Here is a 142,491-nt window from a genome sequence, read left to right as displayed (position 1 = left end):
GAAAGGAAAAAGACAAAGAGAAAGAGCTGGGCAGCACATCCCATAAAAGAAATGGCTGTGGTGTTCCAGAGGGAGTTTGCCATGGACTTCGGGACAGTGGTGGTGATGCAGCCCAGGTCAAGGAGGGCGAGGTTGAGCAGGAAGAAGTACATGGAGGTGTGGAGGTGCTGGTCCCAGGCTATGGTGGTGATGATGAGGCCGTTGCCCAGGAGGGCAGCCAGGTAGATGCCCAGGAAGAGCCAGAAGTGCAAGAGCTGCAGCTCCCGTGTGTCTGTGAACGCCAGGAGGAGGAACTGGGTGATGGAGCTGCTGTTGGATATTTGCTGTCTATGGGCATGAGGACCTGTGCAAGGAGCAAAAGACAATGACAAGTTAGAGGAGAGTTCTATGAGGAAAATAAAAGTGCTGTTTCTCATGGAAAACCTCCTCCCTGATGAAGAGATGTTTCCCCTCATTCTCTTTTTCTACCAACTAAGAAAAAGAGTTCATCACAGTTTAAAATGCAGCTTGGGCATCTAGTTTCCATGGACACACCTGTGAGGCAAGATCCACTGAACTGGTGTCAGAACAAAAACTGACCCACACTGCCACCTTAACCCCAGAGAGCAAGAGCACCAGGGACAGATGGAGAAACAGGGAAGAACACTGCAGTGCTACCAGAAAATAAAGCAAGGACAGGAAGGCAGACGGGCATGCTGTGGAACCTTCTCCTTACTTGGATGTGCTCCTGCCACTCACATAGTGACACTGTAGAGCAAGTACTTTTAGCACCTCTTTTGTGTTCACCATTCCAGGAACCCTTCCCCTGGAGGTCCAGCTGCTGAGGTGGAGACTCATGACGTGGACCCCATGGCTTTGGGGCAGAGGCTCTGCTGGGGAGGAGAGGAGACCAGGGGTTCACTGCAAAATGTGTCTGCACTGCAGGGGATGGCAGGGGGGTCCTGAATCCCCTCCCCAGCATTTCTGGTCACAGCTCCTTCTCCCTGCCCATGTCTGTGCTGCCTGCAGCTGTGTCTCTGTCCCTGGGTCTGCTCCCTGTCAGTGTCACAGACCCCGTCCCACCCGCTGTGTGCTCAGCTCTGTCCTGCTCACACCTCCTGGCACTGCCCAGGGGCAGCTCTGTGTGTGCAGGGGCTCAGGAGCAGCTCACACAAGTCCTAACGAGAACTGGGGTCTCAGTGTCTTCTCCAAAGAGAGAAATAAATCCCCATCTCCCACTGCACACCCAGACAACCAACAGTGGAAAATTGAAGTGCAGGCTCCTTCCCTTGCAGCTGTTCCTTTCTCGATGTGGTGGTTCAGAAGGACCCCATGTAATGTCTGTGGGGTTGATCTGGAGCTCTGAGCAGCCCTGACCCACACAGCACCCTTCAACCCCACAAGCTCCCTGCCTGCCCTGCCGGGGGTCGCTCCTTCCACCCACAGCTGCTGCCATGGGATCTCCCCGGGCAGGCTAAGCCCTGACCCTGGCAGGCGGCAGAGTCCCTGCCCCGGCACAGCCCTGGGGTGCAGGGACCCTGCTCTGCAGGACAGCCCTGGGCACCCCTAGGTGCTCACCCGGTTTCACAGCTGTTCAACATTGCCTGACAAGAGCCCCCTTCTTAAAGATCCCACCAGCTGTGCCTGTGCCAGTTTTAGGAGATGCCTCCAGGAGCTACAGCTGCATTGCCCTGCACCCAGAGACTTACCATGGCAAGGGCTGCAAAGGTTTCTCCTCCAGTGAGCTCTCAGTCATCCTCCCAATCCTGACTACCTTTAATCTCTCTCTGCCTTGCTCGCCTCCCTGAGATCCCCAGGCAGAGCCCTCAGCCCTGCTGCGCTGTGCAGAGGAGCTGCTCCTGGGCAGAGCTGTCTCTCTGCAGCGCTGCCGCTTGCCAGGAGCTCCCTCTGTCCCAGGAGCCCAGCCCAGCTCAGCAGCACAGGAGCAGCCCAAGGTGCTTTAATGATGGCTTTGGTGCTGAGTCCATGAACCTCAGATCCTGAGGGCAAATTGAAGAAGTCAAACTCAGATCTAAACTTCAAAGTTTCTTGTAACGTTAATGAATCCCACTGAGGGACACAGCTGAGAAACCATCCCCAGGGCAGCTGGGACAGAAAACTTGAAGCAGAACAAAGGGTAATGAAGTGAAAGGTGGCTCTGATGCTGAGTAAGCCTGAATGTGTTTCATTAACCAAAGGGCCAAGCCCTGAGCCCCAACCTGGGAAGGCAGCTCCTGTCCCTCCCATGTTGTCCTGGGCCCTTCCTGGACAGTTTGATGTGGGGCTGTGCAAGGCCAAGGGCAGGACTACGGTCCCACACCTCCCAGGCTCCTGGCTGGGGACAAGGAGGCCATGAGGCCCCTGTGCTGGAAGGACAAGGTGTCTCCTCACAGGCATCAGAGGTGCAGACAACAGCCATAGCCAAGGGAAGAAGGAGCTCATGTCTGCTGGGGCTTTCAGCCTCTTTACATCCTTTGATCATCTCCACCACAGCCTGTCCTGTGCTGTGGCATCCCCTGCACCTCTTTCCCTGCAGGCTGCAGACATCCCCCCTGCTGCCCCACCTTGCTCTTGTCTGAGCATCTTCCTTCCTTTGCTGAGATCTCTGCATCCTCCCCAGCTGTTCCTTGGAGCACAAAGCCTTGGGCTGATGCAGACTCCCTCTGCTGACCTGCTCCACCACAGCACTGCCCTTCCAGTCACATTCCTTGCTGCTCATGTCCAGCCTGGACCTCCCCAGCTGCACTTTGGGCCATTATTTCTTTCTCAAGCTCTTTCCCACTATGAAGAAACCTCCACCACCTCTGAAACCACCCTTCAAGCACTCTCAGGCTACTCCTGCACTGCTGCAGCCTCCCCAGCGCTGCTGGGCCAAAGCAGCCCAGGTCCCTCAGCACCCCACACCATGTGCACAAGGTGCTGAACCTGCCTTGGCAGAGCCCTGCACTCTCCAGTTCCTCCCTGCTTCTCCAAACTGGGAAGCCGCACACTGGCACACCCCCGTGTGTGTGGGGTCACACCAGTGCTGAACCGAATGGGATGAGAACTGCAGGTGTCTGGGTCCCTACGCTCCTCCTCATGCAGCCCCGTGTGCAGCTGCCTTGTTCATGGTGAGCGTGCACCACGGGCTGGTGTGGGGACCTTGGAGTGCCCAGGCCCTTCTCCTCAGGGTCACTGCTCAGCGTGTTGGGTCCTGCTCTGTCCTGATGGACGGGGTTATTGTCCCACCCTGATACGTCACAGCTTATTTTTCCTTGTACAAAGGAATAGTTTTCTGTTGGGCATATCATAGATTTTCTCAAGGTCTGGACTCTCCCTTGACTGAAGCTCTATTTGCTCAGCTTTTAATGTTTGTACACAGGTGGTTTATCCTGATAAGGGTGTCTTTCACAACTGAACAGCATGAGGAGTTACAGGACACTACGAATACCACCTCCTAGAGAAACTCTGGGGGCTTGGGGGTCTGGTGTTCATAATGGCAGCGGTCTGGAGTCAAAGGGATAGTTTCCCTTCATGTGGGAGAGCAGCAGGAATGTGTGGAGCTCTGCCTGGGGACAGACAATGTCAGCTGAAGGTTGAGGAGTCAGCAGGAGAGGGCAGAACAACATGGGCAGGGTTGTGGTGCCTGGACATCAAGTACAGGTTCACTGATCAGGAAGAGGAATTAGATGAGGCCTCCTTCAGACAAATGAAGAAGCCTCATGTTGCCAGGGCAGTGTCCTCATGGCTGACCTAAGATATCCCAATATCTGCAAGGCACCAGCCATCCAGGAGGGGTTGGAGCTCATTGACAACATCTTCCTGACACGGGTGACTGAGGAGTCAGTGGGGTGAGGTGCCCTGTGGGACTTCACACTTGCAAACCAGAAAGAGTTGGTCAGGATGGAACAGTCAGGGATGGGAAAGTGGAGTTGAGGCTCCTGGGAGATGATCACAAGGCAACGAGCAGGATTTCAGGAGAGCAAGCTTTGGCCTGCTGAGGGACCTGCTTGGGCCCTATGGGATATGACCTTGGTGTCTGCAGTGCTTTTCTCTCACATTTCCTCCCTCCTCTCTCCCACCTGCTGTTGTGCAGCGTTTTTCACCCTTTCTCAAATACAATATCACAGAGGTGCTGCCAACATCACTGAGTGGCTCAGATTTGGAAGGAGTGGGTCCATCTTGGAGCAGCTGAAATCAGCTCTGTCTGATGTTGGTCAGACTCCTGTTGTCTTCTCAGAGAGGTGACAACTGTAGCACACCCACACTCACCCCAGTTCCAGGACTTTGCCATGTAAACCCGGTACAGGGTGACAGTGCGTTGGGTGTTACAAACTACTTGATCATGGAGAAGCAGTGGTAAAAATCTTCTGTCAGCAACCTGAAGAGGTCTCCAGTCAATGAGCAGGTTCCTATGGGGAACTGGAATTGTTCTGACATTCACTGGCCATGCAAAGCTACAGGTGCCAACAGTTCAAAGGATCTTGGGCCAACTTCTTACCATGTCTACTTGGTGGGCAACAAGGGTGGTGCTCACCTGGATCCGGAACTGGGAAACAAGGGAGAGCTGGTGAGGGATGTGAACGTCAGTGTCCACCTTGGCTGTCGTGACCAGGACAGAGTGGGGTCCCAGGCACCAGAGGGGAGGGAGGAAGGACAGCAGCAGAGCACAGCCTGGTGGGCTCCAGAGGAGAAGACTTTGACATACTGGGGGCTGATACAGGTGGTTCCATGCGAAGCATCTCAGAAGAATGAAGGAGCTCAGCAAATCTGACAAGCCTTAGAGAACAGTCTGCTCCAAGGACAAGAACTTTCGATGAAAATTCCCAAGAATAGAAGCATTTATTTCGTGAGGTTGCTTGTCTGAACTGATGGAGCTCAAGGGCACAAAGGCAACACACAGGAGGTGGAAGCAGGGGGAGCTGCAAAGGAAGAATTTAGAAAGCTTGTTCATGGACGTGGGGATGATGCCAAAGCTGTGCTGGACTTGATACCTCAGGGGGACGGTGATGACAGCAAGATGAGCTGTCTTGGCTTCATTTGCAGTAAAAGAATAGTCAGGGTGAATGTGGGCCTGCTGCTGAACTTTGTAAGAGTAGAATCAGACAGGACTGGGGTTCTTCATGGCTTCTTTGCCTCCATCTTCACCAGCAAGGTCTCCTGGGCCTTTGTTCCTGAAGGCAGGAGTCTGGAGAACACCCAGCAGTGGATGGGGCTCAAGTCAGGGGTGACCTGAGCAAACTCAGACACCATTACAGAACAGGAGATGGGTCACTTGGCCAGCTCCCCGAACACAAGTATCCCTGTGCTGTGGCACCTGAGATGCCCAGGAACACCCACCTCTAGGTCCAGAGTTGTGTGATTCCTCTTGAGGTGTCCTGGCCCGTCTCCTCGCTCAAGTGGTGATTTAGGCACCCACTTCTCTGACATATTCAGTCTTTATCAGGAGATTCTTTAGACCAATATTTATTGGAGACTGTTGATATCAGCTGTTCTGGAAATGAGGTCTTTGGGAGGGTGACGGAAATATAAGATACTTGCATTTATTACTATTTATTATGGAAATGCTCACTGTTTGGCTACAGTTCAGAAATCTCTGAAATCATCCACACCAGACTTTAAGACTTTCGGAGAGTGCTGCACAGAGCCTTGGCTTGCAAGAGCATTTTGGATGTTAATGAGCCCTCTGCTGCCATGATCCTGAACTGCAGCTACTGAAAGATTAAACAAAACTCTAACGAAGTAAAAGATGGAACCCAACCCCATGTTATGAGGGTGTTTGGGAGCCCAGGGAGGGCCATCACTGACACAAGCAGTCCCTGTCCCTGGAGGCTGGACAAGGAGAAGCCTGGAGACAATGGTCAGAGGTGGTAAAGGTGATGTGGAGGTGGCTCTGGTGCCCTGTCAGCCCTTCATGTTTGTTCATCATCAGAATGGCCAAGTCCTCACCCCAGGACCAGACAAAGGAGACCCTTTCACTCTTACATTTCTCAGGCTCTGCCTGTGGTCACTGGGAGGGTATTTGTGTTTTGGGCGTGGGTTTGGTGCCAAGTGCTCTTGCTTTAACCACAAGGCTCTGGTTTTCTGAGGACTTGGCAAGGCCTATGACGTCCCCCAAACCCATTCAGCTTCTTTCACAAACCTGGCAATGGTCACCAATCACCTGAGCTGTCCAAGTCCCAAACTTGCTCGACTCCTCAATTTTGATCCATGCCCTAGCACTGAAATGCACACGTTCCTTCTGCTGCTGCCCTAAAATAAAAAGAAAAATTAGTCTATTCCACATTAGCATGACCAGCCCATGGTCTTGAGGTCTTCTTCTTTAACACAGTTACTGCTACACGTAGACCACTCTCTTCCTGCACTCCCATGTGTCTCACAAACCTTTCACTCTTGTCCACCAGTAATGGGCCAACACTCCAAGATGCTGGTGCTTCCTTCAGGCTCATGGATGATTCCTGAGGTCCATCCAAGTGTGGGCAGTGTAAGAGAGGAGCAGAGCAGGGTCAGCTCATGGGCCGTGACTGAGCACAAACACCCCAGCAGCAGCCATTCCCCATCTCCCAGGCACAGCCATGCCCACAGCATGCAAATGGCACTGTTATATATGACTAGTCCAAGAGAAGCATACCTTCCTTCCTTATATAACTCCCCCAAAATCTTCCTCCTATTCCCCCTCCACTCACAGACATCAACCACATTCCACTTGTGGCTCAGACATGGTTGTAAGGATTTGCTGAAGTCATCAGCCATCACCCTTTTCTACCCCCCATCCCCTGACCCTCTCCCACACCACACATGGCTGGTAACTGCTGCTCAGGGCCTCCCGCTCTTCAGAAGAGGCCTCGAGATTCTTGCCTGGTGCTTGTTATAATCTTCCTCATTACCTCCAGATCTCACAGTGAGATTTCTTGTTCATGACAGGACCTTTGTAACCAACTCTTATGAAGCTGTTGTCCTTCTGTGATCGTCTGTGCCGAAGGAGTGATCACAGAAAAGCACCAAATATGTCAAATCTGATACCAAGTGAAATGCAATAAAACCTTGTTGAGCCAGCCCCGTAGCTGTGTCTTTCCAGCAAGGAGTTTCTCCTGAGAAAGGGATCCAACCCCTGCCACTCTCTGCAGAGGCACATGAGCAGTGTCCATGCACCTGGGGACACAAAGGGTGACTTTTGCAAGACCACCCTTTGTCTGAACCACTTAGATATGTACCTATGGATGGGGTATCAAGCCTTATAGTGCAGCAGAGACTGGACCTCTGAGTTCCCTTCATCTGCTCTGAGTGACACATGTAAAATGGAACTACCCCAGTCAAAAAGTTGGTTTTGATTCTCTTCAAAACCTGAAGCACCACATGGGTCAGGAAACAAGCCAGGATACCCAACCAGGACTCACATGCTCTGCACTTAGAGTTCAAGTGTTCCTGGGAATGTCAGCAGGCAAGTCGTTCTGATATCTGGGTTCAAGGAGCTGGTCAAGAACCTCATCTCCAGTTCTGTAACGGTGGCTTTGCTGCCTGGTTGATGTGCAGACTCTGTACATGGATGCTGACACCTCTTGAACAACCTGTTCTGAAAGGGTTAACATCATGGGCAGTTCTTTCTGGAAGGGTATTAGGACAGCAAAAAAGACCCTGGATTAGGGCAAATGAAAAGGGATGCATAACTTGTGGTCAGGCCTGTTTACTGTTACTTGTAAAACAGCCCTGCACCTCATGTGAATTATTCATGTGAACACGGAGAACATGAGAGTGTTCTCTGAACTGAAAACATGAAGAGGATGAAAGGACAGCGTCATTCAGGCTGGATGGGACCTCAGGAGGTGTCTTGACCAACCTCCTGCTCAAAGCAGGGCCAGACCAGATTACTCAGGGCTTTATCCAAACAAATCTTGGTCACTTTCTGGGACAGAGTGAGTGCGCACTCCTGGGAAACACCTTCCAGTGCTTGACTGTCCTCAGGAATGGAAAGTTTCTCCCTTTCTACAGGACCTTTCCAAGCCCAGCCAGGCAGATTGCTTTTCACCCATCTACTTGCACACTGACACAGACCATAATATCCTAACTTGGACACAAGAATATTGTGGGGGATGATGCTGAATGCCTTGCTGACTTCCAGGTAACAGACCACCACTGCGCTGACCACATCCATCAAACCTGTCCTTTCCTCACAGAAAGCAAAGAGGATGGACAGGCACAACCTGCCCTGGGTAAACCCCGTAACCTTCTCTTCCAGACACCCAGAAATGGGGTCCCAGTGGACATGTTCTGGGGCACAGCCCTTAGTTCCCCTGCTCACCCATTGGCCATTTTGAAAAGTGCACACACTGTGTGAGAGCTGCCAGTGGTCATGGACTCCCCTCACTCTCCATGAGCTTTCCAGGATGGTGGAGAGTGGCCTCAATGTGACATCGTCCTGCTGTCTCAGCTCCTGGGATGCTGCCCCTGCTGTCCCATAGACTGGAAAGGGTTGTGTTAGTTCCAGTGACCCCTGACTTGATCCCCATCCACTGCTGGTTGTTCTCCAGATTCCTGTTTCAAGTCACAGAGTCCTGGGACACATTGCAGGTGAAGATGGAGGACAAGAGACACAGGGATTCTCACCTCTTTCCCTTATTAAATTCATCAATGGCCACACCGTGTCTTTGTTTCTCCTTTAACTGTTCCTGCAGTAGTAACAGCTCATTATGGGCCCTTGAATTGCCTTACAGGTCTGGACTGAGCTCTGATCTGTACTGTTGCTGTGCTTGGAGGCTGCTGTCCTTGCAGACCAGATGAACTCACTTCTGCCACCCTGCCTGGCAGTTCATTCCACCCGTGTCACAGCTCTGTCTGCAGCACTGACAGCTCCAGCTCCCCAGTCAGGTCCCTGGCTGAGGCCATTGCCTCACATCTGGGCTGAACCACCCCAGCTGTGGCACCAGCCCAGCTCTGACCTGCCACAAGAAACCTGGTACCAAGTGCCCAAGAGCCCATGTGTGCAAAGGCTTTGCTTCAGAGCACAGACATGAGATGGCCAAAGATTGATGAATGTCTCTCTAGACCTAGGAGTATAAAACCAGAATACGATGCTTAAACACATTCAAATGAAGAAATTCCCATCCACAGTTTACAGAATTTAGATCCTTTGCTGTAACATTCCTGGTGTCCTGCCTAATGATGGGACAAGAAAATATGATTCTCATACTGATTTATTTTTTAATACAGAGAACACAATGCTGGCAAGAAGTGTCTGTTCAGAGGAGAGAGAATCAACATCACTGATTACTTGAGGCTGTTTGAAAGGTGTGTCCCTGGAGCCCAAGGGACACATGGAGGTACCCCAGAGGGGACAGAGAAAGGGACTTCATGGGCTGCTCCTGTGCTGCTGAGCTGGGCTGGGCTCCTGGGACAGAGGGAGCTCCTGGCAAGCTGCAGCGCTGCAGAGAGACAGCTCTGCCCAGGAGCAGCTCCTCTGCACACGCAGCAGGGCTGAGGGCTCTGCCTGCAGCACCGAGGGCACAGGAGCCAGGCAGAGAGAGGGAAATGCAGTCTGGGGTGGGAGGATGCTGAGAGATCACTGGAAACCACATCTTCACAGACATGAAGCCAGTGGCTGCAGGGCATTGGATCTGGCAATCATTGTAGGATCTCAGAAAGCTGTCACATTGCAGAGCCTGCAGGAGATGTAAGTACAGCTCTCAGAGATTCTCTGATGCAGAGGAGAGGATGTGCAGCAGAGCAGGGATTGCCTTCTGCATTGTCAGAGTGACAAGACATGAATGCTGTGTTCTCCCAAGGATGGCCGTGGGGTGTAAACGTAAATGTGCAGGCAGGGGTGCCCAGGGCTGTCCTGCAGAGCAGGGTCCCTGCAGCCCAGGGCTGTGCCGGGGCAGGGACTCTGCCGCCTGCCAGGGTCAGCCTACCCGGGGAGATCCCCATGGTGCTGTAGGGTGAAGCTGTGGGTGGAAACAGCAAACACTCTTGGGCAGGAAAGGTGCTTCTGCTGTGGAGAGGGTGCTGTGTGGGTCAGGGCTGCTCACAGATCCAGATCACCCCCATCAATTTTCCAATCGGATGCCTCAAGGACAAGATCAATGTGAGAATTACCAGACAGATAAGGAGCTTTCCTGAGCCTGTCTTTTCAGTTTCCTATCCCAAGGGGTGGGGGGTGCAGGAAAGGATAAAATGAAAAGGAGTGCTAATGCTTAAACAAGTCACTGAGACTCCTGAACTGCAACTCTGAGTGATCAGCACATCTGCCAGAAGGCTCATAACATCCCTTCACCACCCCTCTGCCTGTGCACAGCACCTGCATCGCCTTGGCTGGACCCCTCAGCCTAGTCTGACCTGTCCTGTTTTCCAGCCTGCAAACAGCAAGATGCCCCCAGGCAGTGCCCTGGGAACAGGCAGGATCTGTAGGGCCAGGGGGAGGGCACAGAGGGTGGGATGGGGTCTGTGAGCACTGACAGGGAAGAGACATGGACAGGGAAACACCTCCCAGGGGGAGAATCTCCAGGCACCAGGGAAATGATCAGAAACAAGAGGAAACTAAACCTGGAATTGTTATGGGAGGGAGAACAGAGAAAAGTCCCTGTGATCCCCTCCTGTGAGCAGCCCTCTCCCTCCTGTCCCACCCAGCAAAGCCTCTGCCCTCAGGGCCGGGGGCTCCAAGGCATGAAGCAGCTCCTGTGCAGCCAGAGCTCCAGTTCCTCTGCAGAGCACAGGGGCTGAGAGCAGCTGCCCGGCAATGTTGGTGTCTGGGAGGTGGCTGCACAGCTGGGGAAGGGTGACGCTGTCTGAGTGCCCGGCTGCCTCTGCCCTGGCCTCTCTCACACCCACCCCCACCGCATTGTCCTTCTTGCTCCCCTGCTCTGGGTCACTGCTGTTGGGATCTTGTTCTTGCTCCCAGGCTCACTGGGGATGGCAATTTCAGCTGCAGAGTCACAGCCTGATCTTGTGGGTCTTTTCCTGCAGCTGTGTCCATGGGAACACGTGTCCCAGCTTTGCTCTGACGTGTGGGGTGTGGGCAATGCAGTCTGTGGGGCTGGGGAGTGAGCTGAGTGTCCCCCAGTCAAATGCCATCATTAGGACCCTTGTCTGTCTCGTTGAGGTTTTCTTCCAAGCTGCGAGCTTCCCACCAGAATGCAGCACTTGGATGTGCTTCCTTGAACCAATGTCCATTCCTGATGATGACGGACATCAAAGATAAATGTAGAACATGGTGACATAGGGCTAGAGGTGCCTCCCATCCTTTGGGTATAGGAACAGGAGCACATAGGGACACTGTGACTCCTGCCTCTGTGGTTAAAGCGAAAGTGTCTGTCCCTGATTATCTCAATGTGTTTTAAAAATCCATGAGGCCAGCTCAGATGTGGACACCTGACAGAACCCTGATATTTCTGTGTGTGACTCCAGGGACAAACTCCAGTGGCACAGTGAGATTCATCTACGCTCACTTGGACAGGCTCATTGCAAGTGTTCCTGTTTGCTGTATCACCTTTGCCATCCTCATCCCATGCTGTTCTACACAGTCCTACGCCTGCCTCTCTTTCTCTGTGGGAAATTCTGGATTGTGGTCTCAAAAGTGCCAGAGTAATCAGAGAGGATCAGAGGTTCCCTCAGAAGGGCAGATGTCAAACCCATCTTCAGGAATGGCAGGAAGGAGAACTGGGAGAATGACAGGCTGGTCAGCCTACGTCTGTCCCTGGGAGGGTGATGAGTCACATTCTCCTGCAGCCATGTCCAGGTAGTTGTAGGACAAGGAAGGGATTGCTGAACCCAAATGGGCAGGGGAAAGAAAGGCATGTTGTGTACATGGAGTTTTGCAAGGCCCCAGACATGGTCTCCTGTGGTGGCCTTAGAGCAGCTTGGGAAGATCTGGAATAAAGATGTGGATGTTGTGATGGGTAGGAAGTTGGCTGGATGACCAATCCCAAATATCATCAGTGGTGCAAAGTCCTGTGTTTAGTCGGTTTCTAGTGGCATCCCTCAGTGATGAGTACTGGGGCCAACACTGTTGAATGTCTTTATTCTGCCACTTCATCGTGTCATGGAGCACATTTTCAGCTCCTTTGTGGATGATGCAAAGCCGGGCAGAGGCCTAGAACAACCTCACCTGGTGGACCCTGCCTTGAGCAGGAGAGTGAGACAAGATGATGTTCAGGGCTCTCTTCAAACCTGAGTTATTCTAGGATTCAATGAATCTTTACCTTGGAGAGGTGTTTGAAGACAGAAGATGTAGTCCTTACCAGTGAAAAGAATGAATCCTGCCTGCAGTTGCTAACCTAAAATATTGAATACTAAAATACACATCCTCAGGATGGGAGACTGGGGTCAGCCGGGGACCCTTCCTGAACAAGCATGTGTAGTGATAAAATGATTATGTAACGCATATGCCAATGTGTAAACTCCTGGGTCTTTAGGGCTGCCGGGAGGGTCTGAATGTAGGGATAAGATTTTGGATATAATAGATGTTCCTTCTCTACCTGTTGTGCTGGTTTTATTCCAGCATCCAGACTTGTACAACTCTGGAATAAACAATATCTCATCTCCAGGTGTGAGATTGGCTTTTCATTTCAGTTAGTGAACATGCAATTAGCAACCAGGAAGAAGGAAAAAAATAAAAAAATAAATGAGGCAGGAGAGGATGTAGAAAAGATGTCAACATTTCACATTCCCTTACAGAACGCTTCTCCACTCAGGTTTTTAGTAGGAAATAAATTTGATCAATTTGATAAAATAAGCCTAGCTTTATCTAGTCAGGTCCTGGCCCATAAGGAGGGTGACAGATGGGTATGGGATTATGAGGTCACTTTCGGCTCAGAAACTCATAATGAGTTGGAAGACTATGGCTGTGAAGGGGACTGTGACGCTAGTTCTGTCTCTGGAGGTGACAGCCCAGCAGCAGGAATAGAGCTGGGAAGGTATCTCTGCCTCAGCACCCACAGGCCCTACCTAGGAAGAGGCCTTGGAGACGGGTTGTCACGTCCTTTCCACTTGAGAACACGAAGGGACAGCAGCAGGGACATGGTCGTGTCTGTCAGAGAAGCTGAAACGCCAACAGCAGCCATGGGGTTCAGAAGATCATGATGAGGTTACATCTCACCTGTCAGGTAAAAGATAACAAGAAATGCTGGGCTGAGAGCAGGTGGGGAAGCGAGATGGGTGTCTGCAGCCTGCGGGGAAAGAGGGGCAGGGGTAGGACCGTGTAGAACAGCCTGTGGTGGAGATGGCAAAGGGCGCTGGCAAGGCTGGAAGGGACCCACAGAACCCAGGTCTCTGTCCCCTTGGCCATGGCAGTTGTCTCTACCACTGAGGCCCAGGAGAAGACGTTGTCCTCATGGCACTGGGGCCTCGGTGCCTCCTTGCAGCCCCATGGGGAAGCTGGAAGTTGTTGTCCCAGTGTTGTCCTTCCCTGGGCCTTGCACACCCACATCCCACGGTCCCAGGAAGAGCCCTGAGCCGTGTGTGAGGGACAGGATCCCCCTTCCCATTTTCTGGAGGTCATGGCTTCTCCTTTCTGCTTCAGAAAGCAAGCCAAGGGTTTTTCACCATCAGAGCTGAACAAAAGTCTAAAAGGAGACCTCATGGTGGCTACAGCTTCCTCACAAGGGGAGAAGGAAGGGAAGGTACTGATCTCTTCTCTTTAGTGACCAGTGGCAGAACCCCAGTGGTGAGATGAACCCAAGCGAGCACAAATGCTGTCAGCTATTCCTTCGGGTGCCATGAAGGGCAGTGGGACAGAGATGGTGTTCAGGGGTCTCTTCCAGCATGTGTTACTGTAGGATTCCATGAATCTTTTCCCTGGAGAGCTCTTTCACGTCAGAATAGACAGAGGAAAGAGAAAAAAATGAGGCAGAAGCAGAGGTATAAATGGCCCAGAGTAAATACAGCAGCTCCTCTGAGGAACGTTTCTCCACTCAAACCCTTGATAGGAAATCTATTGGATACATTTGATGAAAGCAGCTCAGTTTGATCTGCTCACACACTGGACCACAAGGAGGGTGATGGCTGGGTACGATGCCATGTGGTCACTTGTGTCTCAGGAGCTCATGGTCCAGTAGGAAGCCAATGGCTGTGGAGGGGGCTGTGAGGTCACTTCTGCCTCTGCAGGGGACAGGCCAACAGCAGGAACATGGCTGGGAAAGGACTGTGAGGTCACACACACCAGACGAGCAATCGGGCCCAATCAGCGTGGCTTTGTGAAAGGCAGGGCCTGCTTGACCAGCCTGATCTCCTTCTATGACAAGGTGACCGGCTGAGCAGATGAGGGAAAGTCTGTCGTGGGGAGTGAATCCGCCACACAGGCTGTGGGTGTTGTGTCCTTAGACTGCAGTAAAGCCTTTGACACCGTATCCCACAGCATCTCATGGAGAAGCTGCAGCTCCTGGCCTGGATGGTGTATCTGCGATGGGTAAAGAACTGGCTGGAAGGCATTTTGTCCCCCTGGAGCCATTTGTTCCCTTCCTGTTCACAGGGGCATCCCATGAATGCATCACTGCTCTCTACCCCAGTGTAACCAGGCACAGGGCCTTCTCCACCTGAACCTCTCACCAATGCCACTGTTTTGTATACCACCCCCATCCTTGGCCGTGGGATGCCCAGAACGGCCTTCCCGAGACAGTTTGACAAAGACTTTTTTCAACACCATCCCCACATCCCTGCTCAATCCCCTCATCCACAGCCTAAGGACTAGAAAGTTTGGGTACAAGTCAGACATTGAGAAAAATGGTCAGTAAAACTTTGAGGTTCACAGAGAGCCTATCTACATGTTGATCTGGTGCTCTCTTCTGAACAGGCCCAGAAGACCTGGACAGCATTTGCTGTGTCCCAGAAACTCGCCTGGAAGGTTGGGTTATGGACAAAAGGTTTGGTCTGGGAAGGGACAGACAGCTGCTGGTGGAACTGGCTGGTGTGACCGTGAGACATCTCTCCAACACCTCAGAAAGGTCCTGGCTCTCAGGGAGGTTGCATGGTCCTCTGAGAAAGAAAATATCAAAAATCACTTATCCTAGAATCATAGAATAATTGTGGTTGGAAGAGACCCTTAAGATCATCATTCCAACCATAACCTAAATCTGGCACTAAACCGTGTCCCTAAGAGCCCCATCTATCTGTCTTTTAAACACCTTCAGTGATGGTGACTCCACAACCTCGCTGGGCAGTCTGTTCTGTTGCTTCTAAACCCTTTTTCCCAAAGAATTTTTTCCTAATATCCAATCTAAACCTCCCCGTGTGCAACATGAGGCCATTTCCTCTTGTCCTATCACTTGCTACTTGGGAGAAGAGACCAACACCCACCATGATCAAACCTCCTTTCAGGCAGTTGTGGACAGCGACAAGGTCTCCCCTCAGCCTCCTTTTCTCAAGGCTGAACAGTCCGAGCTCCCTCAACCGCTCCTCACAAGACTGGTGCTCCAGACCCTTCACCAGCCTTGTCACCCTCCTCTGAACTCTCTTCAGCACCTCAATGTCTTCCTTGCCATGAGGGGCCTAAAACTGACCCCAGGATTCAAGGTGTGGCCTCACCAGTGCCGAGTACAAAGGGATGATCACTTCTCTAGTTGTGCTAAAGCTCGGATTGGATCAAGGCTTGAACAGCATGGTCTGACCCAGTTGGTGACAGGTTGGACTGCAGACTCCTGAGGTCCCTTCAACCTCAGTTCTCTTATGATCCCATGGTGATGTTGGGCTCTAAGTGGAGCAGAGCAGACGATGATGGGGCAGGATCCACCTGTGCTCCAGGTGACCATCTAAGCCAACATCTCAGCCAGGGAACCAGCCAACACCTCACTGCGCTCTGGGGAACGTGTGAGGAGTCCTGGGCAGGGAAGGTTTAGAGGGCATTGTCTGCTATGCAAGACACAAAACGATCTTGGCTTAATTCTTGTAGGCCCATCAGATGTCAGTTAGTGTCAAGGAAAATTAAAATAAGAAGAACTGAAGACAAAGATCCAAAGCAAAGCAAGGTGTCAACATACTTTATTTTTCTTTGAGGGGGCTTCTTTTGTCTGAAAAGGAAAGAGTTTTCCAGAACTGGGCATGGATTTAGGGCACAAATGTCTTCACCTCCAGGGACACGAACACCTGATGCCAGTGTAGATGCCCTGGGAACCCCTGCCCAGGCTCTATCTGCATTGAAAGGTGCTCTGGTCTCCCCAGGTCCTGTGTGATAGATGGAGATCCCAGGCCAGCACCTCAGGTACACTGGGGCCCCTAAAATGGCACTGGCTGTTTATGGTGGGACAGCTGATGACTGATGTTTGTCTACAAGTGCACTAAGGGTAGGAGAAGAAATATTGGCCTTCCCCTGTACTTCTATTACCAACACTCTATTATTTCACCTCCCTCGTCATTCAGGAGTTCCCCCCTTTCCTGATTCAATGTCCCTGTCAAAGGACAACTTTCCAGCACTGTTTGGACCTTTGCCCTTCCCAGTGCTCTCAGGTTTCTCTTCCGCTTGCTCTTTGGTCATTCAGTTCCTCCAAACTGTCTGGTTTCTGCTTTGAGCTTCAGGGAGTTATAAACTTAACTCAGTGGCCTAATTAACATGGTAGTCAAGACATTAATTGTATTTATATTTATCCTTTCCTATCTTTCTGTCTGAAACATTTCTTGTGTTGATGACTCTTGTACATGGTGGACCTCATCAGATCCAGCTTACACACACAGCTGAGGAAAGTGTTTTACTGTTTATTAAACTGTGCAGTGTTGACACAGCAGAGCAGCTGGAGCTGGTGCACAGGAGCTGCAGCATCTCCTGCAGAGCTCAGTGGAGAAGTCTGATGTGAGGAGAAGTGATGCAGTCTCTGGTGGCCAATGAGGGAACCAGCAGACTGGGGGTGGGGGTGAGGAGCGAGGTTGTCCATACAGTGTCCAGCCTCAAGGGACTGTTCTCCTGCCTGTCCAGATGTCTTCAGGAGATGCTCGGGATCAATGTCCAGTGTAGAATGCTGCTGCCACTTCTTCTATACACTGAAAAATGACAGAAAACACCCTTGAAAGAAAATACCCTCCTTTATGAGATCTTTGAAATCTTCATCAGCAAGTGTCCCATTGAAACCTCTCCAGTTAGTTCTACAGGTCCTGAAGATTTGAATGAAATTACCAAAAGAAACATGGCTCGTTAGGGCTTTCTGAGTTTTAATGAGCCCCATGGCATATTTAGTGCTGAGTCCATGTGAACCTCAGATACCAAGCACAGACTGAAGAATCTGCTCAAGAAGTCCAAGTCAGAAGCAAACTCCAAAGTACCTTGAAGCATTAATGGGCCCCACTGAGGGCTGTTACTGACAAAGCCTCCCTGGGGACTCGTTAGAGCAGATAATTGGAGGCTGTGATTGCATCAGGCAAAAGCAAAGTGCAGCAGCTCTGATGCTGAGAAACCCCTTGGTTTGTTTGATGAAGGACAATGGCCAAGCCTTGAGCCCCTGCCCCTAGGAAGGGAGATCCTGTCCCTCACGTGTGGCTCAGGGCTCTTCTTGGGGTGTGGGGAGTGTGATGCCCAATGAAGGACAATGGTGTGACACTCCCTGGGGTGCAAGGAGGCAATGGGTGCCATGGCCATGAAAACCATGTGTCTCCTCTTAGACCTCAGTGGCAGGAACATCAGCCATAGTCAAGGGGACAAAGACCTTGGCTCTTGTAGGGACATCCAGCCTTGCCAGTGCCCTTGAAAATGTCCACCATGGTCCATCCTACACTGTCCCAGGCCTGTGGCTGTTTCCCCACAGGCTGAAGACACCCCATGTGCTTCCCCACCTAGTTCTCACCCCACTGTGTCCCCACCTGTGCTGCTGTCTCTCCATCCTCACCAGCTGTTCCTGGAAACACAAAGCCGTGGCTGATCCAGAGTCCTTCTGAATGACCACAGCACTGTGCTCAGAATGACATTTCTTTCCTGAGCTCCACTCTGGGCCTCCAGAGCTGCAGTTTCTGATGGTTTTCCTTTCTCATGCTGTTTCCCTCTACCATCTTGTAAAGAGATTTTCAAGATTTCTGAAGCTACTACTACCCTTTCTTGTCATGGTTTTACCACAACCACCAACCAAGACCATCAGAGCTGCTCACATCCTGCTCCCAGTCCCCAAGTGGGATAAGGAAGAGAACTGAAAGGGAAGGGAGAAACTTGTGAGTTTAGAAAAAAAAACAAAAAAAGAAAAAAGAAAGAAAACAGTGAAAACACTACTAATAATAATATATTAAAATATACATAAAGTAAAATATATGATTCTCAGTGCAATCCCCCACGTAACTCCAGTTGTGCTGAACAGACAGCCCAAAAGAAGAGAGCACCCTGGTCCTGAACAGATGATCCCAGCAAGAGAAAGTGCAAGTGCAAAAGGCAGAGAGGCCCAAGGGCCAACTGAAAAACAGAAAAACATCATAAAACTGAACTAACACTGAACTCCCAATAGAATGGAACTTCCAAACAGAGCCAACCAAAGTAGCCGGCAAACCAAAACTAACCGGCTGGAAAAGGCATCCCCAGCTTTATAGTGAGCATGACACCAATGGTAAAGAATAGCTGTATGTCAGTCAAGGTGCTGTCCTGTCTGTGCCCCCTCCTGCCAATTTGCACCTGCAGCTGGACTCCAGAGAAGTCCTTGGTTTCACTGACAATAGTCCAGGTAAATTAAATAGAAATAGATAAATTAAATTAAGAAAATATACTCAGTGCTATCCCCCGTGTAACTCCAGTCACACGGAACAGCCAGTCCTGCAGAAAGGAGCACCTTGGTCCTGAGCAGCCCATCCCAGCAAGAGAGAGCAAAAGGGCAACAGGCAGAAAGGCCCAAAGGCCAACTGCAGAATGGCAGAACGGCAAAAGGCCGAACTGACATCGAACTCCTGACAGACTGAAACTTCTGAATGGAACAATCAAATCAGCTGGAAAACCCAAAGTAATGGACGTAAAAAGCCCTAAAATCTGGCTCCAGCTTTAGACTGAGCATGGCGCTAATCATAGGGAATATTTCATTGATCAGCCTGCATGTCAATCCACATACTGCCTTGTCTGTGTCCCCTCCTGTCCCCGTCACACTGCGACACATCACTCCAGATGTGACCACACCAGTACTGAGTCAAGATGGACAATAAGTGCCCTTGTCTGGGTGGCCACGCTCCTCCCAGTGCTCATGGGCATATTCCTGTTTAGCACCACTGAGAACTGGCTGAACATCCAGGCTCAGAGGGTTGTGAGCAGTGGCACAAAGCGCAGCAGGAGGTACCATGAGGAACGCTAAAGGACACCATATCCCTACCCAACATCTCCTCCCCACAGGTGTCTCTTGGGTCCCTGGAACCACCTCAGTGCCAAAGGGGAGAGCACTGCCTGTATGGGGTGGAGGAGATGGGGTCTGGAATGAGGGTCCTGGGGCAGTTTCTCCAGGTTGTTCATGCAGCAACAAGCTGGGCTGGATATTTGGAGAGAAGAACTCTTCCTAAGGGCCTCCAATGGGCATGGGGATGGTCTACAGTTTCCTGCATGCATTCTTCTCTTGTGGAAATCACAGAGGCTGCCAGCCCTTTAGAGGACCCAGGACAGGCCTTGTCCTTCCTCTGGTCCCAGCTGGACCCCAGTTCTCCAGCTCGGCCCCAGCTCAGGAGCCTTGTCTAGGGGTGACTTTTGGGGTAAGGTTGACAAGAGGGATGCATAAGTTTGTCTTAAGGACATGTGATGAGCACCAGGACTGAAGTACCAGAGCAAAATGATGTGGCTCCTGGGTGAATACTTTCTTCAGTGCAAGTCCTGACACAGAGTCCCAGACTTGCTTTCCATGCCACCCTTCACGAGGAATGATGCACTAAGAGATGGCAAGTGGGGGACATCGAGCCTTCTCCAGCTACTTCCCAGGCCTGGTGAAGCACCAGGACAGCAAGGACTTCTGGCCCTGTACCCTCAACTCTGGGTATAATCTTGGGGCAGCTGAACACCAGCATTTTTCTCTCCAGGGCAATTTCCAGCCCAGGTCAGCTCCTGTCTGATCTGCCCCCATCCCTCCTCTGATCTGCTCTGGTGCTCCTGACCTCTTCCCTGTGCTCCCCACAGGGCCCCACCTGGCACTGATGCTCTGCAGAGCAGGTTGGCTGCAGAACCATGGGGTGGCTGCACGCTGGTTGTGCTGCTCCGTGAGGGACACAGATGCAGCTGGATGGGCTGCACTGTCACTGAGCTCTTTCCTGGGGGTCTAAAGCTCTGGAATGGGTTCAGAACATTAATTGGGGCTTATTGAGTTTTCCACTCATTTCAGTTCAGCAATCTTTTCCTTGTCCTTTCCACGGGCTATTGCTCCCAATGTGAGGTGACCTCGAGACAATGTCTGAGCCTTCATGGAATCCCCAGGAAGAGGGGATTGAAGAAGAGGAAGCTGATGTCGTTTCTCCTCACTTGATTCGCCTCACCTCACATACAGGATGTGCATGCTCACATCTCATCTGTACAATGCAAACATGGATGTCTGACCTGCTCATTCAGGAACAAATTCTCCAATCTGGTGTGACAGCCCGTTGCTGGAAATGGTGGTTGTGAGGGCCAGTCCATGACGATGTCCTGGTGCAGCTTTTGCAGGGTGTCCAGTGCACAGGGGCACAGCCCAGCCCCTGCTCTGCTGGTCCTGCAGGTCTCTGGCAGGAGGCCTGGCTGTGAGAGGACACTGCTGTGTGCCAGCCTGCACACACACACTGTTCAGCTCTACACTCGTGTTTCATCTGTGGGTCACTTTCTTGAAAGTGTTATTGAGAAAAACTTTGTAAGAAGACCTAAACCTTCAGGCCCTGCCCATAGGAGATCACCTTTCTATCCGGAAATACTGCTGTGAGCCCAGCTCTGTCACAGCAGTGCCCATTGTCTGTCCCTGCCTGCGCTCACAGCACTGACACACAACAGGACGGGGACCAAGCTGCCAGAGCACTCAGGCCTTGCACCAACACGAGGGATGAGAAGGAGAGTGTGGGAGTGGAACCAAAACAACTCTGGAAGAACAAGCGCTGGTGCTCCCTGGCAGTGGTGCCATGCTGGACTCTTCCCTTCCACCCATGCACACAGGAACTGTCCCTGAACGTGAAAAAAGGCCTTGCAGGAAGGATATAATGAAAAACAAGTCACTACAGGGATCTTTATTTAGTTTAGAGACAAGAAGAGTACTGTTCCTCATTTACACAGCCAGTGACTATAAAAGAAAAGCAGACAGTGGATTAGAAAGGGGATGAAAACATCATCGCAATAAGACAACAACTAATAACAACAGAAAATTCAGATGACAGGTTGAGCCTTTAATTAGCTAAATAAAAACTCCTATGTAGAAGCAGATGGGCAGTTTATTGCTTCAGAAAACACTAAGATAGGAGTTTCCTCAGGGCATCCTTGAGGTCCTGGTTTCTCATGCTGTAGATGAGGGGGTTCACTGCTGGAGGCACCACTGAGTACAGAACAGACACCAGCAGATCCAGGAATGAGGAGGAGATGGAGGGAGGCTTCAGGTAGGCAAACATGGCAGAGCTGATGAACAGAGACACCACGGCCAGGTGAGGGAGGCAGGTGAAAAAGGCTTTGTGCTGTCCCTGCTCAGAGGGGATCCTCAGCACGGCCCTGAAGATCTGCACATAGGACACCACAATAAACACAAAACACACAAATGCTACGAACAGACCTATCACAATAAGTCCCAGTTCCCTAAGGTAGGAGTATGAACAGGAGAGCTTGAGGATCTGGGGGATTTCACAGAAGAACTGGCCCAGGGCAGTGCCCTTGCACAGAGGCAGTGAAAATGTATTGGCCGTGTGCAGCAGAGCATGGAGAAACCCAGTGGCCCAGGCAGCTGCTGCCATGTGGACACAAGCTCTGCTGCCCAGGAGGGTCCCGTAGTGCAGGGGTTTGCAGATGGCAACGTAGCGGTCGTAGGACATGATGGTGAGAAGGTAAAATTCTGCTGAAGATAAAAAGAAAAAAAGAAAGAGTTGTGCAGCACACCCTGCATAGGAAATGACCCTGGTATCCCACAGAGAGTTGGCCATGGATTTGGGTACAGTGGTGGAGATGGAGCCCAGGTCCAGGAGGGAGAGGTTGAGCAGGAAGAAGTACATGGGGGTGTGGAGGTGCTGGTCCCAGGCTATGGTGGTGATGATGAGGCCGTTGCCCAGGAGGGCAGCCAGGTAGATGCCCAGGAAGAGCCAGAAGTGCAAGAGCTGCAGCTCCCGTGTGTTTGTGAACGCCAGGAGGAGGAACTGGGTGATGGAGCTGCTGTTGGACATTTGCTGCCTCTCGACATAGGACGCTGACCAAAGAAGAAAAGGCAGTGACAAGTTAGGGGAGACTTCTCTGAGCAAAATCAAAGCTATTTTCATACACCCTCCCCCTCGTCCACACCCCCTTGTCCTTTTCCAGACCTTCCTCCAGCTCCGTGTCTGAGCCCTGGGTGGTGCTGGCTGGAGGTGCCATGAGAAGCAGGGCCTGTGCCAGCTGGCTGCCGAGGAGTCAGCCCTGCTCTGCACCAGGGGGCATGGGAACGGGGGACAGGGGACAGTCCTGGGGTTCAGCTTTGTCGGATGGAACCAAAACAAGTCTCATCCTTTCCTAAAAAGCATTTTCTTGGTTGCAGCATCTCTGCACTTCTCTGAGGGGCTTTCAGATAGCACACAGATGCTATAGGACAGGTTTCCATCCTGGATGGAACCTCACTTCTGGAAGGAAACATCAACGAAACAGTCAAGGGTCCTAATGATGGCATTTGATTCAGGGACACTCAGCTCATTCCCCAGCCCCACAGGCTGCATTGCCCACACCCCACAGGGCAGAGCAAAGCTGGGACACGTGTTCCCATGGACACACCTGCAGGAAAGGACCCACAAGATCAGGCTGTGACTCTGCAGCTGAAACTGCCATCCCCAGAGAGCCTGACAGCAAGAACAAGATCCCAACAGCAGTGACCCAGAGCAGGGGAGCAAGAAGGACAATGCGGTGAGGGTGGGTGTGAGAGAGGCCAGGGCAGAGGCAGCCGGGCACTCAGACAGCGTCACCCTTCCCCAGCTGTGCAGCCACCTCCCACACACCAACATTGCCGGGCAGCTGCTCTCAGCCCCTGTGCTCTGCAGAGGAACTGGAGCTCTGGCTGCACAGGAGCTGCTTCCTGCCTTGGAGCCCCCGGCCCTGAGGGCAGAGGCTTTGCTGGGTGGGAGAGGAGGCCAGGGGGCTGCTCACAGGAGGGATCTGCACTGCAGGGGATCACAGGGACTTTTCTCTGTTCTCCCTCCCATAACAATTCCGGGTTCAGTTTCCTCTCACTTCTGATCATTTCCCCGCTGCCTGGAGATTCTCCCCCTGGGAGGTGTTTCCCTGTCCATGTCTCTTCCCTGTCAGCGCTCACAGACCCCATCCCACCCTCTGTGCCCTCCCCCTGGCCCTACAGATCCTGCCTGTTCCCAGGGCACTGCCTGGGGGCATCTTCCTGTTTGCAGGCTGGAAAACAGGACAGGTCAGACTAGGCTGAGGGGTCCAGCAAAGGTGATGCAGGTGCTGTGCACAGGCAGAGGGGTGGTGAAGGGATGTTATGAGCCTTCTGGCAGATGTGCTGATCACTCAGAGTTGCAGTTCAGGAGTCTCAGTGACTTGTTTAAGCATGAGAGCTCATTTTCATTTCATCCTTTCCTGCACCCCTCACCCCTTGGGAGAGGAAACTGAAAAGACAGGCTCAGGAAAGCTCCTTTTCTGTCTGGTAATCCTTGCACTGATCTTGTCCTTGAGGCATCCGATTGGAAAAATGCTGGGGGTGACCTGGAGCTGTGAGCAGTGCTGACCCACACCGTACCCTCTGCACAGCAGAAACACATTTCCTTCCCAATAGTGTTTGCTCCTCCATGCGACAGCTTCTCCCTTCAGTGTTGTTGGGATCTCCCCGGGCAGGCTGAGCGCTGACCCTGGCAGGCGGCAGAGTCCCTGCCCCGGCACAGCCCTGGGGTGCAGGGACCCTGCTCTGCAGGACAGCCCTGGGCACCCCTGGGTGCTCCCCCTGCAATCACCCTCAGCAGAAGGTGCCATGATGCCCTTTCCCATTGATGATGCCGCAGGGAAGCCCTGCTCTGGAGTGTGTTCTTCTCTACAGCAGAGATACTGTGAGAGAGACCTGACAGATCCTATAAATTGTGGGATGTATCATCTTCAGGGTCTCTCTCCAGGAAATGCAGCTGTATTGTCCTACAGCCAGAGACTTACCATGTAAGGACTGTAAAGATTTGTCTCTCAGTGAGCCCTCAGCAACCAACCACCTACATTGCCTTTCCCCTCTCTCTTCCTGGCTCCTGTGCCCTCGGTGCTGCAGGCAGAGCCCTCAGCCCTGCTGCGTGTGCAGAGGAGCTGCTCCTGGGCAGAGCTGTCTCTCTGCAGCGCTGCAGCTTGCCAGGAGCTCCCTCTGTCCCAGGAGCCCAGCCCAGCCCAGCAGCACAGGAGCAGCCCATGATGTCCCTTTCCCTGTCCCCTCTGGGTTACCTCCATGTGTCCCTGGAGCTGTTGGGGCACATCCTTTCAAACAGCCTCAAGTAATCAGTGATGTTGATTCTCTCTCCTCTGAACAGACACTTCTTGCCAGCATTGTGTTCTCTGTATTAAAAAACAAATCAGTATGAGAATCATATTTTCTTGTCCCATCATTAGGCAGGACACCAGGAATGTTACAGCAAAGGATCTAAATTCTGTAAACTGTGGATGGGAATTTCTTCATTTGAATGAGTTTAAGCATCATATTCTGGTTTTATATTCCGAGGTCTAGAGAGACATTCATCAATCTTTGGCCATCTCATGTCTGTGCTCTGAGGCAAAGCCTTTGCACACATGGGCTCTTGGACACTTGGTACCAGGTTTCCTGTGGCAGGTCAGAGCTGGGCTGGTGCCACAGCTGGGGTGGTTCAGCCCAGATGTGAGGCAATGGCCTCAGCCAGGGACCTGACTGGGGAGCTGGAGCTGTCAGTGCTGCAGACAGAGCTGTGACACGGGTGGAATGAACTGCCAGGCAGGGTGGCAGAAGTGAGTTCATCTGGTCTGCAAGGACAGCAGCCTCCAAGCACGGAACAGCCCAGATCAGAGCTCAGTCCAGACCTGTAAGGCAATTCAAGGGCCCATAATGAGCTGTTACTACTGCAGGAACAGTTAAAGGAGAAACAAAGACACGGTGTGGCCATTGATGAATTTAATAAGGCAAAGAGGTGAGAATCCCTGTGTCCTCTTGTCCTCCATCTTCACCAGCAATGTGTCCCAGGACTCTGTGACTTGAGACAGGAATCTGGAGAACAACCAGCAGTGGATGGGGATCAAGTCAGGGGTCACTGGAACTAACACAATCCTTTCCAGTCTATGGGACAGCAGGGCCAGCATCCCAGGAGCTGAGACAGCAGGACGGTGTCACAGGGAGGCCACTCTCCACCATCCTGGAAAGCTCATGGAGACTGGGGGTACTCTCTGACCACTGGCAGCTCTCACACAGTGTGTGCACTTTTCAAAATGGCCAATGGGTGAGCAGGAGAACTAAGGGCTGTGCCCCAGAGCATGTCCACTGGGACCCCATTTCTGGGTGTCTGGAAGAGAAGGTGATGGAGTTTACCCAGGGCAGGTTGTGTCTGTCCATCCTCTTTGCTTTCTGTGAGGAAAGGACAGGGTTGTGGACACGGGGAGAACATTGATGGTCTGTTACCTGGAAGTCAGTAAGGCATTCAGCATCATCCCCCACAATATTCTTGTGCCCAAGGCAGTATATTATGGTCTGTGTTAGTGTGTAACAAGACAGGAAAAACCAATCTGGATGGTTGGGCTTGGAAAGTCACTGTAGACAGCGAGAAACTTTCCAGTCATGAGGACAGTCAAGCACTGGAAGCTGTGTCCCAGGTGTGTGCATCCACTCTACCCCAGAAAGTGACCAAGACGTGTTTGGATAAAGCCCTGAGTAATGTGGTCTGAGGCTGCTTTGAGCAGGAGGTTGGTCAAGACACCTCCTGAGGTCCCATCCAGCCTGAATGATGCTATCCTTTCATCCCCTTCATGTTTTCAATTTAGAGACAGTTTTCAGGTTCTCTCTGACCACAGGAATAATTCACATGAGGTGCAGGGCTGCTTTACACGTGCCCCCAAACAGCCGTGACCACAACTTGTACATCCCTTTTCATTTACCCCCACCCAGGTTCTACATTTTTGCTGTCCTCATGCCCACCTGTTCATCCTTTCAGAGCAGGTTGTTCAAGAGGTGTCAGCATCCATGTACAGAGTCTGCACATCAGCCAGGCAGCAAAGCCACCATTACAAAAATGTTGAAAAGGCACTTAACCAGCTCCTTGAACCCAGGAATCCGAATGCCATGTCTGCTGAGATGGCAGTAAACACCCAAACTGTAAGTGAAGGATATGTGAGGAGTTTTTGGGTATCCTGGCTTGTCTGCTGACCCGTGTGGTGCTTCAGGCTGTGAAGAGAATCAAAACCAGCCATTTGACTGGGGTAGTTCCGTTTTACAGGTGTCACACAGGGCAGATGAAGGGAGCTCAGAACTCCAGACTCTGCTGCACAGCTGGGACTGCAGAGACTGGAAATGCAGGTGACAGTGTGTGTCAGTGCACACCACATAAAGATTCTGGCTTCCTTTGTGCCTTTGCACTGACCTGGGATCTGTTCCTTGGCCTGCACTGTCTCAAAAAGAAACTGTTCTGCTATGCCAACAACACCTCACACCAGGGAAAAAAAAAAAGAGAGGAGGGGGAGGGGGAGGGAACTTTATGAAAGTAGGATGATTTTGGGGTAATTCTATCCAAGGTGTGTACTCTTTAAATGATTAAAAAAAAAAAAAAAAAGTGAAAGAAAAAGCATTTTTTCTAAGAACTTCTTTCAAGACACAACTACTGAGGTGTAGTAGATGTTTTGAAAAGCAAGAATGACTGTTAGGAATTAAATTAAAGAGCTTTAGTTCATCATCAGCAGCAGCGAGAATAAGGAGTTCCCTGTTACTGTTATTAGTGACAGTACCACTGTTCAAAAACATCCTTCAGAGCATCTCCATTTTTCCTGGGCTGCAAAGCTCAACCTGCTCAGATTTTGAAGGGATTGCTTCAAACCCCTGTGACCCAAATCTCTACAACTGTCTCTCCTCAACAGCCTTTTACCCCAGGAAGGGGAAAACTGCCAATGCAGGCACGAAACCAGTGCCCAACCTGCCTGGAGAGCCGGGACAGTTGTGCCACACAACAACCGCCCTTGAAGAAAGCTGCAGGTAGTGGGAATTTAAATGGTTTCAAACCAAATCATGGAATCATAACATCATAGAATCATTTAGTTTGGAAAAGGGTGGTCTAGGTAAAGTCACCCTTTGTGTCCCCAGGCACATGGACACTGCTCATGTGCCTCTGCAGAGAGTGGCAGGAGCTGGATCCCCTTCTCGGGACAGACTCCTTCCAGGAGAGACACAGACACAGGGGTAACTCATCAGGTCTTTAAGGCATTTCACTCAGCATCAGTTTTGACACATTGGGTGCTGTCCTGTGACTGCCCTTTCTGCACAAATGATCATACAAAGACAACCATTCAGTAAGACACGGTCATAAAGGGGCTGTTATGGACAAGAAAGCTCACCATGAACTCTGGAGAGAGCAAAGAAGTTTATTATTATCACCATGAAGAACCAAGAAGCTCAAGGCCTCTTCTGAAGAGCGAGAGGCCCTGAGCAGCCGTGATTGGCCATGTGGGGGTGTGGGAGAGGGTCAGGGCCTGTCAGGGAGAAGCAATGAGATGGCTGATGGCTTCAGTGAACCCTTCCAGCCATGTCTGAGCCCAGAAATGGAAAGCAGTTGATGTCTGCAAGTAGAGGAGGAACAGGAGGAAGAATTTCCTGGGAATATGGAAGGAAGAAAGGCCTCTCTTGGGCTACTCATGTATGTCAGTGACATTTGCATGCTGTGGGCATGGCTGTGCCTGGGAGGTGGGGAATGGCTGCTGCTGGGGTGTTTGTGCTCAGTCATGGCCCATGAGCTGACCCTGCTCTGCTCCTCTCTTACACTGCCCACACTTGGATGGACCTCAGGAATCATCCATGAGCCTGGTGGATCCATGAACCTCCTGGTGTGATGGGGTATAGATCCAAATAGAGGATTCAAGCAAGTGTGGGACTGGGACATTGAGGTGATTGGTGACCATTGCCAGATGTATGAAAGAAGCTGGATGAGTTGTGAGGAACTCACAGGCATTTGCAGCTCCACAGAAAACCAGAGCCTTGCACTTAAAACAACAGCACAGAAAACCCACACCAAAACACAAAACACTCACAGTGACCACAGGAAAATCCTTGAAAAACACTGGAGAAAAATCTACCAGGTCCCAGGGGTCAGGGCTCAGCCATTCTGGAGACGAACAAGCATCAAGGGCTGACATGGCATCAGAGCCACCTCCACATGGCCCTCACCACCTGTAACCAGTGTCTCCAAGTCTTTCCTTCACCGGTCTCCAGGGACAGGGACCTGCACTGGTTGTTCCCTTCACAGTTGTGTCAGCGATGGCCCTTCATGGGGTCCCAAACACCCTCAGAAACTTGGGGTTTGCTTCTGCCTTTCACTTCATGAGAGGTCTGTTCATTGTTTCAGTAGCTGCAGTTCAGGATCATGGCAGCAGAGGGCTCATGAACATCGAAAATGCTCTTACAAGCCAAGCCACTGTGCAACATTTTCCTAAAAGCTTCAAGTCTGGTGTGCATGATTAGAGAGCTTTCAGTCCAGGACACTCAAGAGGAATCACACAACTCTGGACCAAGAGGTGGGTGTTCCTGGGAATCTCAGGTGCCACAGCACAGTGATACTTGTGTTCAGGGAGCTGGTCAAGTGACCCATCTCCTGTTCTGTAATGGCGTCTGAGTTTGCTCAGGTCACCCCTGACTTGAGCCCCATCCACTGCTGGGTGTTCTCCAGACTTCTGCCTTCAGGAACAAAGTTCCAGGAGACCTTGGTGGTGAAGATGGAGGCAAAGAAGCCATGAAGAACCTTAGTCCTGTCTGGTTCTACTCTTATGAGGTTCCCCAGCAGTTCCACATTCACCCTGTCTGTTCTTTTACTGGAAATGAAGCAGTGTCAGCTCATCTTGCTGCCCTCAGCCTCCCCTTCTGGGATCAAGTCCGGTGCAGCTTTGTCATCATCCCCACATCCATGCAAAAGGTTTCTAAATTCCTCCTTTGCAGCTTCCCCTGCTTCCACCTCCTGTCTGCTGCCTTTTTGCCCTGGAGCTCCATCTGTTCATATGAGCAACCTCATGAGATAAATGCTTCTTTTCATGAGTACTTGGAGAGATCATTCTTGTGCTTGGAGCAGCCTGTCCTGTAAGGCTTGTCAGATTTCCTGAGCTCCTTCATCCTCCATGACTTTCTCATGTCACCACCTTTACTGGTCGCCATCCCCCAGTATGTGGAACTCTTCTCCTCTGGAGCCCACCAGCCTGTGCTCTGCTGCTGGCCTTCACCCTCCCTTCTGGTGCTTGGGACCCCACTGTGTCCTGGTCACAACAGCCAAGGTGGACACTGATGTTCACATCCCTCACCACCTCTTCCTTATTTCCCAGTTCCAGATCCAGGTGAGCATCACACTTATTGGCCCATCAGGCAGACATGTTAAGCAGTTGGCCCCAGATCTTCTGGACTGTTGGCACCTGCAGCTTTGCCTGGCCAGTGAATGACAGGGCAATTACAGTTACCCATACGAACCTGCTCATTGACTGGAGACAGCCTCCTTGAATTGCCCACAGAAGATCTTTTCGATTTCTTCTCCATGATCAAGTAGTTTGTTACGCCCAAAACATTGTCACCCTATACTGGGTTTACATGGCAAAGTCCTGGAACTGGGGTGAGTGTGGGTGTGCTACAGTTGTCACCTCTCTGAGAAGACAACAGGAGTCTGACCAACATCAGACAGAGCTGATTTCAGCTGGCTCCAAGATGGACCCACTCCTTCCAAATCTGAGCCACTCAGTGATGCCGGCAGCACCTCTGGGATATTGTATTTGAGAAAGGGTAAAAAACGCTGCACAACAGCAGGTGGGAGAGAGGAGGGAGGAAATGTGAGAGAAAAGCACTGCAGACACCAAGGTCATATCCCATAGGGCCCAAGCAGGTCCCTCAGCAGGCCAGAGCTTGCTTTCCCGAAATCCTGCTCTTGGCCTTGTTATCATCTCCCAGGAGCCTCAGCTCCACTTTCCCATCCCTGACTGTTCCATCCTGACCAACTCTTTCTGGTTTGTAACTGTGAAGTCCCACAGGGCACCTCACCCCACTGATTCCTCAGTCACCCATGTCAGGAAGATGTTGTCAATGAGCTCCAAGCCCTCCTGGATAATGGTACCTTGCAGATATTGGGTTATCTTAGGTCTGCCACAGGGACACAGACCTGGAAACATGAGGTTTCTTTCATTTGTCTGAAGAAGGCCCCATCTAATTCCTCTTCCTGATCAGTGAGCCAGTAGCTGATGTCCAGTGACCACAACATTGCCGATGTTCTGCCCTCCCATGGTGACTCCTCAACCTTTAGCTGACATTGTCTGTCCCCAGGTAGAGATCCTCGCATTTGCTATTTACCAATCAGAAAGCTCTGAATTTTGACAAGATGAAGTGACCAGTTCTGTATCAGGGTGGGACAATAACCCCATCCATCAGGACAGAGTAGGACCTGACACGCTGAGCAGTGACCCTGAGGAGAAGGGCCTGGGCACTTCAAGGTCTCCACACAAGCCCGTGGTGCACACTCACCATGAACAAGGCAGCTGCACATGGGGCTGCATGAGGACCCAGCGTGGGGACCCAAACACCTGGAGTTCTCATCCCATTCGGTTCAGCACTGGTGTGACCCCACACACACGGGGGTGTGCCAGTGTGCGGCTTCCCAGTTTGGAGAAGCAGGGAGGAACTGGAGAGTGCAGGGCTGTGCCAAGGCAGGTTCAGCACCTTGTGCACATGGTGTGGGATGCTGAGGGACCTGGGCTACTTTGGCCCAGCAGCGCTGGGGAGGCTGCAGCAGTGCAGGAGTAGCCTGAGAGTGCTTGAATGGTGGTTTCAGAGATGGTGGAGGTTTTCTTCATAGCGGGAAAGAGCATGAGAAAGAAATAATGGCCCAAAGTGCAGCTGGGGAGGTCCAGGCTGGACATGAGCAGAAAGGAATGTGACTGGAAGGGCAGTGCTGTGGTGGAGCAGGTCAGCAGAAGGAGTCTGCATCAGCCCAAGGCTTTGTGCTCCAAGGAACAGCTGGGGAGGATGCAGAGATCTCAGCAAAGGAAGGAAGATGCTCAGACAAGAGCAAGGTGGGGCAGCAGGGGGGATGTCTGCAGCCTGCGGGGAAAGAGGTGCAGGGGATGCCACAGCACAGGACAGGCTGTGGTGGAGATGATCAAGGGATGTAAAGAGGCTGAAAGCCCCACCAGACATGAGCTCCTTCTCCCCTTGGCTATGGTTGTTGTGTCCACCTCTGATGCCTGTGAGGAGACACCTTGTCCTTCCAGCACAGGGGCCTCATGGCCTCCTTGTCCCCAGCCAGGAACCTGGGAGCTGTGGGACCATAGTCCTGCCCTTGGCCTTGCACAGCCCCACATCACACTGTCCCAAGAAGGGCCCTGGAAAACGCACGAGGAACAGGATCTGCCTTCCCAGGGGCTGGGGGCCAGGGCTTGGCCCTTTGTTTATTGAAACACATCCAGGTTTACTCAGCATCAGACCCACCTTTACTTTGCTTTTCCTGACCTGTCATCACTGCCTCCAGTTTTCTTCTGCAACTGACCCTGGGGATGGTTTCTCAGTATATAACTCATTGGGACCCATTAACATTACAAGAAACTTTGGAGTTTGAATCTGACTTTGACTTCTTCAGAGGTTTCATCATCTTCCTCCAGGGTGTGAGGTTCATGGACTCAGCACCTATCCCACCAGAGGGGTCATTAAAGCACCTTGGGCTGCTCCTGTGCTGCTGAGCTCAGCTGGGCTCCTGGGACAGAGGGAGCTCCTGGCAAGCGGCAGCGCTGCAGAGAGACAGCTCTGCCCAGGAGCAGCTCCTCTGCACAGCGCAGCAGGGCTGAGGGCTCTGCCTGGGGATCTCAGGGAGAGGAGCAAGGCAGAGAGAGATTAAAGGTGGTCAGGATTGGGAGGATGACTGAGAGCTCACTGGAGGAGAAACCTTTGCAGCCCTTGCCATGGTAAGTCTCTGGGTGCAGGGCAATGCAGCTGTAGCTCCTGGAGGCATCTCCTAAAACTGGCACAGGCACAGCTGGTGGGATCTGTAAGGACGGGGATCTTTTTCAGCAGCTTTGAAAATCTGAGAAGCAAATTGTGCACCCAGGGGTGCCCAGGGCTGTCCTGCAGAGCAGGGTCCCTGCACCCCAGGGCTGTGCCGGGGCAGGGACTCTGCCGCCTGCCAGGGTCAGCGCTCAGCCTGCCCGGGGAGATCCCATGGCAGCAGCTGTGGGTGGAAGGAGCGACCCCCGGCAGGGCAGGCAGGGAGCTTGTGGGGTTGAAGGGTGCTGTGTGGGTCAGGGCTGCTCACAGCTCCAGATCAACCCCACAGACATGGCAGAGGGTCCTTCTGAACAAGGACATCAAGACAGGAACAGCTGCAATGGAAGGAGTCTCTGCTTTCAGTTTTCCACTCTTGGTTGTCTGGGTGTGCAGTGGGAGATGGGGATTTATTTCTCTCTTTGGAGAAGACACTGAGACCCCAGTTCTCGTTAGGACTTGTCTGAGCTGCTCCTGAGCCCCTGCACACACAGAGCTGCCCCTGGGCAGTGCCAGGAGGTGTGAGCAGGACAGAGCTGAGCACACAGCGGGTGGGACGGGGTCTGTGACACTGACAGGGAGCAGACCCAGGAACAGAGACACAGCTGCAGGCCACATAGACATGGGCAGGAGGAGTTAACTGCTACCAGAACTTCTGTGGACAGAATTAAGGGACATGCTCTCGAGTGCAGACACATTTCCCAGTGCAATCCTTTGTCTCATCTCCTCCCAAGAAGACCCTCTGCCCCAAAGCCATAGGGTGCACATCACAAGTCTCCACCTGAGCAGCTGGACATCCAGGTGAAGGGTTCCTGGAACGTGGTACACAAAAAAGGTGCTAAAAGCACTTGCTCTACAGTGTCATTATGTGAGTGACAGCAGCACAGCCAGGTAAGGAGAAAGTTCCACAGCATGCCCGTCTGCCTTTCTGTCCTTGCTTTGTTTTCTGGTAGCAGTGCATCGTTCTTCCCTGTTTCTCCACTCGTCCCTGGAGCTCTTTGTCTCTGTGGTTAAGGTGGCAGTGTGGGTCAGTTTTTACTCTGACACCAACTCAGGTGGTTTTTCCCCAGACGTGTGTTCATGGAAACTAGATGCCCAAGCTGCATTTTAAACTGTGATGAACTGTTTTTCTCACTTGGTAGAAAGAAACAATGAGCAGAAACATCCCTCCATCAGGGAGGGGGTTTTCCATAGGAAACAGCCCGTTTATTTTCTTTAGAGAAGTCTCCCCTAACTTGTCACTGTCCTTTCCTCCTTGCACAGGTCCTCATGGCCACAGGCAGCAAATGTGCAACAGCAGCTCCATCACCCAGTTCCTCCTCCTGCCGTTCGCAGACACACGGGAGCTGCAGCTCTTGCACTTCTGGCTCTTCCTGGGCATCTACCTGGCTGCCCTCCTGGGCAACGGCCTCATCATCACCACCATAGCCTGGGACCAGCACCTCCACACCCCCATGTACTTCTTCCTGCTCAACCTCGCCCTCCTGGACCTGGGCTGCATCTCCATCACTGTCCCCAAATCCGTGGCCAATTCCCTCTGGGACACCAGGACCATCTCCTTTTTAGGATGTGCTGTACAGGTCTTTTCATTTGTGTTCCTGATAACAGCAGAATACTCTATGCTCACCATCATGTCCTACGACCGCTACGTTGCCATCTGCAAACCCCTGCACTACGGGACCCTCCTGGGCAGCAGAGCTTGTGTCCACATGGCAGCAGCTGCCTGGGCCACTGGGTTTCTCTATGCTCTGCTGCACACGGCCAATACATTTTCACTGCCCCTGTGCAAGGGCAATGCCCTGGGCCAGTTCTTCTGTGAAATCCCCCAGATCCTCAAGCTCTCCTGCTTACACTCCTACGTTAAGGGTTTGGCTCTTCTTCTCATTAGTGCCTGTTTATTCTTTGTGTGTTTTGTGTTCATCGTACTGTCCTATGTGCAGATCTTCAGGGCCGTGCTGAGGATCCCCTCTGAGCAGGGACGGCACAAAGCCTTTTCCACGTGCCTCCCTCACCTGACTGTGGTCTCCCTGTTTGTCAGCACCTCTTTTTTTGTCTACCTGAAACCCCGATCCTTCTCTTCCCCATCCCTGGATCTGGTCCTGGCAGTTTTGTACTCGGTGGTGCCTCCAGCAGTGAACCCCCTCATCTACAGCATGAGGAACAAGGAACTCCAGGGTTCCATGTGGAAACTGATAACTGGATGTTTTCAATAATAAACAGCAACAAACTCTCATTTTCTGCATAGCAGTTATAGTGTAACTCAATGCAGGCTCAGCCATTCTTGTTCTCTCGTTGTTGTTGTCGTGTTTTGTTATAATGTTGTCTTCCCTTCCCTAATTCACTCTCTGCCTGTTTTACTGACCAATTCTTTATGTAAATGAGAAGCCATTTTGCCTGTGTTTAAAAAAAAATAAATAAAATAAAGGGCACTGCAGTGTTCTGTCTTGGTTTGTTTTTCTCCTGAGATCTTCTTTTAAGTCCTTTTTGGAGACACAGGGAGTTTCTGTTTGCATTGGTGGAGGGGAACAGAGTCCAGCCTGGCAGCCCTGCCAGGGATCAGCAGCCCTTGTTCTTCCAGAGCTGTTCTGGTTCCACTCCCACACTCTCCTTCTCATTCCTTGTGTCGGTGCAAGGTCTGAGTGCTCTGGCAGCTTGGTCCCCGTCCTGCTGTGTGTCAGTGCTGTGAGCGCAGGCAGGGACAGGCAATGGGCACTGCTGTGACAGAGCTGGGCTCACAACAGCCTTTCCAGATAGAAAGGTGATCTCCTCAGGGCAGGGACTGAAGGTTTAGGTCTTCTTACAATGTTTTTCTCAATAATATTTTCAAGAAAGTGGCCACAGATGCAAACCCCAGTGTACACCTGAACAGTGTGTGTGTGTGCAGGGCTGGCACACAGCAGTGTCCTCTCACAGCCAGGCCTCCTGCCAGAGACCTGCAGGACCAGCAGAGCAGGGGCTGGGCTGTGCCCTTGTGCACTGGACACCCATTCAGAAGGCACCTCAGGTCCATCACCATGGACTGGACACTCACAACCACCATTTCCAGCCCTGCACTCTCACCCAAAGAGGCTGTTCTTCCCTCCATGGGTAGACACGCAATGAGTGCTTCAGCAGTCCATGTTTGCTTTGTACAGATGAGATGTGAGTATGCACATCATGTACGTGAGGTGACATGAACCCGAGTGAGCACAAACACCATCAACTACTCCTTTCCATTCTGTGTAGGCCTGTGGAACACACGAGGTCTTGAGCTCACTTCATATTGGGAGGAACAACCTATGGGAAATCACCTGAATGCAGCACTGGGTTGTGCTTCCTTTGACTGAGGTCCCCGTGTCCATTCCTCATGATGCGGGACATCTCAGATGAATCCAGAGCAGGTGACACAGCACAGGTCTGAGGTATATCCCATCCTTTGGGAGTGGCAAATGGAAGCCAGAAGAACACTGTGCCTCCTGCCTCTGTGTGTAAAAGGGACAGACTCTGTCTGTGAGCATCCCTGGGTGCATAAGGAGTCCTGAGACCAACTCAGATATGGATGCCAGACAGAACCCTGATATTTCTCTGTGTGACTCCAGGAACAGATCCCACTGGATCAGTGAAATTCATCTCAGCTGCACTGGACAGGATCATTGCAGGATCATTCTCCAATCTGCTACATCACCGTTGCCTGTGATTCCACATTGTGCTCTCATAAGTGCCATAGAAACAGAATGGTTCTGGGGTCCTAAGGAAATGCAAATCTCAAACCCATCTTCAAGAGGAGCAGGAATAGGAAAAGGGGAGAATAACAGGCTGGCCACCCTAACTCCCTCCCTGAGAAGGGGATGGGACACATCCTCCTGCAGCCATTTCCAGGAATGTGAAGGACAAGGAAGGGACTGCTGAACCCAAATGGACAGGGAAAGAAAGGCATGTTGTGTACAGGGCGTTTGCAAGGCCCAGCCATGGTCTCCTTCTGGCCAGAGTGGTGCTGATGGGGCTCAAGAAGTGGATGCTGGGTGGGAAGTTGGCTGAACTGTCAAGCCCAAATATCATCAGTGGTACAAAGTCCTCTGTGCAGCCAGTTACTGGTGTCTTCTCTCATTGACCAGCACTTGGGCCAACACTGTTGAACATCTTTATTCTCCCCTTCCAGGATGTAACACTGAGCACTTTCAGTGCCTTTGAGGATGATGGAGGCTTTTCATTCACATTGCTCGTAGGAAAAATATTTGACAAATTTGAAAAAGGTGAGGGAGTGAGATGGGTGTCTGCAGCCTGCAGGGAAAGAGGAGCAGGTGTAGGATGATGTAGAGCACGATTCAGTCTTGGTCAGGTCCTGGGTCCTCAGGAGGGGATGGATGGGTGTGGTATTATGAGGTCTCAGACACTCATAATCCAGTCAGAATCATGTGGCTGTGAAGGGGCAGTGAGGTCAGTTCTGTCTCTGGAGGTGACAGCCCAGCAGCAGGGACATGGCTGGGAAAGAACCTCTGCCTAAGTGCCCACAGGCCCTACCCAGGAAGAGGCCTTGGAGACGGGTTGTCATGTCCATCCCGCCTGAGAACATGATGGGACACCAGCAGGAACATGGTCGTGTCTGTCAGAGAAGCTGAAAGGCCAGCAGCACTCATGGGATTGAGGAGATCATGGAGTAGTTACTTCTCTCTGGTCAAGTGCAAGACCACAAGAAGGCTAATGGGTTGGGTTCCCTGCATGAAGGGCAGTTTCTGAGAGGTTCGAGCTTTCCTCAGTAGTGGAAATAAGCAGGAAAGAGAAAAAAAATGTCACAAAGGGGAATTTGGAAGGTGAGGACTGGATATCAGGAGTAAGAAATGTCAGTGGAAGGGCAGTGCTGTGGTGCAAGAGGTCACCCAGAGGGAGCTGGATCAGCCCATGGTTTGTGTTCCAAGAGCAGCCAGTGAGGGTGCAGACACAGCAGTGAAGGTGCAGAAATGCTGGGGTGAGAGCAGGTGGGGAAGCGAGATGGGTGTCTGCAGCCTGCGGGGAAAGAGGGGCAGGGGTAGGACCGTGTAGAACAGCCTGGGATGGAGATGGCAAAGGGCGCTGGCAAGGCTGGAAGGGACCCACAGAACCCAGGTCTCTGTCCCCTTGGCCATGGCAGTTGTCTCTGCCACTGAGGCCCAGGAGAAGCCATGTTGTCCTCATGGCACTGGGGCCTCGCTGCCTCCTTGCAGCCCCATGGGGAAGCTGGAAGTTGTTGTACCAGTGTTGTCCTTCCCTTGGCCTTGCACACCCACATCCCACGGTCCAGGAAGAGCCCTGAGCCGTGTGTGAGGGACAGGATCCCCGTTCCCATTGCCTGGAGGTCATGGCTTCTCCTTTCTGCTTCAGAAAGCAAACCAAGGGGTTTCTGAGCATCAGAGCTGAAGAAAAGACTAAAAGGAGACCTCGTGGTGGTTACAGCTTCCTCACGAGGGGAGAAGGAAGGGAAGGTACTGATCTCTTCTCTGTGGTGACCATTGACAGAACCCAAGGGAATGGCAGAAGATGTGCCGGGGAGGTTTAGGTTGGACATGAGGAAAAGGTTCTTCACCCAGAGGTGCTGGACACTGAACAGGCTCCCAGGGAGGTGTCACGGCCCCAACCTGACGTTGTTCAAGAAGAGACTGGACAACGTCCTCAGACACACGGTGTGACCTCTGGGGTATCCTGTGAAGGGACAGGAGTTGGAATTGATGATCCTTGTGGGTCCTTCCAACTCAGGACATTCTATGATTCTAGGAAATGCTGCGTCAAAAGCCCATGTGTCCATTGTACAGATGAGATGTAAACACACACATCATGTGCATGTCCACTGTGTGCATGTGGTGAGATGAACCCAAGGGAGCACAAATGCTGTCAGCTATTCCTTGGGGTGCCATAAAGGTCAGTGGGACAGAGATTGTGTTCAGGGGTCTCTTCCAACCTGCCTTATTGTAGGATTCCATGAATCTTTTCCCTGGAGAGACAGAATAGACAGAAGAAGAAGAAAAAAAGGCAGCAGCAGAGATATAAAATGCCCCAGTGTAAATACAGCAGCTCCTCTGAGGAACGTTTCTCCACTCAAACCCTTGATAGGAAATCTATTGGATACATTTGATGAAAGCAGCTCAGTTTGATCTGCTCACACACTGGAGCACAAGGAGGGTGATGGCTGGGTACGATGCCATGTGGTCACTTGTGTCTCAGGAGCTCATGGTCCAGTAGGAAGCCAATGGCTGTGGAGGGCACTGTGAGGTCACTTCTGCCTCTGCAGGGGACAGGCCAACAGCAGGAACATGGCTGGGAAAGGACTGTGAGGTCACACACACCAGACGAGCAATCGGGCCCAATCAGCGTGGCTTTGTGAAAGGCAGGGCCTGCTTGACCAGCCTGATCTCCTATGACAAGGTGACCGGCTGAGCAGACGAGGGAAAGTCTGTCGTGGGGAGTGAATCCACCACACAGGTTGTGGGTGTTGTGTCCTTAGACTGCAGTAAAGCCTTTGACACCGTATCCCACAGCATCTCATGGAGAAGCTGCAGCTCACGGCCTGGATGCTGTATCTGCAATGGGTAAGGAACTGGCTGGAGTGGAGATCTTTTTACTCTCTACAACTATCTGAAAAGAGGTTGTTGCATGGAGGGTGTTGGTCTTCTCCTGAGTAGCAAATGATAGGATGGGAGGAAATGGCCTCAGCTTCTGACAGAGAAGGTTCAGAATTGATATTAGGATCTAGTCCATCTAGTCCAACCTCCCTGCCATGAACAGGGACATCAACCAGCTCAGGTTGTTTAGAGTCCCATCCAGCCTGGCCTGGGATGTCTCCAGCGACAGGGCATCCACCACCTCTCTGGGCAACCAGAGCTCGTGTCTTATCACCCACATTGTAAATAATGTCTTCCAAGTGTCTGGCCTGAATCTCCCCTTTTCTAGTTCAAAACCTTCACCCCTTGTCCTATCACAACAGGCCCTGCTATAAAGTCTGTCCCCATCGTTCATACCGATCTCTATTAAGTACAGAAAAACTGCAATAAGGTGTCCCTGCAGCCTTCTCCAAGCTGAACAACTGCAAGTCTCCCAGCCTGTCCTCACAGCAGAGCTGTTCCATCCCTCTGATCTTCTTGGTCACCCTGCTCTGGCCCCTCTCCAACAGGTCCACGTCTTCCCTGTACTGAGGGCTCCAGAGCTGGATGCAGGACTCCAGGTGGGGTCTCACCAGAGTGGGGCAGAATCCCCTCCCTTGACCTGCTGGTCATGCTCCTTTGGATGCAGCCCAAGATACGTTTGACCTTCTGGGATGCAAGTGCACATTCACAGCTACAGTCCAGTCTTTCACCCACCAGTCCCCCCAAGTCTTTCTTGTCAGGGCTGCTCTCCATCCCTTCATCCCCAGCCTGTACTGATACCCGGGCTTGCCCCAACCCAGGTGCAGGACCTTGAGTTTGGCCTTGTTGAAGCTCAGGAGACTCACATGAACCCACTTCTTGAACTTATCCAGGTCCCTCTGGATGGTCTCTGTTCCTCAGGTGTGTCAGCAACACCACTCAGTTTAGTGTCATATAAACTTGTTGAAGGTGAACTTGATCCCACTATGCCGTTGACGAAGATATTAAACAGTACCGACCCCAGTATGGACCCCTGAGGGATACCACTTGTCAACCGTGCTCATCCAGAAATTGTGCTACTGACCACCACTCTGTGGGTGCAAACACTGAGACAGTTCCTCACCCACAGAACAGTCCAGTCATCAAACCCATACCTCTCCAAATTAAAGAGAAGGATGTTGTGAGGGACCATGTCAAAGGCTTTACAAAAGTCCAGATACATGACATCCATAGCCCTTCCTTTGTCCACTGATGTAGTTACTCCATTGTAGAAGACCACTAGGTTAGTCAGGCAGGACTTGTCCTTGGTGAAGCCAAGCTGGCTGTCTCAAATCACCTCCCTGTCCTCCCTGTGCCTTAACACAGCTTCTAGGAGGATCTGTGCCATGATCTTCCCAGGCCCAGGTAAGAGGCTGACAGGTCAGTAGCTTTCATGGTCCTAATTTCTACAGCAGAGAAACACTGCCACACAGCACAGCTTGGAACATGGAGGCTGGACATTTGGAGGAAGAAATGTCACCCAAAGGGCGGTGCTGTGGCACAAGAAATCATCCAGAAGGAGTATGAGTTCAGTCCATGTTCTTGTGTTTCCAGGAACAGAGCATGAGAGTGGAGACACACCAGTCAATGTATGGAAATACTAGAGTGAGAGCAAGGGGAGGAAGCCAGATGGGTGTCTACAGCCTGCAGGGAAACAGAAGCAGCTGTGGGACAGTGTAGGACAACCTGTGGTGGAGATGGCAAAGGGCACTGGCAAGGCTGGATGTCACCAAGAGAACCCAAGTCTTTGTCCCCTTGGCTATGGCCATCGCCTCTGCCACCAAGGCCTGTGAGGAGACATTGTCCTGAGGCACTGGGGCACCTCATGGCCTCCTTGCACACCCCCAGGAAGGCTGGGAACTGTCACAGCATTGTCCTTCACTCAGCACCACACAGCCCACATCCCCCTGGCCCAGGAAGAGCCCTGAGCAATGTGTGAGGGACAGGATCTGCCTTCCCAGGGGCTGGGGGTCAGGCCTTGGCCTCTCTGCTTCACCCAACTAAACCAGGCTTTTCTCAGCACCTCAGCTGCCTGCACATTTCCCTTTGTTTATCTGCCATCATGGCCTCCAATTCTCTGCTCTAACGAGTCCCTGGGGAGGTTCTGCTGGTACTTGCCCTCAGTGGAACTCATTAATACTTCAAGGTACTTAGTACTTTTTTCTTCTGGCTTTGACTTCTGGAAAGGTTTGTGCAATCTCCTCTCAGCCCCTGAGAAATGTTCAAGGACTCAGCACCAAATGCACCATGGGGCTCATTACACAGAAGAAAGCTCTAACAAACCATGTATTTTCCTGCAATCATCTTCTAGGCTTGTACAGTGAATTAAAGAGTGTTCTTTGTGTAATTATGGAGAAAGATTTCATAAAGCTACTGACAAAAATGTCTTTCTATTGAAAAGGGTGTATTTTATTACTGTTCAGTTTGGAGAAGTGCTGACTGCAGGATTGTCTGATGTTGATCCAGGGTCTCTCCTAAGGAGGTCTGGACTGGATGGGGACGCTGTCCCTTGAGGTCTCACACCGTGTGCACAACCTTGCTCCTCACCTCCCCAGCCCCCTCGTTTCTCTCATGGCCCCCTGGGCCTTGCACCCCTTTTCCTTACACCAGACTTCTCCACTGCAGTCTGCAGCTGGATGTGCCAGCTCCTTTGCACCAGCTCCCACCTGCTCTCCTTGCAGACCTGGCTGCACACAGCAAACAGGGACTTTGCTTTACCTTTGAACAAACAAAATACAACTGATGAGAGTCGTGATTAAAAGAAAACACATCCTCAACTGTACACCATGGACAAACTGCCACCACTGAGGTTCACCTTCTCCAAGGCAGAACCGTGCAAGAAATGTTGTAGACAGGAAGGTAATTATAAAATAAACACAATAAAAGAGTTGGCTAAAGACAGAATTAGACAGAGTACTGAAAGACAAGAAAACTTCTAACTCCTTGAAACTGAAAGCAGCAACTGGGTTGTTGACAAGTGTCTGAGTGATCAAACAGTAAGAGGAAGGGAACCCCAGAGAGCAATGGCAAGTGCTTGTGTGCAGATCAGCTGCTGGAAACGGGACTTTGGACATGGTCGGTTTAGTTAGGGCAGGAGGAAATACCTGGAGGATGAGGGAGATCAGATGCACAGATAACAGAGAGAGTGCTGAGAAGGGAAATCTAGTGGAGGATCAGAAGTTGTCCTCTTGCTCTTAATGCACATCCTGAAAAATCTCATTTTGATGTCATTGGAAAACACTGATTTTTTAAGTATTCAGAACAAAGAAAGGGGAATTACAACATCAACAGCGTTTGATGTTGAATGTTGCAAGAACATATTTCCAAACAATCCACTGCCATGTCCTGTCAGTGCCACTTTTTACCCTTGGCACAGAGTGAGTCCTGCTGGAAGCTGTTGGCCACTCTTGCTTGATGGAGGAAAGAAGGAGAAAAAGGATAATTGAACTGTTCTCTTTTTAGATGGCCATGTTGACAGTGATCTCAACAGATCTCTGTATCTGTCTTTCTACGTGATCATAAGGAAAAAAATATATTTATGTGTTGGTAGATCTATAGTAAAATATATAATTGTGTCCAGTTACTCAGCAAAATACATTTCCTACTAGCACTCTCGAAGGAAGGATCTTTATTCTGAGAATTTGCTGCACCCCAGGCCTCTGTGACTTGAGACAGGAATCTGGAGAACAACCAGCAGTGGATGGGGATCAAGTCAGGGGTCACTGGAACTAACACAATCCTTTCCAGTCTATGGGACAGCAGGGGCAGCATCCCAGGAGCTGAGACAGCAGGACGATGTCACAGGGAGGCCACTCTCCACCATCCTGGAAAGCTCATGGAGACTGCGGGGACTCCCTGACCACTGGCAGCTCCCACACAGTGTGTGCACTATTCAGAATGGCCAATGGGTGAGCAGGGGAACTAAGGGCTGTGCCCCAGAGCATGTCCACTGGGACCCCATTTCTGGGTGTCTGGAAGAGAAGGTGACGGGGTTTACCCAGGGCAGGTTGTGTCTGTCCATCCTCTTTGCTTTCTGTGAGGAAAGGACAGGGTTTTGGATGTGCAGATGCAGAGCAGTGATGGTCCATTACCTGGAAGTCAGCAAGGCATTCAGCATCATCCCCCACAATATCATGGTCTGTGTCAGTGTGTAAGTAGATGGGTGAAAACCATCTTGATGGCTGGGCTTGGAAAGTGCTGTAGAAAGGGAGAAACTTTCCAATCACGAGGACACTCAAGCACTGGAAGCTGTTTCCCAGGAGTGCGCACCCACTCTGTCCCAGAAAGTGACCAAGATGTGTTTGGATCAAGCCCTGAGTAATCTGGTCTTACCCTGCTTTGAGCAGGAGGTTGATCAAGACACCTCCTGAGGTCCTTTTGAGCTTGAATGACACTGTCCTTCCTTCCCCGTCATGTTCTGAAATTAGACAAGTCTCTCAGGTTCTCTTTGACTACAAGAATAATTCATATGAGGTGCCGGGCTGCTTTACACGTGTCCCCAAACAGTCCTGACCACAACTTTTGCATCCCTTTTCATTTGCCCCAACCCAGGGTCTTCATTTATGCTGTCCTAATACCCTTCTGGAAAGAACTGCCCACCTTGTTCATCCTTTCAGAGCAGGTTGTTACTCAGAGGTGTCAGTATCCATGTAAGGAGTCTGCACATAGCCAGGCAGCAAAGCCACTGTTACAGAAATGGAGATGAGGCTCTTGACCAGCTCCTTGAACCCAGATATCAGAACGACTTGCCTGCTGACATTCCCAGGAACACTTGAACTCTAAGTGCAGAGCATGTGAGTCCTGGTTGGGTATCCTGGCTTGTTTCCTGACCCATGTGGTGCTTCAGGTTTTGAAGAGAATCAAAACCAACTTTTTGACTGGGGTAGTTCCATTTTACATGTGTCACACAGAGCAGATGAAGGGAGCTCAGAGGTCCAGTCTCTGCTGCACTATAAGGCTTGATACCCCATCCATAGGTACGTATCTAAGTGGTTCAGACAAAGGGTGATCTTGCAAAAGTCACCCTTTGTGTCCCCAGGTGCATGGACACTGCTCATGTGCCTCTGCAGAGAGTGGCAGGGGTTGGATCCCTTTCTCAGGAGAAACTCCTTGCTGGAAAGACACAGCTACGGGGGTGACTCAACAAGGTTTTATTGCATTTCACTTGGTATCAGATTTGACATATTTGGTGCTTTTCTGTGATCACTCCTTCGGCACAGATGATCACAGAAAGACAACAGCTTCATAAGAGTTGGTTACAAAGGTCCTGTCATGAACAAGAAATCTCACCGTGAGATCTGGAGGTAATGAGGAAGATTATAACAAGCACCAGGCAAGAATCTCGAGGCCTCTTCTGAAGAGCGGGAGGCCCTGAGCAGCAGTGACCGGCCATGTGTGGTGTGGGAGAGGGTCAGGGGATGGGGGGTAGAAAAGGGTGATGGCTGATGACTTCAGCAAATCCTTACAACCATGTCTGAGCCACAAGTGGAATGTGGTTGATGTCTGCGAGTGGAGGGGGAATAGGAGGAAGATTTTGGGGGAGTTATATAAGGAAGGAAGGCATGCTTCTCTTGGACTAGTCATATATAACAGTGCCATTTGCATGCTGTGGGCATGGCTGTGCCTGGGAGATGGGGAATGGCTGCTGCTGGGGTGGCTGTGCTCAGTCACGGCCCATGAGCTGACCCTGCTCTGCTCCTCTCTTACACTGCCCACACTTGGATGGGCCTCAGGAATCATCCATGAGCTTGAAGGAAGCACCAACATCTTGGAGTGTTGGCTCATTACTGGTGGACAAGAGTGAAAGGTTTGTGAGACACATGGGAGTGCAGGAAGAGAGTGGTCTACGTGTAGCAGTAACTGTGTTAAAGAAGAAGACCTCAAGACCATGGGCTGGTCATGCTAATGTGGAATAGACTAATTTTTCTTTTTATTTTAGGGCAGCAGCAGAAGGAACGTGTGCATTTCAGTGCTAGGGCATGGATCCAAATTGAGGAGTCGAGCAAGTTTGGGACTTGGACAGCTCAGGTGATTGGTGACCATTGCCAGGTTTGTGAAAGAAGCTGAATGGGTTTGGGGACATCATAGGCCTTGCCAAGTCCTCAGAAAACCAGAGCCTTGTGGTTAAAGCAACAGCACTTGGCACCAAACCCACCCCCAAAACACAAAACACTCACAGTGACCACAGGCAGAGCCTGAGAAACATTTGACTGAAAAGGTGTCCTTTGTCAGGTCCTGGGGTCAGGGCTTGGCCATTCTGATGATGAATCAACATCAAGAGCTGACGTGGCACCAGGGCCACCTCCACATCGCCTTTACCACCTCTGACCATTGTCTCCAGGCTTTTTCTTGAGAAGCCTCCAGGGAGAGGGACTGCTTGTGTCAGCAATGGCCCTTTGCGGGGTCCCAAACTGTGGGGGACTACGGTGGGTCCGTGGATTCCCTGACGGAGGGCATGGGAACAGAAATTAGCCTTGAAGATATGAAGGCCTACCCATGAGAAAGATGGGAGTAAAGGAGTATCCGGAGATATTAAGGATGTACCCGTGAGAGAGAAGGGAGTAGAAGAGTAACACTGATGGTAGCAAAATTAGCCAATGAGATGTTACTGCTGTAACTTGTAACCAATAGTGAAGAGACACATGAATTGGTAAAACTGAATAAAAATGCACTTGTGGCAATAAATGGCATCTACTACTTTCATCTTGGAGGAACTTGGTCCATGTCGTTTGTCCGTCTCAACCGCGACACCAAACACCCTCAGAAACCTGGGGTTTGTTTCTGCCCTTCAGTTCATGACAGGTTTGTTCATTCTTTCAGTACCTGCAGTTCAGGATCGTGGCAGCAGAGGGCTCAGTATCATCCAAAATGCCCTTACAAGACGATGCTCTCTGCAGCACTTTCCTAAAGGCTTCAAGTCTGGTGCGGATGATTTCAGAGATTTCAGAATTGTAGCCAAACAGTGAGCATTTCCATAATAAAGAGTAATAAAACCAAATCTCTAATATTTCCGTCACCCTCCCAAAACCCTTATTTCCACAACAGCTGGTATCAACAATCTCCAACGAATATTGATCTAGAGAATCTCCTGAGAACGACTGAATGTGTCAGAGAAGTGGGTGCCTAAAGCATCACTTGACGGAGGAGACAGGCCAGGACACCTCAAGAGGAGTCACAGAACTCTGGACCTAGAGGTGGGTGTTCCTGGGAATCTCAGGTGCCACAGCACAGTGATATTTGTGTTCAGGGAGCTGGTCAAGTGACCCATCTCCTGTTCTGTAATGGTGTCTGAGTTTGCTCAGGTCACCCCTGGCTTGAACCCCATCCACGGCTGGGTGTTCTCCAGACTCCCGCCTTCAGGAACAAAGGCCCAGGAGACCTTGGTGGTGAAGATGGAGGCAGAGAAGACATGAAGAACCCCAGTCCTGTCTGATTCTACTCTTAGAAAGTTCAGCAGCAGTTCCACATTCACCCTGTCTGTTCTTTTACTGGAAATGAAGCCGTGTCAGCTAATTTCAGCTGGCTCCAAGATGGACCCACTCCTTGCCAAATCTGAACCACTCAGTGGTGCCGGCAGCACCTCTGGGATATTGTATTTGAGAAAGGATAAAAAACGTTGCACAACAGCAGGTGGGAGAGAGAAGGGAGGAAATGTGAGAGAAAAGCACTGCAGACACCAAGGTCATATCCCATAGGACCCAAGCAGGTCCCTCAGCAGGCCAGAGCTTGCTCTCCTGAAATCCTACTCTTGGCCTTGTGATCATCTCCCAGGAGCCTCAGCTCCACTTTCCCATCCCTGACTGTTCCATCCTGACCAACTCTTTGTGATTTGTAAGTGTGAAGTCCCACAGGGCACCTCACCCCACTGACTCCTCAGTCACCCGTGTCAGGAAGATGTTGTCAATGAGCTCCAGCCCCTCCTGGATGGCTGGTACCTTGCAGATACTGGGATATCTCAGGTCTGACACTAGGACACCGCCCTGACAACATGAGGCTTCTTTCATTTGTCTTGAAGGAGGCCTCATATAATTTATCTTCCTCATCAGTGAGTCTGTAGCTGATGTCCAGTCACCACAACACTGTCCATGTTGTTCTTCCTTTTCCTGATGACTCCTCAACCTTCAGCTGACATTTTCTGTCCCCAGGCTGAATTTCATGCATTCCTGCTCTTCTCTCACAAGAGGGGAATCTACTCCTGTGAGTCCAGATCTCTGACAGTATGAGTAACAGACCCCCACGATCCCATGGTTTCTCCAGGAGATGGAATTTGTAGTGTCCTGTAACTCCTTATCCTGTTATTTTGGGAGAGAAACCCTTATCAGGATAAACCATCTGCATGAAAACATTAACAGCTGAGCAAATGGAGCTTCAGTCCAGGGAGAGTCCAGACCTTGTGAATATTTGGTATTTGACCAGCAGAAAGCTCTGAAGCTGTACAAAGAGACGTGACCAGTGCTGTATCAGGGTGGGACAATAACCCCATCCATGAGGACAGAGCAGGACCTGACACGCTGAGCAGTGACCCTGGGGAGAAGGGCCTGGGCACTCCAAGGTCCCCACACCAGCCCGTGGTGCACGCTCACCATGAACAAGGCAGCTGCACACGGGGCTGCATGAGGAGGAGCGTGGGGACCCAGACACCTGCAGTTCTCATCCCATTCGGTTCAGCACTGGTGTGACCCCACACACACGGGGGTGTGCCAGTGTGCGGCTTCCCAGTTTGGAGAAGCAGGGAGGAACTGGAGAGTGCAGGGCTGTGCCAAGGCAGGTTCAGCACCTTGTGCACATGGTGTGGGATGCTGAGGGATCTGGGCTGCTTTGGCCCAGCAGCGCTGGGGAGGCTGCAGCAGTGCAGGAGTAGCCTGAGAGTGCTTGAAGGGTGGTTTCAGAGGTGGTGGAGGTTTTCTAAATAGTGGGAAAGAGCTTGAGAAAGAAATAATGGCCCAAAGTGCAGCTGGGGAGGTCCAGGCTGGACATGAGCAGAAAGGAATGTGACTGGAAGGGCAGTGCTGTGGTGGAGCAGGTCAGCAGAGGGAGTCTGCATCAGCCCAAGGCTTTGTGCTCCAAGGAACAGCTGGGGAGGATGCAGAGTTCTCAGCAAAGGAAGGAAGATGCTCAGACAAGAGCAAGGTGGGGCAGCAGGGGGGATGTCTGCAGCCTGCAGGGAAAAAGGTGCAGGGGATGCCACAGCACAGGACAGGCTGTGGTGGAGATGATCAAGGGATGTAAAGAGGCTGAAAGCCCCACCAGACATGAGCTCCTTCTCCCCTTGGCTATGGCTGTTGTCTGCACCTCTGATGCCTGTGAGGAGACACCTTGTCCTTCCAGCACAGGGGCCTCATGGCCTCCTTGTCCCCAGCCAGGAGCCTGGGAGGTGTGGGACCATAGTCCTGCCCTTGGCCTTGCACAGCCCCACATCACACTGTCCAGGAAGGGCCCTGAGCAACGTGGGAGGAACAGGATCTGTCTTCCCAGGGCTGGGGCTCAGGGCTTGGCCCTTTGGTTAATGAAACACATCCAGCTTTATTCAGCATCAGAGAGACCTTTACTTTGCTTTTCCTGACCAGTCATCACTGCCTCCAGTTTTCCGCTCTAACCAACCCTGGGGTCAGTTCCTCAGTTGTGTCCCTCAGTGGGACCCATTAACATCACAAGAAACTTTGCAGTTGGAATCTGACTTTGACTTCTTCAGAAGTTTCTTCAACTTCCCCTCAGGGTCTGAGGTTCATGGAGTCAGCACCACACCCACCAGAGGGGTCATTAAAGCAGCTTGGGCTGCTCCTGTGCTGCCGAGCTGGGCTGGGCTCCTGGGACAGAGGGAGCTCCTGGCACAGAGGGAGCTCCTGGGAAGCGGCAGCGCTGCAGAGAGACAGCTCTGCCCAGGAGCAGCTCCTCTGCACAGCACAGCAGGGCTGAGGGCTCTGCCTGCAATGGGAGACGAGCAAGGCAGGGAGAGGGGAAATGCAGTCTGGGTGGGAGTTTTGCTGTGAGTTCACAAGGAGAAAAATCTTCACACACATTAAGTCTGTGGCTGCACATCATTGCATCTGCAAATCATGGTGGGATTTCCTGACGCTGGTACGAGAAACGAGATAGGTAAGTAAAACTATCAGAAACTTTCTTCTATAGCTAAGGGGGACATGCAGCAGAGCAGGGAATTCATCCATAAACCATCAGAGGCAGCTGCGTCCTGCTGAGGATGAGTCCAGGGGTGTGAAGCTGTTTCTGCACCCAGGGTTGCCCAGGGCTGTCCTGCAGACCAGGGTCCCTGCCAAGGAGATCCCTACGTCTGTGTAGAGAAGCTGTGGGGGAAAGTAGTGACCCCTATCAGGGCAGGAAAGGTGCTTCTGCTGTGGAGAAGGTGCTGTATGGGTCAGAGCTGCTCACAGATCCAGATCACCCCCAGCATTTTTCCAAGGGGGTGCCTCAAGGACAAACTGGGAAAGAGCTTGAGAAACAAATAATGGCATGAAGTGCAGCTGAGGAGGTCCAGGCTGGACATGAGCAGCAAGGAATGTGACTGGAAGGGCAGTGCTGTGGTGGAGCAGGTCAGCAGAGGGAGTCTGCATCAGCCCAAGGCTTTGTGCTCCAAGGAACAGCTGGGGAGGATGCAGAGATCTCAGCAAAGAAAGGAAGATGCTCAGACAAGAGCAAGGTGGGGCAGCAGGGGGGATGTCTGCAGCCTGCAGGGAAAGAGGTGCAGGGGATGCCACAGCACAGGACAGGCTGTGGTGGAGATGATCAAGGGATGTAGAGAGGCTGAAAGCTCCCACCAGACATGAGCTCCTTCTCCCCTTGGCTATGGATTACCAGACAGTTAAGGAGCTTTCCTGAGCCTGCCTTTTCAGTTTCCACTCCAAGGGGTGGGGGGTGCAGGAAAGGATAAAATGAAAATGAGCTCTCATGCTTAAACAAGTCACAGACTCCTGATCTGCAACTCTGAGTGATCAGTACATCTGCCAGAAGGCTCATAACATCCCTTCACCACCCCTCTGCCTGTGCACAGCACCTGCATCGCCTTGGCTGGACCCCTCAGCCTAGTCTGACCTGTCCTGTTTTCCAACCTGCAAACAGGAAGATGCCCCCAGGCAGTGCCCTGTGAACAGGCAGGATCTGTAGGGCCGGGGGAGGGCACAGAGGCTGGGATGGGGTCTGTGAGCACTGACAGGGAAGAGACATGGACAGGGAAACACCTGCCAGGGGGAGAATCTCCAGGCAGCAGGGAAATGATCAGAAATGAGGGGAAACTAAACCCGGAATTGTTATGGGAGGGAGAACAGAGAAAAGTCCCTGTGATCCCCTGCAGTGCAGATCCCTCCTGTGAGCAGCCCCCTGGCCTCCTGTCCCACCCAGCAAAGCCTCTGCCCTCAGGGCCAGGGGCTCCAAGGCATGGAGCAGCTCCTGTGCAGCCAGAGCTCCAGTTCCTCTGCAGAGCACAGGGGCTGAGAGCAGCTGCCCGGCAATGTTGGTGTCTGGGAGGTGGCTGCACAGCTGGGGAAGGGTGACGCTGTCTGAGTGCCCGGCTGCCTCTGCCCTGGCCTCTCTCACACCCACCCTCACCGCATTGTCCTTCTTGCTCCCCTGCTCTGGGTCACTGCTGTTGGGATCTTGTTCTTGCTGTCAGGCTCTCTGGGGATGGCAGTTTCAGCTGCAGAGGCACAGCCTGATCTTGTGGGTCCTTTCCTGCAGCTGTGTCCATGGGAACACGTGTCCAGCTTTGCTCTGACCTGTGGGGCTGTGGGCAATGCAGTCTGTGGGGCTGGAATGAGCTGAGTCTCCCTTAATCAAATGCCATCATTAGGACCCTTGGCTGTCTCGTTGAGGTTTTCTTCCCAGCTGCGAGCTTCCCTCCAGGATGGAAACCTGTCCTATAGCCTCTGTGTGTTATCTGAAAGCCCCTCGGAGAAGTGCAGAGATGCTGCAACCAAGAAAATGCTTTTTAGGAAAGGATGAGACTTGTTTTGGTTCCATCTAACAAAGCTGAATCCCAGGACTGGCCCCTGTCCCCCGTTCCCATGCCCCCTGCTGCAGAGCAGGGCTGACTCCTCGACAGCCAGCGGGCACAGGCCCTGCTCCTCACGGCACCTCCAGCCAGAACCGCCCAGGGCTCAGACACGGAGCTGGAGGAAGGTCTGGCAAAGGACAAGGGGGTGTGGAACAGGGGAGGGTGTGTGAGAAATGGCTTTGACTTTGCTCAGTGAACTCTCCCCTAACTTGTCCCTGCCTTTTCTTCTTTGGTCAGCGTCCTATGTCGAGAGGCAGCAAATGTCCAACAGCAGCTCCATCACCCAGTTCCTCCTCCTGCCGTTCGCAGACACACGGGAGCTGCAGCTCTTGCACTTCTGGCTCTTCCTGGGCATCTACCTGGCTGCCCTCCTGGGCAACGGCCTCATCATCACCACCATAGCCTGGGACCAGCACCTCCACACCGCCATGTACTTCTTCCTGCTCAACAACGCCCTCCTCGACCTGGGCTGCATCTCCACCACTGTGCCCAGCTCTATAGCCAATTCCCTCTGGGACACCAGGGCCATTTCCTATGCAGGATGTGCTGCCCAGCTTTTTTTTTTCTTGTTCTGTGCTACAGCAGAATATTCTCTTCTCACCATCATGTCCTACGACCGCTACGTTGCCATCTGCAAACCCCTGCACTACGGGACCCTCCTGGGCAGCAGAGCTTGTGTCCACATGGCAGCAGCTGCCTGGGCCACTGGGTTTCTCAATGCTCTGCTGCACATGGCCAATACATTTTCACTGCCCCTGTGCAAGGGCAATGCCCTGGGCCAGTTCTTCTGTGAAATCCCCCAGATCCTCAAGCTCTCCTGCTCACACTTCTACCTCAGGGAACTTGGGCTTCTTGTGGTCAGTGTCTGTTTAACTTTCGGCTGTTTTGTGTTCATTGTGGTGTCCTATGTGCAGATCTTCAGGGCCGTGCTGAGGATCCCCTCTGAGCAGGGACGGCACAAAGCCTTTTCCACCTGCCTCCCTCACCTGGCTGTGGTCTCCCTGTTTGTCAGCACTGTTATGTTTGCCTACCTGAAGCCCCCCTCCATCTCCTCCCCATCCCTGGATCTGGTGGTGTCTGTTCTGTACTCTGTGGTTCCTCCAGCAGTGAACCCCCTGATCTACAGCATGAGGAACCAGGAGCTCAAGGATGCCCTGTGGAAACTGATGACTGGATTTCTTCTGAAACTATAAACTGTCTGTCTTCTACATAAGAAGACATTCTTATTGCAGGTTCATCCTGTGTACAGTATTTTTTGTCTCTACTTGTGAGTTTGTTTGTTTTTATGATAATATTTTTATTCCCTTTGTAATTCACTGCCTGCTTTTCTTTTCTCAGTGAGTGGCTGTGGCAATGTGGAATCGTGTTCTCTGTGTTTAAGCAAAATAAAGGATCCTTCACCAATAATTTTCACTGACATTCTTTCTCCAAGACCTTTCTGGAGCTGCAGTGATAGTTCTCGTGCGCATGGGTGGAAGGGAAAAGAGTCCAGCATGGCAGCCCTGCCAGGGAGCACCAGTGCTTGTTCTTCCAGAGCTGTTTTGGTTCCACTCCCACACTCTCCTTCTCATCCCTTGTGTTGGTGCAAGGCCTGAGTGCTCTGGCAGCTTGGTCCCCATCTTGCTGTGTGTCAGTGCTGTGAGCGCAGGCAGGGACAGCCAATGGGCACTGCTGTGACAGAGCTGGCCTCACAACAGCGTTTGCAGATAGAAAGGTGATCTCCTATGGGTAGGGCCTGAAGGTTCTTCTCCCTAGGTTCTTCTCCCAAGAACATGCCCAAGAAAGTTACCTACAGATGAAACACCATTGTTCAGCTGATCAGTGTGTGTGTGCAGGGGTGGCACACAGCAGTGTCCTCTCACAGCCAGGCCTCCTGCCAGAGACCTGCAGGACCAGCAGAGCAGGGGCTGGGCTGTGCCCCTGTGCACTGGACACGCCATCAAATCTGCCCTAATCATCATGGACTAATCTCTCTAGCCCAGACTTCTCACCCCAGTTCAGAGAGGTACTTTGTCCCTACGGTACATACAGACTTTGGGACGAGATGCTGGAGAGCAACTCTGCAGAGAGGGATCTGGGAGTTCTGGTTGACAAGAAATTGAACAAGAGCTACCAGTGTCCCTGGAGCCAAGAGGGACCCGTGTCCTGGTGGATCCAGCACAGCATGGCCAGCCGGGCAGGGCAGCCGGGCGGGGGGGGTGGATTGTCCCGCTCTGCTCTGCGCTGGGCTGACCTCAGGAGATAAAGCTACTGGAGACTGTCCAGAAGAGCCTGCAAATTTGGTGGAGGGTTTGGTGGGGAAGCTGTATGAGGAGTGGCTGAAGTCCCTGGGTTCGCTCTGCTGGAGTAGAGGAGACTGAGGGCAGAGCTCATGGGGCTGCAGGTTCCTCAACAGGGGAGCAGGAGGGGCAGGGCTGAGCTCTTCTCTCTATGACAGTGAGAGAAACCGAGGGAATGGCAGAAGATGTGCCACGTCTTCCTGCACCAATCTCTAGGCACCTGAAGGGCAAGGAAGGGATTGCTGAACAGAAATGAGTGGAAAATCCAATGAGTCCCAAGAAATGCTCTGAACCCATTCGAGAGCTTTAGACCCCCAGGAAAGAGCTCAGTGACAGTGCAGCCCATCCAGCTGCATCCGTGTCCCTCACTGAGCAGCACAACCAGTGTGGACTCACCCCATGGTTCTGCAGCCAACCTGCTCTGCAGAGCATCAGTGCCAGGTTGGGGCGCTGTGGGGAGCACAGGGGAGGGGCCAGGAGCACCAGAGAGAGAAAAATGCTGGTGTTCAGCTGCTCAAAGATAATATTCAGAGTTTAGGGTGCAGGGTCAGAAGTCCTTGCTGTTCTGGTGCTTCACCAGGCCTGGGAAGTAACTGGAGAAGGATTGGTGTCCCCCACTTGCCATCTCTTAGTGCATCATCCCTTGTGAAGGGTGGCATGGAAAGCAAGTCTGGGACCCTGTGTCAGGATTTGCACTGAAGAAAGTATTCACCCAGGAGCCACATCCTTTTGCTCTGGTACTTCAGTCCTGGTGCTCATCACATGTCCTGAAGACAAACTTATGCACCCCTCTTGTCAACCTTACCCCAAAAGTCACACCTAGACAAGGCTCCTGAGCTGGGTCTGAGCTTGAGAACTGGGGTCCAGTTGTGACCAGAGGAAGGACAAGGCCTGTCCTGGGTCCTCTAAAGGGCTGGCAGCCTCTGTGATCTCCACCAGAAAAGGAGGCATTCAGGAAACCGTACACTATCTCCATGCCCATTGGAGGCCCTTAGTAAGAGTTCCTCTCTCCAAATATCCAGCCTGACTTGTTGCTGCATGAACAACCTGGAGAAACTGCCCCAGGACCCTCATTCCAGACCCCATCTCCTCCACCCCATACAGGCAGTGCTCTTCCCATTATCACTGCGATGGTTCCAGGGGACCCAAGAGGGGAGGAGATGTTGGGTAGAGATATGATGTCCTTCAGTGCTCCTCATGGTAGCTCCTGCTGGGCTTTGTGCCACTGCTCACAACCCTCTGAGCCTGGATGTTCAGCCAATTCTCAGTGGTGCTAAACAGGAATATGCCCATGAGCACTGGGAGGAGCGTGGCCACCCAGTCAAGGGCAGTTATTGCCCATCTTGACTCAGCACTGGTGTCCCAGTGTGAGGTTCCCCATTCTGGAAGAACGGGGAGGAGCTGCCATGTGGCCAGAGAAAATCTGGGTCACATGTGGAGATGTTGAGAGACCCAAACTTCTTTAGCCTGGTGAAGTGGAGGCTGAGGAAACGTGCTGTTTTCACTGAAATTGAGTTAATATTCTTCATGCATTTTGAACCTCTCTCCTTCACATCCAGTACAGTCTTTTGTTTAGATTTACTATGAGAATAGTGAGATAACGCTGTTTATTCCCTGGGATAGAGTTCATTTTTTTCTTTTAGCAGCTTCACAGTGTTTGCCATTTGCTATGAAATGAATGTCAGAACTCACTGAGATCTTTGTTGTTGTCAGGGAAACCAAGGACTTCTTTGGCCATCCAGCTGCAGATGCAAATTGGCAGGAGGGGACACAGACAGGACAGCACCTGGATTGACATGCAGGCTGATCAATGAAATATTCCCTATGGTTAGCGTCATGCTCTGTCTAAAGCTGGAGCCGGCTTTTAGAGCTTGTTACATCCGTTACTCTGGGTTTTCCAGCTGGTTTGGTTGTTCCATTCACAAGTTTCATTCTGTCAGGAGTTCGATGTCAGTTCGGCCTTTTGCGGTTCTGCCATTCTGCAGTTGGCCTTTGGGCCTTTCTGCCTGTTGCCCTTTTGCTCTCTCTTGCTGGGATGGGCTGCTCAGGACCAAGGTGCTCCTTTCTGCAGGACTGGCTGTTCCGTGTGGCTGGAGTTACACGGGGGATAGCACTGAGTATATTTTCTTAATTTAATTTATCTATTTCTATTTAATTTACCTGGACTATTGTCAGTGAAACCAAGGACTTCTCTGGAGTCCAGCTGCAGGTGCAAATTGGCAGGAGGGGGCACAGACAGGACAGCACCTTGACTGACATACAGCTATTCTTTACCATTGGTGTCATGCTCACTATAAAGCTGGGGATGCCTTTTCCAGCCGGTTAGTTTTGGTTTGCCGGCTACTTTGGTTGGCTCTGTTTGGAAGTTCCATTCTATTGGGAGTTCAGTGTTAGTTCAGTTTTATGATGTTTTTCTGTTTTTCAGTTGGCCCTTGGGCCTCTCTGCCTTTTGCACTTGTACTTTCTCTTGCTGGGATCATCTGTTCAGGACCAGGGTGCTCTCTTCTTTTGGGCTGTCTGTTCAGTACAACTGGAGTTACATGGGGGATTGCACTGAGAATCATATATTTTACTTTATGTATATTTTAGTATATTATTAGTAGTAGTGTTTTCACCGTTTTCTTTCTTTTTTGTTGTTTTTTTTTTTTTTTTTCCTAAACTCACAAGTTTCTCCCTTCCCTTTCAGTTCTCTTCCTTATCCCACTTGGGGACTGGGAGCAGGATGTGAGCAGCTCTGATGGTCTTGGTTGGTGGTTGTGGCAAAACCATGACAAGAAAGGGTAGTAGTAGCTTCAGAAATCTTGAAAATCTCTTTACAAGATGGTAGAGGAAAATAGCATGAGAAAGGAAAACCATCAGAAACTGCAGCTCTGGAGGCCCAGAGTGGAGCTCAGGATAAAGAAATGTCATTCTGAGCACAGTGCTGTGGTCATTCAGAAGGACTCTGGATCAGCCACGGCTTTGTGTTTCCAGGAACAGCTGGTGAGGATGGAGAGACAGCAGCACAGGTGGGGACACAGTGGGGTGAGAACAAGGTGGGGAAGCACATGGGGTGTCTGCAGCCTGTGGGGAAACAGCCACAGGCCTGGGACAGTGTAGGATGGACTGTGGTGGACATTTTCAAGGGCATTGGCAAGGCTGGATGTCCCTACAAGAGCCAAGGTCTTTGTCCTCTTAGCTGTGACTGATGTCCCTGCCAGTGAACCTAAGAGAAGACACATGGTTGTTGTGGCCATGGCACCCATTGCCTCCTTGCACCCCCAGGGAGTGTCACACCATTGTCCTGCACTGGGCATCGCACTCCCCACACCCCAAGAAGAGCCCTGAGCCACACGTGAGGGACAGGGTCTCCCTTCCTAGGGACAGGGGCTCAAGGCTTGGCCATTGTCCTTCATCAAACAAACCAAGGGTTTTCTCAGCATCAGAGCTGCTGCACTTTGCCTTTGCCTGATGCAATCACTGCCTCCAATTATCTGCTCTAACGAGTCCCCGGGGAGGCTTTGTCAGTAACAGCCCTCAGTGGGGCCCATTAATGCTTCAAGGTACTTTGGAGTTTGCTTCTGACTTGGACTTCTTGAGCAGATTCTTCAGTCTGTGCTTGGTATCTGAGGTTCATGGACTCAGCACCAAATACACCATGGGGCTCATTAAAGCACAGAAAGCCCTAACTAGCCATGTTTCTTTCTACAATTTTCGTCAAATCTTCCAGACTTGTAGAACTAACTGGTGAGGTTTCAATGGGACACTTGCTGATGAAGATTTCAAAGAAGATCTCATAAAGGAGGGTTATTTCTTTCCAGGGTAATTTCTGTCATTTTTCAGTGTATAGAAGAAGTGACAGCAGCATTCTACACTGGACATTGATCCCGAGGGTCTCCCAAAGACATCTGCACAGGCAGGAGAACAGTCCCTTGAGGCTGGATACTGTATGGACAACCTCGCTCCTCACCCCCCACCCCCAGTCTGCTGGTTCCCTCATTGGCCACCAGAGACTGCATCACTTCTCCTCACATCAGACTTCTCCACTGAGCTCTGCAGGAGATGCTGCAGCTCCTGTGCACCAGCTCCACCTGCTCTGCTGTGTCAACACTGCACAGTTTAATAAACAGTAAAACACTTTCCTCAGCTGTGTGTGTAAGCTGGATCTGGTGAGGTCCACCATCCACAAGGGACATCCACACAAGAACTGGTTTAGACAGAGACATAGGAAAGGATAGAAATAAACACAAAGAACGTGTTGACTGCCATGTTAATTAGAGCTCTGAAGAACGGGTGAAGTTCGTAACTCCCTGAAGCTCGAAGTAGAAACCAGACAGTTGAGAGGAACTGAATGACCAAAGAGCAAGTGGAGGAGAATCTTGAGAGCACTGGGAAGGGCAAACGTCCAGACAGTGCTGGAAAGTTGTCCTTTGACAGGGACATTTAATCAGGAGAGGTGGGAACTCCTGAATGACGAGGGAGATGAAATAATAGAGTGTTGGTAATAGAAGTACAGGGGAAGACCAGTATATCTTCTCCTATCCTTAGTACACTTCCCGTAATTCACTTTTGTGGCTTTTCTTTTTTCCTTTGTTTTTTTTACTAAGTTAAAAAAAAAAAAAAATAAAATCAAACAAACAAAAAAAAAAACAACCACAAAAACAATAAAACAAGACCAGAAATCACACCAAAAAAACACACACCAAAAAAACCAAAAAACCACAGCAAACACAAAAAACACACACAGAAAAACTAACAAACAGAGCCCCACAACAAACCCACAAAACCAAAAAACCAACAACAAAGAAGTGCACCTTTCCAGGCAGACATCAGTCGTCAGTTGTGTCACCATGAACAGCCAGTGCCATTTTAGGGCCCCACTGTACCTGAGGTGCTGGCCTGGGATTGGCATCTATCACACAGGACCTGGGGAGACCAGAGCACCTTGCAACGCAGGTGGAGCCTGGGCAGGGGTTCCCAGGGCATCTACACTGGCACCAGGTGTTTGTGTCCCTGGAGGTGAAGACATTTGTGCCCTAAATCCGTGCCAAGTTCTGGAAAACTCTTTCAAAGAAAAGTAACCCTCCTAGAAAGGCTTTTAAATAGGTAGATAGATAGATAGATAGATAGATAGATAGATAGATAGATAGATAGATAGATACATAGATACATAGATACATAGATACATAGATAAATAAGAAGTATGTTGACACCTTCCTTTGCTTTGGATCTTTGCCTTCAGTTCTTCTTATTTTAATTTTCATTGACATCAGCTGACAAGCAAGAAGCCAAGATCATTTTGTGTCTTCCATAGCACCCCATGCCCTCTAAACCTTCCCTGCCCAGGACTCCTCACACGTTGCCCAGAGCGAGTCACACTGAGGTGTTGGCTGGTTCCCTGGCTGAGATGTTGGTTTAGATGGTCACCTGCAGCACAGATGGATCCTGCCCCATCATCGTCTGCTCTGCTCCAGTTAGAAACAGAACCCAACATCACCATGGGATCATAAGAGAACTGAGGTTGAAGGGACCTCAGGAGTCTGCAGTCCAACCTGTCACCAACTGGGTCACACCAAGGTGTTCAAGCTGCTGAGGGGCTGGAGCACAAGTGTGATGAGGAGCAGTTGAGGGAGCTGGGGCTGTTCAGCCTGGAGAACAGGAGGCTGAGGGGAGACCTTCTCATTCTGAAAGGAGGTTGGAGCATGGAGGGTGTTGGTCTCTTTTCCCAAGTAGCAAGTGATAGGACAAGAGGAAATGGCCTCATGTTGCACACGGGGAGGTTTAGATTGGATATCAGGAAAAAATTCTTTGGGGAAAAGGGTTTAGAAGCAACAGAACAGACTGCCCAGCGAGGTTGTGGAGTCACCATCACTGAAGGTGTTTAAAAGACAGATAGATGGGGCTCTTAGGGACACGGTTTAGTGCCAGATTTAGGTTATGGTTGGAATGATGATCTTAAGGGTCTCTTCCAACCACAATTATTCTATGATTCCATGATAATTCATTTTTGATATTTTCTTTCTCAGAGGACCATGCAACTTCCCTGAGAGCCAGGACTTTTCTGAGGTGCTTGAGAGATGTCTCACGGTCACACCAGCCAGTTCCACCAGCACCTGTCTGTCCCTTCCCAGACCAAACCTTTTCTCCATAACCCAATCTTCCAGGTGACTTTCTGGGACACAGCAAATGCTGTCCAGGTCTTCTGGGCTTGTTCAGAAGAGAGCAGCAGGTCAACATGTGGAGGGGTTCTCTGTGCACCTCAAAGCTTTCCTGACCATTTTTCTCAATGCCTCACTTGTACCCAACCTTTCTGGTCCTTAAGCTGTGGATGAGGGGATTGAGCAGGGATGTGGGGATGGTGTTGAAAAAAGACTTTGTCAAACTGTCTCAGGAAGGCCGTTCTGGGCATCCCACAGCCAAGGATGAGGGTGCTGTAGAAAACAGTGGCATTGGTGAGAGGTTCAGGTGGAGAAGGCCCTGTGCCTGGTTACACTGGGGTAGAGAGCAGTGATGCATTCATGGGATGCCCCTGTGAACAGGAAGGGAACAAATGGCTCCAGGGGGACAAAATGCCTTCCAGTCAGTTCTTTTCCCATCGCAGATACACCATCCAGCCAGGAGCTGCAGCTTCTCCAGGAGATGCTGTGGGGTACGGTGTCAAAGGCTTTACTGCAGTCTAAGGACACAATACCCACAGCCTGTGTGGCGGATTCACTCCCCACGACAGACTTTCCCTCATCTGCTCAGCCGGTCACCTTGTCATAGAAGGAGATCAGGCTGGTCAAGCAGGACCTGCCTTTCACAAAGCCAAGCTGATTGGGCCCGATTGCTTGTCTGGTGTGTGCGACCTCACAGTCCTTTCCCAGCCATGTTCCTGCTGTTGGCCTGTCCTCTGCAGAGGCAGAAGTGACCTCACAGCCCCCTCCACAGCCATTTGCTTCCTGCTGGACTATGAGCTCCTGAGACACAAGTGACCACATGGCATCGTACCCAGCCATCACCCTGCTTGTGCTCCAGCGTGTGAGCAGATCAAACTGAGCTGCTTTCATCAAATGTATCCAATAGATTTCCTATCAAGGGTTTGAGTGGAGAAACGTTCCTCAGAGGAGCTGCTGTATTTACACTGGGCCATTTATACCTCTGCTTCTGCCTCATTTTTTTCTCTTTCCTCTGTCTATTCTGACTTGAAAGAGCTCTCCAGGGAAAAGATTCATGGAATCCTACAGTAACACACGCTGGAAGAGACCCCTGAACACCATCTCTGTCCCACTGCCCTTCATGGCACCCGAAGGAATAGCAGACAGCATTTGTGCTCGCTTGGGTTCATCTCACCACTGGGGTTCTGCCACTGGTCACTAAAGAGAAGAGATCAGTACCTTCCCTTCCTTCTCCCCTTGTGAGGAAGCTGTAGCCACCATGAGGTCTCCTTTTAGACTTTTGTTCAGCTCTGATGGTGAAAAACCCTTGGTTTGCTTTCTGAGCAGAAAGGAGAAGCCATGACCTCCAGAAAATGGGAAGGGGGATCCTGTCCCTCACACACGGCTCAGGGCTCTTCCTGGGACCGTGGGATGTGGGTGTGCAAGGCCCAGGGAAGGACAACACTGGTGCAACAACTTCCAGCTTCCCCAAGGGGCTGCAAGGAGGCACCGAGGCCCCAGTGCCATGAGGACAACATGGCTTCTCCTGGGCCTCAGTGGCAGAGACAACTGCCATGGCCAAGGGGACAGAGACCTGGGTTCTGTGGGTCCCTTCCAGCCTTGCCAGCGCCCTTTGCCATCTCCACCACAGGCTGTTCTACACGGTCCTACCCCTGCCCCTCTTTCCCCGCAGGCTGCAGACACCCATCTCGCTTCCCCACCTGCTCTCACCCCAGCATTTCTGCACCTTCACTGCTGTGTCTGCACCCTCACTGGCTGCTCTTGGAAGACAAACCATGGGCTGATCCAGCTCCCTCTGGGTGACCTCTTGCACCACAGCACTGCCCTTCCACTGACATTTCTTCCTCCTGCTATCCAGTCTCCATCATGCAAGTTTCATTTTGTGATTTTTTTTTATCTCTTTTTTTTTTCTGCTACTAAGGAAAGCTCAACCATCTCTAAAAATTGTTCTTCATGCAGGGAACCCAACCCGTTAGGCTTCTTGTTGTCTTTTATCTGACCAGAGAGAGGTCACCACACCATGATCACCTAAGTCCTATGAGTGCTGCTGGCCTTTCAGCTTCTCTGACAGACATGACCATGTCCCTGCTGCTGTCCCGTCGTGTTCTCAGGTGGGATGAACATGACAACCCGTCTCCAAGGGCTCTTCCTGGGTAGGTCCTTTGGGCACTTTGATAGAGGTTCTTTCCCAGCCATGTCCCTGCTGCTGGGCTGTCACCTCCAGAGACAGAACTGACCTCACTGTCCTTTTCACAGCCACACGCTTCTTACTGTATAATGAACGTCTGAGACACAACTTACCTCAAAATACCACACCCATCCATCCCCCTCCTTAGTACCCAGGACCTGAGCAAGTCTGAAGTGTGTTCTACACAGTCCTACACCTGCCTCTCTTTCCCTGCAGGCTGTAGACACCCATCTTGCTTCCTTGCCTTGCTTGAATAGAGCTCTTGTCTCACTCAACTTGTCTCACTGTCCTGCTCAAGGCTGGGTGAACCAGAGGAGTTTGTATAAGGCCTCAACCCACCTTTTCATCACCCTCAAAAGAGCCGAAATCCCACTCTGCAGGAGGATGTGTCCAATCCCTTCCCAGGAACAGAGGCAGGCTGACCAACCTCCAATTCTCTCAATGCCTATTCTTGCCTTTCTTGAACATGGCTTTAATTGCTTCTTTTTCCAAGGACCCCAGAACCGCTCTGATTACCCTGCTTCTTATGAGAGCACAACCCAGAATCACAGGCAAGGGTGACGTAGCAAACTGGAGCACTTCCAATGAATGTGTCCAAGGCAGCCAAGATCACTCCCATTGGGCCTGTGTTGTTTGTTCCTGGACTCGCACACAGAAATGTCAGGTTCTGTCAGTTGTCCACATCTGAGCTGGCCTCATGGACTCCTTATGCACCCAGGGATGCTCAGAGACAGAGTCTGTCCCTTTTACACACAGAGGCAGGAGTCACAGTGTCCCTCTGACCTCTTGTTGCCACTCCCAGGGGACAGGAGACACCTCAGCCCTGTATTATGTCACCCTGCTCTGCACTCATCTGGGATGCCCCACATCATGACGAATGGACACGGGGACCTCAGTTCAAGGAAACACATCTCAGTGCTGCATTCAGGTGATTTCCCATGGGGTGTTCCTCTCAACATGAAGTGACCTCAAGACCTTGTTTGTATCACAGGCCTTCATGGAACCCCAAGGAACACGTGATGATGTTTGTGCTCACTCGTGTTCATGTCATCTCATGTACATGATGTGCATGTTCACACCTCATCTGTACAAAGCAAACATGGACTGCTCAACTATTCATTGAGCGTCCATCCATGGAGGGAAGAACAGTGAGAGGTCAGTGCTGGAAATGGTGGTTGTGGGGGACCAGTCCCTGGTGATTGACCGGAGGCTCCTTCCATGGGGTGTCCAGTGCACAGGGGCACAGCCCAGCCCCTGCTCTGCTGGTCCTGCAGGTCTCTGGCAGGAGGCCTGGCTGTGAGAGGACACTGCTGTGTGCCAGCCCTGCACACACACACTGTTCAGTTGCAAAATGGTGTTTCAACCTGCACGCTGCTTTCTTGCGCAAGTTCTTGAAAGAAGCTTGAAGAAGTCCAAAGTCTTCTGACGCTGCCCTAAGAAGATCACTGTTCTTTACAGAAGTACTTCTACAAAGACCAGTTCTGTCACAGCAGTGCCCATTGCCTGCCCCTGCCTGCGCTCACAGCACTGACACACAGCAGGACGGGGACCAAGCTGCCAGAGCACTCAGGCCTTGCACCAACACAAGGGGTGAGAAGGAGAGTGGGGGAGTAGAAAGAACGAAATCTGGAAGACCAAGCACTGGTAGCTCCTGATTGTGCTGCCATGCTGGACTCTTCCATTCTACCCATACACACAGGAACTGTCCCTGCAGCTCCAAAAATGCCTTGGAAGAAGGGTCTCAGGAAAATAAAATGTTGCTGCAGGTCCCTTTATTTTGTTTAAACATAAAGAGAGCATGGCTTCTCATTGACATAATCACTTGGCAGGCAGTGAATTCTACGGTGAATTACAATATTAACACAACGTAAAAGCCAACAACACCACCACCAGAAAATAAAAGACAGACTGAGTCTTCAATGAGTTACACTTTAAATGCTCTCCTGAAGATTATAGGTAATTCATTGCTTCTGAAAAGAATAAGCTACCAATTTCCATACAGCATTCTTAAGATCCTGGTTCCTCATGCTGTAGATGAGGGGATTCACTGCTGGAGGCACCACAGAGTACAAAACTGCCATAACCAGGTCTGGCGATGGGCAGTAGATGGAGGGGGGCTTCAAGGAGGCAAAAGTGCCAGTGCCAATGAACAGGGAGACCACGGCCAGGTGAGGGAGGCAGGTGGAAAAGGCTTTGTGCCGTCCCTGCTCAGAGGGGATCCTCAGCACGGCCCTGAAGATCTGCACATAGGACACCACGATGAACACAAAACACCGAAAGTTAAACAGACACTGACCACAAGAAGCCCAAGTTCCCTGAGGTAGGAGTGTGAGCAGGAGAGCTTGACGATCTGCGGGATTTCACAGAAGAACTGGCCCAGGGCATTGCCCTTGCACAGGGGCAGTGAAAATGTATTGGCCGTGTGCAGCAGAGCATTGAGAAACCCAGTGGCCCAGGCGGCTGCTGCCATGTGGACACAAGCTCTGCTGCCCAGGAGGGTCCCGTAGTGCAGGGGTTTGCAGATGGCAACGTAGCGGTTGTAGGACATGATGGTGAGAAGAGAACATTCTCCTGTAGCACAGAACATGAAAAAAAAGAGCTGGGCACCACATCCTGTGTATGAGATGGCCCTGGTGTCCCACAGAGAGTTGGCCATGGACTTGGGGCCAATGGTGGAGATGAAGCCCAGGTCAAGGAGGGCGAGGTTGAGCAGGAAGAAGTACATGGCGGTGTGGAGGTGCTGGTCCCAGGCTATGGTGGTGATGATGAGGCCGTTGCCCAGGAGGGCAGCCAGGTAGATGCCCAGGAAGAGCCAGAAGTGCAAGAGCTGCAGCTCCCGTGTGTCTGTGAACGCCAGGAGGAGGAACTGGGTGATGGAGCTGCTGTTGGACATTTGCTGCCTCTGGACGTAAGAAACTGACCAAAGAAGAAAAGGCAGTGACAAGTTAGGGGAGATTTCTCTGAGCAAAGTCAAAGCCATTTCTCACACACCCTCCCCTGCTCCACACCCCCTTGTCCTTTCCCAGACCTTCCTCCAGCTCCGTGTCTGAGCCCTGGGTGGTGCTGGCTGGAGGTGCCGTGAGGAGCAGGGCCTGTGCCCGCTGGCTGCCGAGGAGTCAGCCCTGCTCTGCACCAGGGGGCATGGGAATGGGGGGCAGGGGACAGTCCTGGGGTTCAGCTTTGTCGGATGGAACCAAAACAAGTCTCATACTTTCCTAAAAAGCATTTTCTCAGTTGCAGCACCTCTGCACTTCTCCGAGGGGCTTACAGATAACACACAGAGGCTATAGGACAGGTTTCCATCCTGGAGGGAAGCTCGCAGCTTGGAAGAAAACCTCAACGAGACAGACAAGGGTCCTAATGATGGCATTTGACTGGGGGACACTCAGCTCACTCCCCAGCCCCACAGACTGCATTGTCCACACCCCACAGGTCAGAGCAAAGCTGGGACACGTGTTCCCATGGACACAGCTGCAGGAAAGGACCCACAAGATCAGGCTGTGCCTCTGCAGCTGAAACTGCCATCCCCAGAGAGCCTGACAGCAAGAACAAGATCCCAACAGCAGTGACCCAGAGCAGGGGAGCAAGAAGGACAATGCGGTGAGGGTGGGTGTGAGAGAGGCCAGGGCAGAGGCAGCCGGGCACTCAGACAGCGTCACCCTTCCCCAGCTGTGCAGCCACCTCCCAGACACCAACATTGCCGGGCAGCTGCTCTCAGCCCCTGTGCTCTGCAGAGGAACTGGAGCTCTGGCTGCACAGGAGCTGCTCCATGCCTTGGAGCCCCCGGCCCTGAGGGCAGAGGCTTTGCTGGGTGGGAGAGGAGGCCAGGGGGCTGCTCACAGGAGGGATCTGCACTGCAGGGGATCACAGGGACTTTTCTCTGTTCTCCCTCCCATAACAATTCTGGGTTCAGTTTCGTCTCATTTCTGATCATTTCCCTGCTGCCTGGAGATTCTCCCCCTGGGAGGTGTTTCCCTGTCCATGTCTCTTCCCTGTCAGTGCTCACAGACCCCATCCCACCCTCTGTGCCCTGGACACCCCTGGGTGCTCCCCCTGCAGTCACCCTCAGCAGAAGATGCCATGATGCCCTTTCCCATTGATGGTGCCGCAGGGAAGCCCTGCTCTGGAGTGTGTTCTTCTCTACAACAGAGATAGTGTGAGAGAGACCTGACAGATCATGTAAATTGTGGGATGCATCATCTTCAGGGTCTCCCTCCAGGAAATGCAGCTGTATTGTCCTACAGCCAGAGACTCACCGTGTTAGACCTGTGAAGATTTGTCTCTCAGTGAGTGCTCAGCAGCCAACAACCTACATTGCCTTTCCCTTCTCTGTGCCTGGCTCCGGTGCCTTCGGTGCTGCAGGCAGAGCCCTCAGCCCTGCTGCGTGTGCAGAGGAGCTGCTCCTGGGCAGAGCTGTGTCTCTGCAGCGCTGCCGCTTGCCAGGAGCTCCCTCTGTCCCAGGAGCCCAGCCCAGCTCAGCAGCACAGGAGCAGCCCATGATGTCCCTTTCTCTGTCCCCTCTGGGCTCCCTCCAGGTGCCCCTGGGGCTCCAGGGGCACATCTTCAAAGTTGAAGTAATCAGTGATGTTGATTCTCTCTCCTCTTCAGAGACACTTCTTTACAGCACCGTATATTTAGTTTTAAAAAATAAATCACCATGAGAATCATATTTTCTTGTCACATCCTTACATAGGACACGAGGAATGCTACAGCAAATTATCTAATTTCTGCAAACTGGGGGAGAAATATCTTCAGTTGAATGAACTTAGGCATTTTGTTCTGGTTTCATACTCTAATGTGCAAAGGGACATTCATCAATCTTTGGCCATGTCCTGTCTGTGGTCTGAAGCAAAGCCTTTGCACACATGGGCTCTTGGACACTTGGTACCAGGTTTCTTGTGGCAGGTCAGAGCTGGGCTGGTGCCACAGCTGGGGTGGTTCAGCCCAGATCAGAGGCAATGGCCTCAGCCAGGGACCTGACTGGGGGAGCTGGAGCTGCCAGTGCTGCAGACAGAGCTGTGACACGGGTGGAATGAACTGCCAGGCAGGGTGGCAGAAGTGAGTCCATCTGGTCTGCAAGGACAGCAGCCTCCAAGCACAGCAACAGTCCAGATCAGAGCTCAGTCCAGACCTGTAAGGCGATTCAAGGGCCCATAATGAGCTGTTACTACTGTAGGAACAGTTAAAGGAGAAACAAAGACACTGTGGCCATTGATGAATTTAATAAGGGAAAGAGGTGAGAATCCCTGTGTCCTCTTGCCCTCCATCTTCACCAGCAATGTGTCCCAGGACTCTGTGACTTGAGACTTGAGAACAACCAGCAGTGGATGGGGATCAAGTCAGGGGTCACTGGAACTAACACAATCCTTTCCAGTCTATGGGACAGCAGGGCCAGCATTCCAGGAGCTGAGACAGCAGGACGGTGTCACAGGGAGGCCACTCTCCACCATCCTGGAAAGCTCATGGACACTGGGGGGACTCCCTGACCACTGGCAGCTCCCACACAGTGTGTGCACTTTTCAAAATGGCCAATGGGTGAGCAGGGGAACTAAGGGCTGTGCCCCAGAACATGTCCACTGGGACCCCATTTCTGGGTGTCTGGAAGAGAAGGTGATGGAGTTTACCCAGGGCAGGTTGTGCCTGTCCATCCTCTTTGTTTCCTGTGAGGAAAGGACAGGGTTTGGATGTGGGCAGAGCAGGGGTGGTCTGTTACCTGGAAGTCAGCAAGGCATTGAGCGTCATCCCCCACAATGTGCTTGTGCCCAAGTTAGGATATTATGGTCTGTGTCAGTGTGTAAGTAGATGGGTAAAAGGCAATCTGGATGGTTTGGCTTAGAAGGACAATAGATAAAGGGAGAAACTTTCCATTCCTGACGACAGTCAAGCACTGGAAGATGTTTCCCAGCAGTGCGCATCCACTCTACCTCAGAAAGTTAACACGATGTGTTTGTATAGACCCCTCACTAATCTGGTCTGACCCTGGGGATCGAAGGGGAATGGTAGAAAGATTGTTGTTGATTTTGGAAAGAAGGCAGGCTTTTTTGGACTAATGCTATATGGCAGTGCCATTTGCATGCTGTGGGCTTGGCTGTGCCTGGGAGATGGGGAATGGCTGCTGCTGGGGTGTTTGTGCTCAGTCACGGCCCATGAGCTGGCCCTCTTTTACACTGCCCACACTTGGATGGTCCTCAGGAATCATCCATGAGCCTGGTGGATGCATGAACCTCTGGAGTGATGGGTATGGATCCAAATAGAGGATTCAAGCACGTTTGGGACTGGGACAGCTCAGGTGATTGGTGACCATTGCCAGGTTTATGAAAGAAGTTGAACGGGTTTGGGGGACCTCACAGGCATTGCCAAGTCCTCAGAAAACCAGAGCCTTGTGGTTAAAGCAAGAGCACTTGGCACCAAACCCACCCCCAAAACACAAAACACTCACAGTGACCACAGGCAGAGCCTGAGAAACATTTGACTGAAAAGGTGTCCTTTGTCAGGCCCTGGGTTCAGGTCTTGGCCATTCTGATGATGAACAAACGTCAAGAGCTGACGTGGCACCAGAGCCACCTCCACATCGCCTTTACCACCGCTGACCATTGTCTCCAGGCTTTTTCTTGAGAAGCCTCCAGGGAGAGGGACTGCTTGTGTCAGCAATGGCCCTTTGCGGGGTCCCAAACTGTGGGGGACTACGGTGGGTCCGTGGATTCCCTGACGGAGGGCATGGGAACAGAAATTAGCCTTGAAGATATGAAGGCCTACCCATGAGAAAGATGGGAGTAAAGGAGTATCCGGAGATATTAAGGATGTACCCGTGAGAGAGAAGGGAGTAGAAGAGTAACACTGATGGTAGCAAAATTAGCCAATGAGATGTTACTGCTGTAACTTGTAACCAATAGTGAAGAGACACATGAATTGGTAAAACTGAATAAAAATGCACTTGTGGCAATAAATGGCATCTACTACTTTCATCTTGGAGGAACTTGGTCCATGTCGTTTGTCCGTCTCAACCGCGACACCAAACACCCTCAGAAACCTGGGGTTTGTTTCTGCCCTTCAGTTCATGACAGGTTTGTTCAATCTTTCAGTACCTGCAGTTCAGGATCGTGGCAGCAGAGGGCTCAGTATCATCCAAAATGCCATTACAAGACGATGCTCTCTGCAGCACTTTCCTAAAGGCTTCAAGTCTGGCGTGGATGATTTCAGAGATTTCTGAATTGTAGCCAAACAGTGAGCATTTCCATAATAAAGAGTAATAAACCAAATCTCTAATATTTCCGTCACCCTCCCAAAACCCTTATTTCCACAACAGCTGGTATCAACATTCTCCAATGAATATTGATCTAGAGAATCTCCTGAGAACGACTGAATGTGTCAGAGAAGTGGGTGCCTAAAGCATCACTTGACGGAGGAGACGGGCCAGGACACCTCAAGAGGAGTCACAGAACTCTGGACCTAGAGGTGGGTGTTCCTGGGAATCTCAGGTGCAACAGCACAGTGATATTTGTGTTCAGGGAGCTGTTCAAGTGACCCATCTCCTGTTCTGTAATGGTGTCTGAGTTTGCTCAGGTCACCCCTGACTTGAACCCCATCCACAGCTGGGTGTTCTCCAGACTCCTGCCTTCAGGAACAAAGTCCCAGGAGACCTTGGTGGTGAAGATGGAGGCAGAGAAGACATGAAGAACCTCAGTCCTGTCTGATTCTACTCTTAGAAATTTCACCAGCAGTTCCACATTCACCCTGTCTGTTCTTTTACTGGAAATGAAGCCGTGTCAGCTGATTTCAGCTGGCTCCAAGATGGACCCACTCCTTGCCAAATCTGAACCACTCAGTGATGCTGGCAGCACCTCTGGGATATTGTATTTGAGAAAGGGTAAAAAACGCTGCACAACAGCAGGTGGGAGAGAGAAGGGAGGAAATGTGAGAGAGAAGCACTGCAGACACCAAGGTCATGTCCCATAGCACCCAAGGAGGTCCCTCAGCAGGCCAGAGCTTGCTCTCCTGAAATCCTGCTCTTGGCCTTGTGATCATCTCCCAGGAGCCTCAGCTCCACTTTCCCATCCCTGACTGTTCCATCCTGACCAACTCTTTGTGATTTGTAAGTGTGAAGTCCCACAGGGCACCTCACCCCACTGACTCCTCAGTCACCCGTGTCAGGAAGATGTTGTCAATGAGCTCCAACCCCTCCTGGATGGCTGGTACCTTGCAGATACTGGGATATCTCAGGTCTGACACGAGGACACCGCCCTGACAACATGAGGCTTCTTTCATTTGTCTTGAAGGAGGCCTCATATAATTTATCTTCCTCATCAGTGAGTCTGTAGCTTATGTCCAGTCACCACAACATTGTCCATGTTGTTCTGCCTTTTCCTGATGACTCCTCAACCTTCAGCTGACATTTTCTGTCCCCAGGCTGAATTTCATGCATTCCTGCTGTTTTCTCACAAGAGGGGAATCTACCCCTGTGAGTCCAGATCTCTGACAGTATGAGTAACAGACCCCCAAGACCCCACGGATTCTCCAGGAGATGGAATTTGTAGTGTCCTGTAACTCCTTATCCTGTTACCTTGGGAGAGAAACCCTTATCAGGATAAACCATCTGCATGAAAACATTAACAGCTGAGCAAATGGAGCTTCAGTCCAGGGAGAGTCCAGACCTTGTGAATATTTGGTATTTGACCAGCAGAAAGTTCTGAAGTTGTACAAAGAGACGTGACCAGTGCTGTATCGGGGTGGGACAATAACCCCATCCATGAGGACAGAGCAGGACCTGACACGCTGAGCAGTGACCCTGAGGAGAAGGGCCTGGGCACTCCAAGGTCCCCACACCAGCCCGTGGTGCACGCTCACCATGAACAAGGCAGCTGCACACGGGGCTGCATGAGGAGCAGCGTGGGGACCCAGACACCTGGAGTTCTCATCCCATTCGGTTCAGCACTGGTGTGACCCCACACACACGGGGGTGTGCCGGTGTGCGGCTTCCCAGTTTGGAGAAGCAGGGAGGAACTGGAGAGTGCAGGGCTCTGCCAAGGCAGGTTCAGCACCTTGTGCACATGGTGTGGGATGCTGAGGGACCTGGGCTGCTTTGGCCCAGCAGCGCTGGGGAGGCTGCAGCAGTGCAGGAGTAGCCTGAGAGTGCTTGAAGGGTGGTTTCAGAGGTGGTGGAGGTTTTCTGCATAGTGGGAAAGAGCATGAGAAAGAAATAATGGTCCAACGTGCAGCTGGGGAGGTCCAGGCTGGACATGAGCAGAAAGGAATGTGGCTGGAAGGGCAGTGCTGTGGTGGAGCAGGTCAGCAGAGGGAGTCTGCATCAGCCCAAGGCTTTGTGCTCCAAGGAACAGCTGGGGAGGATGCAGAGATCTCAGCAAAGGAAGGAAGATGCTCAGACAAGAGCAAGGTGGGGCAGCAGGGGGGATGTCTGCAGCCTGCAGGGAAAAAGGTGCAGGGGATGCCACAGCACAGGACAGGCTGTGGTGGAGATGATCAAGGGATGTAAAGAGGCTGAAAGCCCCACCAGACATGAGCTCCTTCTCCCCTTGGCTATGGCTGTTGTCTGCACCTCTGATGCCTGTGAGGAGACACCTTGTCCTTCCAGCACAGGGGCCTCATGGCCTCCTTGTCCCCAGCCAGGAACCTGGGAGGTGTGGGACCATAGTCCTGCCCTTGGCCTTGCACAGCCCCACATCACACTGTCCCAGGAAGGGCCCTGGGCAACGTGGGAGGGACAGGATCTGCCTTCCCAGGGCTGGGGGTCAGGGCTTGGCCCTTTGGTCAATGAAACACATTCAGGTTTACTCAGCATCAGAGAGACCTTTACTTTGCTTTTCCTGAGCTGCCATCTCTGCCTCCAGTTTTCTGCTCTAACCAGACCCTGGGGATGGTTTCTCAGTTGTGCCCCTCAGTGGGACCCATTAGCACTACAAGAAACTTTGGAGTTTGAATCTGAGTTTGACTTATTGAGAAGTTGGATCAACTCCACCTCAGGGTCTGAGGTTGATGAACTCAGCACCAAACCCACCAGAGGGGTCATTAAAGCGCCTTGGGCTGCTCGTGTGCTGCTGAGCTGGGCTGGGCTCCTGGGACAGAGGGAGCTCCTGGCAAGCGTCAGCGCTGCAGAGAGACAGCTCTGCCCAGGAGCAGCTCCTCTGCACACGCAGCAGGGCTGAGGGCTCTGCCTGCAACGGGAGACGAGCAAGGCAGGGAGAGGGGAAATGCAGTCTGGGTGGGAGTTTTGCTGTGAGTTCACAAGGAGAGAAATCTTCACACACATTAAGTCTGTGGCTGCACATCATTGCATCTGCAAATCATGGTGGGATTTCCTGACGCTGGTACGAGAAACGAGATAGGTAAGTAAAACTATCAGAAACTTTCTTCTATAGCTAAGGAGGACATGCAGCAGAGCAGGGAATTCATCCATAAACCATCAGAGGCAGCTGTGTCCTGCTGAGGATGAGTCCAGGGGTGTGAAGCTGTTTCTGCACCCAGGGTTGTCCAGGGCTGTCCTGCAGACCAGGGTCCCTGCCAAGGAGATCCCTACGTCTGTGTAGAGAAGCTGTGGGGGAAAGTAGTGACCCCTATCAGGGCAGGAAAGGTGCTTCTGCTGTGGAGATGGTGCTGTATGGGTCAGAGCTGCTCACAAATCCAGATTACCCCCAGCATTTTTCCAAGGGGATGCCTCAAGGACAAACTGGGAAAGAGCTTGAGAAACAAATAATGCATAAAGTGCACCTGGGGATGTCCAGGCTGGACATGAGCAGAAAGGAATGTGACTGGAATGGCAGTGCTGTGGGGGAGCAGGTCAGCAGAGGGAGTCTGCATCAGCCCAAGGCTTTGTGCTCCAAGGAACAGCTGGGGAGGATGCAGAGATCTCAGCAAAGGAAGGAAGATGCTCAGACAAGAGCAAGGTGGGGCAGCAGGGGGGATGTCTGCAGCCTGCAGGGAAAGAGGTGCAGGGGATGCCACAGCACAGGACAGGCTGTGGTGGAGATGAGCAAGGGATGTAAAGAGGCTGAAAGTCCTGCCAGACATGAGCTCCTTCTCCCCTTGGCTATGGATTACCAGACAGTTAAGGAGTTTTCCTGATCCTGTCTTTTCAGTTTCCTCTCCCACGGGGTGGGGGGTGCAGGAAAGGATAAAATGAAAATGAGCTCTCATGCTTAAACAAGTCACTGAGACTCCTGAACTGCAAATCTGAGTGATCAGCACATCTGCCAGAAGGCTCATAACATCCCTTCACCACCCCTCTGCCTGTGCACAGCACCTGCATCACCTTGGCTGGACCCCTCAGCCTAGTCTGACCTGTCCTGTTTTCCAGCCTGCAAACAGGAAGATGCCCCCAGGCAGTGCCCTGGGAACAGGCAGGATCTGTAGGGCCAGGGGGAGGGCACAGAGGGTGGGATGGGGTCTGTGAGCACTGACAGGGAAGAGACATGGACAGGGAAACACCTGCCAGGGGGAGAATCTCCAGGCAGCAGGGAAGTGATCAGAAATGAGAGGAAACTAAACCTGGAATTGTTATGGGAGGGAGAACAGAGAAAAGTCCCTGTGATCCCCTGCAGTGCAGATCCCTCCTGTGAGCAGCCCCCTGGCCTCCTCTTCCCCCCAGCAAAGCCTCTGCCCTCAGGGCCGGGGGCTCCAAGGCATGGAGCAGCTCCTGTGCAGCCAGAGCTCCAGTTCCTCTGCAGAGCACAGGGGCTGAGAGCAGCTGCCCGGCAATGTTGGTGTCTGGGAGGTGGCTGCACAGCTGGGGAAGGGTGACGCTGTCTGAGTGCCCGGCTGCCTCTGCCCTGGCCTCTCTCACACCCACCCTCACCGCATTGTCCTTCTTGCTCCCCTGCTCTGGGTCACTGCTGTTGGGATCTTGTTCTTGCTGTCAGGCTCTCTGGGGATGGCAGTTTCAGCTGCAGAGTCACAGCCTCATCTTGTGGGTCCTTTCCTGCAGCTGTGTCCATGGGAACACGTGTCCCAGCTTTGCTCTGACCTGTGGGGCTGTGGGCAATGCAGTCTGTGGGGCTGGGAATGAGCTGAGTCTCCCTGAATCAAATTCCATCATTAGAACTCTTGTGTGTCTCGTTGAGGTTTTCTTCCCAGCTGTGAGCTTCCCTCCAGGATGGAAACCTGTCCTATAGCCTGTGTGTGTTATCTGAAAGCCCCTCGGAGAAGTGCAGAGATGCTGCAACCAAGAAAATGCTTTTTAGGAAAGGATGAGACTTGTTTTGGTTCCATCTGACAAAGCTGAACCCCAGGACTGTCCCCTGCCCCCCGTTCCCATGTCCCCTGGTGCAGAGCAGGGCTGACTCCTCGGCAGCCAGCGGGCACAGGCCCTGCTCCTCACGGCACCTGCAGCCAGCACCGCCCAGGGCTCAGACACGGAGCTGGAGGAAGGTCTGGAAAAGGACAAGGGGGTGTGGACGGGGGGGAGGGTGTGTGAGAAATGGCTTTGACATTGCTCAGAGAAGTCTCCCGTAACTTGTCACTGCCTTTTCTTCTTTGGTCAGCGTCCTATGTCGAGAGGCAGCAAATGTCCAACAGCAGCTCCATCACCCAGTTCCTCCTCCTGGCGTTCGCAGACACACGGGAGCTGCAGCTCTTGCACTTCTGGCTCTTCCTGGGCATCTACCTGGCTGCCCTCCTGGGCAACGGCCTCATCATCACCACCATAGCCTGGGACCAGCACCTCCACACCCCCATGTACTTCTTCCTGCTCAACCTCGCCCTCCTGGACCTTGGCTTCATCTCCACCACTGTCCCCAAGTCCATGGCCATTTCCCTCTGTGACACCAGGGCCATCTCCTACACAGGATGTGCTGCCCAGGTCTTTTTTTTCTTTTTCTATGCTACAGGAGAATGTTCTCTCCTCACCATCATGTCCTACGACCGCTACGTTGCCATCTGCAAACCCCTGCACTACGGGACCCTCCTGGGCAGCAGAGCTTGTGTCCACATGGCAGCAGCTGCCTGGGCCACTGGGTTTCTCAATGCTCTGCTGCACACGGCCAACACATTTTCACTGCCCCTGTGCAAGGGCAATGCCCTGGACCAGTTCTTCTGTGAAATCCCCCACATCCTCAAGCTCTCCTGCTCGAACTCCTACCTCAGGGAACTTGAGCTTCTTGTGGTTGGTGTTTCTTATGCATTTGGCTGTTTTGTGTTAATCGTGGTGTCCTATGTGCACATCTGGAGGGCCGTGCTGAGGATCCCCTCTGAGCAGGGACGGCACAAAGCCTTTTCCACCTGCATCCCTCACCTGGCCGTGGTCTCCCTGTTTGTCAGCACTGGCATATTTGCTCACCTGAAGCCCCCCTCTGTCTCCTCCCCATCCCTGGATCTGGTGGTGTCTGTTCTGTACTCAGTGTTACCTCCAGCAGTGAACCCCCTCATCTACAGCATGAGGAACCAGGAGCTCAAGGATGCCCTGTGCAAACTCGTATATAAGTGTTTTCTGGAGCAATAAACTGCCTCTCTGCTTCTGCATAGGAGTTTTAAAGTGACTTATTACAGGCTCAGCCTGTCATCTGGATTTTCTGTTTTGGTGTGTTGGTTTTTTATTGTTAGAATGTTTTCAGCCCCTTTCCAATTCTCTGTCTGCTTTTCTTTTATAACCACTGGCTGTTGAAATGAGGAGCCGTGCTCTCCTTTTGTTTAAACAAAATAAAGTTTGTTATAGTGACTTGTTTTTCACTGTGTCCCTCCTGCGGGGCTATTTTGGAGCTGCAGGGACAGTTCCTGTGTGCATGGGTAGAAGGGAAAAGAGTCCGGCATGGCAGCCCTGCCAGGGAGCACCAGCGCTTTTTTTTCCAAAGCTGTTCTCGTTCCACTCCCACACTCTCCTTCTCATCCCTTGTGTTGGTGCAAGGCCTGAGTGCTCTGGCAGCTTGGTCCCCGTCCTGCTGTGTGTCAGTGCTGTGAGCGCAGGCAGGGACAGGCAATGGGCACTGCTGTGACAGAGCTGGCCTCACAACAGCCTTTCCGGATAGAAAGGTGATCTCCTATGGGTAGGGCCTGAAGGTTCTTCTCCCTAGGTTCTTTTCCCAAGAACATGCCCAAGAAAGTTACCCACAGATGAAACACCATTGTTCAGCTGATCAGTGTGTGTGTGCAGGGCTGGCACACAGCAGTGTCCTCTCACAGCCAGGCCTCCTGCCAGAGACCTGCAGGACCAGCAGAGCAGGGGCTGGGCTGTGCCCCTGTGCCCTGGACACCCCATCAAATCTGCCCTAATCATCATGGACTAATCTCTCTAGCCCAGACTTCTCACCCCAGTTCAGAGAGGTACTTTGTCCCTACGGTACATACAGACTTTGGGACGAGATGCTGGAGAGCAACTCTGCAGAGAGGGATCTGGGAGTTCTGGTCGACAGGAAATTGAACAAGAGCTACCAGTGTCCCTGGAGCCAAGAGGGACCCGTGTCCTGGTGGATCCAGCACAGCATGGCCAGCCGGGCAGGGGAGCCGGGCAGGGGGGGGTGGATTGTCCCGCTCTGCTCTGCGCTGGGCTGACCTCAGGAGATAAAGCTACTGGAGACTGTCCAGAAGAGCCTGCAAATTTGGTGGAGGGTTTGGTGGGGAAGCTGTATGAGGAGTGGCTGAAGTCCCTGGGTTCGCTCTGCTGGAGTAGAGGAGACTGAGGGCAGAGCTCATGGGGCTGCAGGTTCCTCAACAGGGGAGCAGGAGGGGCAGGGCTGAGCTCTTCTCTCTATGACAGTGAGAGAAACCGAGGGAATGGCAGAAGATGTGCCACGTCTTCCTGCACCAATCTCTAGGCACCTGAAGGGCAAGGAAGGGATTGCTGAACAGAAATGAGTGGAAAATCCAATGAGTCCCAAGAAATGCTCTGAACCCATTCGAGAGCTTTAGACCCCCAGGAAAGAGCTCAGTGACAGTGCAGCCCATCCAGCTGCATCCGTGTCCCTCACTGAGCAGCACAACCAGTGTGGACTCACCCCATGGTTCTGCAGCCAACCTGCTCTGCAGAGCATCAGTGCCAGGTTGGGGCGCTGTGGGGAGCACAGGGGAGGGGCCAGGAGCACCAGAGAGAGAAAAATGCTGGTGTTCAGCTGCTCAAAGATAATATTCAGAGTTTAGGGTGCAGGGTCAGAAGTCCTTGCTGTTCTGGTGCTTCACCAGGCCTGGGAAGTAGCTGGAGAAGGATTGGTGTCCCCCACTTGCCATCTCTTAGTGCATCATCCCTTGTGAAAGGTGGCATGGAAAGCAAGTCTGGGACCCTGTGTCAGGATTTGCACTGAAGAAAGTATTCACCCAGGAGCCACATCATTTTGCTCTGGTACTTCAGTCCTGGTGCTCATCACATGTCCTGAAGACAAACTTATGCACCCCTCTTGTCAACCTTACCCCAAAAGTCACACCTAGACAAGGCTCCTGAGCTGGGTCTGAGCTTGAGAACTGGGGTCCAGTTGTGACCAGAGGAAGGACAAGGCCTGTCCTGGGTCCTCTAAAGGGCTGGCAGCCTCTGTGATCTCCACCAGAAAAGGAGGCATTCAGGAAACCGTACACTATCTCCATGCCCATTGGAGGCCCTTAGTAAGAGTTCCTCTCTCCAAATATCCAGCCTGACTTGTTGCTGCATGAACAACCTGGAGAAACTGCCCCAGGACCCTCATTCCAGACCCCATCTCCTCCACCCCATACAGGCAGTGCTCTTCCCATTATCACTGCGATGGTTCCAGGGGACCCAAGAGGGGAGGAGATGTTGGGTAGAGATATGGTGTCCTTCAGTGCTCCTCATGGTAGCTCCTGCTGGGCTTTGTGCTACTGCTCACAACCCTCTGAGCCTGGATGTTCAGCCAGTTCTCAGTGGTGCTAAACAGGAATATGCCCATGAGCACTGGGAGGAGCGTGGCCACCCAGTCAAGGGCAGTTATTGCCCATCTTGACTCACCACTGGTGTGGTCACATCTGGAGCGGTGTGTCCCAGTGTGAGGTTCCCCATTCTGGAGGAACGGGGAGGAGCTGCCCTGTGGCCAGAGAAATTCTGGGTCACATGTGGAGATGTTGAGAGACCCAAACTTCTTCAGCCTCATGAAGGGGAGGCTGAGGAAACGTGCTGTTTTTACTGAAATTGAGTTAATTTTCTTCATGCATTTTGAACCTCTCTCCTTCACATCCAGTACAGTTTTTTGTTTAGATTTACTAGGAGAATAGTGAGATAACGCTGTTTATTCCCTGGGATAGAGTTCATTTTTTTTCTTTTAGCAGCTTCACAGTGTTTGCCATTTGCTATGAAATGAATGTCAGAACTCACTGAGATCTTTGTTGTTGTCAGGGAAACCAAGGACTTCTTTGGCCATCCAGCTGCAGATGCAGATTGGCAGGAGGGGACACAGACAGGACAGCACCTGGATTGACATGCAGGCTGATCAATGAAATATTCCCTATGGTTAGTGTCATGCTCTGTCTAAAGCTGGAGCCGGCTTTTAGAGCTTGTTACATCCGTTACTCTGGGTTTTCCAGCTGGTTTGGTTGTTCCATTCAGAAGTTTCATTCTGTCAGGAGTTCGATGTCAGTTCGGCCCTTTGCCGTTCTGCCATTCTGCAGTTGGCCTTTGGGCCTTTCTGCCTGTTGCCCTTTTGCTCTCTCTTGCTGGGATGGGCTGCTCAGGACCAAGGTGCTCCTTTCTGCAGGACTGGCTGTTCCGTGTGGCTGGAGTTACACGGGGGATAGCACTGAGTATATTTTCTTAATTTAATTTATCTATTTCTATTTAATTTACCTGGACTATTGTCAGTGAAACCAAGGACTTCTCTGGAGTCCAGCTGCAGGTGCAAATTGGCAGGAGGGGGCACAGACAGGACAGCACCTTGACTGACATACAGCTATTCTTTACCATTGGTGTCATGCTCACTATAAAGCTGGGGATGCCTTTTCCAGCCGGTTAGTTTTGGTTTGCCGGCTACTTTGGTTGGCTCTGTTTGGAAGTTCCATTCTATTGGGAGTTCAGTGTTAGTTCAGTTTTATGATGTTTTTCTGTTTTTCAGTTGGCCCTTGGGCCTCTCTGCCTTTTGCACTTGTACTTTCTCTTGCTGGGATCATCTGTTCAGGACCAGGGTGCTCTCTTCTTTTGGGCTGTCTGTTCAGTACAACTGGAGTTACATGGGGGATTGCACTGAGAATCATATATTTTACTTTATGTATATTTTAGTATATTATTAGTAGTAGTGTTTTCACCGTTTTCTTTCTTTTTTGTTGTTTTTTTTTTTTTTTTCTAAACTCACAAGTTTCTCCCTTCCCTTTCAGTTCTCTTCCTTATCCCACTTGGGGACTGGGAGCAGGATGTGAGCAGCTCTGATGGTCTTGGTTGGTGGTTGTGGCAAAACCATGACAAGAAAGGGTAGTAGTAGCTTCAGAAATCTTGAAAATCTCTTTACAAGATGGTAGAGGAAAACAGCATGAGAAAGGAAAACCATCAGAAACTGCAGCTCTGGAGGCCCAGAGTGGAGCTCAGGATAAAGAAATGTCATTCTGAGCACAGTGCTGTGGTCATTCAGAAGGACTCTGGATCAGCCACGGCTTTGTGTTTCCAGGAACAGCTGGTGAGGATGGAGAGACAGCAGCACAGGTGGGGACACAGTGGGGTGAGAACTAGGTGGGGAAGCACATGGGGTGTCTTCAGCCTGTGGGGAAACAGCCACAGGCCTGGGACAGTGTAGGATGGACTGTGGTGGACATTTTCAAGGGCATTGGCAAGGCTGGATGTCCCTACAAGAGCCAAGGTCTTTGTCCTCTTAGCTGTGACTGATGTCCCTGCCAGTGAACCTAAGAGAAGACACATGGTTGTCGTGGCCATGGCACCCATTGCCTCCTTGCACCCCCAGGGAGTGTCACACCATTGTCCTTCACTGGGCATCGCACTCCCCACACCCCAAGAAGAGCCCTGAGCCACACGTGAGGGACAGGATCTCCCTTCCTAGGGGCAGGGGCTCAAGGCTTGGCCATTGTCCTTCACCAAACAAACCAAGGGTTTCCCCAGCATCAAAGCTGCTGCACTTTGCCTTTGCCTGATGCAATCACAGCCTTCAATTATCTGCTCTAACGAGTCCCCCGGGAGGCTTTGTCAGTAACAGCCCTCAGTGGGGCCCATTAATGCTTCAAGGTACTTTGGAATTTTCTCTGATTTGGACTTCTTGAGCAGATTCTTCAGTCTGTGCTTGGTATCTGAGGTTCATGGACTCAGCACCAAATACGCCATGGGGCTCATTAAAATTCAGAAAGCCTTAATGAGCTGTGTTTCTTTCAGTAATCTCATTCCAATCTTCAAGACCTGTAGAACTAACTGGAGAGGTTTCAATGGGACACTCAATGATGAAGATTTCAAAGATTTCATAAAGGAGGGTTATTTCTTTCAAGGGTGTTTTCTGTCATTTTTCAGTGTCTAGAAGACGTGACAGCAGCATTCTACACTGGACATTGATCCCGAGGGTCTCCTGAAGACATCTGGACAGGCAGGAGAACAGTGCCTTGAAGCTGGACACTGTATGGACAACCTCGCTCCTCGCTCCTCACCCCCACCCCCAGTCTGCCGGTTCCCTCATTGGCCACCAGAGACTGCATCACTTCTCCTCACATCAGACTTCTCCACTGAGCTCTGCAGGAGATGCTGCAGCTCCTGTGCACCAGCTCCAGCTGCTCTGCTGTGTCAACACTGCACAGTTTAATAAACAGTAAAACACTTTCCTCAGCTGTGTGTGTAAGCTGGATCTGATGAGGTCCACCATGTACAAGAGTCATCAACACAAGAAATGTTTCAGACAGAAAGATAGGAAAGGATAAATATAAATACAATTAATGTCTTGACTACCATGTTAATTGGGCCACTGAGTTAAGTTTATAACTCCCTGAAGCTCAAAGCAGAAACCAGACAGTTTGGAGGAACTGAATGACCAAAGAGCAAGTGGAGGAGAAACCTGTGAGCACTGGGAAGGGCAAATCTCCAGACAGTCTGCCGGAAAGTTGTCCTTTGACAGGGACATTGAATCAGGAAAGGGGGGAACTCCTGAATGACGAGGGAGGTGAAATAATAGAGTGTTGGTAATAGAAGTACAGGGGAAGGCCAATATTTCTTCTCCTACCCTTAGTGCACTTGTAGACAAACATCAGTCATCAGCTGTCCCACCATAAACAGCCAGTGCCATTTTAGGGCCCCACTGTACCTGAGGTGCTGGCCTGGGGTCTCCATCTATCACACAGGACCTGGGGAGACCAGAGCACCTTTCAATGCAGGTGGAGCCTGGGCAGGGGTTCCCAGGGCATCTACACTGGCACCAGGTGTTCGTGTCCCTGGAGGTGAAGACATTTGTGTCCTAAATCCGTGCCCAGTTCTGGAAAACTCTTTCCTTTTCAGACAAAAGAAGCCCCCTCAAAGAAAAATTAAGTATGTTGACACCTTCCTTTGCTTTGGATCTTTGTCTTCAGTTCTTCTTATTTTAATTTTCCTTGACACTAACTGACATCTGATGGGCCTACAAGAATTAAGCCAAGATCATTTTGTGTCTTGCATAGCAGACAATGCCCTCTAAACCTTCCCTGCCCAGGACTCCTCACACGTTGCCCAGAGCGAGTCACACTGAGGTGTTGGCTGGTTCCCTGGCTGAGATGTTGGTTTAGATGGTCACCTACAGCACAGGTGGATCCTGCCCCAGAATCGTCTGCTCTGCTCCAGTTAGAAACAGAACCCAACATCACCATGGGATCATAAGAGAACTGAGGTTGAAGGGACCTCAGGAGTCTGCAGTCCAACCTGTCACCAACTGGGTCACACCAAGGTGTTCAAGCCTTGATCCAATCCGAGCTTTAGCAGGACTAGAGAAGTGATCATCCCTTTGTACTCGGCACTGGTGAGGCCACACCTTGAATCCTGGGGTCAGTTTTAGGCCCCTCATGGCAAGGAAAACATTGAGGTGCTGGAGAGAGTTCAGAGGAGCGCGACAAGGCTGGTGAAGGGTCTGGAGCACCAGTCTTATGAGGAGCGGTTGAGGGACCTGGGGCTGTTCAGCCTTGAGAAAAGGAGGCTGAGGGGAGACCTTGTCGCTGTCTACAACTGCCTGAAAGGAGGTTTAATCATGGTGGGTGTTGGTCCCTTCTCCCAAGTAGTAAGTGATAGGACAAGAGGAAATGGCCTCAAGTTGTACATGGGGAGGTTTAGACTGGATATCAGGAAAAAATTCTTTGGGGAAAAGGGTTTAGAAGCAGCGGAACAGACTGCCCAGTGAGGTTGTGGAGTCACCATCACTGAAGGTGTTTAAAAGACAGATAGATGGGGCTCTTAGGGACATGGCTTAGTGCCAGGTTTAGGTTATGGTTGGACTCGATGATCTTGAGGATCTCTTCCAACCACAATTATTCTATGATTCCATGATAATTCATTTTTGATATTTTCTTTCTCAGAGGACCATGCAACCTCCCTGAGAGCCAGGACTTTTCTGAGGTGTTTGAGAGATGTCTCACGGTCACACCAGCCAGTTCCACCAGCACCTGTCTGTCCCTTCCCAGACCAAACCTTTTCTCCATATCCCAACCTCCCAGGTGAGTTTCTGGGACACAGAAATGCTGTCCAGGTCCTCTGGGCCTCTTCAGAAGAGAACAGCTTGCCAACATGTTGATGGGCTCTCTGTGCACCTCAAAGCTTTCCTGACCATTTTTCTCACTGCCCCACTTGCATCCAGCCTTTCTGGTCCTTAAGCTGTGGATGAGGGGATTGAGGAGGGATGTGGGCATGATGCAAAAAAAAGGCTTTGTCAGACTGTCTTGGGAGGGGTGTTCTGGGCATCCCACAGTGAATAACGAGGGTGCTGGCTCAGGTGAGGTGAGAGGTCCAAGTGGAGAAGGCCTTGTGCTTGTCTACACTGGGGTAAAGAGCAGTGATGCATTCATCTGATTGCCCATGTGAACAGGAAGCGGACCAGTGGCTCTAAAATGCCTTCCAGCCAGTTCTTTACCCATCGCAGATACACCATCCAGGCCAGGAGCTGCAGCTTCTCCAGGAGATGCTGTGGGATACGGTGTCAAAGGCTTTACTGCAGTCTAAGGACACAACACCCACAGCCTGTGTGGCGGATTCACTCCCCACCACAGACTTTCCCTCATCTGCTCAGCCGGTCACCTTGTCACAGAAGGAGATCAGGCTGGTCAAGCAGGCCCTGCCTTTCACAAAGCCATGCTGATTGGGCCTGATTGCTCGTCTGGTGTGTGTGACCTCACAGTCCTTTCCCAGCCATGTTCCTGCTGTTGGCCTGTCCCCTGCAGAGGCAGAAGTGACCTCACAGCCCCCTCCACAGCCATTGGCTTCCTACTGGACCATGAGTTCCTGAGACACAAGTGACCACATGGCATCGTACCCAGCCATCACCCTCCTTGTGCTCCAGTGTGTTAGCAGATCAAACTGAGCTGCTTTCATCAAATGTATCCAATAGATTTCCTATCAAGGGTTTGAGTGGAGAAACGTTCCTCAGAGGAGCTGCTGTAATTTACTCTGGGCCATTTATACCTCTGCTTCTGCCTCATTTTTTTCTCTTTCCTCTGTCTATTCTGACTTGAAAGAGCTCTCCAGGGAAAAGATTCATGGAATCCTACAGTAACACACGCTGGAAGAGACCCCTGAACACCATCTCTGTCCCACTGCCCTTCATGGCACCCGAAGGAATAGCTGACAGCATTTGTGCTCGCTTGGGTTCATCTCACCACTGGGGTTCTGCCACTGGTCACTAAAGAGAAGAGATCAGTACCTTCCCTTCCTTCTCCTCTTGTGAGGAAGCTGTAGCCACCATGAGGTCTCCTTTTAGACTTTTGTTCAGCTCTGATGGTGAAAAACCCTTGGTTTGCTTTCTGAAGCAGAAAGGAGAAGCCATGACCTCCAGAAAATGGGAAGGGGGATCCTGTCCCTCACACACGGCTCAGGGCTCTTCCTGGGACCGTGGGATGTGGGTGTGCAAGGCCCAGGGAAGGACAACACTGGTCCAACAACTTCCAGCTTCCCCATGGGGCTGCAGGGAGGCAGCAAGGCCCCAGTGCCATGAGGACAACGTCTTCTCCTGGGCCTCAGTGGCAGAGACAACTGCCATGGCCAAGGGGACAGAGACCTGGGTTCTGTGAGTCCCTTCCAGCCTTGCCAGCGCCCTTTGCCATCTCCACCACAGGTTGTTCTACACGGTCCTACCCCTGCCCCTCTTTCCCTGCAGGCTGCAGACACCCATCTCGCTTCCCCACCTGCTCTCAGCCCAGCATTTCTTGTTATCTTTTACCTGACAGGTGAGATGTAACCTCATCATGAGGTTCTGAACCCCATGGCTGCTGTTGGCGTTTCAGCTTCTCTGACAGACACGACCATGTCCCTGCTGCTGTCCCTTCGTGTTCTCAAGTGGAAAGGACTTGACAACCCGTCTCCAAGGCCTCTTCCTAGGTAGGGCCTGTGGGTGCTTAGGGAGAGATACCTTCCCAGCTCTATTCCTGCTGCTGGGCTGTCACCTCCAGAGACAGAACTAGCGTCACAGTCCCCTTCACAGCCATAGTCTTCCAACTCATTATGAGTTTCTGAGCCAAAAGTGACCTCATAATCCCATACCCATCCGTCACCCTCCTTACGGGCCAGGACCTGACTAGATAAAGCTAGGCTTGTTTTATCAAATTGATCAAATTTATTTCCTACTAAAAACCTGAGTGGAGAAGCGTTCTGTAAGGGAATGTGAAATGTTGACATCTTTTCTACATCCTCTCCTGCCTCATTTATTTTTTTATTTTTTTCCTTCTTCCTGGTTGCTAATTGCATATTCACTAACTGAAATGAAAAGCCAATCTCACACCTGGAGATGAGATATTGTTTATTCCAGAGTTGTGCAAGTCTGGATGCTGGAATAAAACCAGCACAACAGGTAGAGAAGGAACATCTATTATATCCAAAATCTTATCCCTACATTCAGACCCTCCCGGCAGCCCTAAAGAGCCAGGAGTTTACACATTGGCATATGCGTTACAGAATCATTTTATCACTACACATGCTTGTTCAGGAAGGGTCCCCGGCTGACCCCAGTCTCCCATCCTGAGGATGTGTATTTTAGTATTACATATTTTAGGTTAGCAACTGCAGGCAGGATTCATTCTTTTCACTGGTAAGGACTACATCTTCTGTCTTCAAACACCTCTCCAAGGTAAAGATTCATTGAATCCTAGAATAACTCAGGTTTGAAGAGAGCCCTGAACATCATCTTGTCTCACTCTCCTGCTCAAGGCAGGGTCCACCAGGTGAGGTTGTTCTAGGCCTCTGCCCGGCTTTGCATCATCCACAAAGGAGCTGAAACTGTGCTCCATGACACGATGAAGGGGCAGAATAAAGACATTCAAGAGTGTTGGCCCCAGTACTCATCACTGAGGGATGCCGCTAGAAACAGACTAAACACAGGACTTTGTACCACTGATGATCTTTGCGCTTGGTCATCCAGCCAACTTCCCACCCATCACAACATCCGCATCTTTATCCCAGATCTTCCCAATCTGCTCTAAGACCACCACAGGAGACCATGTCTGGGGCCTTGCAAAACTCCATGTACACAACGTGCCTTTCTTTCCCCTGCCCATCTGGGTTCAGCAATCCCTTCCTTGTCCTACAACTGCCTGGAGATGGCTGCAGGAGAATGTGACTCGTCACCCTCCCAGGGACAGTCGTAGGCTGACCAGCCTGTCATTCTCCCAGTTCTCCTTCCTGCCATTCCTGAAGATGGGTTTGACGTCTGCCTTTCTGAGGGAACCTCTGATCCTCTCTGATTACTCTGGCACTTTTGAGACCACAATCCAGAATTTCCCATAGAGAAAGAGGGGCAGATGCAGGACTGTGTAGAACAGCATGGGATGGAGATGGCAAAGGTGATACCGCAAACAGGGACACTTGCAATGAGCCTGTCCAAGGCAGCTGAGATGAATCTCACTGTGCCACTGGAGTTTGTCCCTGGAGTCACACACAGAAATATCAGGGTTCTGTCAGGTGTCCACATCTGAGCTGGCCTCATGGATTCTTAAAACACATTGAGATATTCAGGGACAGACACTTTCGCTTTAACCACAGAGGCAGGAGTCACAGTGTCCCTATGCGCTCCTGTTCCTATACCCAAAGGATGGGAGGCACCTCAGCCCTATGTCACCATGTTCTACATTTATCTTTGATGTCCCTCATCATCAGGAATGCACATTGGTTCAAGGAAGCACATCCAAGTGCTGCATTCTGGTGGTTTCCTATGGGATATTAGTCCCAACATGATGTGACCTCAATAAACTCTGTCTCACAGGCCTTCATGGAACCACAAGGAACAGCTGATAGTGTTTGTACTGACTTGGGTTCATATCGCCTCACGTACATGATGTGCATGCTCACATCTCATCTGAACAATGCAAACATGAACCTCTGACCTATTCATTCAGTGTAATTCCATGGAGGGACAAAGAGCTCTGAGCTGGGGTGAGAGGTCAGTGCTGGAAATGGTGGTTGTGAGGGGCCAGCCCATGGCGATTGCCCTGGGAGTCCAGTGTACAGGGGCACACCCCAGCCCCTGCTCTGCTGGTCCTGCAGGTCTCTGGCAGGAGGCCTGGCTGTGAGAGGACACTGCTGTGTGCCAGCCCTGCACACACACACTGTTCAGATGTACAATGGGGTTTGCATCTGTGGCCACTTTTGTGGGCATGTTCTTGAGAGAAGGTTTATAACAAGACCTAAACCTACAGGCCCTTTCTATCTGGAAAGGCTGTTGTGAGGCCAGCTCTGTCACAGCAGTGCCCATTGCCTGTCCCTGCCTGCGCTCACAGCACTGACACACAGCAGGACGGGGACCAAGCTGCCAGAGCACTCAGGCCTTGCACCAACACAAGGGATGAGAAGGAGAGTGTGGGAGTGGAACCAGAACAGCTCTGGAAGAACAAGCGCTGGTGCTCCCTGGCAGTGCTGCCATGCCGGACTCTTTCCCTTCTACCCATGCACACAGGAACTGTCCCTGCAGCTCCAAAATAGCCTTGCAGGAGGGATACAGTGAAAAACAAGTCACTATACGAACCTTTATTTTGTTTAAACAAAAGGAGAGCACGGCTCCTCATTTCTACAGCCAGTGGTTATAAAAGAAAAGCAGACAGAGAATTGGAAAGGGGCTGAAAACATTCTAACAATAAAAAAACAACACACCAAAACAGAAAATCCAGATGACAGGCTGAGCCTGTAATAAGTCAGTTTAAAACTCCTATGCAGAAGCAGAGAGGCAGTTTATTGCTCCAGAAAACACTTATATACGAGTTTGCACAGGGCATCCTTGAGCTCCTGGTTCCTCATGCTGTAGATGAGGGGGTTCACTGCTGGAGGTAACACTGCGTACAGAACAGACACCACCAGACCCAGGGATGGGGAGGAGACAGAGGGGGGCTTCAGGTGAGCAAATATGCCAGTGCTGACAAACAGGGAGACCACGGCCAGGTGAGGGAGGCAGGTGGAAAAGGCTTTGTGCCGTCCCTGCTCAGAGGGGATCCTCAGCACGGCCCTCAAGATCTGCACATAGGACACCACAACGAAAATGAAGCACATAAAAACTAAACAGCAACTGACCACAAGAAGCCCAAGTTCCCTGAGGTAGGAGTGTGAGCAGGAGAGCTTGAGGATCTGGGGGATTTCACAGAAGAACTGGTCCAGGGCATTGCCCTTGCACAGGGGCAGTGAAAATGTATTGGCCGTGTGCAGCAGAGCATGGAGAAACCCAGTGGCCCAGGCAGCTGCTGCCATGTGGACACAAGCTCTGCTGCCCAGGAGGGTCCCGTAGTGCAGGGGTTTGCAGATGGCAATGTAGCGGTCGTAGGACATGATGGTGAGAAGAGAATACTCTGCTGTAGCACAGAAAAAGAAAAAAAAAACCTGGGCAGCACATCCTGAGTATGAGATGGCCCTGGTGTCGCAGAGGGAATTGTCCATGGATTTCGGGACAGTGGTGGAGATGGAGCCCAGGTCGAGGAGGGCGAGGTTGAGCAGGAAGAAGTACATGGGGGTGTGGAGGTGCTGGTCCCAGGCTATGGTGGTGATGATGAGGCCGTTGCCCAGGAGGGCAGCCAGGTAGATGCCCAGGAAGAGCCAGAAGTGCAAGAGCTGCAGCTCCCGTGTGTCTGCGAACGCCAGGAGGAGGAACTGGGTGATGGAGCTGCTGTTGCACATTTGCTTTTCCTGGACATGGGGCGCTGTCATGAGAAAAAAAAAAAAGAGTGAGAATCCAGGGAAGAGTTCTCTGACAAAAATCAAACCAACTCCTATAGACACTCCCCTGTTACACACAGACAACCTTTTGTTTTTCTATGAGAACTTTCTCCAGCACTGTGGCTGGAGCCCTGCTTGGTGCTTCCCAAATGTGCAACCAAGAGCAGGGCCTGTGCGCATGGGCTCTCGATAACTCAGCCCAGCTCTGCAGAAGTGGGGCCACGGGAACGGTGGGGACTGTCCTGGTTCTGCTAACACAGAAGAACTGTCAGCACCCATTCACAAGGAACAGAGGTGGTGAAGGCAGTTTAGGACTTCCAGGATTTTTACGTCTCCCTCCACATTCACTGCAGAGTGTTGTTGGGTGTCAGAAACCCTCAGCATTTCTGCTGCACTCAGGTTGACCAGAGCGAGTCCTGTGAGACCACAGGATGCCTGTGGGTCAGTGCAGAGTGAGGGCAGCTGCTCAGTCCCTCTGTCCTGCTCCAGCTGCCCTGGGCTGGCACCTTTCTGAGATGGAGCCTGATCACACTCCCATGTTACCCTGAAAAGCCACTGGGAGCTACGGAGAAGAGGGATCCCCCTCAGACCACAACATGTCTCACCATTTCTTAAGGTCTCAGCTCCCCACATTTAGCCCAGGACACACACGGCAGATTTCACAAACCCAACAGCATTTCCTACATCATAGAATTTCTGCACTTCTCCGTGGTGAATTCAGATAATGCTGAAGTGCTATAGGACAGGTTTGCATCCTGGAGGAAATCTCAGAGCTTGGAAGGAAGCAGCCAAGAATCCTAATGATGGCATTTGACTGGGGGACACTCAGCTCACTCCCCAGCCCCACAGACTGCATTGCCCACACCCCGCAGGTCAGAGCAAAGCTGGGACACGTGTTCCCATGGACACAGCTGCAGGAAAGGACCCACAAGATCAGGCTGTGACTCTGCAGCTGAAACTGCCATCCCCAGAGAGCCTGACAGCAAGAACAAGATCCCAACAGCAGTGACCCAGAGCAGGGGAGCAAGAAGGACAATGCGGTGAGGGTGGGTGTGAGAGAGGCCAGGGCAGAGGCAGCCGGGCACTCAGACAGCGTCACCCTTCCCCAGCTGTGCAGCCACCTCCCAGACACCAACATTGCCGGGCAGCTGCTCTCAGCCCCTGTGCTCTGCGGAGGAACTGGAGCTCTGGCTGCACAGGAGCTGCTCCATGCCTTGGAGCCCCGCCCTGAGGGCAGAGGCTTTGCTGGGTGGGACAGGAGGCCAGGGGGCTGCTCACAGGAGGGATCTGCACTGCAGGGGATCACAGGGACTTTTCTCTGTTCTCCCTCCCATAACAATTCCGGGTTTAGTTTCCTCTCATTTCTGATCATTTCCCTGCCGCCTGGAGATTCTCCCCCTGGGAGGTGTTTCCCTGTCCATGTCTCTTCCCTGTCCGTGCTCACAGACCCCATCCCACCCTCTGTGCCCTCCCCCTGGCCCTACAGATCCTGCCTGTTCCCAGGGCACTGCCTGGGGGCATCTTCCTGTTTGCAGGCTGGAAAACAGGACAGGTCAGACTAGGCTGAGGGGTCCAGCCAAGGCGATGCAGGTGCTGTGCACAGGCAGAGGGGTGGTGAAGGGATGTAATGAGCCTTCTGGCAGATGTGCTGATCACTCAGAGTTGCAGTTCAGGAGTCCCAGTGACTTGTTTAAGCATGAGAGCTCATTGTTATTTTATCCTTTCCTGCACCCCCCACCCCTTGGGATAGGAAACTGAAAAGACAGGCTCAGGAAAGCTCCTTATCTGTCTGGTAATCCTTGCATTGATCTTGTCCTTGAGTCGTCCCCTTGGAAAAATGCTGGGGTTGATCTCGATCTGTGAGCAGCCCTGACCCACACAGCACCCTCTCCACAGCAGAAACACATTTCCTGCCCTATAGGGTTTGCTCCTTTCACCCACATTTTCTCCCCTCAGTATTGTTGTTATCTCCCCAGGCAGGCTGAGCGCTGACCCTGGCAGGCGGCAGAGTCCCTGTCCCGGCACAGCCCTGGGGTGCAGGGACCCTGCTCTGCAGGACAGCCCTGGGCACCCCTGGGTGCTCACCCGGCTTCACAGCTGTTCAACATTGCCTGACAAGAGCCCCCTCCTTACAGATCCCACCAGCTGTGCCTGTGCCAGTTTTAGGAGATGCCTCCAGGAGCTACAGCTGCATTGCCCTGCACCCAGAGACTTACCATGGCAAGGGCTGCAAAGGTTTCTCCTCCAGTGAGCTCTCAGTCATCCTCCCAATCCTGACCACCTTTAATCTCTCTCAGCCTTGCTCGTCTCCCTGAGATCCCCAGGCAGAGCCCTCAGCCCTGCTGCGTGTGCAGAGGAGCTGCTCCTGGGCAGAGCTGTCTCTCTGCAGCGCTGCCGCTTGTCAGGAGCTCCCTCTGTCCCAGGAGCCCAGCCCAGCTCAGCAGCACAGGAGCAGCCCAAGGCGCTTTAATGATGGCTTTGGTGCTTAGTCCATGAACCTCAGATCCTGAGGGCAAATTGAAGAAGTCAAACTCAGATCTAAAATTCAAAGTTTCTTGTAACATTAATGAATCCCACTGAGGGACACAGCTGAGAAACCATCCCCAGGGCAGCTGGGACAGAAAACTTGAAGCAGAACAAAGGGTAACGAAGTGAAAGGTGGCTCTGATGCTGAATAAACCTGAATGTGTTTCATTAACCAAAGGGCCAAGCCCTGAGCCCCAGCCCTGGGAAGACAGATCCTGTCCCTCCCACGTTGCCCAGGGCCCTTCCTGGACAGTGTGATGTGGAGCTGTGCAAGGCCAAGGGCAGGACTACGGTCCCACACCTCCCAGGCTCCTGGCTGGGGACAAGGAGGCCATGAGGCCCCTGTGCTGGAAGGACAAGGTGTCTCCTCACAGGCATCAGAGGTGCAGACAACAGCCATAGCCAAGGGGAGAAGGAGCTCATGTCTGGTGGGGCTTTCAGCCTCTCTACATCCCTTGATCATCTCCACCACAGCCTGTCCTGTGCTGTGGCATCCCCTGCACCTCTTTCCCTGCAGGCTGCAGACATCCCCCCTGCTGCCCCACCTTGCTCTTGTCTGAGCATCTTCCTTCCTTTGCTGAGATCTCTGCATCCTCCCCAGCTGTTCCTTGGAGCACAAAGCCTTGGGCTGATGCAGACTCCCTCTGCTGACCTGCTCCACCACAGCACTGCCCTTCCAGTCACATTCCTTGCTGCTCATGTCCAGCCTGGACCTCCTCAGCTGCACTTCATGCCATTATTTCTTTCTCAAGCTCTTTCCCACTATGAAGAAAACCTCCAATATCTATGAAACCACCCTTCGAGCACTCTCCGGCTACTCCTGCCCTGCTGCAGCCTCCCCAGCGCTGCTGGGCCAAAGCAGCCCAGGTCCCTCAGCATCCCACACCATGTGCACAAGGTGCTGAACCTGCCTTGGCAGAGCCCTGCACTCTCCAGTTCCCCCCTGCTTCTCCAAACTGGGAAGCCGCACACTGGCACACCCCCGTGTGTGTGGGGTCACACCAGTGCTGAACCGAATGGGATGAGAACTCCAGGTGTCTGGGTCCCCACGCTCCTCCTCATGCAGCCCCATGTGCAGCTGCCTTGTTCATGGTGAGCGTGCACCACGGGCTGGTGTGGGGATCTTGGAGTGCCCAGGCCCTTCTCCTCAGGGTCACTGCTCAGCGTGTTGGGTCCTGCTCTGTCCTGATGGACGGGGTTATTGTCCCACCCTGATACATCACAGCTTATTTTTCCTTGTACAAAGGAATAGTTTTCTGTTGGGCATATCATAGATTTTCTCAAGGTCTGGACTCTCCCTTGACTGAAGCTCTATTTGCTCAGCTTTTAATGTTTGTACACAGGTGGTTTATCCTGATAAGGGTGTCTCTCACAACTGAACAGCATGAGGAGTTACAGGACACTACGAATACCACCTCCTAGAGAAACTCTGGGGGCCTGGGGGTCTGGTGTTCATAATGGCAGCGGTCTGGAGTCAAAGGGATAGTTTCCCTTCATGTGGGAGAGCAGCAGGCATGTGTGGAGCTCTGCCTGGGGACAGACAACGTCAGCTGAAGGTTGAGGAGTCAGCAGGAGAGGGCAGAACAACATGGGCAGTGTTGTGGTGACTGGACATCAAGTACAGGTTCACTGATCAGGAAGAGGAATTAGATGAGGCCTCCTTCAGACAAATGAAAGAAGCATCATGTTTCCAGGGCAGTGTCCTCATGGCTGACCTAAGATATCCCAATATCTGCAAGGCACCAGCCATCCAGGAGGGGTTGGACCTCATTGAGAACATCTTCCTGACACGGGTGACTGAGGAGTCAGTGGGTTGAGGTGCCCTGTGGGACTTAACACTTACAAACCAGAAAGAGTTGATCAGGATGGAACAGTCAGGGATGTGAAAGTGGAGCTGAGGCTCCTGGGAGATGATCACAAGGCTAAGAGCAGGATTTCAGGAGAGCAAGCTCTGGCCTGCTGAGGGACCTGCTTGGGTGTTATGGGATATGACCTTGGTGTCTGCAGTGCTTTTCTCTCACATTTCCTCCGTCCTCTCTCTCACCTGCTGCTGTGCAGCGTTTTTTACCCTTTCTCAAATACAATATCCCAGAGGTGCTGCCGGCATCACTGAGTGGCTCAGATTTGGAAGGAGTGGGTCCATCTTGGAGCAGCTGAAATGGGCTCTGTCTGATGTTGGTCAGACTCCTGTTGTCTTCTCAGAGAGGTGACAACTGTAGCACACCCACACTCACCCCAGTTCCAGGACTTTGCCATGTAAACCCGGTACAGAGTGACAGTGCGTTGGGTGTTACAAACTACTTGATCATGGAGAAGCAGTGGAAAAAATCTTCTGTCAGCAACCTGAAGAGGTCTCCAGTCAATGAGCAGGTTCCTATGGGGAACTGCAATTGTTCTGACATTCACTGGCCATGCAAAGCTACAGGTGCCAACAGTTCAAAGGATCTTGGGCCAACTTCTTACCATGTCTACTTGGTGGGCAACAAGGGTGGTGCTCACCTGGATCTGGAACTGGGAAACAAGGGAGAGCTGGTGAGGGATGTGAACATCAGTGTCCACCTTGGCTGTCGTGACCAGGACAGAGTGGGGTCCCAGGCACCAGAGGGGAGGGAGGAAGGACAGCAGCAGAGCACAGCCTGGTGGGCTCCAGAGGAGAAGACTTTGACATACTGGGGGCTGATACAGGTGGTTCCATGGGAAGCATCTCAGAAGAATGAAGGAGCTCAGCAAATCTGACAAGCCTTAGAGAACAGTCTGCTCCAAGGACAAGAACTTTCGATGAAAATTCCCAAGAATAGAAGCATTTATTTCGTGAGGTTGCTTGTCTGAACTGATGGAGCTCAAGGGCACAAAGGCAGCACACAGGAGGTGGAAGCAGGGGGAGCTGCAAAGGAAGAATTTAGAAAGCTTGTTCATGGATATGGGGATGATGCCAAAGCTGTGCTGGACTTGATACCTCAGGGGGACGGTGATGACAGCAAGATGAGCTGTCTTGGCTTCATTTGCAGTAAAAGAATAGTCAGGGTGAATGTGGGCCTGCTGCTGAACTTTGTAAGAGTAGAATCAGACAGGACTGAGGTTCTTCATGGCTTCTTTGCCTCCATCTTCACCAGAAAAGTCTCCTGGGCCTTTGTTCCTGAAGGCAGGAGTCTGGAGAACACCCAGCAGTGGATGGGGCTCAAGTCAGGGGTGACCTGAGCAAACTCAGACACCGTTACAGAACAGGAGATGGGTCACTTGGCCAGCTCCCCGAACACAAGTATCCCTGTGCTGTGGCACCTGAGATTCCCAGGAACACCCACCTCTAGGTCCAGAGTTGTGTGATTCCTCTTGAGGTGTCCTGGCCCGTCTCCTCGCTCAAGTGGTGATTCAGGCACCCACTTCTCTGACATATTCAGTCTTTATCAGGAGATTCTTTAGACCAATATTTATTGGAGACTGTTGATATCAGCTGTTCTGGAAATGAGGTCTTTGGGAGGGTGACGGAAATATAAGATATTTGCATTTATTACTATTTATTATGGAAATGCTCACTGTTTGGCTACAGTTCAGAAATCTCTGAAATCATCCACACCAGACTTTAAGACTTTTGGAGAGCGGTGCTCAGAGCCTTGGCTTGCAAGAGCATTTTGGATGTTAATGAGCCCTCTGCTGCCTTGATCCTGAACTGCAGCTACTGAAAGATTGAACAAACCTCTAACGAAGTAAAAGATGGAACCCAACCCCATGTTCTGAGGGTGTTTGGGAGCCCAGGGAGGGCCATCACTGACACAAGCAGTCCCTGTCCCTGGAGGCTGGACAAGGAGAAGCCTGGAGACAATGGTCAGAGGTGGTAAAGGTGATGTGGAGGTGGCTCTGGTGTCCTGTCAGCCCTTCGTGTTTGTTCATCATCAGAATGGCCAAGTCGTCACCCCAGGACCAGACAAAGGAGACCCTTTCACTCTTACATTTCTCAGGCTCTGCCTGTGGTCACTGGGAGGGTATTTGTGTTTTGGGCGTGGGTTTGGTGCCAAGTGCTCTTGTTTTAACCACAAGGCTCTGGTTTTCTGAGGACTTGGCAAGGCCTATGACATCCCCCAAACCCATTCAGCTTCTTTCACAAACCTGGCAATGGTCACCAATCACCTGAGCTGTCCAAGTCCCAAACTTGCTCGACTCCTCAATTTGGATCCATGCCCTAGCACTGAAATGCACACGTTCCTTCTGCTGCTGCCCTAAAATAAAAAGAAAAATCAGTCTATTCCACATTAGCATGACCAGCCCATGGTCTTGAGGTCTTCTTCTTTAACACAGTTACTGCTACACGTAGACCACTCTCTTCCTGGACTCTCATGTGTCTCACAAACCTTTCACTCTTGTCCACCAGTAATGGGCCAACACTCCAAGATGCTGGTGCTTCCTTCAGGCTCATGGATGATTCCTGAGGTCCATCCAAGTGTGGGCAGTGTAAGAGAGGAGCAGAGCAGGGTCAGCTCATGGGCCGTGACTGAGCACAAACACCCCAGCAGCAGCCATTCCCCATCTCCCAGGCACAGCCATGCCCACAGCATGCAAATGGCACTGTTATATATGACTAGTCCAAGAGAAGCATACCTTCCTTCCTTATATAACTCCCCCAAAATCTTCCTCCTATTTCCCCTCCACTCGCAGACATCAACCACATTCCACTTGTGGCTCAGACATGGTTGTAAGGATTTGCTGAAGTCATCAGCCATCACCCTTTTCTACCCCCCATCCCCTGACGCTCTCCCACACCACACATGGCCGGTCACTGCTGCTCAGGGCCTCCCGCTCTTCAGAAGAGGCCTCGAGATTCTTGCCTGGTGCTTGTTATAATCTTCCTCATTACCTCCAGATCTCACGGTGAGATTACTTGTTCATGACAGGACCTTTGTAACCAACTCTTATGAAGCTGTTGTCTTTCTGTGATCATCTGTGCCGAAGGAGTGATCACAGAAAAGCACCAAATATGTCAAATCTGATACCAAGTGAAATGCAATAAAACCTTGTTGAGTCACCCCCGTAGCTGTGTCTTTCCAGCAAGGAGTTTCTCCTGAGAAAGGGATCCAACCCCTGCCACTCTCTGCAGAGGCACATGAGCAGTGTCCATGCACCTGGGGACACAAAGGGTGACTTTTGCAAGACCACCCTTTGTCTGAACCACTTAGATATGTACCTATGGATGGGGTATCAAGCCTTATAGTGCAGCAGAGATTGGAGCTCTGAGCTCCCTTCATCTGCTCTGTGTGACACATGTAAAATGGAACTACCCCAGTCAAAAAGTTGGTTTTGATTCTCTTCAAAACCTGAAGCAACACATGGGTCAGGAAACAAGTCAGGATACCCAACCAGGACTCACATGCTCTGCACTTAGAGTTCAAGTGTTCCTGGGAATGTCAGCAGGCAAGTCGTTCTGATATCTGGGTTCAAGGAGCTGGTCAAGAGCCTCATCTCCATTTCTCTAACAGTGGCTTTGCTGCCTGGCTATGTGCAGACTCCTTACATGGATACTGACACCTCTGAGTAACAACCTGTTCTGAAAGGATGAACAAGGTGGGCAGTTCTTTCCAGAAGGGTATTAGGACAGCATAAATGAAGACCCTGGGTTGGGGCAAATGAAAAGGGATGCAAAAGTTGTGGTCAGGACTGTTTGGGGACACGTGTAAAGCAGCCCGGCACCTCATATGAATTATTCTTGTAGTCAAAGAGAACCTGAGAGACTTGTCTAATTTCAGAACATGACGGGGAAGGAAGGACAGTGTCATTCAAGCTCAAAAGGACCTCAGGAGGTGTCTTGATCAACCTCCTGCTCAAAGCAGGGTCAGACCAGATTACTCAGGGCTTGATCCAAACACATCTTGGTCACTTTCTGGGACAGACTGGGTGCGCACTCCTGGGAAACAGCTTCCAGTGCTTGAGTGTCCTCGTGATTGGAAAGTTTCTCCCTTTTTACAGCACTTTCCAAGCCCAGCCATCAAGATGGTTTTCACCCATCTACTTACACACTGACACAGACCATGATATTGTGGGGGATGATGCTGAATGCCTTGCTGACTTCCAGGTAACGGACCATCACTGCTCTGCTCACATCCAAAACCCTGTCCTTTCCTCACAGAAAGCAAAGAGGATGGACAGGCACAGCCTGCCCTGGGTAAACCCCATCACCTTCTCTTCCAGACACCCAGAAATGGGGTCCCAGTGGACATGTTCTGGGGCACAGCCCTTAGTTCCCCTGCTCACCCATTGGCCATTTTGAAAAGTGCACACACTGTGTGGGAGCTGCCAGTGGTCAGGGAGTCCCCCCAGTGTCCATGAGCTTTCCAGGATGGTGGAGAGTGGCCTCCCTGTGACACCGTCCTGCTGTCTCAGCTCCTGGGATGCTGCCCCTGCTGTCCCATAGACTGGAAAGGGTTGTGTTAATTCCAGTGACCCCTGACTTGATCCCCCTCCTCAGCTGATTGTTTTCCAGATTCCTGTCTCCAGTCACAGAGTCCTGGGACACATTGCAGGTGAAGATGGAGGACAAGAGGACACAGGGATTCTCACCTCTTTCCCTTATTAAATTCATCAATGGCCACACTGTCTTTGTTTCTCCTTTAACTGTTCCTACAGTAGTAACAGCTCATTATGGGCCTTTGAATCGCCTTACAGGTCTGGACTGAGCTCTGATCTGGGCTGTTCTGTGCTTGGAGGCTGCTGTCCTTGCAGACCAGATGGACTCACTTCTGCCACCCTGCCTGGCAGTTCATTCCACCCGTGTCACAGCTCTGTCCGCAGCACTGACAGCTCCAGCTGCCCAGTCAGGTCCCTGGTTGAGGCCATTGCCTCTGATCTGGGCTGAACCACCCCAGCTGTGGCACCAGCCCAGCTCTGACCTGCCACAAGAAACCTGGTACCAAGTGTCCAGGAGCCCATGTGTGCAAAGGCTTTGCCTCAGAGCACAGACATGAGATGGCCAAAGATTGATGAATGTATCTCTAGACCTAGGAGTATAAAACCAGAATAAAATGCCTAAATTCATTCAACTGAAGATATTCCTCCCTCAGTTTGCAGGAAGTAGATCCTTTGCTGTAACATTCCCAGTGTCATGTCTAATGATGGGGCAAGAAAATATGATTTTCATACCGATTCATTTTCTAATAGGAAAAATACAACGCTGGCAACAACTGTCTCTACAGAGGAGGGAGAATCAGCATCACTGATTACTTCAGGTTGTTTCAAAGGATGTGGCCCTGGAGACCCAGGGACACCTGGAGGGAGCCCAGAGGGGACAGAGAAAGGGACATCATGGGCTGCTCCTGTGCTGCTGAGCTGGGCTGGGCGTCTGGTTCAGAGGGAGCTCACGGCAAGCAGCAGCGCTGCAGAGAGACAGCTCTGCCCAGGAGTAGCTCCTCTGCACACGCAGCAGGGCTGAGGGCTCTGCCTGCAGCACCGAGGGCACCAGAGCCAGGCACAGAGAAGGGAAAGGCAATGTAGGTTGTTGGTTGCTGAGCACTCACTGAGAGACAAATCTTCACAGGTCTAACACGGTGAGTCTCTGGCTGTAGGACAATACAGCTGCATTTCCTGGAGGGAGACCCTGAAGATGATACATCCCACAATTTACATGATCTGTCAGGTCTCTCTCACACTATCTCTGTTGTAGAGAAGAACACACTCCAGAGCAGGGCTTCCCTGCGGCACCATCAATGGGAAAGGGCATCATGGCATCTTCTGCTGAGGGTGACTGCAGGGGGAGCACCCAGGGGTGCCCAGGGCACAGAGGGTGGGATGGGGTCTGTGAGCACTGACAGGGAAGAGACATGGACAGGGAAACACCTCCCAGGGGGATAATCTCCAGGCAGCAGGGAAATGATCAGAAATGAGAGGAAACTGAACCCGGAATTGTTATGGGAGGGAGAACAGAGAAAAGTCCCTGTGATCCCCTGCAGTGCAGATCCCTCCTGTGAGCAGCCCCCTGGCCTCCTGTCCCACCCAGCAAAGCCTCTGCCCTCAGGGCCGGGGGCTCCAAGGCATGGAGCAGCTCCTGTGCAGCCAGAGCTCCAGTTCCTCTGCAGAGCACAGGGGCTGAGAGCAGCTGCCCGGCAATGTTGGTGTCTGGGAGGTGGCTGCACAGCTGGGGAAGGGTGACGCTGTCTGAGTGCCCGGCTGCCTCTGCCCTGGCCTCTCTCACACCCACCCTCACCGCATTGTCCTTCTTGCTCCCCTGCTCTGGGTCACTGCTGTTGGGATCTTGTTCTTGCTCTCAGGCTCTCTGGGGATGGCAGTTTCAGCTGCAGAGTCACAGCCTGATCTTGTGGGTCCTTTCCTGCAGGTGTGTCCATGGGAACACGTGTCCCAGCTTTGCTCTGACCTGTGGGGTGTGGGCAATGCAGTCTGTGGGGCTGGGGAGTGAGCTGAGTGTCCCCCAGTCAAATGCCATCATTAGGACCCTTGTCTGTCTCGTTGAGGTTTTCTTCCAAGCTGCGAGCTTCCCTCCAGGATGGAAACCTGTCCTATAGCCTCTGTGTGTTATCTGAAAGCCCCTCGGAGAAGTGCAGAGGTGCTGCAACTGAGAAAATGCTTTTTAGGAAAGTATGAGACTTGTTTTGGTTCCATCCGACAAAGCTGAACCCCAGGACTGTCCCCTGCCCCCCGTTCCCATGCCCCCTGGTGCAGAGCAGGGCTGACTCCTCGGCAGCCAGCGGGCACAGGCCCTGCTCCTCACGGCACCTCCAGCCAGCACCGCCCAGGGCTCAGACACGGAGCTGGAGGAAGGTCTGGGAAAGGACAAGGGGTGTGGAACAGGGGAGGGTGTGTGAGAAATGGCTTTGACTTTGATCAGAGAAATCTCCCCTAACTTGTCAGTGTCCTATGCCCAGAGGCTGCAGATGTCCAACAGCAGCTCCATCACCCAGTTCCTGCTCCTGGCATTCACAGACACACGGGAGCTGCAGCTCTTGCACTTCTGGCTCTTCCTGGGCATCTACCTGGCTGCCCTCCTGGGCAACGGCCTCATCATCACCGCCATAGCCTGGGACCAGCACCTCCACACCCCCATGTACTTCTTCCTGCTCAACCTTGCCCTCCTCGACCTGGGCTCCATCTCCACCACTGTCCCCAAATCCATGGCAAACTCTCTGTGGGATTCCAGAGTCATTTCCTTTGCAGGGTGTGCTGCCCAGGTCTTCTTTGTATTTTTCTTGCTTGGTGCAGAGTATTGTCTCCTCACAGTCATGTCCTACGACCGCTACATTGCCATCTGCAAACCCCTGCACTACGGGACCCTCCTGGGCAGCAGAGCTTGTGTCCATATGGCAGCAGCTGCCTGGGCCACTAGGTTTCTCAATGCTCTGCTGAACACGGACAATACATTTTCACTGCCCCTGTGCAAGGGCAATGCCCTGGGCCAGTTCTTCTGTGAAATACCCCCGATCCTCAAGCTCTGTTGCTCAGACACCTACCTCAGGGAACTTGGGTTTCTCGTGGTCAGTGTCTGTTTAGCATTTGGGTGTTTTGTGTTCATCATCATGTCCTATGTGCAGAACTTCAGGGCCGTTCTGAGGATCCCCTCTGAGCAGGGACGGCACAAAGCCTTTTCCACCTGCCTCCCTCACCTGGCTGTGGTCTCCCTTTTCCTCAGCACTGGCATGTTTGCCCACCTGAAGCCCCCCTCCATGTCCTCCCCATCCCTGGATCTGGTGGTTTCTGTTTTGTACTCACTGGTGCCTCCAGCAGTGAACCCCCTCATCTACAGCATGAGGAACAGGGAACTCAAGGAGTCTATAAGGAAACTGTTGATTGTTTGCTTTTCAAAAGCAGTAATGAACTGACCTCTTTCTTCTGCATGTCACTTGCAATAAAGTATTACTGGTTCAGCCTGCGTTCTGTAGGTTGTTGTTTTTGGTTTTGTTTTTTTTTTTTTTCTGTTTAGTTTAGTTTTGTTTTTGTTTTGGTTTTGTTTTGTTTTTGGTTTTGTTTTGGTTTTGTTTTGTTTTTGTTTTGTATTTGTTTTTTTTTGTTTGTTTTTTGTCTTTGGTGTTTGCTTTTCTTGGTTTTATTAATGCAATCCACAAGAAAAATTGTTTGTCTTCTTATGACTGTGTCCTTGTCTACCTGTCTGGTGTGTCCCATTGTCTTTGTGTAAATAAGGACCCGTACTCTCTATGTGTATAAAATGAAATAAAGGACCCCACACCGAGTTGTTTGCCCAGAATCCTCTCTCTGAGATCTCTGGAGCTGCAGGAGTCATGTCTGTGTCCTGAGGGGGAGTGAGTAGGAGCCACCCTGAGCTGGGTCTTCCTCCCATCCTGACCAACATGAATCTGCGGACTCACCCCATGGCCCTGGGCACCACAGCCCACTTGCTCTGCAGAGCAGCACTGTCAGGTTGGGGCTATGTGGAGCATGGAAAGAGGGTGCAGGAACAAACAGACAGCTCAGCATAGCTCAGCTCTCTTGGAAAGGGCTCTGTGGGGAGATGGGATGTTCCAGGAGAAGTGTGTGGCACGGAATGTGTGCAGAAAAGACGTGGAAAGAGAAACCCTTTGCTGCAGGTGGCAGCTTGGGGCGGGTGGCCCTGGCACTGTGGCAACAGGACCTTCCTGAAGATCCCCTAGGCCAAATGTCTCATGCTGCCCTGGGGGGCAAGTCTGGACCTGGGTCTGCAAGCTGCCTGGGCTGGAGATCTGCTCAGCATGCCGACTGGATGAATATTCTCAGTGTCCTTCATTCTCACTGGTCCCCACTGCTATGGGACCAGTTCCAGTGTGGCTGCTCTGCTGGGCTCAACTGGCAAGGGGGCAGGGGGGGACACAATTCAGGATGGGGTGGGAGGGCTGAACTGGCAAATGCCCCAGAGAAGAAAATACCAGTGAACAGCTGAAGTGTGTGAGTGTGCAGGGCTGGCACACAGCAGTGTCCTCTGCCAGCCAGGCTCCTGGGAGAGCCCTGAAGGACCAGCAGAGCAGGGTCTGGTGTGTGCCCATGTTCATGGGACAAACTGGGGAAGTGTCCCCAGGACAGTCACCACAGACCAGCCCCTCAAAACCACCATTTCCTTCACTGGCTCTTCTCCCCAGCTGAGAGAGGTTGTTCATCCCTCAACACAAGGACACTGAATGAGTAGGTCAGAAGTCAATGTTTCCATTGTACGGATAAGATATGAGTGGCTGGGAAGTGGCTGGAGGAAAGGGATCTGCGGGTGTTGACTGACAGTTGCTGAACAGAAGCCAGAATGTTCCCCGGCAGCCAAAAAGGCCACCAGCATCCTGGCTTGTAAAAGGAATAGGGTGGCCAGTAGGACTAGAGAAGTGATTGTGCCTCAGTGATTGTGTTCTGAGTGCTGGTGAGGCTGCAGCTTGAATCCTGTGTTCAGTTTTGGGCCCCTCATCATAAGAAGGACATTGAGGCACTAGAGAGAGTGCAGAGGAGGTGACGAAGCTGCTGAGGGCCTGGAGCACAAGTGTGATGAGGAGCAGTTGAGGGAGCTGGGGCTGTTCAGCCTGGAGAACAGGAGGCTGAGGGGAGACCTTCTCATTCTCTGCAACTGCCTGAAAGGAGGTTGGAGCATGGAGGGTGTTGGTCTCTTCTCCCAAGTAGCAAGTGATGGGACCAGAGGAAATGGCTGCAATTTGCACCAGGGGAGGCTTAGATTGGATACTAGGAAAAAATTCTTCCCGAACAGGGTTGTCTGGTGGTGGAACAGACTGCCCAGGGCAGTGCAGGAGTCACCCACCCTAGAGGGGTGTAAAAGACATTTAAACGAGGTTCTTAGGGACATGGTTTAGTGTGAGAGCTGGCTTATCGTTGGACTCAATGATCCCAAGGGTCTCTTCCAGTCGAAGTATTCTATGATTCCATGATTCTACCTCACGTGAGAGTCCACAAAGCCAACTCAGTTGTGGACACTGACAGAACCCTGACATTTCTGTGTGTGACTCTGGGAACAAACCCCACTGACCCGGTGAGATTCATCTCAATTGCCCTGGACAAGCTCATTGCAAGTGCTCCTGTCTGTTACGTCACCCTTGCCTGTGATTCTGGATTGCGCTTTCAAAATGACAGTGCAACTGAGGAGGACCTGGCATCTGTCAAACCCATCTTCAAGAAAGGCAGGAAGGAGAATTGGAAGAATCACAGGCTGCTCAGCCTGCCTCTGTCCCTGGGAAGGTGATGGGACAAGTCCTCCTGCAGCCATCTGCAGGCACTTGAAGGACAAGAAAGGGACTTGTGTACCAAAATGGGCAGGGGAAAGAAAGATATGTTATGTGTATGAAATTGTGCCAGGCCTTGGACATGGTCCCCCTTGATGTCCTTATAGCTGGATTGATGCTGTCTGGGCTGAAGAACTGGATGCTTGGTGGGAAGTTCACTGAAATATCAAGCCCAAATATAATCTGTGATGCAGTGTCCTCTGTGCAGTTACTTGTGTCATCCCTCAGTGACCAGCATTTGGGTCAAAACTGCTGAAAGTCTTTGTTCTCCTTTCTGTGATGTGATGGAGACGACACAAAACTGAGTGGAGACCTTGAACAACCTCAGTTGGTCACCATGCTTTGAGAAAGAGAGTGAAACAAGAAGATGTTCAGGGATCTCTTCAAATCTGACCTACTCTATGATTCAATGAATCTTTCCCCTGGACAAGTTTTTAAAGATGAAAAAAAAAGGCAGAGGAGGAGACGGTATCAACATAAAACCAGCAGTTATTGAAGAGAATGTTTCTCCACTTAAATAGTTAGAAGGAAATATATTTGTTTAATCTGGTCAGGTCCTGTGTTATGCCTGGGTTATGAGGAGGGTGATGGGTGGGTATGGTATGATGAGGCCACTTGTGTCTCAGGAACTCATAACTGAGTTGGAAGGGTACGGCTGTGAAGGGGACAGTAGGGTCAGTTCTGTGTCTGGAGGGGACAGACCAGCAGCAGGGACATGGCTGGGAAAGAACCTCTGTCAACATGCCCACAGGTCCTGCCCAGGAAGAGGGCTTGGAGCTGGGTTGTCAAGGCTGACAAGGCTGGAAGGCACTCAAAGAACCCAGGTCTCTGTCCCCTTGGCCATGGCAATTGTCTCTGTCACGGAGGCCCAGGAGAAGCCATGTTGTCCTCATAGCACTGGGGCCTTGTTGCCTTCTTGCAGCCCCATGGGGAAGCTGGAAGTTGTTGTACCAGTGTTGTCCTTCCCTCAGCCTTGCACTCCCAGGGTCCCAGGAAGAGCCCTGAGCCGTGTGTCCTTACATCTCATCTGTACAATGAAAACACGGACTTTTGACCTAGTATTTAATAGACTCATAGAATGTCTTCAGTAGAAGGGACCCACAGGATCATAGAGTCCAACTCCTGTCCCTGCGCAGGACAACGACGACAGTTCACACCGTGTGTGTGAGGAGATTGTCCACTCTCTTCTTGGCCATGGCACACCATCGAGTCCTTGCACCCCCAGGGAGTGTCACACCGTTGCCCTGCACTGGGCATCGCACTCCCCACACCCCAAGAAGAGTCCTGAGCCACATGTGAGGGACAGGATCTCCCTTCCTAGGTGCAGAGGCTCAAGGCTTGGCCATTGTCCTTCACCAAACAAACCAAGGGTTTTCTCAGCATCAGAGCTGCTGCACTTTGCCTTTGCCTGATGCAATCACTGCCTCCAATTACCTGCTCTAACGAGTCCCCAGGAGGCTTTGTCAGTAACAGCCCTCAGTGGGGCCCATTAATGCTTCAAGGTACTCTGGAGTTTGCTTCTGACTTGGACTTCTTGAGCAGATTCTTCAGTCTGTGCTTGGTATCTGAGGTTCATGGACTCAGCACCAAATACACCATGGGGCTCATGAAAACACAGAAAGCCCTAATGAGTGATGTTTCTTTCTGTAATTTCATTAAAATCCAAAAGACTTGTAGAACTAACTGGAGAGGTTTCAATGGGACACTTAGTGATTAAGATTTCAAAGAATATTTCATAAAGGAGGGTTTTTTCTTTCCAGGGTAATTTCTGTCATTTTTCAGTGTATAGAAGAAGTGACAGCAGCATTCTACACTGGACATTGATCCCGAGGGTCTCCCAAAGACATCTGCACAGGCAGGAGAACAGTCCCTTGGGGCTGGACACTGTATGGACAACCTCGCTCCTCACCCCCCACCCCCAGTCTGCCGGTTCCCTCATTGGCCACCAGAGACTGCATCACTTCTCCTCACATCAGACTTCTCCACTGAGCTCTGCAGGAGATGCTGCAGCTCCTGTGCACCAGCTCCACCTGCTCTCCTGTGTCAACACTGCACAGTTTAATAAACAGTAAAACACTTTCCTCAGCTGTGTGTGTAAGCTGGATCTGATGAGGTCCACCATGTACAAGTCATCAACACAAGAAATGTTTCAGACAGAAAGATAGGAAAGGATAAATATAAATACAATTAATGTCTTGACTACCATGTTAATTAGGCCACTGAGTTAAGTTTGTAACTCCCTGAAGCTCAAAGCGGAAAACAGACAGTTGAGAGGAACTGAATGACCAAAGAGCAAGTGGAGGAGAAACCTGAGAGCACTGGGAAGGGCAAATGTCCAGACAGTGCTGGAAAGTTGTCCTTTGACAGGGACATTTGATCAGGAGAGGTGGGAACTCCTGAATGACGAGGGAGGTGAAATAATAGAGTGTTGGTAATAGAAGTACAGGGGAAAACCGGTATCTCTTCTCCTGCTCCTAGTACACTTCCCATTAATTCATTTTTGGCTTTTTTTTTCCTTTGTTTCTTTTAATATGTAAAAAAATCCAAAACCAAAACCAAAAATCACACCAAAAAAACATACGCACACACACAAAAAAAAAAAAACAGAAAGAAAACTGAACCCACACAAACAAACAACCCCCCAAAAAAACACCGAAAACCAAAAACGAACAACAAAGAAGCGCACATTTCAAGGCAGACATCAGTCATCAGTTGTCCCACCATAAACAGTGCTGTTTTAGGGGCCCCAATGTACCTGAGGTGCCTGCCTGGGACTGGCATCTATCACACAGGACCTGGGGAGACCAGAGCACCTTGCAACGCAGGTGGAGCCTGGACAGGGGTTCCTGGGGCATCTACACTGGCACCAGGTGTTTGTGTCCCTGGAGGTGAAGACATTTGTGCCCTAAATCCGTGCCCAGTTCTGGAAAACTCTTTCAAAGAAAAGTAACCCTCCTAGAAAGGCTTTTAAATAGATAGATAGATAGATAGATAGATAGATAGATAGATAGATAGATAGATAGATAGATACATACATACATACATACATACATACATAGATACGTAGATAGGTAGATACATAGATAAATAAGAAGTATGTTGACACCTTCCTTTGCTTTGGATCTTTGCCTTCAGTTCTTCTTATTTTAATTTTCATTGACATCAGCTGACAAGCAAGAAGCCAAGATCATTTTGTGTCTTCCATAGCGCCCCATGCCCTCTAAACCTTCCCTGCCCAGGACTCCTCACACGTTGCCCAGAGCGAGTCACACTGAGGTGTTGGCTGGGTCACTGTCTGAGATGTTGGTTTAGATGGTCACCTACAGCACAGGTGGATCCTGCCCCAGAATCGTCTGCTCTGCTCCAGTTAGAAACAGAACCCAACATCACCATGGGATCATAAGAGAACTGAGGTTGAAGGGACCTCAGGAGTCTGCAGTCTAACCTGTCACCAACTGGGTCACACCAAGGTGTTCAAGCCTTGATCCAATCTGAGCTTTAGCAGGACTAGAGAAGTGATCATCCCTTTGTACTCGGCACTGGTGAGGCCACACCTTGAATCCTGGGGTCAGTTTTAGGCCCCTCATGGCAAGGAAAACATTGAGGTGCTGGAGAGAGTTCAGAGGAGCGCGACAAGGCTGGTGAAGGGTCTGGATCACCAGTCTTATGGGGAGCGGTTGAGGGAGCTTGGACTGTTCAGCCTTGAGAAAAGGAGGCTGAGGGGAGACCTTGTCGCTGTCCACAACTGCCTGAAAGGAGGTTTGATCATGGAGGGTGTTGGTCTCTTCTCCCAAGTTGCAAGTGATAGGACAAGAGGAAATGGCCTCAAGTTGCACAAGGGGAGGTTTAGATTGGATATCAGGAAAAAATTCTTTGGGGAAAAGGGTTTAGAAGCAACAGAACAGACTGCCCAGCGAGGTTGTGGAGTCACCATCACTGAAGGTGTTTAAATGACATACAGATGGTTTAGTGCCAGATTTAGGTTATGATTGGACTCGATGATCTTGAGGATCTCTTCCAACCACAATTATTCTATGATTCCATGATAATTCATTTTTGATATTTTCTTTCTCAGAGGACCATGCAACCCCCCTGAGAGCCAGGACTTTTCTGAGGTGCTTGAGAGATGTCTCATGGTCACACCAGCCAGTTCCACCAGCACCTGTCTGTCCCTTCCCAGACCAAACCTTTTCTCCATAACCCAATCTTCCAAGTGAGTTTCTGGGACACAGCAAATGCTGTCCAGGTCTTCTGGGCTTGTTCAGAAGAGAGCAGCAGATCAACATGTAGATAGGCTCTCTGTGAACCTCAAAGTTTTACTGACCATTTTTCTCAATGCCTGACTTGTACCCAAACTTTCTGGTCCTTAAGCTGTGGATGAGGGGATTGAGCAGGGATGTGGGGATGGTGTTGAAAAAAGACTTTGTCAAACTGTCTCGGGAAGGCCGTTCTGGGCATCCCACAGCCAAGGATGGGGGTGGTATACATAACAGTGGCATTGGTGAGAGGTTCAGGTGGAGAAGGCCCTGTGCCTGGTTACACTGGGGTAGAGAGCAGTGATGCATTCATGGGATGCCCCTGTGAACAGGAAGGGAACAAATGGCTCCAGGGGGACAAAATGCCTTCCAGCCAGTTCTTTACCCATCGCAGATACATCATCCAGGCCAGGAGCTGCAGCTTCTCCAGGAGATGCTGTGGGATACGGTGTCAAAGGCTTTACTGCAGTCTAAGGACACAACACCCACAGCCTGTGTGGTGGATTCACTCCCCACCACAGACTTTCCCTCATCTGCTCAGCCGGTCACCTTGTCATAGAAGGAGATCAGGCTGGTCAAGCAGGACCTGCCTTTCACAAAGCCACGCTGATTGGGCCCGATTGCTCGTCTGGTGTGTGTGACCTCACAGTCCTTTCCCAGCCATGTTCCTGGTGCTGGCCTGTCCCCTGCAGAGGCAGAAGTGACCTCACAGCCCCCTCCACAGCCATTGGCTTCCTGCTGGACTGTGAGCTCCTGAGACACAAGTGACCACATGGCATCGTACCCAGCCATCACCCTCCTTGTGCTCCAGTGTGTGAGCAGATCAAACTGAGCTGCTTTCATCAAATGTATCCAATAGATTTCCTATCAAGGGTTTGAGTGGAGAAACGTTCCTCAGAGGAGCTGCTGTATTTACACTGGGCCATTTATACCTCTGCTTCTGCCTCATTTTTTTCTCTTTCCTCTGTCTATTCCGACTTGAAAGAGCTCTCCAGGGAAAAGATTCATGGAATCCTACAGTAACACACGCTGGAAGAGACCCCTGAACACCATCTCTGTCCCACTGCCCTTCATGGCACCCGAAGGAATAGCTGACAGCATTTCTGCTCACTTGGGTTCATCTCACCACTGGGGATCTGCCACTGGTCACTAAAGAGAAGAGATCAGTACCTTCCCTTCCTTCTCCCCTTGTGAGGAAGCTGTAGCCACCATGAGGTCTCCTTTTAGACTTTTGTTCAGCTCTGATGGTGAAAAACCCTTGGTTTGCTTTCTGAAGCAGAAAGGAGAAGCCATGACCTCCAGAAAATGGGAAGGGGGATCCTGTCCCTCACACACGGCTCAGGGCTCTTCCTGGGACCGTGGAATGTGGGTGTGCAAGGTCCAGGGAAGGACAACACTGGTGCAACAACTTCCAGCTTCCCCATGGGGCTGCAGGGAGGCACCAAGGTCCCAGTGCCATGAGGACAGCGTCTTCTCCTGGGCCTCAGTGGCAGAGACAACTGCCATGGCCAAGGGGACAGACACCTGGGTTCTGTGGGTCCCTTCCAGCCTTGCCAGCGCCCTTTGCCATCTCCACCACAGGCTGTTCTACACGGTCCTACCCCTGCCCCTCTTTCCCCGCAGGCTGCAGACACCCATCTCGCTTCCCCACCTGCTCTCACCCCAGCATTTCTGCACCTTCACTGCTGCGTCTGCACCCTCACTGGCTGCTCTTGGAACACAAACCATGGGCTGATCCAGCTCCCTCTGGGTGACCTCTTGCACCACAGCACTGCCCTTCCACTGACATTTCTTCCTTCTGATATCCAGTCTCCATCATGCAAGTTTCATTTTGTGATTTTTTTTTATCTCTTTTTTTTTTCTGCTACTAAGGAAAGCTCAACCATCTCTAAAAATTGTTCTTCATGCAGGGAACCCAACCCGTTAGGCTTCTTGTTGTCTTTTATCTGACCAGAGAGAGGTCATCACACCATGATCACCTAAGTCCTATGAGTGCTGCTGGCCTTTCAGCTTCTCTGACAGACATGACCATGTCCCTGCTGCTGTCCCGTCATGTTCTTAGGTGGGATGGACATGACAACCCGTCTCCAAGGTCTCTTCCTGGGTAGGGCTTTTGGGCACTTTGATAGAGGTTCTTTCCCAGCCATGTCCCTGCTGCTGGGCTGTCACCTCCAGAGACAGAACTGACCTCACTGTCCTCTTCACAGCCACACGCTTCTTACTGTATAATGAACGTCTGAGACACAACTTACCTCAAAATACCACACCCATCCATCCCCCTCCTTAGTACCCAGGACCTGAGCAAGACTGAAGTGTGTTCTACACAGTCCTACACCTGCCCCTCTTTCCCTGTAGGCTGTAGACACCCATCTTGCTTCCTTGCCTTGCTTGAATAGAGCTCTTGTCTCACTCAACTTGTCTCACTGTCCTGCTCAAGGCTGGGTGAACCAGAGGAGTTTGTATAAGGCCTCAACCCACCTTTTCATCACCCTCAAAAGAGCCGAAATCCCACTCTGCAGGAGGATGTGTCCAATCCCTTCCCAGGAACAGAGGCAGGCTGACCAACCTCCAATTCTCTCAATGCCTATTCTTGCCTTTCTTGAACATGGCTTTAATTGCTTATTTTTCCAAGGATCCCAGAACCACTCTGATTACCCTGCTTCTTATGAGAGCACAACCCAGAATCATAGGCAAGGGTGACGTAGCAAACTGGAGCACTTCCAATGAATGTGTCCAAGGCAGCCAAGATCACTCCCATTGGGCCTGTGTTGTTTGTTCCTGGACTCGCACACAGAAATGTCAGGTTCTGTCAGTTGTCCACATCTGAGCTGGCCTCATGGACTCCTTATGCACCCAGGGATGCTCAGAGACAGAGTCTGTCCCTTTTACACACAGAGGCAGGAGTCACAGTGTCCCTCTGACCTCTTGTTGCCACTCCCAGGGGACAGGAGACACCTCAGCCCTGTATTATGTCACCCTGCTCTGCACTCATCTGGGATGCCCCACATCATGACGAATGGACACGGGGACCTCAGTTCAAGGAAACACATCTCAGTGCTGCATTCAGGTGATTTCCCATGGGGTGTTCCTCTCAACATGAAGTGACCTCAAGACCTTGTTTGTATCACAGGCCTTCATGGAACCCCAAGGAACACGTGATGATGTTTGTGCTCACTCGTGTTCATGTCATCTCATGTACATGATGTGCATGTTCACACCTCATCTGTACAAAGCAAACATGGACTGCTCAACTATTCATTGAGCGTCCATCCATGGAGGGAAGAACAGTGAGAGGTCAGTGCTGGAAATGGTGGTTGTGGGGGACCAGTCCCTGGTGATTGACCGGAGGCTCCTTCCATGGGGTGTCCAGTGCACAGGGACACAGCCCAGCCCCTGCTCTGCTGGTCCTGCAGGTCTCTGGCAGGAGGCCTGGCTGTGAGAGGACACTGCTGTGTGCCAGCCCTGCACACACACACTGTTCAGTTGCAAAATGGTGTTTCAACCTGCACGCTGCTTTCTTGCGCAAGTTCTTGAAAGAAGCTTGAAGAAGTCCAAAGTCTTCTGACGCTGCCCTAAGAAGATCACTGTTCTTTATAGAAGTACTTCTACAAAGACCAGTTCTGTCACAGCAGTGCCCATTGCCTGCCCCTGCCTGCGCTCACAGCACTGACACACAGCAGGACGGGGACCAAGCTGCCAGAGCACTCAGGCCTTGCACCAACACAAGGGATGAGAAGGAGAGTGGGGGAGTAGAAAGAACGAAATCTGGAAGACCAAGCACTGGTAGCTCCTGATTGTGCTGCCATGCTGGACTCTTCCATTCTACCCATACACACAGGAACTGTCCCTGCAGCTCCAAAAATGCCTTGGAAGAAGGGTCTCAGGAAAATAAAATGTTGCTGCAGGTCTCTTTATTTTGTTTAAACATAAAGAGAGCATGGCTTCTCATTGACATAATCACTTGGCAGGCAGTGAATTCTACGGTGAATTACAATATTAACACAACGTAAAAGCCAACAACACCACCACCAGAAAATAAAAGACAGACTGAGTCTTCAATGAGTTACACTTTAAATGCTCTCCTGAAGATTATAGGTAATTCATTGCTTCTGAAAAGAATAAGCTACCAATTTCCCTACAGCATTCTTAAGATCCTGGTTCCTCATGCTGTAGATGAAGGGATTCACTGCTGGAGGCACCACAGAGTACAAAACTGCCATAACCAGGTCTGGCGATGGGCAGTAGATGGAGGGGGGCTTCAAGGAGGCAAAAGTGCCAGTGCCAATGAACAGGGAGACCATGGTCAGGTGAGGGACGCATGTGGAAAAGGCTTTGTGCCGTCCCTGCTCAGAGGGGATCCTCAGCACGGCCCTGAAGATCTGCACATAGGACACCACGATTAACACAAAACAGCCAAAACCAATTAACAGACTAAACACAAGAAGTCCAAGTTCCCTGAGGTAGGAGTGTGAGCAGGAGAGCTTGAGGATCTGGGGGATTTCACAGAAGAACTGGCCCAGGGCATTGCCCTTGCACAGGGGCAGTGAAAATGTATTGGCCGTGTAAAGCAGAGCAGTGAGAAACCCAGTGGCCCAGGCAGCTGCTGCCATGTGGACACAAGCTCTGCTGCCCAGGAGGGTCCCGTAGTGCAGGGGTTTGCAGATGGCAACGTAGCGGTCGTAGGACATGATGGTGAGAAGAGAATATTCTGCTGTAACACAGAACATGAAAAAAAAAAGCTGGGCACCACACCCTGTGTATGAGATGGTCCTGGTGTCCCACAGAGAGTTGGCCATGGACTTGGGGCCAATGGTGGAGATGAAGCCCAGGTCAAGGAGGGCGAGGTTGAGCAGGAAGAAATACATGGGGGTGTGGAGGTGCTGGTCCCAGGCTATGGTGGTGATGATGAGGCCGTTGCCCAGGAGGGCAGCCAGGTAGATGCCCAGGAAGAGCCAGAAGTGCAAGAGCTGCAGCTCCCGTGTGTCTGTGAATGCCAGGAGCAGGAACTGGGTGATGGAGCTGCTGTTGAACATCTGCAGCCTCTGGGCATAGGACACTGACAAGTTAGGGGAGATTTCTCTGAGCAAAGTCAAAGCCATTTCTCATACACCCTCCCCCTCATCCACACCCCCTTGTCCTTTCCAGACCTTCCTCCAGCTCCGTGTCTGAGCCCTGGGTGGTGCTGGCTGGAGGTGCCGTGAGGAGCAGGGCCTGTGCCCGCTGGCTGCCGAGGAGTCAGCCCTGCTCTGCAGTGCGGGGCATGGGAACGGGGTGGGGCTGGAGCCCGTTCTGGGGTTCAGCTTCATCGGATGGAACCAAAACAAGTCTCACCCTTTCCTAAGGTCTCAGCATCTACATTTGGCCCAGGACACACACAGCTCATTTCACAAACCCAACAGCATTTTCTCTGTTGCAGCATCTCTGTGCTTCTCCATGGGTCTTTCAGATAACACACAGAAGCTGTAGGACAGGTTTGAATCCTGGACAAAAGGTCACTTCTTGGAAGGAAACCTCAATGAGACACACGGGAGTTCTAATGATGGCATTTGATTCAGGGAGACTCAGCTCATTCCCTATGTCCACAGAGTGCATTGCCCACAGCCACAGGTCAGAGCAAAGCTGGGACACGTGTTCCCATGGACACAGCTGCAGGAAAGGACCCACAAGATCAGGCTGTGACTCTGCAGCTGAAACTGCCATCCCCAGAGAGCCTGAGAGCAAGAACAAGATCCCAACAGCAGTGACCCAGAGCAGGGGAGCAAGAAGGACAATGCGGTGAGGGTGGGTGTGAGAGAGGCCAGGGCAGAGGCAGCCGGGCACTCAGACAGCGTCACCCTTCCCCAGCTGTGCAGCCACCTCCCAGACACCAACATTGCCGGGCAGCTGCTCTCAGCCCCTGTGCTCTGCAGAGGAACTGGAGCTCTGGCTGCACAGGAGCTGCTCCACGCCTTGGAGCCCCCGGCCCTGAGGGCAGAGGCTTTGCTGGGTGGGACAGGAGGCCAGGGGGCTGCTCACAGGAGGGATCTGCACTGCAGGGGATCACAGGGACTTTTCTCTGTTCTCCCTTCCATAACAATTCCGGGTTTAGTTTCCTCTCATTTCTGATCATTTCCCTGCTGCCTGGAGATTCTCCCCCTGGGAGGTGTTTCCCTGTCCATGTCTCTTCCCTGTCCGTGCTCACAGACCCCATCCCAGCCTCTGTGCCCTCCCCCTGGCCCTACAGATCCTGCCTGTTCCCAGGGCACTGCCTGGGGGCATCTTCCTGTTTGCAGGTTGGAAAACAGGACAGGTCAGACTAGGCTGAGGGGTCCAGCAAAGGTGATGCAGGTGCTGTGCACAGGCAGAGGGGTGCTGAAGGGATGTTATGAGCCTTCTGGCAGATGTGCTGATCACTCAGAGTTGCAGTTCAGGAGTCTCAGTGACTTGTTTAAGCATGAGAACTCATTGTTATTTTATCCTTTCCTGCACCCCCCACCCCTTGGGATAGGAAACTGAAAAGACAGCCTCAGGAAAGCTCCTTATCTGTCTGGTAATCCTTGCATTGATCTTGTCCTTGAGTCATCCCCTTGGAAAAATGCTGGGGTTGATCTCGATCTGTGAGCAGCCCTGACCCACACAGCACCCTCTCCACAGCAGAAACACATTTCCTGCCCTATAGGGTTTGCTCCTTTCACCCACATTTTCTCCCCTCAGTATTGTTGTTATCTCCCCAGGCAGGCTGAGCGCTGACCCTGGCAGGCGGCAGAGTCCCTGTCCCGGCACAGCCCTGGGGTGCAGGGACCCTGCTCTGCAGGACAGCCCTGGGCACCCCTGGGTGCTCACCCGGCTTCACAGCTGTTCAACATTGCCTGACAAGAGCCCCCTCCTTACAGATCCCACCAGCTGTGCCTGTGCCAGTTTTAGGAGATGCCTCCAGGAGCTACAGCTGCATTGCCCTGCACCCAGAGACTTACCATGGCAAGGGCTGCAAAGGTTTCTCCTCCAGTGAGCTCTCAGTCATCCTCCCAATCCTGACCACCTTTAATCTCTCTCAGCCTTGCTCGTCTCCCTGAGATCCCCAGGCAGAGCCCTCAGCCCTGCTGCGTGTGCAGAGGAGCTGCTCCTGGGCAGAGCTGTCTCTCTGCAGCGCTGCCGCTTGCCAGGAGCTCCCTGTGTCCCAGGAGCCCAGCCCAGCTCAGCAGCACAGGAGCAGCCCAAGGCGCTTTAATGATGGCTTTGGTGCTGAGTCCATGAACCTCAGATCCTGAGGGCAAATTGAAGAAGTCAAACTCAGATCTAAACTTCAAAGTTTCTTGTAACGTTAATGAATCCCACTGAGGGACACAGCTGAGAAACCATCCCCAGGGCAGCTGGGACAGAAAACTTGAAGCAGAACAAAGGGTAACGAAGTGAAAGGTGGCTCTGATGCTGAATAAACCTGAATGTGTTTCATTAACCAAAGGGCCAAGCCCTGAGCCCCAGCCCTGGGAAGACAGATCCTGTCCCTCACACGTTGCCCAGGGCCCTTCCTGGACAGTGTGATGTGAGGCTGTGCAAGGCCAAGGGCAGGACTATGGTCCCACACCTCCCAGGTTCCTGGCTGGGGACAAGGAGGCCATGAGGCCCCTGTGCTGGAAGGACAAGGTGTCTCCTCACAGGCATCAGAGGTGCAGACAACAGCCATAGCCAAGGGGAGAAGGAGCTCATGTCTGGTGGGGCTTTCAGCCTCTTTACATCCCTTGATCATCTCCACCACAGCCTGTCCTGTGCTGTGGCATCCCCTGCACCTCTTTCCCTGCAGGCTGCAGACATCCCCCCTGCTGCCCCACCTTGCTCTTGTCTGAGCATCTTCCTTCCTTTGCTGAGAACTCTGCATCCTCCCCAGCTGTTCCTTGAAGCACAAAGCCTTGGGCTGATGCAGACTCCCTCTGCTGATCTGCTCCACCACAGCACTGCCCTTCCAGTCACATTCCTTGCTGCTCATGTCCAGCCTGGACCTCCCCAGCTGCACTTTGGGCCGTTATTTCTTTCTCATGCTCTTTCCCGCTATGAAGAAAACCTCCAATATCTCTGAAACCACCCTTCAAGCACTCTCAGGTTACTCCTGCCCTGCTGCAGCCTCCCCAGCGCTGCTGGGCCAAAGCAGCCCAGGTCCCTCAGCATCCCACACCATGTGCACAAGGTGCTGAACCTGCCTTGGCAGAGCCCTGCACTCTCCAGTTCCTCCTTGCTTCTCCAGACTGGGAAGCCGCACACTGGCACACCCCCGTGTGTGTGGGGTCACACCAGTGCTGAACCGAATGGGATGAGAACTCCAGGTGTCTGGGTCCCCACGCTGCTCCTCATGCAGCCCCGTGTGCAGCTGCCTTGTTCATGGTGAGCGTGCACCACGGGCTGGTGTGGGGACCTTGGAGTGCCCAGGCCCTTCTCCTCAGGGTCACTGCTCAGCGTGTCAGGTCCTGCTCTGTCCTGATGCAGGACGTTGTTTTCCTGCCCTGATAAAAAAGTGGACACTTCATCTTGAGAAACTTCAGAAATCTGTAATGGTGGAACCCCAAATTTTCTCAAGGTCTGGACTCTCCATTTGCTGCAGCTGCAGCCCCTCCACTTAGGGGTCAGTATAAATACTATCTCCCAGAGATACTGTGGGGTCTTGGGGGTCTGATACTCATAATGCCTGGGGTCTGGAGTTTCTGAAGTTTCCCTTTGTGCAGTAGGAATGGGTGGAGCTCTGCCTGGGGACAGACAATATCAGCCTAAGGTTTTGTCAGCATGAGAGGGCAGAACAGCATGGGTAGTGTTGTGGTGCCTGGACATCAGCTACAGACTCACTGATCAGGTAGAAGAATTAGATGAGGCCTCCTGCAGACAAATGAATGAAGCCTCCTGTTTCCAGGGCAGTGTCCTCATGGCAGACCTGAGATATCCCAATATCTGCAAGGAACCAGCCATCCAGGAGGGTTTGGAGCTCATTGAGAACATCTTCCTGACACGGGTGACTGAGGAGTCAGTGGGGTGAGGTGCCCCGTGAGACTTTACGCTTACAAACCACAAAGAGTTGGTCAGGATGGGACAGTCAGGGATGGGATAGTGGAGCTGAGGCTCCTGGGAGATGATCACAAGGCCAAGAGCAGGATTTCAGGAGAGCAAGCTCTGGCCTGCTGAGGGACCTGCTTGGGTGCTATGGGACATGACCTTGGTGTCTGCAGTGCTTCTCTCTCACATTTCCTCCCTCCTCTCTCCCACAGGCTGTTGTGCAGCGTTTTTTACCCTTTCTCAAATACAATATCCCAGAGGTGCTGCCGGCATCACTGAGTGGCTCAGATTTGGCAGGAGTGGGTCCATCTTGGAGTAGCTGAAATCGGCTCTGTCTGATGTTGGTCAGACTCCTGTTGTCTTCTCAGAGAGGTGACAACTGTAGCACACTCACACTCACCCCCAGTTCCAAGATTTTGCCATGTAAACCCATTAGAGGGTCACAACGTGTTGGGTGTTGTGAACTACTTGATACTGGAGAAGAAATGGAAAACAACTTCTGTCAGCAAGGCAAGTAAGTCGCCAGTCAATGAGCAGATTCCTGTGGGGAACTGTAATTGCCCTGACATTCATTTGCCAGACAAAGTGGCAGGTGCTAACAGTCCAGAGGATCTTGGGCCAACTGCTTAAGAGAGATGCCTGATGGGCCAACAAGGGTGATGCTCACCTGGATCTGGAACTGGCAAAAAAAGAAAGGCTGGTGAGGGATGTGAACATCAGTGTCCACCTTGGCTGTTGTGACCAGGAAACAGTGGGGTTCCAGGCAGCAGAGGGGAGGGAGGGAGGCCAGCAGCAGAGCACAGGCTGGTGGGCTCCAGAGGAGAAGACTTTGACATACTGGGGGATGGTGGGTGAGGTGGTGACATGGAAGTCAGTCTGAAGGGTGAAGGAGCTCAGGAAATCTGAGAAGCCTTACAGGACAGGCTGCTCCAAGCACAAGAATGATCTCTCCAAGTACCCATGAAAAGAAGCATTTATCTCATGAGGCTGCTTGTCTGAACTGATGGAACTTCAGGGCAAAAAGGCAGCAGACAGGAGGTGGAAGCAGGGGAAGCTGCAAAGGAGGAATTTAGAAACCTTTTCCATGGATGTGGGGATGATGACAAAGCTGCCTCAGACTTGATCCCAGAAGGGGAGGCTGAGGGCAGCAAGATGAGCTGACACTGCTTCATTTCCAGTAAAAGAACAGACAGGATGAATGTGGAACTGCTGGTGAACTTCCTAAGAGTAGAATCAGACAGGACTGAGGTTCTTTATGGCTTCTTTGCCTCCATCTTCAGCAGCAAGGTCTCTTGGGACTTTGTACCTGAAGGCAGGAGTCTGGAGAACACCCAACAGTGGATCAGGCTCAAGTCAGGGGTGACCTGAGCAAACTCAGACACCATTACAGAACAGGAGTTGGGTCACTTGACCAGCTCCCTGAACACAAGTATCACTGTGCTGTGGCACCTGAGATTCCCAGGAACACCCACCTCTAGGTCCAGAGCTGTGTGATTCCTCTTGAGGTGTCCTGGACTGAAAGCTCTCTAATCATGCACACCAGACTTGAAGCTTTTAGGAAAATGTTGCACAGTGGCTTGGCTTGTAAGAGCATTTTCGATGTTCATGAGCCCTCTGCTGCCATGATCCTGAACTGCAGCTACTGAAACAATGAACAAACCTCTGATGAAGTGAAAGGCAGAAGCAAACCCCAGGTTTCTGAGGGTGTTTGGGACCCCTTGAAGGGCCATCACTGATACAGCTGTGAAGGAAACAACCAGTGCAGGTCCCTGTCCCTGGAGACCGGTGAAGGAAAGACTTGGAGACACTGGTTACAGGTGGTGAGGGCCATGTGGAGGTGGCTCTGATGCCATGTCAGCCCTTGATGCTTGTTCATCTCCAGAATGGCTGAGCCCTGACCCCTGGGACCTGGTAGATTTTTCTCCAGTGTTTTTCAAGGATTTTCCTGTGGTCAGTGTGAGTGTTTTGTGTTTTGGGGTGGGTTTTCTGTGCTGTTGTTTTAAGTGCAAGGCTCTGGTTTTCTGTGGAGCTGGAAATGCCTGTGAGTTCCTCACAACTCACCCAGCTTCTTTCATACACCTGGCAATGGTCACCAATCACCTCAATGTCCCAGTCCCACACTTGCTTGAATCCTCTATTTGGATCTATACCCCATCGCTCCAGGAGGTTCATGGATCCACCAGGCTCATGGATGATTCCTGAGGACCATCCAAGTGTGGGCAGTGTAAGAGAGGAGCAGAGCAGGGTCAGCTCATGGGCCATGACTGAGCACAAACACCCCAGCAGCAGCCATTCCCCACCTCCCAGGCACAGCCATGCCCACAGCATGCAAATGGCACTGCCATACATGATTAGCCCCAGAGAGGCCTTTCTTCCTTCCACATTCCCAGGAAAATCTTCCTCCTGTTCCTCCTCCACCTGCAGACATCAACTGCTTTCCGTTTCTGGGCTCAGACATGGCTGGAAGGGTTCACTGAAGCCATCAGCCATCTCATTGCTTCTCCCTGACATGCCCTGACCCTCTCCCACACCCACACATGGACAATCACGGGTGCTCAGGGCCTCCCGCTCTTCAGAAGAGGCCTCGAGCTTCTTGGTTCTTCCTGGTGCTTGTTATAAACTTCCTCGCTCTCTCCAGAGTTCATGGTGAGCTTTCTTGTCCATAACAGCCCCTTTATGGCCATGTCTTACTAAATGGTTGTCTCTTTATGATAATTTGTGCAGAAAGGGCAGTCACAGGACAGCACCTAATGTGTCAAAACTGATGCCAAGTGAAATGCAGTAAAGCTCTGATGAGTTCCCCCTGTGTCTGTGACTCTCCTGGAAGGAGTCTGTCCCGAGAAGGGGATCCAGCTCCTGCCACTCTCTGCAGAGGCACATGAGCAGTGTCCATGCACCTGGGGACACAAAGGGTGACGTTTGCCAGACCACCCTTCATCTGATCCACGTAGATGTGTGCTTGTGGATGAGGTACGAAGCCTTATAGTGCAAATACCTATTTAGGTATCATTGCCAGAGGGACTACCACTGATGCAGAGTGCTATTTTACAGATATTTAAATATAAGCGTATTAAACATTTTTTTTTTTCTTTAAAAGCTCACATTCCTAGACAAATACACAAACACTTGAAGGATTATTGATGCCTTTTAACAGGATTATCCACAGAAGGCCCACCAGCTTTGCATCTCAGGAAGTGGGATGCCAGAGTTCAAGGGCAGGATGGTTTGGGCTCTGTGCTGGGATCTGGAAACTGAAACGTGCTCCCATCTCCCAACCCCCTGCCCTCCTCAGTGAGGGTGTGAGACATTCTGCCAGCGAGGGCTGAACTCACAGTCATGACCAGTATCTTATGTCCAACTGCAGCCAGTGGTGTCCTGCCAGCTCAGGGCTGGAGCTTCCATTGCTGGAGGTGTTGAAAAGGCCTGGAGATGTGGTGTTTAGGGATATGGTTTAGTGGTGGCCTTGGCACTGTTTGATTTACAGTTGGACTTCATGTTCTTAAGGTTCTTTTCCAGCTGATGGGTGCTATGTCTATGATTTGGGTTGAAACCATTTCAGTTCCATCACCTCCAGCTTCCCTCAGCGGCTGCTGTTGTGTGGCACAGCTGTCCTGGCTCTCCAGGCACGTTGGGCACTGGTTTGGTGCCTGCATTGGGAGTTTTCCCCTTCCAGGGGTAAAGGGCTGTTGAGGAGAGACAGTTGTAGAGATTTGGGTCACAGGGGTTTGAAGCAATCCCTTCAAAATCTGAGCAGGCTGAGCTTTGGAGCCGAGGGGCAACAGAGATGCTCTGAAAGATGGTTTTGAACAGTGGTGCTATCACTAAAAACAGCAACAGGGAACTCCTTATTCTCACTGATGATGGTTATGAAGTAAAGCTCTTTAATTGCATTCCTAACAGTCATTCTTACTTTTCAAAACATCTACTATGCCTCAGTAGTTGTGTCCTGAAATAAGTTCCTGGAGCAATGTTTTTTGTCTCACCTTTATTTTAAAGATTACACCTGTTGGAAAGAATTACCCCAAAATCATGCTTCTTTCACAACTTTCCTCCTTTTTTATTTTCCCTGGTGTGATGTGGAGGTGGCATATGAGAACAGTTTCTTTTTGAGGCAAAGAAGGCCAAGGAACAGATCCCAGGTCAGTGCAAAGGCACAAAGGAAGCCAGAATGTTTATGTGATGTACACTTACACAACACTTTTACGTGCGTATCCAGTCTCTCAAGTCCCAACTGTGCAGCAGAGTCTGGAGTTCTGAGCTCCCTTCACCTGCCCAGTGTGACACCTGTAAAATGGAACTACCCCAGTCAAATGGCTTTTTTGATTCTCTTCACAGCCTGAAGCACCCATGGGTCAGGAGACAAGCCAGGATACCCAATGGGGACTCACATGCTCTGCTCTTCAAGTTCAGATGTTCACTGCAGTCTCAGCAGACACCTCACGCTGATATCTGGGTTCAAGGAGCTGGTCAAGTTCCTTGTCTCCATTTCTGCAGTGGTGGCTTTGCTGCCTGGCTGATGTGCAGACTCTGCACATGGATGCTGACACCTCTTGAACAACCTGCTCTGAGAGGATTAACAACATGGGCAGTGCTTTCTGGAAGAGCATTAGTATAGCAAAAAAGAACAAGTTGGGTTGGGTCAAACGAAAAGGAATGTGGTCAGGACTGTTCAGTGGTCAGGACTGTTCAGGGGTACTTGTAAAGCAGCCCTGCACTTCATGTGAATTATTCCTGTGGTCAGGGAGAATCTGAGAGCTTTCTCTAAACTGAAAACATGAAGGGGAAGGAAGGGCAGTGTCATTCAGGCTCAAAGGGAGCTCATGACCACATAGGAAGACATATAACACAGGTGTCTTAAGATGAATGTCAATATGGCCATCTAAAAAGAGAACAGTTCAATTAACCTGTTTATCCTTCTTCCCTCCGTCAGGCAAGAGTGGCCAACAGCTTCCAGCAGGACTCACTCCGTGCCAAGGGTAAATGTGGCACTGACAGTCCATGGCAGTGGATTGTTTGGTGCCTTCGACTCCACGAAAGAAAAAGGATTATCTTTTTAATGCTGGATGCTTTGGCAGGACAGAAATCTAGAGAACATTTTTAAAAACTGAAGGGAAAAAGAAATCAAATGAAAGATGTAGAGTGAAGGAACTGTCTTCTTGCAACTTTAAGCATCACATATTGTTGGTGTTTTATTTCTCCTTTCTTTGTTTTGAATATTTTAAATACCAGTGTTTTCCCATGAGATCAAAATGAGACTATTCAGCATGTGCATGAAGAGCAACAGGAGAACTACTGATCTTCCACTAGATTTGCCTTCTCAGCACTCTCTCTATCAGGCTGCGCATCTGATCTCCCTCATCCTCCAGGTATTTCCTCCTGCCCTAACTAAACCGACCATGTCTGAAGTCCCGTTTCCAGCAGCTGATCTGCACACAAGCGCTTGCCATTGCTCTCTGGGGTTCCCTTCCTCTTACTGTTTGATCACTCAGACACTTTTCCACAATCCCGTTGCTGCTTTCAGTTTCAAGGAGTTAGAAGTTTTCTTGTCTTTCAGTACTCTGTCTAATTCTGTCTTTAGCCAACTCTTTCATTGTGTTTATTTTATAATTACCTTCCTGTCTACAACATTTCTTGCATGGTTCTGCCTTGGAGAGGGTGAACCTCAGTGGTGGCAGTTTGTCCATGGTGTACAGTTGAGGAGTGTGTTTTCTTTTAATCATGACTCTCATCAGTTGTATTTTGTTTGTTCAAAGGTAAAGCAAAGGCCCTGTTTGCTGTGTGCAGCTAGGTCTGCAAGGAGAGCAGGTGGGAGCTGGTGCAAAGGAGCTGGCACATCCAGCTGCAGACTGCAGTGGAGAAGTCTGGTGTAAGGAAAAGGGATGCAAGGCCCAGGGGGCCATGAGAGAAACGAGGGGGCTGGGGAGGTGAGGAGCAAGTTTGTGCACACGGTGTGAGACCTCAAGGGACAGCGTCCCCATCGAGTCCAGACCTGCTTAGGAGAGACCCTGGATCAACATCAGACAATGCTGCAGTCAGCACTTCTCCAAACTGAACAGTAATAAAATACACCCTTTTCAATAGAAAGACATTTTTATCAGTAGCTTTTTGAAATCTTTCTCCATAATTACACAAAGAACACTCTTTAATTCACTGTACAAGACTAGAAGATGATTGCAGGAAAATACATGGTTTGTTAGAGCTTTCTTCTGTGTAATGAGCCCCATGGTGCATTTGGTGCTGAGTCCTTGAACATTTCTCAAGGGCTGAGAGGAGATTGCACAAACCTTTCCAGAAGTCAAAGCCAGAAGAAAAAAGTACTAAGTACCTTGAAGTATTAATGAGTTCCACTGAGGGCAAGTACCAGCAAAGCCTCCCCAGGGACTCGTTAGAGCAGAGAATTGGAGGCCATGGTAGCAGATAAACAAAGGGAAATGTGCAGGCAGCTGAGGTGCTGAGAAAAGCCTGGTTTAGTTGGGTGAAGCAGAGAGGCCAAGGCCTGACCCCCAGCCCCTGGGAAGGCAGATCCTGTCCCTCACACATTGCTAAGGGCTCTTCCTGGGCCAGGGGGATGTGGGCTGTGTGGTGCTGAGTGAAGGACAATGCTGTGACAGCTCCCAGCCTTACTGGGGGTGTGCAAGGAGGCCATGAGGTGCCCCAGTGCCTCAGGACAACGTCTCCTCACAGGCCTTGGTGGCAGAGGCCATTGCCATAGCCAAGGGGACAAAGACTTGGGTTCTCTTGGTGACATCCAGCCTTGCCAGTGCCCTTTGCCATCTCCACCACAGGTTGTCCTACACTGTCCCACAGCTGCTTCTGTTTCCCTGCAGGCTGTAGACACCCATCTCGCTTCCTCCCCTTGCTCTCACCCTGGTATTTCCACACATTGACTGATGTGTCTCCACTCTCATGCTCTGTTCCTTGAAACACAAGGACATGGACTGATCTCATGCTCCTTCTGGATGATTTCTCGTACCACAGCATCTTCCTTTGAGTGACACTTCTCCCTCCTCATGTCCAGTCTCCACGTTCCAAGCTGCGCTGTGTGGCAGTGTTTCTCCATGAAAACTACTGACCTGTCAGCCTCTTAGCTGTGCCTGGGAAGATCATGACACAGATCCTCCTAGAAGCTGTGCTAAGGAACAAGGAATCGTGACTCAACCACTTCCCTGGGCAGCCTGTTCCACTGCTTCACAACCTTTTCCATGAGGAAATGTTTCCTGATATCAACTCTGAACCTTCTCTGACACAAGCTGAGGCCATTTCCTCTCATCCTGGCAGTTGCTACGCAGGAGAGACCAACACCCTCCATGCTACAACCTCTTTTCAGAGAATTGTAGAGAGCAAAATGGTCTCCTCTGAGCATCCTTTTTTTCCAGGATAAACACCCTCAGAACCCCCAACTTCTCCTCAGCTGACTTGTGTTCCAGACCCTCAACAGCCTTGTTCCCCTCCTCTGCACTCACTCCAGCACCTCAGGGTCTTTCCTATAGTGAGGGGCCCAAAACTGAACCAAGTATTCGAGTTGTGGCCTCACCCACATCGAGTACAAGGGAATGATCGCTGCCCCGTTCTGCCTACTACACTATTCTTGATGCACACCAGGAGGCCATTGGCCTTTTTGGCCACCTGGGCACATGCTGGCTCATGTTCAGCTGCTGTTAATCAACACCCCCAGGTCTTTTTCCAACAAGCAGATTTCCAGCCACTCTTCCCCAAGCCTGCAGTGTTGCAGGGGGTTGTTATGACTCAAGTGCAGGACCTGACACTTGGCCGTGTTAAACTTCAGACAATTGGCATCAGCCTAATGAACCAGCGGCTCAAGATCCCTCTGTAGAGACTTAATACCCTCCAGCAGATCAACAATCTCACCCAAATTGGTGTCATCTGAAAACATATCCAGGGTGCACCCGACCCCCTCATCCAGATCATTTGATAAAGAGATTAAACACAACTGGCACCAATACTGAGCCCTGCAGACACCACTTGTGACCGGCCACCAACTGGATTTGGCTCCATTCACCACAATTCTTTGGGCCAGGCCCTCCAGCCAGTTCTTTACCCATCGCAGATACACCATCCAGGCCAGGAGCTGCAGCTTCTCCAGGAGATGCTGTGGGATACGGTGTCAAAGGCTTTACTGCAGTCTTAGGACACAACACCCACAGCCTGTGTGGCGGATTCACTCCCCACCACAGACTTTCCCTCATCTGCTCAGCCGGTCACCTTGTCATAGAAGGAGATCAGGCTGGTCAAGCTGGCCCTGCCTTTCACAAAGCCACACTGATTGGGCCCGATTGCTCGTCTGGTGTGTGTGACCTCACAGTCCTTTCCCAGCCATGTTCCTGCTCTTGGCCTGTCCCCTGCAGAGGCAGAAGTGACCTCACAGTGCCCTCCACAGCCATTGGCTTCCTACTGGACTATGAGCTCCTGAGACACAAGTGACCACATGGCATCGTACCCAGCCATCACCCTCCTTGTGGTCCAGTGTGTGAGCAGATCAAACTGAGCTGCTTTCGTCAAATGTATCCAATAGATTTCCTATCAAGGGTTTGAGTGGAGAAACGTTCCTCAGAGGAGCTGCTGTATTTACTCTGGGCCATTTATACCTCTGCTTCTGCCTCATGTTTTTCTCTTTCCTCTGTCTATTCTGACTTGAAAGAGCTCTCCAGGGAAAAGATTCATGGAATCCTACAGTAACACACGCTGGAAGAGACCCCTGAACACCATCTCTGTCCCACTGCCCTTCATGGCACCCGAAGGAATAGCTGACAGCATTTGTGCTCCCTTGGGTTCATCTCACCACTGGGGTTCTGCCACTGGTCACTAAAGAGAAGAGATCAGTACCTTCCCTTCCTTCTCCCCTTGTGAGGAAGCTGTAGCCACCATGAGGTCTCCTTTTAGACTTTTGTTCAGCTCTGATGGTGAAAAACCCTTGGTTTGCTTTCTGAAGCAGAAAGGAGAAGCCATGACCTCCAGAAAATGGGAAGGGGGATCCTGTCCCTCACACACGGCTCAGGGCTCTTCCTGGGACCGTGGGATGTGGGCGTGCAAGGCCCAGGGAAGGACAACACTGGTCCAAAAACTTCCAGCTTCCCCATGGGGCTGCAAGGAGGCAGCGAGGCCCCAATGCCATGAGGACAACATGGCTTCTCCTGGGCCTCAGTGACAGAGACAACTGCCATGGCCAAGGGGACAGAGACCTGGGTTCTGTGGGTGCCTTCCAGCCTTGCCAGCGCCCTTTGCCATCTCCACCACAGGCTGTTCTACACGGTCCTACCCCTGCCCCTCTTTCCCCGCAGACTGCAGACACCCATCTCACTTCCCCACCTGTTCTCAGCCCAGCATTTCTTGTTATCTTTTACCTGACAGGTGAGATGTAACCTCATCATGATCTTCTGAACCCCATGGCTGCTGTTGGCGTTTCAGCTTCTCTGACAGACACGACCATGTCCCTGCTGCTGTCCCTTCGTGTTCTCAAGTGGAAAGGACGTGACAACCCGTCTTCAAGGCCTCTTCCTAGGTAGGGCCTGTGGGTGCTGAGGCAGAGATACCTTCCCAGCTCTATTCCTGCTGCTGGGCTGTCACCTCCAGAGACAGAACTAGCGTCACAGTCCCCTTCACAGCCATAGTCTTCCAACTCATTATGAGTTTCTGAGCCAAAAGTGACCTCATAATCCCATACCCATCCGTCACCTTCCTTATGGGCCAGGACCTGACTAGATCAAACTATGCTTGTTTTATCAAATTGATCAAATTTATTTCCTACTAAAAACCTCAGTGGAGAAGCGTTCTGTAAGGGAATGTGAAATGTTGACATCTTTTCTACATCCTCTCCTGCCTCATTTATTTTTTTATTTTTTTCCTTCTTCCTGGTTGCTAATTGCATGTTCACTAACTGAAATGAAAAGCCAATCTCACACCTGGAGATGAGATATTGTGTATTCCAGAGTTGTGCAAGTCTGGATGCTGGAATAAAAACAGCACAACAGGTAGAGAAGGAACATCTATTATATCCAAAATCTTATCCCTACATTCAGACCCTCCCGGCAGCCCTAAAGACCCAGGAGTTTACACATTGGCATATGCGTTACATAATCATTTTATCACTACACATGCTTGTTCAGGAAGGGTCCCCGGCTGACCCCAGTCTCCCATCCTGAGGATGTGTATTTTAGTATTACATATTTTAGGTTAGCAACTGCAGGCAGGATTCATTCTTTTCACTGGTAAGGACTACATCTTCTGTCTTCAAACACCTCTCCAAGGTAAAGATTCATTGACTCCTAGAGTAACTCAGGTTTAAAGAGAGCCCTGAACATCATCTTGTCTCACTCTCCTGCTCAAGGCAGTGTCCACCAGGTGAGGTTGTTCTAGGCCTCTGCCCAGCTTTGTATCATCCACAAAGGAGCTGAAACTGTGCTCCATGACACGATGCAGGGGCAGAATAAAGACATTCAACAGTGTTGGCCCCAGTACTCATCACTGAGGGATGCCACTAGAAACCGACTAAACACAGGACTTTGTACCACTGATGATCTTTGGGCTTGGTCATCCAGCCAACTTCCCACCCATCACAACATCCACATCTTTATCCCAGATCTTCCCAAGCTGCTCTAAGGCCACCACAGGAGACCGTGTCTGGGGCCTGCAAAACTCCATGTACACAACATGCCTTTCTTTCCCCCGCCCATTTGGGTTCAGCAAATCCCTTCCTTGTCCTACAACTGCCTGGACATGGCTGCAGGAGAATGTGACTCGTCACCCTCCCAGGGACAGCCGTAGGCTGACCAGCCTGTCATTCTCCCAGTTCTCCTTCCTGGCCTTCCTGAAGATGGGTTTGACGCCTGCACTTCTGAGGGAACCTCTGATCCTCTCTGATTACTCTGGCACTTTTGAGACCACAATCCAGAATTTCCCAGAGAGAAAGAGGGGCAGGTGTAGGACTGTGTAGAACAGCATGGGATGGAGATGGCAAAGGTGATACAGCAAACAGGGACACTTGCAATGAGCCTGTCCAAGGCAGCTGAGATGAATCTCACTGTGCCACTGGAGTTTGTCCCTGGAGTCACACACAGAAATATCAGGGTTCTGTCAGGTGTCCACATCTGAGCTGGCCTCATGGATTCTTAAAACACATTGAGATAATCAGGGACAGACACTTTCGCTTTAACCACAGAGGCAGGAGTCACAGTGTCCCTATGCGCTCCAGTTCCTATACCCAAAGGATCGGAGGCACCTCAACCCTATGGTGTGTCACCATGTTCTACATTTATCTTTGATGTCTCTCATCATCAGGAATGGACATTGGCTCAAGGAAGCACATCCAAGTGCTGCATTCTGGTGGTTTCCTATGGGATATTAGTCCCAACATGATGTGACCTCAATAAACTCTGTCTCACAGGCCTTCATGGAACCACAAGGAACAGCTGATGGTGTTTGTACTGACTTGGGTTCATATCGCCTCACGTACATGATGTGCATGCTCACATCTCATCTGAACAATGCAAACATGGACCTCTGACCTATTCATTCAGTGTAATTCCATGGAGGGACAAAGAGCTCTGAGCTGGGGTGAGAGGCCAGTGCTGGAAATGGTGGTTGTGAGGGGCCAGCCCATGGCGATTGCCCTGGGAGTCCAGTGCACAGGGGCACAGCCCAGCCCCTGCTCTGCTGGTCCTGCAGGTCTCTGGCAGGAGGCCTGGCTGTGAGAGGACACTGCTATGTGCCAGCCTGCACACACACACTGTTCAGATGTACAATGGGGTTTACATCTGTGGCCACTTTTGTGGGTATGTTCTTGAGATAAACTTTGTAAGAAGACCTAAACCTTCACGCCCTGCCCATAGGAGATCACCTTTCTATCTGGAAAGGCTGTTGTGAGGCCAGCTCTGTCACAGCAGTGCCCATTGCCTGTCCCTGCCTGCGCTCACAGCACTGACACACAGCAGGACGGGGACCAAGCTGCCAGAGCACTCAGGCCTTGCACCAACACAAGGGATGAGAAGGGGAGTGTGTGAGTGGTCCAGAACAGCTCTGGAAGACCAACCTCTGGTGCTCCCTAGCAGGGCTGCCATGATGGACATTTTTCACCCTTCTCCCACGCACAGTAAGTGTCCCTGCAGCTCCAGAAAACCCTTGGAGGAACAATATCAGATAAAAATATCACTGCAGAGCCCTTTATTTCATTTAAATACACAGAGAGCATGGCTCCATATTTATACAGCCAGTGGGTTGAGAAGGAAAAGCAGACAGTGAGTTAGAAAGGGGATGAAAAATATAAAAGCATTTATTTAAAAAATAACCACTACCACCACACACACACACAGATCTGGGCCTCTAATAAGGTCCATTAAAACTGTTATCCATTAAAGAGAAGAGGATGAACACTTTATTATTTTTTAAATGCATCCCGCCATTAGTTTCCTCAGGGCATCCTTGAGCTCCTTGTTCCTCATGCTGTAGATGAGGGGGTTAAATGTTGGAGGTATCAGTGAGTACAGAACAGACACCAGCAGATCCAGAATGGGGGAGGAGATGGACGGGGGTTTCAGGTGGGCAAACATGACAGTGCTGACAAACAGGGAGACCACGGCCAGGTGAGGGAGGCAGGTGGAAAAGGCTTTGTGCTGTCCCTGCTCAGAGGGGATCCTCAGCATGGCCCTGAAGATCTGCACATAGGACACCACAATGAACACAAAATATCCCTCAAAAAGAAAACAACTAAACATGAGAAGTCCAAGTTCCCTGAGGTAGGATTGTGAGCAGGAGAGCTTGAGGATCTGGGGGATTTCACAGAAGAACTGGTCCAGGGCATTGCCCTTGCACAGGGGCAGTGAAAATGTATCGGCCGTGTGCAGCAGAGCATTGAGAAACCCAGTGGCCCAGGCAGCTGCTGCCATGTGGACACAAGCTCTGCTGCCCAGGAGGGTCCCGTAGTGCAGGGGTTTGCAGATGGCAACGTAGCGGTCGTAGGACATGACTGTGAGGAGAGAACATTCTGCTGTAGCACAGAAAAAGAGAAAAAAGACCTGTGCAGCACATCCTGTGTGGGAAATGGTCCTGGTGTCCCAGAGGGAATTGGCCATGGACTTGGGTACAGTAGTGGAGATGTAGCCCAAGTCGATGAGGGAGAGGTTGAGCAGGAAGAAGTACATGGGGGTGTGGAGGTGCTGGTCCCAGGCTATGGTGGTGATGATGAGGCCGTTGCCCAGGAGGGCAGCCAGGTAGATGCCCAGGAAGAGCCAGAAGTGCAAGAGCTGCAGCTCCCGTGTGTCTGTGAACGGCAGGAGGAGGAACTGGGTGATGGAGCTGCTGTTGGACATCTGCAGCCTCTGGGCATAGGACACTGACAAGTTAGGGGAGATTTCTCTGAGCAAAGTCAAAGCCATTTCTCACACACCCTCCCCCCCGTCCACACCCCCTTGTCCTTTCCCAGACCTTCCTCCAGCTCCGTGTCTGAGCCCTGGGCGGTGCTGGCTGCAGGTGCCGTGAGGAGCAGGGCCTGTGCCCGCTGGCTGCCGAGGAGTCAGCCCTGCTCTGCAGCAGGGGGCATGGGAACGGGGGACAGGGGACAGTCCTGGGGTTCAGCTTTGTCGGATGGAACCAAAACAAGTCTCATACTTTCCTAAAAAGCATTTTCTCAGTTGCAGCATCTCTGCACTTCTCCGAGGGGCTTTCAGATAACACACAGAGGCTATAGGACAGGTTTCCATCCTGGAGGGAAGCTCGCAGCTTGGAAGAAAACCTCAACGAGACAGAGAAGGGTCCTAATGATGGCATTTGACTGGGGGACACTCAGCTCACTCCCCAGCCCCACAGACTGCATTGCCCACACCCCACAGGGCAGAGCAAAGCTGGACACGTGTTCCCATGGACACACCTGCAGGAAAGGACCCACAAGATCAGGCTGTGACTCTGCAGCTGAAACTGCCATCCCCAGAGAGCCAGACAGCAAGAACAAGATCCCAACAGCAGTGACCCAGAGCAGGGGAGCAAGAAGGACAATGCGGTGAGGGTGGGTGTGAGAGAGGCCAGGGCAGAGGCAGCCGGGCACTCAGACAGCGTCACCCTTCCCCAGCTGTGCAGCCACCTCCCAGACACCAACATTGCCGGGCAGCTGCTCTCAGCCCCTGTGCTCTGCAGAGGAACTGGAGCTCTGGCTGCACAGGAGCTGCTTCGTGCCTTGGAGCCCCCGGCCCTGAGGGCAGAGGCTTTGCTGGGTGGGAGAGGAGGCCAGGGGGCTGCTCACAGGAGGGATCTGCACTGCAGGGGATCACCGGGACTTTTCTCTGTTCTCCCTCGCATAACAATTCCGGGTTTAGTTTCCTCCCATTTCTGATCATTTCCCTGCTGCCTGGAGATTCTCCCCCTGGGAGGTGTTTCCCTGTCCATGTCTCTTCCCTGTCAGTGCTCACAGACCCCATCCCAGCCTCTGTGCCCTCCCCCTGGCCCTACAGATCCTGCCTGTTCCCAGGGCACTGCCTGGGGGCATCTTCCTGTTTGCAGGCTGGAAAACAGGACAGGTCAGACTAGGCTGAGGGGTCCAGCAAAGGTGATGCAGGTGCTGTGCACAGGCAGAGGGGTGGTGAAGGGATGTTATGAACCTTCTGGCAGATGTACTGATCACTCAGAGTTGCAGTTCAGGAGTCTCAGTGACTTGTTTAAGCATGAGAGCTCATTGTTATTTTATCCTTTCCTGCACCCCCCACCCCGTGGGAGAGGAAACTGAAAAGACAGGCTCAGGAAAGCTCCTTATCTGTCTGGTAATCCTTGCATTGATCTTGTCCTTGAGTCGTCCCCTTGGAAAAATGCTGGGGTTGATCTCCATCTGTGAGCAGCCCTGACCCACACAGCAACCTCTCCACAGCAGAAACACATTTCCTGCCCTATAGGGTTTGCTCCTTTCACCCACATTTTCTCCCCTCAGTATTGTTGTTATCTCCCCAGGTAGGCTGAGCGCTGACCCTGGCAGGTGGCAGAGTCCCTGCCCTGGCACAGCCCTGGGGTGCAGGGACCCTGCTCTGCAGGACAGCCCTGGGCACCCCTGGGTGCACAACTTGCTTCTCAGATTTTCGAAGTTGCTGAAAAAGGTTCCCGTCCTTACAGATTCCATCAGCTGTGCCTGTGCCAGTTTTAGGAGATGCCTCCAGGAGCTACAGCTGCATTGCCCTGCACCCAGAGACTTACCATGGCAAGGGCTGCAAAGGTTTCTCCTCCAGTGAGCTCTCAGTCATCCTCCCAGTCCAGACCACCTTTAATCTCTCTCTGCCTTGCTCGTCTCCCTGAGATCCCCAGACAGAGCCCTCAGCCCTGCTGCGCTGTGCAGAGGAGCTGCTCCTGGGCAGAGCTGTCTCTCTGCAGCGCTGCCGCTTGCCAGGAGCTCCCTCTGTCCCAGGAGCCCAGCCCAGCTCAGCAGCACAGGAGCAGCCCAAGGCCCTTTAATGACCCCTCTGGTGGGTTTGTTGCTGAGTCCATGCACCTCAGACCCTGAGGGGAAGGTGAAGAAACCTCTCAAGAAGTCAAAGTCAGATTCAAACTCCAAAGTTTCTTGTACTGTTAATGGGTCCCACTGAGGGAACCTATTGAGAAACAATACCAGGTTAGGTTACAGAAGAAAACTGGAGGTCAGGAAAAGCAAAGTAAAGATGGCTCTGATGCTGAGTAAACCTGGATGTGTTTCAATAAACAAAGGGCCAAGCCCTGACCCCAGCCCTGGGAAGTCAGATCCTGTCCCTCCCACGTTGCCCAGGGCCCTTCCTGGACAGTGTGATGTGGGGCTGTGCAAGGCCAAGGGCAGGACTATGGTCCCACACCTCCCAGGCTCCTGGCTGGGGACAAGGAGGCCATGAGGCCCCTGTGCTGGAAGGACAAGGTGTCTCCTCACAGGCATCAGAGGTGCAGACAACAGCCATAGCCAAGGGGAGAAGGAGCTCATGTCTGGTGGGGCTTTCAGCCTCTTTACATCCCTTGATCATCTCCACCACAGCCTGTCCTGTGCTGTGGCATCCCCTGCACCTCTTTCCCTGCAGGCTGCAGACATCCCCCCTGCTGCCCCACCTTGCTCTTGTCTGAGCATCTTCCTTCCTTTGCTGAGATCTCTGCATCCTCCCCAGCTGTTCCTTGGAGCACAAAGCCTTGGGCTGATGCAGACTCCCTCTGCTGACCTGCTCCACCACAGCACTGCCCTTCCAGTCACATTCCTTGCTGCTCATGTCCAGCCTGGACCTCCCCAGCTGCACTTTGGGCCATTATTTCTTTCTCAAGCTCTTTCCCACTATGAAGAAACCTCCACCACCTCTGAAACCACCCTTCAAGCACTCTCAGGCTACTCCTGCACTGCTGCAGCCTCCCCAGCGCTGCTGGGCCAAAGCAGCCCAGGTCCCTCAGCACCCCACACCATGTGCACAAGGTGCTGAACCTGCCTTGGCAGAGCCCTGCACTCTCCAGTTCCTCCCTGCTTCTCCAAACTGGGAAGCCGCACACTGGCACACCCCCGTGTGTGTGGGGTCACACCAGTGCTGAACCGAATGGGATGAGAACTCCAGGTGTCTGGGTCCCCACGCTCCTCCTCATGCAGCCCCGTGTGCAGCTGCCTTGTTCATGGTGAGCGTGCACCACGGGCTGGTGTGGGGACCTTGGAGTGCCCAGGCCCTTCTCCTCAGGGTCACTGCTCAGCGTGTTGGGTCCTGCTCTGTCCTGATGGACGGGGTTATTGTCCCACCCTGATACATCACAGCTTATTTTTCCTTGTACAAAGGAATAGTTTTCTGTTGGGCATATCATAGATTTTCTCAAGGTCTGGACTCTCCCTTGACTGAAGCTCTATTTGCTCAGCTTTTAATGTTTGTACACAGGTGGTTTATCCTGATAAGGGTGTCTCTCACAACTGAACAGCATGAGGTCAGGACACTACGAATACCACCTCCTAGATAAACTCTGGGGGCTTGGGGGTCTGGTGTTCATAATGGCAGCGGTCTGGAGTCAAAGGGATAGTTTCCCTTCATGTGGGGGAGCAGCAGGAATGTGTGGAGCTCTGCCTGGGGACAGACAACGTCAGCTGAAGGTTGAGGAGTCAGCAGGAGAGGGCAGAACAACATGGGCAATGTTGTGGTGACTGGACATCAAGTACAGGTTCACTGATCAGGAAGAGGAATTAGATGAGGCCCCCTTCAGACAAATGAAGAAGCCTCATGTTTCCAGGGCAGTGTCCTCATGGCTGACCTAAGATATCCCAATATCTGCAAGGCACCAGCCATCCAGGAGGGGCTGGAGCTCATTGACAACATCTTCCTGACACGGGTGACTGAGGAGTCAGTGGGGTGAGGTGCCCTGTGGAACTTTACACTTGCAAACCAGAAAGAGTTGGTCAGGATGGAACAGTCAGGGATGGGAAAGTGGAGCTGAGGCTCCTGGGAGATGATCACAAGGCCAAGAGCAGGATTTCAGGAGAGCAAGCTCTGGCCTGCTGAGGGACCTGCTTGGGTGCTATGGGACATGACCTTGGTGTCTGCAGTGCTTCTCTCTCACATCTCCTCCCTCCTCTCTCCCACCTGCTGTTGTGCAGCGTTTTTTACCCTTTCTCAAATACAATATCCCAGAGGTGCTGCCGGCATCACTGAGTGGCTCAGATTTGGAAGGAGTGGGTCCATCTTGGAGCAGCTGAAATCCGCTATGTCTGATGTTGGTCAGACTCCTGTTGTCTTCTCAGAGAGGTGACAACTGTAGCACACCCACACTCACCCCAGTTCCAGGACTTTGCCATGTAAACCTGGTACAGGGTGACAGTGCGTTGGGTGTTACAAACTACTTGATCATGGAGATGCAGTGGAAAAAATCTTCTGTCAGCAACCTGAAGAGGTCTCCAGTCAATGAGCAGGTTCCTATGGGGAACTGCAATTGTTCTGACATTCACTGGCCGTGCAAAGCTACAGGTGCCAACAGTTCAAAGGATCTTGGGCCAACTTCTTACCATGTCTACTTGGTGGGCAACAAGGGTGGTGCTCACCTGGATCTGGAACTGGGAAACAAGGGAGAGCTGGTGAGGGATGTGAACATCAGTGTCCACCTTGGCTGTCGTGACCAGGACAGAGTGGGGTCCCAGGCACCAGAGGGGAGGGAGGAAGGACAGCAGCAGAGCACAGCCTGGTGGGCTCCAGAGGAGAAGACTTTGACATACTAGGGGGCTGATACAGGTGGTTCCATGGGAAGCATCTCAGAAGAATGAAGGAGCTCAGCAAATCTGACAAGCCTTAGAGAACAGTCTGCTCCAAGGACAAGAACTTTCGATGAAAATTCCCAAGAATAGAAGCATTTATTTCGTGAGGTTGCTTGTCTGAACTGATGGAGCTCAAGGGCACAAAGGCAGCACACAGGAGGTGGAAGCAGGGGGAGCTGCAAAGGAAGAATTTAGAAAGCTTGTTCATGGATGTGGGGATGATGCCAAAGCTCCCCATGACTTGATACCTCAGGGGGACGGTGATGACAGCAAGATGAGCTGTCTTGGCTTCATTTGCAGTTAAAGAATAGTCAGGGTGAATGTGGGCCTGCTGCTGAACTTTGTAAGAGTAGAATCAGACAGGACTGGGGTTCTTCATGGCTTCTTTGCCTCCATCTTCACCACCAAGGTCTCTTGGGCCTTTGTTCCTGAAGGCGGGAGTCTGGAGAACACCCAGCAGTGGATGGGGCTCAAGTCAGGGGTGACCTGAGCAAACTCAGACACCATTACAGAACAGGAGATGGGTCACTTGACCAGCTCCCTGAACACAAGTATCGCTGTGCTGTGGCACTTGAGATTCCCAGGAGCACCCACCTCTTGGTCCAGAGTTGTGTGATTCCTCTTGAGGTGTCCTGGACTGAAAGCTCTCTAATCATGCACACCAGACTTGAAGCTTTTAGGAAAATGTTGCACAGAGCCTTGGCTTGTAAGAGCAATTTCGATGTTCATGAGCCCTCTGCTGCCATGATCCTGAACTGCAGCTACTGAAACAATGAACAAACCTCTCATGAAGTGAAAGGCAGAAGCAAAACACAAGATTTTGAGGGTGTGTGGGACCCCATGAAGGGCCATTGCTGACACAGCTGTGAAGGAAACAACCAGTGCAGGTCCCTGTCCCTGGAGACCGGTGAAGGAAAGACTTGGAGACACTGGTTACAGGTGGTGAGGGCCATGTGGAGGTGGCTCTGATGCCATGTCAGCCCTTGATGCTTGTTCATCTCCAGAATGGCTGAGCCCTGACCCCTGGGACCTGGTAGATTTTTCTCCAGTGTTTTTCAAGGATTTTCCTGTGGTCAGTGTGAGTGTTTTGTGTTTTGGGGTGGGTTTTCTGTGCTGTTGTTTTAAGTGCAAGGCTCTGGTTTTCTGTGGAGCTGCAAATGCCTGTGAGTTCCTCACAACTCATCCAGCTTCTTTCATACATCTGGCAATGGTCACCAATCACCTCAATGTCCCAGTCCCACACTTGCTTGAATCCTCTATTTGGATCTATACCCCATCGCTCCAGGAGGTTCATGGATCCACCAGGCTCATGGATGATTCCTGAGGCCCATCCAAGTGTGGGCAGTGTAAGAGAGGAGCAGAGCAGGGTCAGCTCATGGGCCATGACTGAGCACAAACACCCCAGCAGCAGCCATTCCCCATCTCCCAGGCACAGCCATGCCCACAGCATGCAAATGTCACTGCCATACATGATTAGCCCAAGAGAGGCCTTTCTTCCTTCCACATTCCCAGGAAAATCTTCCTCCTGTTCCTCCTCCACCTGCAGACATCAACTGCTTTCCATTTCTGGGCTCAGACATGGCTGGAAGGGTTCACTGAAGCCATCAGCCATCTCATTGCTTCTCCCTGACATGCCCTGACCCTCTCCCACACCCACACATGGCCAATCACGGCTTCTCAGGGCCTTCCGCTCTTCAGAAGAGGCCTCGAGCTTCTTGGTTCTTCCTGGTGCTTGTTATAAACTTCTTCTCTCTCTCCAGAGTTCATGGTGAGCTTTCTTGTCCATAACAGCCCCTTTATGGCCATGTCTTACTAAATGGTTGTCTCTTTATGATCATTTGTGCAGAAAGGGCAGTCACAGGACAGCACCCAATGTGTCAAAACTGATGCCAAGTGAAATGCCCTAAAGACCGGATGAGTTATCCCTGTGTCTGTGTCTCTCCTGGAAGGAGTCTGTCCCGAGAAGGGGATCCAGCGTCTGCCACTCTCTGCAGAGGCGCATGAGCAGTGTCCATGCACCTGGGGACACAAAGGTGACGTTTGTCAGACCACCCTTCATCTGAACCACTTAGATGTGTGCTTGTGGATGAGGTACGAAGCCTTATAGTGCAAATACCTATTTAGGTATCATTGCCAGAGGGACTACCACTGATGCAGAGTGCTATTTTACAGATATTTAAATATAAGCGTATTAAACATTTTTTTTTTCTTTAAAAACTCACATTCCTAGACAAATACACAAACACTTGAAGGATTATTGATGCCTTTTAACACGATTATCCACAGAAGGCCCACCAGCTTTGCATCTCAGGAAGTGGGATGCCAGAGTTCAAGGGCAGGATGGTTTGGGCTCTGTGCTGGGATCTGGAAACTGAAACGTGCTCCCATCTCCCAACCCCCTGCCCTCCTCAGTGAGGGTGTGAGACATTCTGCCAGCGAGGGCTGAACTCACAGTCATGACCAGTATCTTATGTCCAACTGCAGCCAGTGGTGTCCTGCCAGCTCAGGGCTGGAGCTTCCATTGCTGGAGGTGTTGAAAAGGCCTGGAGATGTGGTGTTTAGGGATATGGTTTAGTGGTGGCCTTGGCACTGTTTGATTTACAGTTGGACTCCATGTTCTTAAGGGTCTTTTCCAGCTGATGGGTGCTATGTCTATGATTTGGGTTGAAACCATTTCAGTTCCATCACCTCCAGCTTCCCTCAGCGGCTGCTGTTGTGTGGCACAGCTGTCCTGGCTCTCCAGGCACGTTGGGCACTGGTTTGGTGCCTGCATTGGGAGTTTTCCCCTTCCAGGGGTAAAGGGCTGTTGAGGAGAGACAGTTGTAGAGATTTGGGTCACAGGGGTTTGAAGCAATCCCTTCAAAATCTGAGCAGGCTGAGCTTTGGAGCCGAGGGGCAACAGAGATGCTCTGAAAGATGGTTTTGAACAGTGGTGCTATCACTAAAAACAGTAACAGGGAACTCCTTATTCTCACTGATGATGGTTATGAACTAAAGCTCTTTAATTGCATTCCTAACAGTCATTCTTACTTTTCAAAACATCTACTACGCCTCAGTAGTTGTGTCCTGAAATAAGTTCCTGGAGCAATGTTTTTTGTCTCACCTTTATTTTAATCATTTAAAGATTACACCTGTTGGAAAGAATTACCCCAAAATCATGCTTCTTTCATAACTTTCCTCCTTTTTTATTTTCCCTGGTGTGATGTGGAGGTGGCATATGAGAACAGTTTCTTTTTGAGGCAAAGAAGGCCAAGGAACAGATCCCAGGTCAGTGCAAAGGCACAAAGGAAGCCAGAATGTTTATGTGATGTACACTTACACAACACTTTTACGTGCGTATCCAGTCTCTCAAGTCCCAACTGTGCAGCAGAGTCTGGAGTTCTGAGCTCCCTTCACCTGCCCAGTGTGACATCTGTAAAATGGAACTACCCCAGTCAAATGGCTTTTTTGGTTCTCTTCACACCCTGAAGCACCCATGGGTCAGGAGACAAGCCAGGATACCCAATGGGGACTCACATGCTCTGCTCTTCAAGTTCAGATGTTCACTGCAGTCTCAGCAGACACCTCACGCTGATATCTGGGTTCAAGGAGCTGGTCAAGTTCCTTGTCTCCATTTCTGCAGTGGTGGCTTTGCTGCCTGGCTGATGTGCAGGCTCTGCACATGGATGCTGACACCTCTTGAACAACCTGCTCTGAGAGGATTAACAACATGGGCAGTGCTTTCTGGAAGAGCATTAGTATAGCAAAAAAGAACAAGTTGGGTTGGGTCAACGAAAAGGAATGTGGTCAGGACTGTTCAGTGGTCAGGACTGTTCAGGGGTACTTGTAAAGCAGCCCTGCACTTCATGTGAATTATTCCTGTGGTCAGGGAGAATCTGAGAGCTTTCTCTAAACTGAAAACATGAAGGGGAAGGAAGGGCAGTGTCATTCAGGCTCAAAGGGAGCTCATGACCACATAGGAAGACATATAACACAGGTGTCTTAAGATGAATGTCAATATGGCCATCTAAAAAGAGAACAGTTCAATTAACCTGTTTATCCTTCTTCCCTCCGTCAGGCAAGAGTGGCCAACAGCTTCCAGCAGGACTCACTCTGTGCCAAGGGTAAAAAGTGGCACTGACAGTCCATGGCAGTGGATTGTTTGGTGCCTTCGACTCCACGAAAGAAAAAGGATTATCTTTTTAATGCTGGATGCTTTGGCAGGACAGAAATCTAGAGAACATTTTTAAAAACTGAAGGGAAAAAGAAATCAAATGAAAGATGTAGAGTGAAGGAACTGTCTTCTTGCAACTTTAAGCATCACATATTGTTGGTGTTTTATTTCTCCTTTCTTTGTTTTGAATATTTTAAATACCAGTGTTTTCCCATGAGATCAAAATGAGACTATTCAGCATGTGCATGAAGAGCAACAGGAGAACTACTGATCTTCCACTAGATTTGCCTTCTCAGCACTCTCTCTATCAGGCTGCGCATCTGATCTCCCTCATCCTCCAGGTATTTCCTCCTGCCCTAACTAAACCGACCATGTCTGAAGTCCCGTTTCCAGCAGCTGATCTGCACACAAGCGCTTGCCATTGCTCTCTGGGGTTCCCTTCCTCTTACTGTTTGATCACTCAGACACTTTTCCACAATCCAGTTGCTGCTTTCAGTTTCAAGGAGTTAGAAGTTTTCTTGTCTTTCAGTACTCTGTCTAATTCTGTCTTTAGCCAACTCTTTTATTGTGTTTATTTTATAATTACCTTCCTGTCTACAACATTTCTTGCATGGTTCTGCCTTGGAGAAGGTGAACCTCAGTGCTGGCAGTTTGTCCTTGATGTACAGTTGAGGATGTGTTTTCTTTTAATCATGACTCTCATCAGTTGTATTTTGTATGTTCAAAGGTAAAGCAAAGTCCCTCTTTGCTGTGTGCAGCCAGGTCTCCAAGGAGAGCAGGTGGGAGCTGGTGCAAAGGAGCTGGCACATCCAGCTGCAGACTGCAGTGGAGAAGTCTGGTGTAAGGAAAAGGGATGCAAGGCCCAGGGGGCCATGAGAGAAACGAGGGGGCTGGGGAGGTGAGGAGCAAGTTTGTGCACACGGTGTGAGACCTCAAGGGACAGCGTCCCCATCGAGTCCAGACCTGCTTAGGAGAGACCCTGGATCAACATCAGACAATGCTGCAGTCAGCACTTCTCCAAACTGAACAGTAATAAAATACACCCTTTTCAATAGAAAGACATTTTTATCAGTAGCTTTATGAAATCTTTCTCCATAATTACACAAAGAACACTCTTTAATTCACTGTACAAGACTAGAAGATGATTGCAGGAAAATACATGGTTTGTTAGAGCTTTCTTCTGTGTAATGAGCCCCATGGTGCATTTGGTGCTGAGTCCTTGAACATTTCTCAGGGGCTGAGAGGAGATTGCACAAACCTTTCCAGAAGTCAAAGCCAGAAGAAAAAAGTACTAAGTACCTTGAAGTATTAATGAGTTCCATGGAGGGCAAGTACCAGCAAAGCCTCCCCAGGGACTCGTTAGAGCAGAGAATTGGAGGCCATGGTGGCAGAAAAACAAAGGGAAATGTGCAGGCAGCTGAGGTGCTGAGAAGAGCTTGGTTTAGTTGGGTGAAGCAGAGAGGCCAAGGCCTGACCCCCAGCCCCTGGGAAGGCAGATCGTGTCACTCACACATTGCTCAGGGCTCTTCCTGGGCCAGGGGGATGTGGGCTGTGTGGTGCTGAGTGAAGGACAATGCTGTGACAGCTCCCAGCCTTACTGGGGGTGTGCAAGGAGGCCATGAGGTGCCCCAGTGCCTCAGGACAACGTCTCCTCACAGGCCTTGGTGGCAGAGGCCATTGCCATAGCCAAGGGGACAAAGACTTGGGTTCTCCTGGTGACATCCAGCCTTGCCAGTGCCCTTTGCCATCTCCACCACAGGTTGTCCTACACTGTCCCACAGCTGCTTCTGTTTCCCTGCAGGCTGTAGACACCCATCTCGCTTCCTCCCCTTGCTCTCACCCTGGTATTTCCACACATTGACTGATGTGTCTCCATTCTCATGCTCTGTTCCTTGAAACACAAGGACATGGACTGATCTCATGCTCCTTCTGCATGATTTCTCGTACCACAGCATCTTCCTTTGAGTGACACTTCTCCCTCCTCATGTCCAGTCTCCACGTTCCAAGCTGCGCTGTGTGGCAGTGTTTCTCCCTGAAAACTACTGACCTGTCAGCCTCTTAGCTGTGCCTGGGAAGATCATGACACAGATCCTCCTAGAAGCTGTGCTAAGGAACAAGGAATCGTGACTCAACCACTTCCCTGGGCAGCCTGTTCCACTGCTTCACAACCTTTTCCATGAGGAAATGTTTCCTGATATCAACTCTGAACCTTCTCTGACACAAGCTGAGGCCATTTCCTCTCATCCTGGCAGTTGCCACGCAGGAGAGACCAACACCCTCCATGCTACAACCTCTTTTCAGAGAATTGTAGAGAGCAAAATGGTCTCCTCTGAGCATCCTTTTTTTCCAGGATAAACACCCTCAGAACCCCCAACTTCTCCTCAGCTGACTTGTGTTCCAGACCCTCAACAGCCTTGTTCCCCTCCTCTGCACTCACTCCAGCACCTCAGGGTCTTTCCTATAGTGAGGGGCCCAAAACTGAACCAAGTATTCGAGTTGTGGCCTCACCCACATCGAGTACAAGGGAATGATCGCTGCCCTGGTTCTGCCTACTACACTATTCTTGATGCACACCAGGCCGCCATTGGCCTTTTTGGCCACCTGGGCACACACTGGCTCATGTTCAGCTGCTGTTAATCAACACCCCCAGGTCTTTTTCCAACAAGCAGATTTCCAGCCACTCTTCCCCAAGCCTGCAGTGTTGCAGGGGGTTGTTATGACTCAAGTGCAGGACCTGACACTTGGCCTTGTTAAACTTCAGACAATTGGCATCAGCCTAATGAACCAGCAGCTCCAGATCCCTCTGTAGAGACTTAATACCCTCCAGGAGATCAACAATCTCACCCAAATTGGTGTCATCTGAAAACATATCCAGGGTGCACCCGACCCCCTCGTCCAGATCATTTGATAAAGAGATTAAACACAACTGGCACCAATACTGAGCCCTGCAGACACCACTCGTGACCGGCCACCAACTGGATTTGGCTCCGTTGACCACAATTCTTTGGGCCCGGCCCTCCAGCCAGTTCTTTACCCATCGCAGATACACCATCCAGGCCATGAGCTGCAGCTTCTCCAGGAGATGCTGTGGGATACGGTGTCAAAGGCTTTACTGCAGTCTAAGGACACAACACCCACAGCCTGTGTGTCAGATTCACTCCCCACGACAGACTTTCCCTTGTCTGCTCAGCCGGTCACCTTGTCATAGAAGGAGATCAGGCTGGTCAAGCAGGACCTGCCTTTCACAAAGCCATGCCGATTGGGCCCGATTGCTCGTCTGGTGTGTGTGACCTCACAGTCCTTTCCCAGCCATGTTCCTGCTGTTGGCCTATCCCCTGCAGAGGCAGAAGTGACCTCACAGTGCCCTCCACAGCCATTGGCTTCCTACTGGACTATGAGTTCCTGAGACACAAGTGACCACATGGCATCGTACCCAGCCATCACCCTCCTTGTGGTCCAGGGTGTGAGCAGATCAAACTGAGCTGCTTTCATCAAATGTATCCAATAGATTTCCTATCAAGGGTTTGAGTGGAGAAACGTTCCTCAGAGGAGCTGCTGTATTTACTCTGGGCCATTTATACCTCTGCTTCTGCCTCATGTTTTTCTCTTTCCTCTGTCTATTCTGACGTGAAAGAGCTCTCCAGGGAAAAGATTCATGGAATCCTACAGTAACACACGCTGGAAGAGACCCCTGAACACCATCTCTGTCCCACTGCCCTTCATGGCACCCGAAGGAATAGCTGACAGCATTTGTGCTCCCTTGGGTTCATCTCACCACTGGGGTTCTGCCACTGGTCACTAAAGAGAAGAGATCAGTACCTTCCCTTCCTTCTCCCCTTGTGAGGAAGCTGTAGCCACCATGAGGTCTCCTTTTAGACTTTTGTTCAGCTCTGATGGTGAAAAACCCTTGGTTTGCTTTCTGAAGCAGAAAGGAGAAGCCATGACCTCCAGAAAATGGGAAGGGGGATCCTGTCCCTCACACACGGCTCAGGGCTCTTCCTGGGACCGTGGGATGTGGGTGTGCAAGGCCCAGGGAAGGACAACACTGGTACAACAACTTCCAGCTTCCCCATGGGGCTGCAAGGAGGCACTGAGGCCCCAGTGCCATGAGGACAACGTCTTCTCCTGGGCCTCAGTGGCAGAGACAACTGCCATGGCCAAGGGGACAGAGACCTGGGTTCTGTGGGTCCCTTCCAGCCTTGCCAGCGCCCTTTGCCATCTCCATCACAGGCTGTTCTACACGGTCCTACCCCTGCCCCTCTTTCCCTGCAGGTTGCAGACACCCATCTCGCTTCCCCACCTGCTCTCACCCCAGCATTTCTTGTGGCCTTTTACCTGACAGGTGAGATGTAACCTCATCATGATCTTCTGAACCCCATGGCTGCTGTTGGGGTTTCAGCTTCTCTGACAGACACGACCATGTCCCTGCTGCTGTCCCTTCGTGTTCTCAAGTGGAAAGGACGTGACAACCCGTCTCCAAGGCCTCTTCCTAGGGCCTGTGGGT

The 142,491-nt window shown here is 51.5% G+C and overlaps 3 protein-coding genes across 3 annotated transcripts; 1 reads left to right on the top strand and 2 right to left on the bottom strand.

Moving 5' to 3' along the window:
* Positions 1–21,276: 21,276 nt before the first annotated feature.
* LOC136105912 (olfactory receptor 14J1-like) lies at positions 21,277–22,284 on the bottom strand. The gene has a single exon (XM_065845833.2). It carries the CDS (start codon positions 22,282–22,284, stop codon positions 21,277–21,279), a length of 1,008 nt encoding a protein of 335 aa, XP_065701905.2.
* A 29,131-nt stretch (positions 22,285–51,415) lies between these two features.
* LOC136105627 (olfactory receptor 14J1-like) lies at positions 51,416–109,070 on the top strand. The gene is made up of 2 exons (XM_071812859.1): positions 51,416–51,966; positions 109,043–109,070. Exons 1-2 carry the CDS (start codon positions 51,416–51,418, stop codon positions 109,068–109,070), a joined length of 579 nt encoding a protein of 192 aa, XP_071668960.1.
* Positions 109,071–110,705: 1,635 nt separating this feature from the next.
* Positions 110,706–111,650, bottom strand: LOC136106005 (olfactory receptor 14J1-like). Its single transcript, XM_065845998.2, has one exon. The coding sequence runs from the start codon at positions 111,636–111,638 to the stop codon at positions 110,706–110,708; it is 933 nt and encodes a 310-aa protein (XP_065702070.2). The 5' UTR covers positions 111,639–111,650.
* Positions 111,651–142,491: the final 30,841 nt, after the last annotated feature.

Source organism: Patagioenas fasciata, chromosome 10 (assembly GCF_037038585.1).
Source record: "Patagioenas fasciata isolate bPatFas1 chromosome 10, bPatFas1.hap1, whole genome shotgun sequence".
Lineage (NCBI taxonomy): Eukaryota > Metazoa > Chordata > Aves > Columbiformes > Columbidae > Patagioenas > Patagioenas fasciata.
This window is presented reverse-complemented; position numbering and strand designations above follow the sequence as displayed.

Coding starts and splice junctions, on each gene's coding strand:
- LOC136106005 (XM_065845998.2), bottom strand. CDS start 111,638: ATGTTCAACAGCAGCTCCATCACCCAGTTCCTGCTCCTGGCATTCACA.
- LOC136105912 (XM_065845833.2), bottom strand. CDS start 22,284: ATGAAAATAGCTTTGATTTTGCTCAGAGAAGTCTCCCCTAACTTGTCA.
- LOC136105627 (XM_071812859.1), top strand. CDS start 51,416: ATGTCCTACGACCGCTACGTTGCCATCTGCAAACCCCTGCACTACGGG. Junction 51,967..109,042: donor CAGGAGCTCAAGGATGCCCT/GTGGAAACTGAT, acceptor GTCCTGCTCAAG/GCTGGGTGAACCAGAGGAGT.